The following is a 109,832-nucleotide window of genomic DNA, read 5'->3' on the forward strand; positions in this document are numbered from 1 at the left end:
CAAAATATTATCAACCTTAACATCAGTTGACAGGACGAGTGTGTTAAATGAACTAAATCAACCCATAACTACTTGTGTAGAGTCTATAAGGAAAGGAAACATTCACATCAATTTATTGAAAAGTTTTACACTCTTACACATTTTACACAGTGGCCAAGTTGGGGGTCTGCAGTTTTGTTATTTATTGGGTCAGCATTATTTAACAGTAATATTATAAATAATACATATATATGAGATAAGAATTAATGTACAGCATATAAGACTAATGTATGTAAGATAAATGCATACATGACAGAAGTAGATCTGACTTTATGTCTGGTTCAACAATCAGTCAGTGACAACTGAAGACATCCATACAGGAACTGCAGTGTGTTGTCAGTTTCCTTGTAATTTTTAGGTTTTCAACAAATGTTGAAATTTACAGAAATCCAGATAATGTTTGAATATGATCATGAAGTTTACCATATAGCTTCCCATGAACAAAATAATCTGCGCTTTCTCTTTGCATCAGACTTTCTGTCTGTGGTCCTCATCTCCCGAGAGACAAGCTGTGATGGGGCAGGGTCTCTGTACCCACAAAACTCAAACAGGGGTCATGGGAGACTGTTTGTCTTTCATTTTGATATTATATAATTTTTATGGCAATGCAATTGAAATTTATATTTCCCATTTATTTTTGGGTTTGTGTAGTTTTATATACATTTCCTTATTTCATGTATGGGATTTTGAAAGCTCACCTCGGAACAAGCATTGCAAAGTAGAACGGTCTATAAATACTATATATGCAATATTTGTATATTTAATGAATACACAATACTATGAATATACTTTATGTCACAGAAGTCATTCATACTCAGGTGAATGCTTCGAGTCTCCAAAAGAAGGAAGTGGATGAAAAGGACGAAGACAGCATGTCACGGAGGTTCACATGTAAGTCTGTGCCCACCATAGACCGACAGTGGAGTCAACAGTGACAGGGACCACAGGGCAGGGGTCCAGAAAAACGGGGATGGGGGCCAGATAACAGTAGTAGTAGTAGTAGTAGTGTTCCAGCATTCACTCCTCACTGCCAGTAAGATGAATCCTCCAACTGTAGCTTATTAAACAGGTCAGAACATCATTGAATTTCCCCTACATTTTAATCTATAACAAGAATAATGATCACAAACATTATTTGGTTTGGATTGTTTGGTTGTTGTTGTTTTTTTTTTTCTTTTTAGTGCTTTTGTTGGATGACTCCAGGATCAGGATGAGAAAAACAGCCACTGTCAGTCTATGGCGGGCACAGACACACATGTGAACCTCCATGACATGCTGTCTTCGTCCTTCTCACCTGCTGCCAGAGAGGAGCTTCACTCTGAGGGGGTAACACGTGGGAGCTTCAGGGATCTGATCAGATTAAAGCACGTGAAATCGATTCCAAGAAAATCTCACCCAATTGAAATCACGTAATACCAAATCAAATAAAAAATATAAAGTGAAGAAAATAAAATTCAAATGATTTTTTGAAAGAGCATGAACCCTGGAGGTCCAGCAGCCCTCCCACCTCCCCAGCTGTCTCCTCCCGTCATGAGGGCTCTCAGATTTCTCTCCCACTTGTGTACAGTGGCTGAGCACAAGCTTGTGTCTCTTAGTTTCTGTAGGAGTTATAGTAACAGAAAGAGGCCACTAGATGGCGCTGTTCTCCAGGTATTTGATGCTATCTGGACGTTTTTGGTTTACTCTCCCAAATGCATTACTTTAAGTGAACCCAACCGACACCAGTGAGTGCAGGCTTACTCTGTTGTTTGACTGACAGGCATCCCTTATGTCTATTAAGCCAATGATATCACCCCACCCCCAATATTGTGCCATTTATCTCTCATCAATAATGCTTTGTTTTTTTTCCCCCAAAATAATGTGACCGCAGAATTAATTGTAATACATTTTAACTCCTGTTTTTTTCTACATAATTAATCAAAAACTTCTCTGACTACTATATTTCTTTGAATTTTAATTGAGCCCTCTTTTGAATTCGGATTCTTAACATCTGATGAAGTCATTTGTCAAAGAACCGCCTGAAACACATACTCATTTAGTACCTACAGTGCATCTTAAATGTAAATTATTTTGGTTGTTTCCCTGTTCCTTTCATGTCTCTTGTGCAACGTATCATGGAGAGAAAAGGGAATGCGAGGTATTTATTAATCTACCCGTGTGAGATTTTGATCAGTTGAAGCAGTAGATGAGGACAACAGCGAAGCAAAGTCATTATTTTTGGGTCTAACATCCAGGACCAACCATGTGAGTGTTCAGCACAACAAACAATCTGTCTCCACTGATAATAAAAAAGAAGGCTATAGTGATTTGTTTCTGTTTGTGTGACACAATGGATCAGTATTTTTGAAGAATGAGCAGTCACGCTGTTTCTGACAAAGTTATTGCCACCTTGCTTGCTTTTTAGATAAATACTCTGTCTCCCTATCATCAGGATGGAAGTGATACAGCATAGGCTAGTGCGAACCTGTCTCCTGAAATTAAAGTGGCATGAATAGGCCTGGGCAGCCCTGGCCAAAATTTCTGTTACCGTGAATGGTTAAGTGAGTAGAAGGTGAACTGATCTCCAAAAGGCATCACGTTAATTGTGAAACATTCGTTTCAACATTTTACGCAAGATTAATGTATTATTTGTGTTTTGTAAAAATTTAGAATGAAAAAAAGGAAAGGAGCACCATACAAAAGTTTGGGCACCCCAAGAGATTTGAGCTCTCAGATAACTGTTACCAAGGTCTCAGACCTTAACTAGCTTGTTAGGGGATTTGCTCGTTCACAATCATCATTAGGAAAAGGCCAAGTGATGCAAATTTCAAAGCTTGATAAATACTCTGACTCCACAAACCCTGAACCAACAATCAGCAGCCATGGGCTCCTTTAAACAGCTGCCTAAGACTCTGAAAACTAAAATAACCGATGCCTACAAAGCAGCAGAAGACTATAAGAAGATAGCAAAGCGTTTTCAGGATCAGTGGCGCTCAAGTTGAGGTCTGGAAGACCAAGACAACCTTGAGGGAGAACTGCTGGTAGGATGCTAGAAAGGCAAATCAGAACCCCCGTTTGACTGCAGAAGACCTTCGGGAAGATTTAGCAGACTCTGGAGTGGAGGTGCACTGTTCTACTGTGCAGCTACACCTGCACGAATATGACCTTCATGGAGGAGTCACCAGAGGAAAACCTTTCCTTTGCCCTCACTACATAATTCAGCGTCAGAAGTCTGCAAAGGAACATCGAAAGAAGCCTGATGCATTTTGGAAACAAGTCCTGTGGACTGATGAAGTTAAAATAGAGCGTCTTTGCCACAAATAGCAAAGGTATGTTTGGAGAAAAAAGGCTGCTGTTAAAAACGGGGGTGAACTGATCATTCTTTGGGCTTGCGTCATAACTAGTGTCACGGGGAATATTTGACTGGTAGAGTGAAGAATGCATTCATGCCAGCGAATCATACATATGGGACTCTTATTCACCCGTACCACGGCATCAGGTACTGTGTCTGTCTTTTTTTTTTTTTTTTTTTTTTTTGGTTGGTTGATTCAGAATTGCTTTGATGCTGTTAGCTAAGAGGAGCTAACTGGATACAACTGGTAAGAGTTGTCCACCTTACTTGCTTCAAAGCGCCTTTAGACTGTGCGACAAGGATTGTGTGAGGTTACTGCACGTCCCACTGTGCGAGATGGGTCTCAATCTGATTCTGTATGATATTAATGTGAGGCGTTTGAGGCCGACTACGTGACGAATGTGTGGTGCATCGTAGTGCTATGATTAGAGCAGAGAAAGTTAATGAGAGCAGAGGCACATCAGCAGCTCATGTCATTTCCTTTTGCCTCCATCATTGTGGTTTGTGTGTGTGTGTGTGTGTGTGTGTGTGTGTGCGTGCATGCATGTATGTTTTTTTTGTCCTAAACCTTATTCAAACCTGTGACAGGTTTGAATAAAGTACCACACATTGGACAGTTACACTGTGAGATCTTGGGCCTAAATTTCTGACACAAAAAAAATGTTGAAATAAAAATAATAGTGATAAAATCACCTTTGATAAAAATGAAGTTGAGTTTCAAATTATTTCATAATGTATTGGTTCTTTTATTTTGCACTATTTACGTGTGATAATTCCATAATAATTGTTTGTTTATTTAATATTGAATTCTTTGAGTCTCCATAAACATGTATTTTGGGTGATATGAAGTGACGATCTGCAGTCCAGACCGTAAGAATTTGAATAGTTATGCATTTTTTGTTGTTCACGCTCTGTGCTTGAGCACAATCAATTTGAAAATAAAAGAATGGATGCTGCATTAAAATGCCAAGACTTGCCAAGACTCAGCTTTAATTTGAATAGGTTTTCATCAGTGTTGAGAGAACTGTGTGGGAGATATAGCCCTTTACACACATAGTGGCTAAAGTTTAGGGGTTCAAAAGTTTTTGGACGATTGGCTTCTAAATGTTTCTTGGGCAGCTGTGTGTCATTTCAATGTTAGTTCATGTACAAAAAAGTTCACATCTGGCTCAGAGTTGACTGACAGTTGAGAGTTGCTATTTACATTGAGGTGGAGTTGTCTGTCAATATGGGGAGTAAAGAGGTGATCGTGCCTGTGAGGAAGATAATAATGAGGCTCAAAGAAAGCAAAAAAATCTATCGGAGAGATATCAAAAGTAGTTGGTTTGCCAAAGTCATCGGTTGGGTACACTGAAAAAGCAGGTGCACAAAGGAAAAAAAAAGAAAAGGGCAAACAAGCTGGTAGACAGAAGACCACGGGTCTTATGGATGACCAGAAAATAATTTGCATGTTTAAGAAAAACCCCGTTATGACTGCACAGCAAGTCAAGAATGCTCTCCAGGATGTAGTCACATGTTTCCTTGTCAGCGATCAAGACAGGACTTCATGACCATAACCTCAGAGGATTCAGCACCAGATGCAAACCCCTGATGAACTTCAAAAACAGAAAGACCAGGCTGCAGTGCACAAAAACACACACAAAAAACCAGTAGAGTTCTGGAACATACTTCTATGAACTGATGAAACAAAAATCAACTTCTGTCAAAATGATGGAAAGAGGAAAGTGTGGAGAAAAAAGGAACAGCTCATGACCCAAAGCCACCACCTCATCTGCCAAACATGGTGGTGGTTCTCTTATGGCTCGGGCGTGTACGACTGCCAATGGAACTGGCACACTGGCATTTATGGATGATTTCACTGCCGACAGAAGCAACAGGATGAATGCAGAGGTATACGGGAGCATTCTGTGAGCTCGGATTCAGTCAAACGCATCAAAACTCATTGGACGACACTTTCATTATTCAGCCAAAGCAAGCACAGAGCTTTTCAGGGTGAGGAGGTGGAGTATCCAAGACTGGCCAAGTCAGTCACCAGATCTCTGTCCAAATGAGCTGCATTCCACTTGGTGAAGACCAGACTGAAGGCAGCGAGACCCCACAACAAGAAAGAGCCGAAGCAGGCTGCAGCGAAGCTCTGGGAGAGCATCACCAGGGAAGATACAGAGTGTCTGCTGATGTCTGTGGGTCACAGATTTCAGACAGTCAATGACTGAAAAAGATTTTTTACAAAATATCAAATATGATGATTTTCTTTGACTTCATGTGTATATGTCCAATTACTTTTAAACCCCAAGACTTTGGGCACTATGTGTTCAAAGGGCTTCATCTCCCACAAACTTCTTTCTCTATTTATGTTAATCCACTCAAATTCAAGCTGAGGCTTGACACTTTAATGTAGTATCCGTTACTTTGTTTTGAAGTGAATGTGCTGAAGCACAGAGCCTGTCCAAATGCTTGTGGTTTGGACTGGATACAACGGATAAACAAACAGCTAAAGAGCTCGTCCAATCAGTGTGGCTGTTGGTAGGAACTGTATTATAACTTCACTGGTGGATGGGTGTGCGTGTTCCTCCCATTGATCGTAGCTCATTGGTTTTGACAACGCACCACTCACACAGCACGGCTGTTTTTAATAGTCCCCTCATCAAAACGTATCTGCATCCCGGTCGCTGTGTTCCTTGCCTGATTGTTAAGTTACCGATTGCATGGATGGATCCCATGGCCGTCCATTTTGTGCTCTGCTCGTGTGACAGACAGCAGGGACGTGTGTCTGTCTCGTCTCCACAGCTCCAGCTTGGCTCATGGCATTTTCCTAGTTGTTCTGTGATATAATATTAAAGTGGGGGCGGCAGCGGTGCTCAGAGACTGGTTACGACCAGGAGAGTGAGTGAATCACATCACAGATGCATCAGTGGAAAGCTTACTTTAAGTACAGATGTTTAGCGCCCACTGGCTGTATGGGGCACCTCTCAGGTGTGAAAGTCTCTATCTAAAGTAGATTGTAGATTAGACAGACAAAGATGCTCTGCACAACTTTCCTAGGGGAAACAGGCTACAACTGGAAATGTGCAGTATACATCCCACCAAGTGCGCCCCCAGTGCAGTGGACAGGTCACCCTTTGTTCATGGTCACGTGAAATGCTTTTATAGAGCGCAGTGGACGTAGGACAATGACTGCTAAAAAAGGTAGAGAGTTTTACTGAACATAAGGAGCGAGTCATGTGCCGCTTTCGCCTAACCTAGCGGTTAATAGTATTGCTCTCAGCTCACATTTTTGCTCCACAGGTAGTGATAATCACATGGGTTAAATCTCAGTGGGCATTGGCAAAAGCATGCATTTAAAAATAAGTAAACATGCATGACCAATAGGGAAATTCGGTGAAAATACGACTGAAAAACACACAAGTGCAAGTGACATCTTTTTGTGACATTAACATCCATATTACTGGAATAGTTCAACCCAGCATGGTTAGTTTGAACTTAGCCTCATTTGGACATTTTGCGGGTGTGAAAATTGATGTCTAAATACGACACCGCGGCACCATTTACAGCTAAAGTGATTCGTTTAAGTTCCGCTGTCCTAGTTACTGTACAAAACAAGCCGCGGCCTCCTCGTGTTGGTGTGGAGTTGCCTTAAAATTCAGTTCCTCCAATGGCCACTAGTTGCTGGTTCCATTAGACTGTTTGGCAATTAAAGGGAAAAAAATCCCAGTTTCTCTGACATATTAACTATCACCCTTTTAAGTTGATATGATGAACTTGTCAGCAAACAGTTGCCTGGCGGATTCAGAGAAACATTAGCATTAATTTGGGCCTGTAGCCGATGCATGCGATTCCAGCATTATTCTTTTAGTTCTATTTTGCCCTACAGCAACTATTGCTGGAAATATCCGGCTCTAAGTGGAACTGCAGAATTGGCTGGTAACTCCCTATGAGTTTGTCTCTGTGAGTGACACCTGTCACATACGAGTAGTCCTGTCAAAATATCGTTTGAGGTGTTTCAATAGTATTGGGCACAAGAATGAAGCAGCCTTGAAGTGGGAAAGAGTCTGTGGAGAAAATGTGAAGCCTCCTATCACAAGCTGTCATATACGGTGGACCCCAGGTCTGAATCAGTGCCAATACCGAGCTGCACCTTTAAAAGACAAATACACCCTAAAATAGAATTTACATTTCACTTCCACTACAGAGTAAAGCTCTGGTTTTTGCATTATAAAATGGGCCCTGTCTCTCCTGAGGTTGGACGGTAAAGTGACAAAATGCAGTGATGTGATCTACGGACAAACCCTGGAGCAGACCCGTAGCCAGTTGATCATCAAACACGTTGGAAATCGGCGGCTGGTATGGCGATGTGCACCGATGCCACTCTGAAATCCCTGCAATTAAAAACAAAAATATGTGATTTGGATGGAGTATTGCAAATAAGTTCAATCCCAGAGTTGGCCGGTGTCAATTCATCTTTTCAATGATCATCAAATATGGCTCGGCCACAACCTGCCACCAGTGCCACATCACCAGGATGAGAAATGCTTGGGAAACGTCCAGCATCGGGAGGCTGGACTTGTTGGTATTGACTAATGTCACGGGTTATTGGGAAAGTGTGTTATTTCGGTTTTAGGGTGGATTTTCCCCGAATAAACGCACCGTAACCACCACCATGCCTCCATGCGCTCGCAGCACCACAATGCGAGAGAGGGAGGAGAGAGAGAGAGAGAGAGGAGGGAGAGAGAGAGCTGTTTACATTGTGAACCAGACCTGAGGTTTTTATCATCCAGCTGCACCACCGGTACAGCAGCCCCCTCTGGCCTCACAGTCCGCTTTTGTCCGCGAAGACCGTTTCCAATTTACGCTTTACGCACAGCCATGATTTTGACGCACGGGTGAACTTCTTTCGCCCTCTCGCGCCTCGACCACAACTCACAAAGGAAAGTAACGAAGACGGAGAGAGAAAAAAAAAAAACCCCAGCTCAACTCCACCACTTCTATCTTAAGTGCTCGGACTTGGAACAGGTTGGCAGAGCCATGTCCCGGAGGAAGCCAGTGAAAGGCAGAGGGAGCTCCAAGAGCCCCAAGGCGTCGCCGGGCGGCGGCAGAGACAGCGGCAGGACGGGGCGAGGTCTGGGCGCCGCTGCCGCGCCGTCCTCCGGGCTGGTGTATCCCAGCAGACCGTCCATCAGCAACAGCGGGGAGTTTTATGACATCGCCTTCAAGGTGAGCCGGGACTTCAGGCCGAGCGTCTCGCCGCTCTCGGCGAGCGAGAGATTGCGCGAGCATGTCTCCAGGTAAGCAGTCAGCACATGGCCACAGGTGCGAGGGTAAGTACTGCTGCGAGGTCGCACACGTCGACGGCGGAGGACCCCAGGGGGCAGTGGATCTGCTTCTCATGTGAGTTGAAATTCTGCTCGCTCAAGGTTTGGTCCTTTTTTTTTTTTTTTTTTTTGCTTTCCCGGCAAACGACAGTCACTGTTTGTGGTTAGAGGCCAAAAAGTCAAGAAAAGGACCGAAGCAGGACGATTTGGGGCTGCAAAGCCGCAGCACGACCAAGGACCTGTCCTCTTCTAATGTCAAGGTGTGTCAGGTTTGACAATTTGCCGTCCGGTCTTGCGGGACGCAGCAAATTTTCAGGGACATGTGGAGCAGGTGTGTGTGCGAACCCATTTTTGCCAAGAAAAGAAAAAAAGATACTAAGTCTCAGTATCTGATCATTTTAACTTAGTAAGTTATAGTCTGACTTATTGTCTCATACGTTTGACTTAGTCAAATACTCGACTTACTATCTCATTATTTAATGAGTTTGTGGCTCTGTAAGTAAAATGGTGACTTACTCTTTTATGATTTGTATTTTGTATTTACGTTAAGTTACATTTTGAAACAGTATTTATTAATTATGACATTAAGTTAAAATCTGACTTAGTATTTCTTCACTTTGTCTTTGTAAATCAAACATTTGACTTAATATCTTATAATTTTGTATAGTAAGTAAAAAATTGTGGCTCCTTAGGTCATATGTTGACTACCTATTTTTTTATATTTTTTTTATATATTTTATTTTTTTTATTTAATTTTGACCGAGGAAGTTAAAGGACCAGTGTGTAGGATTTAGTGGCATCTGGCGATGAGGTTGCAGACTGCAACCCACTGAATACCCTTCCCCTCACCCCTCCCCGTCCAAGCATGTAGGTGAACCTACAGTGGCCTTCGGGTAATTTAAAGATGCGAAAGGCCCTAACTAGAGTCAGTGCTTGGCTTGTCTGCTCTGGGCTACCGTAGAGACAAGGCGGCGCAAAATTTCGGGCTCCGTGGAAGAGGACCCGCTCCCTATGTAGATATGAGGGGCTCATTCTAAGCTAACGAAAACAATTCGTAGTTAAAGGTGATTATTCACTAATGAAAACAGAATTATGAATACTGCAGTACATTCCATATCCACCAATAGATCCCCCTACACCCTTTGCACTGATCCTTTAAATTTTCACCCAGTATCTCATAATTTTGACTTATTGTGAGTATTTTTTATTTTTATTATGTTATTGCTGGTCCTCCTTTTTTTTTTCATGTCTTGGCAAAAATGAGCCCCTATAACTGGGCCTGTGCAGTAGCTGTAGAATATGATGTACTATGTGAATAAGTGTTGGATATGCTGCTGTTTGGTGCAGGCTTGCTGGAAAAATGTTAATTTCACCATTATTTCCCTCAGTGGGCATAGTCAGTATAATTCACAAGGACTGTTGTTTTTCCCCCAGTGTCATGTTTAACTCCCAAACTGTACAAAGAGAGGAAATTTATCAGGTTATCATAGCCTGTATGTCTCTATCCCAAATCAGAAATGTATCATATCCTAAATTCACTTTAAACTTGTTTGTAGCCTACAAAAGACAAACTGTATGTTTCTGTAGGAAAATTATAATACTATATTGCCAGAATTCGCATAATTTTAAATTTATGTCTTTGGGATTTGGATTGTTGTTTCATTTGAAGACATCACATTAGGCACCCATTTTCCACTTTTTTCCCTTTTCATAGACTAAATATTTAATCGATTAAACAAAAAACTAGCTGATAGGTTAATCAGTAATGGAAAAAAACATTATTTCCAGCTCCACTGGCTTTATAGCACTGACACATAGATAATGATTAAAAAAGTATGAATTGGAGACAATAAAGAGTAAAGATAATCTGCGCTGAACATATGCAGATCTAAATTCTCATCATGTGGGGTGCAGCTGGTATCCATTTTGTACCCTCATTAACAACTGTTGCTGTGCCAGCCCTGCCAAAATCACCGCTCAACTCTGAATTTGCATAATTTGAACAGTTGTAACAGTTCAGTGTCGCATATATCACCTCCAATCACAGCAAATCCAACACAGTGAACCTTCAGATTAGAATGGATTGCTGCCGGTAGAATCACAAAATAACAAATTAGAAAACGTTCAATACATACAGTGCATGGATCCATAGACAGACCCACAAACACATCACATGACACAGAAGTGAACGGAGTTTTGCGTTGAGTGATGAGAGAGGAAGACACGAACAAGCTCTGGTTCCCACGTCTCCCTTCTCTCCGCCCCAGTGGTCTATACAATCTGCTCTCTTGCACTGGAGTGGGTTGAAATACTGTTTCCCTTGCAGATGGGCATTTGAGCAGCGTGTATATGTGTGTGTCAGTATCTTGCATTGCCTAAACTCCTGTGTATTTGTAGATAAGTTTTCACCTGAGCACTTTCCCTCCTCTACTTCAAACATCCTCCCCCCCACACACACACACACACACACACACACACACACACACACACACACACACACACAGCCTTGAGTTTTATCAACCAATAACTTTCTCCATCTGTCTGTGTCTCAGGTGATGCTGGTGGGGGATTCAGGTGTGGGGAAGACCTGTCTGCTGGTTCGCTTCAAAGATGGAGCCTTTCTAGCTGGGAGCTTCATCTCTACTGTGGGCATCGACTTCAGGGTAGGTGCAAACACGTACACACTCAGAAGAAGAAGAATTTCATACCACAGTATGACATTTTGGGCTTGAACATTTTCATCATTTCTGTTCTGGCTAACTCCGTTTTGTCAGGAGGGAGGAAAGAGAACATAACACTATACAGGTACAACATAAAGATGTAAAACAATAATGAGACCAATCATAAAACTAATAATTATAATAATTAGGTGAAAAATAGTACTAATAAAACTAAATATAATGACAGTAATGATAATCATAATAATTGAAGCAGTGGGTGTTGAGCAGGATCATGGGGACAGTAGGTGGTTTGCAGTCACAGATCCAGACTCTGCAGCTCCAGGGTCAGAAATACCTGCAGAAAGCAACAGGAGGAGAGAAGAGAGAGACGAGAAAGCACAAAACTAGTATTTAGTAACTAGTAGCTCATTAGTTACAAGTACTGAAGGGGTATGAATGCGTACAGATGGAGAGGAAGAGGAGGAGAGAGGAGCTTGGTGCATCATGGGAAGTCCCCCGGCAGTCTGGTTCTATAGCAGCACAACTTCAAGCCAAGCGTGAGTCAGCCCTAACTGTAAGCTTTATCAAAAAGGAAGGTTTTAAGCCTCCTCTTAAACGTGGAGAGAGCGTCTGCCTCCAGGACCCAAACTGGAAGATGGTTCCACAGTAGAGGAGCCTGATAACTGAAGGCTCTGCCTCCCATTCTACTTTTGGAGACTCTAGGACCCACAAGCAAGCCTGAGTTCTGGGAGTGCAGTGATCTAGTGAGGTAATAGGATACTATGGTGCCTGACCACTAAGGGCTTTGTAGGTGAGGAAGAGGATTTTAAATTCTATTCTGGATTTTACAGGGAGCCAATGCAGAGAAGCTAACACAGGAGAAATTTGATCTCTTTTCCTAGTTCCTGTCAGTACTCGCGCTGCAGCGTTCTGGATCAGCTGGAGAGCATTTAAAGATTTGTTGGGACAGCTTGAGAATACGGAGTTGCAATAATCCATTTTAGAAGTAGCAAATGCATGGACTCGTTTTTCTGCATCTTTTAGAGGCAGGATGTGCCGGATTTTTGCAATGTTATATGGAAATAAAGCAGTCCTTGAAGTTTGTTTTATGTGGGAGTTAAAGGACATATCCTGATTAAAGAGAACTCCGAGATTCCTAATGCTGGTGCTGGGGGCCAAGGCAGTGCCATCTAGAGTAACTATATCATTAGATAATGTGTTCCTGAGGTGTTGGTAGTACAATAAGTACTTGGCCCCAGTTTTGTCTCAGTTTAACAGCAGAAAGTTGCTGGTCATCCAGGTCTTTATGTCCTAAAGGCCTGCTTGAAATTTAGCTAACTGATTGGTTTCATCGGGTTGCATTAACAAGTACAATTGGTCAAATGCGACACTAAGATCTAACAAGACAAGTACAGACAGAAGTCCTTTGTCCGATGCAATTAGAAGGTCATTTGTAACTTTCACCAGTGCTTTGATGCACTCTAAATCTATATAGTATGTAAAAAGTCACACAACTGGTTGGTGACAGCTTTCTCAAGGATCTTAGAGAAAAAGGGAAGGATGGATATGGGTCTATAGTTGGCTAAAACATCTGAATCAAGAGTAGGATTTTTAAGAAGAGGTTTAATTACAGCTGTTATAAAGGACTGTGGTACATAGTCTGTTAATGAGACATAATAAGACATATTGGTTATATCTAGTAAAGAGGTGCTATTAAGAGGAAAACTTCCTTATGCAGCTTAGTTAGGATGGGGTCTAAGAGACAGGTTGACCGTTTAGATGAAGATATTGTTGAAGTTAGTTTTCACATAGTTTGCTTTAATATGCGGGTTTGGGAGTTAAACCATGGATCTACCCTAATCGAGTCAAGTGTAATGCTCATTGAGCCTGCAACACTATGGGAGGGAGTAAAGTTAGCATAGGAGTCCTCTGTTGTATTACAACATGGCAGTGAATTAAGTGCTGATGGAATCAGTTCCTTAAATTTAGCTACAGCACTATCATATAGACATCTAGAAAAGACATTTTTGCCTAACGGTGTTTAGTCCAGTAATAGAAATTCAAAAGTTACCAAACAATGGGTTGATAAAAGAGGATTCAGTGGAAAGACTATTATTATTTTCAATTGAGAAGCCAATTGAGTCCAATAATGAGATGAATGCAGTTCTAAGGCTATCATTATCAACATCCACATGAATATTGAAATCACCTACTGTAATTTCTTTATCTGTACTAAGGACTAAACTCGATAAAAACTCTGAGAACTCAGATAAAAATTCAGAGTATGGGCCAGGAGCGCAGTACGCTATAATGAATAGAATAGGTTTTAAAGTTTTCCATGATGGATGTGTAAGACTAAGAACCAGGCTTTTGAATTAGTTATGATTGAGTATAGGTTTAGGGTTGATTACTAGGCTTGAGTTGAAAATGGCTGCAACTCCACGTCCTTGGCCGGTGCCTTGAGTGAGTGTTAATATGACTGGGGGGGGGGTTTAACATATTTGGCGAAATATCAGCATTCAGAGGCAGAGATTGTTACAAGATGTTACAAATACACTGTAAGAAACATAGTGGCCTACTGCTAGTATAATTTAGGATTGAAGCTAAAGTGGGGCCAATTAGAGCAGCATCACCGGGAGTTTAGAACGGGTAAATACTGCACTGACCAACATGGAAGCGCAGTGCAAGACCCTTGTTTTACCACTGTAACGTGGATACGGCTTAACTCAAGATAACCCTGACGACATCATCGGGGTTATTTTCTCAGACTTTTGAAACCTCCCTCCAAAGCCAACTGTTTTCATAGGCTGAGTAATACCTTCTATGACGAGCAATTCAACCTGTATGTGTAAAATGCCTTTAAGTTTGAACACTGCCTTTTAGCAGAGAGTCGACCATTAAGAAAACCAGAAACTCAGTGGAGCAAACAGGACTTGTCCTGATTTTATTCTTTGATTAAGAGTGTGTAGTATTCCAAAAAAAAGGTTGTGTGCAGCTTAATAACTGAGGTTTAAGAGCTGACGTTCCGGTTCTTTTCCGTCGTCTCTTTTCTATTTGAGGTTGTGACTTGCAAGATGTTTAAACCCTGCCAGTCCCTAAGGGACACAACATATCTAAACTGAATTAAGTTAAATTAAAAATTTAATCAAAAGTGAGGTTATCTATTGACAGGCGAACCCTTTTTACCAGTAATGGTTAACCAATTTTCTGCCCATTGTGCTCAGGGGGAAATTGCAGACAAGCGTTACAGTGCCAATAAAGAATAGCCACACTTTATGTATCACAGCTGCGGAACAGAAGCAGTGACCTGTTTCGGTCTTTTGCTGTCTTGCTGTTTAGAAAAACCTTCCCCTAGGAGGTATTCTCAGCTGCTGTCATCCAGAATGACTTTCAGCAGAGCTAGTGTAACAGTAGAAAGAGGTTACATTTCAGTATATTTCAACCCGTAGCAGGGAGGAGTGCTGAGCTGAAAACACACCACTGATGCGGCCCAGCAAGATGTAGGATTTGTTAATTGACACTCTTAGCACAAAAAGGAAGCCCCACTGTGTGGTAAATTAACAGGACCATACTCTGCATATAGCATGCGACATAATTTGGTGTTTTGCCCTGGAATCACATGGCTTACCTGATTCCTAACCAGGGTGGCCAGTCGCTTAAGCAACATATCCGCTAGCAGAAGAATTAAAAGTACGACCAGCCAGATGTGCCAAGCAAGGAAGCAGCTTTGAAACTTTCCTGGGGCGATAACACTGGAAAATAGGATTTTGGTGTGGAATACAGCATCACATAGCACAATTTGTTTTGGATGAAAGAAAACAGAGCAGTCTTTTCTCTGCATACCTGGAAGAAAGTCTTTGCAGCAGGAAAAATTGGTCATTATAACTTCCATAAACAAACAGATTGGAGAATGCAGACCTCCAAAAAAAGCTCCTGAATCAGAGAACTTCATTGTTTGTCTGACGAAGCCTAGTTGAAATCTCTGTGAGATCGAAACGTTGCTTCATTAAATTTGTTGGACGCTGTTGGAACAGTTCAATACCATGGAACTGTCTTTCCTGGTACTGAAAGGTGTCAGTATGAGCAGATCATTAAGATAAATGATTTATTGGTTATTTCAAAGCAACACCATTCAAAATATAGACTTTCAATCGCTCAGTTTTATTTGTCTTTTTCTCTGATGGGAATTATTACTCACCTTTGCAGACTGGCCAAGCGTACACTCGTATCAGCACTCACATACACACATTTGTGCTTCTACGGACTCTTACTGATGTAGTACATTCCCCAGCTCTTAATCCAAACCATAATCGTCACAGTTACATGCTTAACACCGACCCTTAATTTAACCTAAATCTGATTTTAAATTTAAAGGAATTGTCGGACATTTTTGAAAATATTTGCTTAAATGAGAGGATTGATAACGCTCTCATGTCTGTGCACTAAATATGAAACTAGGAAAAGCTTGTGAAAACCTCGCCTGGTTCTGTTCAAAGACTTAAAAAAAAGAAAAAAAAAGTTGTTTTTACAGTTTGGGTTTTGTATGAAAAAAACAAACAAGATATAACGTGTGACTTAGTGAGTTTTGGATGGAGCTAGGCTAACTGATTTCCCCTGTTTCCAGTCTTTATGATAGGCTAAGCTAACGTGTGCTGGCGGCAACTTCATATTTAAATATAAGAGTGCTATCAAATTTGTCCTAACTGTTGGCAAGAAAGCAAATTAACATATTTCCCAAAAATGGGACCTTAAAACCAAGTCTTAGCCTTTGAACTCCTTTTTTTCCCGTCTTTTTTGAAAAAGTGAGGGCCAGCTTAAAAGTCCTCACTCTCAGCTTCTCAAACATGAATTGTTTGTCACAGATGTACAAAAGCGCACACACACATCAACTTCCACTGGCTTTTAATGTGCTTGCTCAATCTCACTCTTTAATCTCCTGCTTTGTATATATTTGATGTCTGGAGCTCTTTGTAACATATCTACATAACATATCTTTTTTTTTTTTTTTGAGTTTTATTATTAGCAACATGACTAGAGCAAGGGAGACAGAAAGAAATAGACTCTTAAGGTTACATATTGGTTTGCTTTGACAGTTTACATATTAAAATATTAAGAACATTGTCTACATACACATGAAATTGATCCATGTCTGTCTGGATAAGCAAACTCAATATGCACTTTGTTTTGCAATAATAATTTTAGAGAATAGTATTACTCAAGAAATGAGAGAATTGCGGCTTGTACTTAAATAGCAGAAGCCAATTCTCTGTGTTTAACCCTCCTGCTTTGGATAATGAAGTCAGTTCATGTTAAAATGTCAGCACCGGGCACCAGAGCTTGTTATCTACAAGGACACATGAATGAGCTGTGTTCCTATAACCTCATGGGTGTATGACCGGAGGGCAAATACCTCAAAAGCCCAGTGACTTTCTTTAATTGACACCGTTCACTGATATTTGAAGGGATGTAATTAATTTTTGTCGGCTTGCAGCTGACACAGTGTAGCAGAGGTCATTGTGACTTCTCACCCTATGCTTAATCGAAAGGGGGGAAAAAAAAGTATTTTCTTTAGAGTTCAATTGTTCGTTTAGGTGATTTCGATGATATGTTCCAAAATCAACATTAAAAAAAATTTATCTGGGGCAAATTTGTTGCTTAAAGCCATTGGGCAGAGTTGCAGAAAACAGTTAACAGGATGATGTGTAACCTTTGTTTTTCCAAGTTATGGATGGACAGTTAAGTTTGCTCTCTCTTTCCAATGTGTTAGGTTACTTGGTTGATAGTTTTTATTAACTGTTTTCTGACAGTTTGTGGGCAGTGTGAGAAGCCTAAGCTACAAAATTCTGATACATTTTCCCGACAATAGTAATCGGCGTGGAAAGAAAACAAGCTTTTTATCTGTTCACGCATCGACCAAATTATCCAGTCGTTCAGCTCTGTGGGAACCAGTCACATCTCTGTGCTGATTTGGTGTTTGTCACAGTGGGAATATGGGGCTACACAAAGTTGTGCTGCAGCCTTTTTGCCCATCAGGCAACTCTTTAAAAAAAAAACAAAAAAATCCAAATAGCAGGATTGAGAATATATTGGGACAGGAATGTTGTGAGTAATTGGTGCTGTAAAGTGCTGCTCTTCGGCTAAAAGATGATATATTGTAGCTATGAGTGCATCACTGAGCGTTTAAAAAACCTGCATTTTCTGCACAGTCAAGAATGTGCAGAAATGCGACCTTTTACATTAAAGATAATGAGGAATAGGAGTCAGCACCCCATAGAAAAAAAAAAGCTTTTGGAAGAGGATGCAGCCTAACTTCCTCCTGCTTTTCTCTATTTATATTTCTCTAGTCAGAATGAAATGGTGAGTCAGAAATCAATTTTTCTGGGAGATAATTGTTAGATTTGCTGATGAGATTTATCTGTTTCTGCGGTGGAGGGCTGCAGGGTGTATTTCTGCTTCGTCTCCCCACCATTCATGATGTGTGTGTGTGTGTGTGTGTGTGTGTGTGTGTGTGTGTGTGTCTGCGCATTTATGTGTGCTACCTCTCATTTCCATAGTATGGCTTTTCTCTCCCTTTCACCATCTATCCACTCTGCCTGAAATGATGCATCACAGCATTAGACCGGTTAATCATTACACAAACTGCTGCACCGTACGCACTGACGCAGATGGATTTCTGTGTGTGTGTGTGTGTGTGTGTGTGTGTGTGTGTGTGTGGTCTTGAACAGGCAAATGCCTGCCTGAGCATGATAGGAGGATAATGTTGACATTACTACATTAGCACATCACATCTGTGGCATGTGAATAATTAGTTAAAGGTGCAGTGTGTCGATTAGAACATCCGTAAATTTAGACAAACGAAACATTTTTACGACGCATAATATTCATGACTAAACACTTTTTCTACATGGCACAAAACCCCCTGCGCAAATGGAGCTAAAGCTCAAGTTGGGTTTGACGGTCTGTAGGGTAGAAGGAGGAAGAAAGAATATCTTTATCCTCTTATCTTTAAAAACAAAAAAAACAAAAGAAAATGAGAAGGAAGGATTCTGAAGCCGCCCGCGCCCGACGCACAAACGCACTGTTGGCTGTTGGCTGGGTTTTTTTTGTGGCTGTCATCAATCTAAACACACACATGGCAGCTCCTCTGGCAATGTCATTTTTTCCCTAAACTATCACTGAATTTGCTCTCTGAAAAGAAAAAGAGAAAGAGAATCAGCCTGTGCTATTTTTTTTTTTTTTTTGTGGAGCACATAGAGAGAGAAGAATCTTTCTCTTGCTTCTTTATTACAAAACTCAAAGAGGTCACTGTTCTTCCAGAGCAAATAGAGCGAAAGCTTTCAGAGTTTGCAGTGATGGCAGATGGTGGAAGGAGTCACACAACGCTGGAGAAATCATTTCCGATAGCTTTAAAGCAGTATGTAAATCGCTGGAGAAACCCTCATTCTGTCTTTGGTCACTGGGTTGGGTATCAAGCTTATCAGGCTTAACAGTGCCTGGTCTGGAAATGCCCCCCTTTCTCCCTTCAGTGAAATTGCGTTCTGAAAAATCCGAGGCAAGGAAAGAGTCTTTGGAGAAAAATCTGCTATTTTGCTCATCAAATTGCAAACATGAAATGTCACTGTTCTCCTAAACTACTCGCCAAAGGTGTTTTTAAAAAACAAACAAAAAACACAATGAGACACTGAAGTCAGCCTCTATTGTGCATTTACCTTTCTGGGCCACAGTCAGATTTGGAGAAAAATCTGCTGCTTGAGAACTGGAAGACCCAAAAAACTGAAGAGGACTGTTCCTCCAGAGCAAAGTTCCAGAGCTAAAATTTTATGCTTCTGTTGTTGATGGAAAAGGGTGGAAGAAGCTATTAAAGGCAAAGAGAGAACTCTCAACTTTTGCAATAGGAAAGCAGCATTTGTGACTCAACGAAACTTGCAATTTGCATTTGGTCATTGGGTTGTACATCAGGCTCATTAAACTGCAAAAGGAGGAAAGTATGTGGCAACAAAATCAGCCTGTACTTTGCATTTTACTTTGTAAGCCCTAGAGTTTGATGTGGAGGAAAATCCTCCGTGATTGCTTTATGGCACCAACCTGGAAGAAGTTGCTGTTGCTTTTCGACGTGAAGGCCCCACAAACGGACGGAAGAAGTGAAAGGATAATAGAGAAATCCCTTTCAATATGTTTATCCACTTCGGTAAAGACAAAGAGATAAAAGTTGTTGTGACAGGCTGCTCTGGGAGTGATCAGAAAATGTCACGTTTCTTCCGAACTTTCCCACTGAAATCCTTAATTTCAGGTCTACAACGCTGAGCTTATATTAGCAGTTTATCAGGAGATCTGATTAGGTCCAGAGGCAGTGAATTCCGTTTGCCTGTTGTTGTCGTCATCCAAACTGCTCTCCGTAGCTACTTGATTCGTCCGGCTGCTGGCCCCAGTAGATTGTCAGTGTATGTATTCAAGACTGAAAATGTTGCAGTGAACCTCAAGAGATTTACACTGGCTTGACAAGACTGGGAAGCAAAAGTGTTCCTGGGAAATATGTTAATTTTAGAGCCGGCCATACTGCTGGTGTGAGATAGAAGCTACCTCTCTTGGCCATGGTCTCAGTAATTAAATCAGTTAATTTCATTTTTACAAATTATATTTTTAATATGTGCACTCTGCTAAGATAACTTTTTCTCTTTGCCCCTTGTCTCTTCAGCTGCCTGTACCTGCATGTGTATGTGCATCTGCCTTTCTATGCATTTCATGCAACCCTACGTACAAGTGTATGGGCACATGTTTAAGCCTTTTAGGACATTCCTGCTTAGTATCCTGATCGACAGACTATAATCAGTCAGCAGAAGACTTATGATGATTGCAGTCCCTCAGAGGCTCTTCGGGCTCCTAGATGTCATCCATCGATCCCGGGATGCCTTTGTTTTTGTTGCTGTGGATCTTTATTCCCCTAGTAACAACTGCAGCTACGTTCAGACTGCAGTCCAAATCTCATGATTAAAAAAAACAACAAAAAAAAACAGAAAAAACAAAAAGCAATTGTCTTTATGCTTGACTGTCTGCTTTGATTTATGTCACTAACCTCACTGGACAACATGGGTTGTCATAGTAACGATGTACCGGTACACCAAAGGCAGTCTTCTGTGCAAAATGTGAAAAGAGTGAAAGGTAGTCTTCATTATTGGTGCACTGGAACACAGGCATGTACATTTGCAGAAACTGATACACACAGTCCTAGTTGCGTGCACACATCAGGGCACAGTGGCAATGCACTACTGTCACCAACTCCGTCCTGTGTAGCTGGTTTATTTGTAAGTGTAGGTTGAATCATTGACGTCTGTTGGGCCTCACTGTACATCCAAGTTTTACTATGTGTGTATCATTAGCATTGTGCACAGCTGTCTATGACCTGATTTGACAGGATCTACTCACAACACTCTTGACATAAGGGCTCATGACTTCGTCAGTTTACATAATACCGTGTAGACTCTTATCAGTGCTGAGAGAGAACTGTGGGTTAGACACTCCACCTAAACATTATTTAAATCCACTCCACAAAGTGGTATAGGAAGACATTATTCTCTGTGTAAACTGTTCTTCTTGATATACATTTATTTATAAGTTTTGTGTGTGAAGTAAACTTTTGGTAAATTGACAGCATTAGTGTAGAGCTCTTATGGTACTGGCCTGACCACTGGGAGCAATTTGGGGTCATGTGCCCTGCTAAAGGGCCTGTAGTCAGGAGCAGCCAGGGATCGAAACACCAACCCTGCGACTATCGGTTGAAGAACATGGTGGACAAATGTAAGGGCTGAACAGTTTTAGGAAAATATCTCATCGCAATATTTATTTTATTTTAGTGATTATTTTCTATGAATTCAAGTAAAGGCCTGCATCTGTGGTCAGCAGAGTTTTAAACAGGACGTGATTGTACCAGGCATCATTAGCTTATTGTTGTTCGATTAAAAGACTAATAAAACGACCAATGTTGCTCACATTTATTAAGATGTTACATTACTGGTATACTATTACTCAGTAATATTCAAAGATAATAATGACATAATTGATTACAGCTGCATAGTAGGCCAGCTACATCTTATGCAAAGTTCACATTGCACAATTTTAGCCCTAAATTTTCCACTTGCTGACAGTTTTTGGAGATCGCCGAGAACAGCCCCAGATCAGAGGCAAATCGACCTTCGCTCGGTGCTGGCACATCAGAGTTTGATCACTATTTGTGAACTGTTCAAAGATGTTGTCTGAAAGACTTGCCGATGTATCGCAGACTCCTGAAAGACATCTAGCAGGCTAAATATCTGGTCCACATCTGGTCGTGTGAAAAAGTGCTGTGACCCGCTTGTGGCTGGCAAGGAGTGCGGCGACAAGCTACGGCCAATGAGAGCGCACTTCAATTCAATTTTATTTATATAGCGCCAAATCATAACAGAGGGTTATCTCAGGGCACAGGGCGCAAGACGCAGGGTAAGGGTACATCCAGGGGATGAGTCATCAACAACCATGGCTGCCGAATCCCTTCTCTTACTCATATTCTTTTCTCTTTCCTTCTTGTCTTTTCGATGCAAATCCGTGCACAAACAACTTGTATCACTCGTTTTTTGTGGACATCCATTTTGGAAGAAAAAAAAAAGTCCTGTCTTGTGCAAAGTATTGCGTCATTTCCCATGTCACCTCTTGCGTGAGTGAAGGGAGCAGCAATCTGATGGGAGTGTGTGCAGGCTCATAAATGTCAGCGTACTTAGGAATATAAGTGATAGGTTTAGGAGATAGTCGGAGAATTGTTGAGTGTTGTTAGAGGTGTGTGCTGTCTACCAGCTTTTTATTTATCATTATTTTTCTTTTTTGCACAAAAAATATAAAAACCTCAAACCATGCCCAAACCATAATAAAGAAGAAAATAAGATCAAATTACAATCAAGCCCAATTTATCCACCACCAAACAAATAAACACAAATTACAGAAGGGATCATCACTGTCAGAGGCTTCATGTCGGTCTGTACCACATGATATGCTCTTTTCCTGCTGTGTCTGTTGAAAATAAGCCATATGCAGATGCAATTCAATATTTCATTAATAAGCAAAATGATGAAACACACTCATGCTAATAAGCCAGGAACAGTACAAAGTCAAAGCCACATTTTCTGTACTCTTACATAACCTATCATTTCTGCTCCTTTTCCCTTCATTCCTAATCCTCTTTGCTGTAGGTTTTCATTTACATTTATTTTGGTAAATTACTCTTGTTATATAAGAGGACTCCATAGTGAAGTGGCCCAGTAGATCTGAAGGCCTGGTGACAGATACACAGTTGACAAAGGTACCTAAAGGGTTAGGCATGTCGGTCTTCTTGGTTTTACCTTTTTCCCCCTTGTGTCACATGACTCCTCAAGTGCTTGCTGGGTTCCCAGGAGACTGTTGTTATGGACTAGTAACCGTGACAACAAAGCAAAGCAATGAATGTGTGGAAACTGCATCCACCAGATTCGGCTGGCAGATGGCTTTCGGGCTTTTTGAAGCCTCGGGGTTGACTAAGGTCAACAGCTGGGGACGGGGAATGTTTTAGTTGCCGTCGTTGCAGCCACAGAGCAAGCCATGACCAAAATAAGCATGTGGTAACAAAGTTACAGATGGGTTTTTCAAACGTATTCATTCTGGGTAGGTTGGCACAAGAAACGCTGTGCTTGACACACTTGCGGCTCAGCGCGGTCACGTTTGGAAACATTCCATTTCAATCACAGTCTCCTACTGACGAGCCATGAACAGCTCGACTGGAGCGAGTCAGGGTTAACGTGTTGATCTGTACAGCACACAGTTATACACAAATGACATTGTGGTGAGTTTTTAAATCTAATTCTATTAAAGTTAGCCAAAAATTTAATTTAATTTAATTTAATGAAGGATTTTAGCATTTCTTTAGCAGAATTATAATGGGTGGGTACTTGGGGAATTTGGACTCACGAAAATTACCGTCTGCGGCCCCAATATGATATGAACAATGAGAAGAGGAGCCATTACAAAAGTTAACTTTGTGTTTCCCAAATAACAACAGTGGCTGCCACATGAGAATGGGGTTCTGATTAGAGGACTTGTTCCCAGAGGTAGCTTGAAATAGTTTGATTATAGATAGGCCAAAACTGCATCGCATGGGATGCGATCTTACACCAACAGTGTTGAAGGCTGTTGAGACACTGCATTCATCCAACAGCCAATTCTTCACACTCTTACTTTTTACTGTACTGCTCTATTAAAACATCACTTCCCTGAATTGATGCTGAAGTTGACACGGAAAATAAAAGATGACTGAACATCTGTTGTTATGACAAGCATCCTGCCCCCTCTCCGTAGAGTTAGACAGTTGCACATCTGATAGCTGCCCAATTCAGTTACACAAGCGCACCACGGCCATTCGTGTTTAAACAAAGGGCAGTGTTCACTTTCCCCATTCACCTTTCCTCTGCCGGTCCAGGGTTCCAAACTGGCGCCTGGCAGTCTTTCGTGCCCCTATGAGTTTATATTTGTACTGGCTTTGAACCATCTTTGATCAAGCTGTTGAAATGTATTTTTATAAATAAATCAGGATCTGACTTTGAGAAGTGTGCCGCTAGGCTTCAGGTTGTCTTCACTGGTGAAGATGAGATTTTATAATTAGAAGTTTTATAGTAGGGGGGGGTAGTGTAGGAAAATAAATCAAATGAATGGCTTTGCCATTTAAAAAACAGGAGTGTGTGTGTGCTCTTGTTCTGCTCAAAGATGACAGATGATGTGTACTGTATGAGGAATTAGTTTTGTGTGTGTGTGTGTGTGTGTGTGTGTGTGTGTGTGTGTGTGTGTGTGTGTGTGTGTGTGTGTGTGTGTGAGAGTGCAAGAGGGATGGAGAGAAAAGGTTAACAAACAGAATTAGTCTCTATCTGTAATTTGTCATAGTTATGAGAAATCACAACGCAGCTGTATTCTCTTCTGTTCTCTCCATCTGGGTTGATCGTATGGTTGCTGATATGTTTCACCACTGCACAGCTTCACACTTCAGTGCTTCCATTTGGTCCCGGCAAATTAGATACATTGACTTCAAGCTGTCCCAGAAAATTTTTGGGAAGTGGTTACTGAGGCTTTTAGGAACATGAGCGACAAATTGCACCATCTTTTCCTCCCATTCAAAACAGAAGAAAATCAGAAGAAATCTCTGTCTGTCCATAGGGAAGGAGATCGGTTATCTTTCAAATGGGATTGAAGTTGATTTCACAGCTAGTGTATAACTAGATGGCTTTTAATGCAAGGCATAGAATCACTCATAAATTAGAATTTTTTTAAAATGGTCCTATTACAATAGATGTAGACCCAAACATAAGCACACAGGTTAAACAGAAGAGTAGCAAAACAGCCCAAATCAGCCCTTGCAAGGGAGATGCCTCCATGACAAAGTGACAAAAACTCACCACTTTGAAATCCAGAGCATCAATCCTCTGACTACAAGCTCAGTGCAGAGCTTTATGAGCACCAACATTAACAGTAGCAAGAATTTTGTGCAGCAGTGTTACAGCAGAGATAAATGAAATGTGCAGCAGCAGCATGGAAGAGAATATGAATATGAATAAAATATCATCTGAAATAGGCCACATTTTTATTAGATTATTTGCTGTGGAGTTTTTGAGCTGTCTGCTGTAGCTGGCGAATAAGGTAAATACAAAATAAGTTATTTTTACGAATAAGCTATTTTAACAGTGACATCTCATTCGAACACCACACAAATCACATCACTAAAAATACTTTAAAACCAAAATACCCTGGCTTCTGCACATCCCTCTCCATGTCAACTGCTCGTAATCCCTTCATCACATCCAGACTCAACTTCTGCAGAAGTATTCTATATGGGACATCCTCTGAAGTCCTTAATAAAGTTGTAGCTCACCCAGAACTTCACTTCTTGCCGGCTCACTCAGCTTTTTGCCTTTTCCGATGCCATCCCCTCCCTCAACTCTTTCTTTTTAGCTTTCTCCTTTTAGCCACACTTTATGTCACACACTGTGCCTTCTGTAAACATGCTAGTAGGGAGGCTCCACAGTTGCATTGTTTACACCAGACACTGGCTGATTGCGCCGAAGCTGGCCGGCATGCCGCCCAGAACAACGACCATCCCTGCAGAAATCAGGAGGAGAGCACGCAGGATGCAGAAGAGAAACGAAGTGATGAGGGACGAGAGCCTGGTCCAGTCAACAGAGACTGATGGAGAGGATTGTGTCTCCTTTCTGTCACCATGGGCAACGTGAGACCACTAATAAGATGGACGAGCTAGCGGCCCTATTGAGGAATCGGAGGGCCTTCCGTGAGCGTAGTGTTATGTGTTTCACAGAGACACGGCTACAGGAAGATACTTCGGATCCAATCGCTACCATCGACGGCTTTCAGACAGAGCGGACAGGAAAAGGAACGTTTCTGCAGCCCAGACATTGAACTGTTAGTCGCGGGGCTACGTCCATGCTACATATCCAGAGCGTTCTCACACGCCATCTTGGTTGTTTACATCAGCCCATCGGTTTAACCCAACAACCGCGCATGACGTCATCCACTATGTAACCCTTTGACTCCAGACTCCGCACCGCAGGAGACAGGAACTTGGACCTGCTGTATACTAATGTTAAGAGGCCTGGAGATTCTACCTCACACTTACTTTGACACATTTGCATTTGTACATTTTTCTATTCACTACCTGTGTATTTATTATTATTACTATTTTGCAGTAGTGTTTACTTATTACTTTCTATTGCAATGTACCAGAGCAATGTGCCTTCAGGGATCAATAAAGTTTTTCTGATTCTTATTCTGAACTCTTTCCGCAGATTGCTCCAAACCTTGTTGTGTTCAGCAAGGTCCCAACACTTGTCTCTTTAAAATGCATTTAATTTACTTCTTATAAGTGCCCTTTATATAAAATGTACTATTATTACCACCATTAGCCACATCATACGCTCCACCTCATTTAAAGAAACCCAAAATGTAAATCTCAACCATCTGTTTAGTAATATTGTAATAGTTTAGTTACATTACATGTGCCACAGAAGATTCAGAGTTAATCCGGAATAATTTACCAAGGAAGCGGTCAGTATGGATATTCAAAGAACTACTCATGTTGTTTACTATCAAGCAGTCTGCTCTACAGTATCAATATCTACTATATAGTGTTTGATTCAGAAAAATGTCTGAATTGAATATTATATAGTAGATACTTTGATTACAAACCTGCTTGTTGAAAGGCAAATGAAGTTGACAAAGCTAGTGCTCCATATAGGGGCACAAGTTAGATCAGCATTTTGCAGCAGTCCTTTTAGGCAAATTGGTTGAGCAAAATATCCCAATCCCCTTTAAGAGAGACAAAATATTCATCCATTTTGCCTATGTATGTATTCAAAGCTGAGAGAAAACCCCTACTAGACATAAAGAAGAAAAGCTTTCTGAGTAGTTCATCGCTGTCCACAAACGATTGCAAGAGTCACAGAACTTCTAATTTTCTTAGCAATTTGCTTGGTGGCCTAATGGAGCAAGGAATGTTCAGGGAACCTTCGGTGCTTTTTTTTTCTTGTTGCAAATTCAGAGCAACCACCAGACACTTCTTTGGAGAACACTGCTCTAAACCTTGTAAATTAAGATTTTGAGAAATCATTACCCTGACCAACCCCAGAAAGTGCACACACCATGTTAGAACTACACAGAACTCACCAGCAAACCCGTAGGCGAGTATCTGCACATGACAATCATGCATATTCATATTCTAGCAGGAGCAGATGTTTCAGGCTTTAAAATGAAGGAAAACAGGTATTCTGTATCATTAGTCGACAAGGTGCATCCCTGAATTGTGAAGCGTTAGAAGGATCCACTGATAAATTACATAAAAAAACCATGAAATACAAAGTAAGAAGCGGCGCGTGGGAGGTGTATGTGTTCTTACTCCCTCCCTTTTTTTCATGACATAGAACGAACCCCCTCATATTTAATCCCTATCTTGAAAGTGGTGGAAGGGCAAGGTGGTACCGAGGTGATCAATTAATGTTCCTGCGATGCGTCTTCTGTGGAAATACAGTAGTCCCCTCTCTGCCTGCTAGTCGGACCATAATGAATCAACTCTAATCCCGTAACAAGGCTCTGCTGGGTTGTATTTCTTTCCTTTTTTTTTTTTTTTTTTTTTTTTTTTAATGTCAAGGTGGTACTGAGGTTGGCACAAATTGAATTTTTGATTTCTTTCTACCAGTTTAGGAGAGCACAATGTATAACCTTACACACACACAAAAACACACGTATGCACAGTTCATTATGGAAAGAACAATATTAATGTTCGGTTCACAGTCTGTGGGGTGTGCTATTATTCAATGTTCCCATTTTTTATCTTTTGAAAAGAATATCTATTCATTTTAGTCATATTTAAGTTATTTAACTGTTTTAGTCAACAAAAATTTGCCATTTTATTTTAGTTTATGTAAGTGACAATGTAGTCTCCTGTATTTTTATTTTTTCTATCTTTTAAGCATTCTGAAGCGACAGCTGTTGCAGTTGTTGTGTACACTTAGCATGGTTATACACTATTGCCTGTCTAGCTTTAGCTTGAAGTTAGTTGCTAAAACATCAGATAATAATCTCTTTTATGGAACATCCAGAGGAAGATTAACAGCCTACATTAATTCCGCAGTCATTTGTACCATTCGTAGCCTATAAACACGAAAGATAGTCAACTGAAAGTCACATCTGCAGCTACGTTAACGTTAGCTTACCATTTATTAATGTTAGCATGTTGTTGGTTTGACCAACTAAAATATCGGATCTCAAACAAGTATTCCTTTAGTGAACATCCAGGGGAAGATGGACAGGCTACATTTATACTGCACTCATTCCTAGCAATACAAAAGACAAGAACCAAAAGTCAAATCAGCATTACACATCCATAGCTACGTTATATTAGCTAACCTTTGTATAAATTAGTTAGTTTGCTGCCTGCATGTTTTCATGGTTTTTACCAGCTGTATGGTTACGGTGCCATGTTTTATTTTAAGTGGTACAACATGAATGTCGTACATAGATATTTTACTTATTACTTCGATGAATCAGTAACGTTAGCTAACACTACTGGTAGAGACAATACATAATGGAAATACAAGATGGTGCTTATTAGTGCAACTTGTAAAGCACCACAATCTATTTCTGAAGAATAGATCTGTTTGGAAGTCGTTGAATTAAACTGCATTTAAATGGTAATTATTTAATGTCCATTCATTTGTTTTTCACTTCATCATTTAGCTTTTATGTGTTGATGAAAATCTTCATACCCTTCATCATTTTTTTTTGTTTTGTAAGACTTTTTTGTACTCTTAGAAATGGGTGTATATTGGAAAAAAGGCTGTCAAAAAATAGTTTTCCCTGATGAAACAACACTGCAGGTAAGTGTGCTCCATCTGCACTTGTTAGGATCTACGGTATGTGTGTTCACTTCCATAAATCTGTGTACTGTGTCTTTTTAATAAAGTAATCATTGAGATTTATGAAAAAAAAACAACTACCACGCACCAAGCTTTTGTCTGTAGTGATAAACTGTTTTCATAAACTGAGTAAACAGCAGGCTGAATCACTGTTGTTATAGCGTTCTGTTGAAAAACTGACTTTTTGTTTGAGTTTATTCCAATTTCAGTTTTGGATTGAATTTTTAAGCTGCTTCTCACCAAGTTAATTCTTTTATTATTGCCTTTAAAACCTCCATGTCAGGATATGACGTCCTTTGAGGCTAAGACCCTCAAAGAAATGGATCAAGTAACAGGAAATAGCCAATCATAGACTGTTTGAAGAGTAGTTGACATTGATTACAAAGAGGACAACACCATGGTGGAAGGTTGACAAGCCAATGAAGCACTTCAACATTATTGCCTCTACCTCTCTCACATAATAAGATATTATGCAGTCTGTAATACAGAGTTCGGTGTCCTATTTTATGATCAAACCAGACTTCCACAGCACAGAAATTAACTATGGTTTTGTCAGGGAGAAAAGAAGTGACAACAATGCAAGCTTAAATTGTCTGATAATATGGTGGCGTGGCCCAATAATTTACAGATCTCACATGGCAACAACAGCAAGTGAATTTATCAAAACTACTATGGATGAGTGGAACTATAGGACACAGGGAAATTAAATAAAAGTGTTTGATCTGAGCAATGAGGACTGGAGCTGAAAGCTCTGACAAGAAAATCAACATACTGCTGAAAATAGTTCCCTCTGTGTTTTAGCTATTTCAAGATTAATACAACACGCACACACTCTCAGCGTTCTGCAAGTCACTGTTTCTGTGCTCTGTGCCTGTAGCAACATCCTATGCACCCTTCAGTTTATTTTTCAAATGAAGGAAATGTTTTGTTTTTTTCTGTTTTTTTTTTTTTTTTTATAGACTTGAATTTTACAACAGTATGCAAGTAGCACTTTGCCCCAGCTAAGATAAGCTGTCTGTCCCAAAAGTCATGGCACTGGTGTCATTATGGTTTTACTTCAGATCAACCTAGAGTGTTAACCACTGTAAAGAAAAAATTACCCTTTGCGTATTCACTCTGCATTCTGTAGGGCGGTACTGCAGACATCTTTTTGAATTCTAAACAGTTGAACCACAACCAGAACTTCTGTATTTCTTAGCCAGCTTGTCTCCCTGGAAATGTACTTTTTGTATATTCAATGTGATAAAAGGCCAGTATACGTTCCATTTTGTCGCAGTTCAATCTGAGCACTAAATGCAGTAGTAGTCCAGCAAAAAGTTACGTAAAAGTAAGGCAATCATTTGATATTATTATAAGTGCTGAAACAACAAGTCAATTCATTGATTAGTCAGTCAGCAGAAAATAAATCACCTATTATGATAATCGATTAATCGTTTAGGTAATTTACTGAGCAAAACTGAAACCAAACATTTCCGAGTTCCAGGTTCTCAAATGTGAGGATATACTGCTTATTTCTTTCATTTGTTGCTATTTTCACACTAAATAACCTATTAATATAATGAAATTACAATAATGAAGATAATCATTAATTGCAGCTCTAATTGATTCACAGACTTTCAGTGGAATCCTATTGAGATGATACTGTATGCATATATTGTGTTAACATTTTACAGAATCATGTTGTCCAAATTAATGATTTTGAACAAATTTTAATAATAAACTTAAAAAAAAGTTATTGAAGTTTTTGTTTGAAATGTGTGAAAAGTTTTCTTGGCAACAAATCCTCCGAATGAAAAGATAAAATACAACGTTTGTAACTGCCCAACATAACAACACATTACTATTGCTGATTTGGCAACACTAACGGGACAACATTGTTGGTCAGTGCCTTCCAGAACTGTTAAAAATCACTGTTAGAAAATTAGATCTGTTTTATGAGGTGACACCTCTATGTTTAAGGTTAGGTTAGGTTTACACACAAATAAGTACAGGTTTTCAGAAAGACTATGTTCATGGTTAGAAGAAACCAGCATTGACTGTTGTAGGAGATGGGAAATGAACAGCGGTCTCCTGCGTTAAAGTCTGTTGTTTCGTTGACCCATCCACCCAACCTCCTCTCTTTGTTCCCTTTGTGGCTCTTTGATAACTTCAGCTTCCCCTCTGCTCCCAGTTGACAAGAATTATAAGCTGCTATGAATTATAGCTTTTTGCCACTTGAACATTAACACGTAATTTTTTGGGGATTTGCCAAAATGACTGAAGCGGACGTTTTTCTTGGACACTTTTAATTGCTGAAAGTGGCATACAGTTCATTGCACTCAACATCAGTTGAGTATTTGAGTGGGATTTTGCCATATTGTGATAGACTATATCAATGTTTCAAAAACAATCTTATCGATAATGTGATATGTATTCCATTTATATTGTCCAACTCCACAATCTGAAAATAGTTAGACTATTGAAAACAAACCCACGTGCACTCAGATCTGTTGTGACATCAAGCCTTGTCTAAATCTTTCAGCCATCCTCTAGCTATCTTTGTATGTTCTAAAACAACTTTAATGAAACCATTTGTATAACCAGAGTGTAAGGGTCATCCAGGATTTGTGACCAAGGACAAAACAAGCACTCTGAAATGAAAGCTGCAAGCATTCGTTTCAGTTCAAACTATTGTAAGAGGTCCGCAGGAGGTTCCTTGATGAACTCCTTTACAGAGACTTCAAAAACCCTGGGGGCTTTTCAAGAAACAGTTAAGTGCTGTTTAAAAAGCCCAGTTCAGATGAACTTTAAGTTGACCCTGATTCTTTTAAAATGCATAATACTGCACTGAATTCTGCAAAAGCAGAAGTAGTTGTATAATGCAAAGTGCACATGCCCGTGTGTGTTGACTAGCTAATTCTATTCTGGCTACTCCTTTATCACAGCGTAACACTGCCTCTAACTACTGACCCTGGAGAGTGAAGGATGAGCGGCAGAGCAGGGGGTTGGGGGGGCAGTACCTTACACACACTGAAACACACACACCCACATAGACACAAACACACGTTATATACGCACACAAGTAACCCTGAACTGCATGACTGCATGAATAAAGATTTTCTGAGGCCCAAGACCCCGTTTTCCATCTTCTGTCCTTTCATAGCTTCACTTCCGTCCAATAATTCTCCTCTGTATATCCCCTCCAACCCGCCCAAACACACACACACACACACACACACACACACACACACACACACACACACACACACACACACACACACACACACACACACACACACACACAGACACACACACACACCCTCCCTCCCTCCCTCTCTCTTTTTCCATCCTCCAAAAGTCTAATCTAAAAGTCAGCACCACTCAGTAATCACAACAATCAAATTCTAAGTTTCCAAGACAGTAAAGGCACTAATTTACTATCCAGCCTTTGATTATCAGACCCAAACACGTTCCCTCCCACACGTACAAGCCAAGGAGGACTGCATCTACAAAACAGCAACCTTTTTAGAAAATTCCTTCATTTCCGTCAAACCACAGAAATACAGAGTGACTATTCACCAAGTTGTCAGCCCCTACTTTCTTTGCTTAACAATATCAAAGCCTCAACAGAATGCTTCAATACCACACAGTGCTCCTAGAATAATTTAACTAAAAGAGTTTGCTCACTCTGTCCTTTTTAAATACGAATAGATAACACTTGAGCTTAAGCAGAAGTTTTAAAGCCTAGTAGGACTTATTGGGAGAATGCAACATGCCCTAATAGGATTTCCAGCCTATTGTTTGGATAATACTATCTTATCTGGGCATGGGTTGAATGGTTTATTAGGGAATTACATGCTGCACACTTAAAATGAGGGGTTCTGAGTCTATTCTAATGCCCGGACAGAGCCAGTTAGCACTTTATGGTACCTTGTAGAGAAAAAATATCCTAGATAAATTGCTTGAGGATGAGTTCAGCACAATTTTGATCAACTGCCTCTTTCAACTGTATTTTTGTCTAAGTGCACTGTACATTTAAAGCTGTGCTTATCAATACTTCCACAACAACAACAAAAAGGACTGTTTAATGTGAAAGGTGTCCCTCACAGTGAAGAACCCGTAGAAAATTATCACCCGACACTTCTATGGAGCATCTCAGCATCTGTTTTAGTTCAGTCTCTTTGCTCTCACAAATAATAAAATGAGTGTTTGCCACCTACCCAGCACCAAAGGGTAGAAAGAGAAGGTTAGAAATTATTGACAAAACATAATTATATTGGAGCATTTAGTCGCTAAAGAGACACTTATCATTCAGGGGTTGTGAGAGAAAAAAACAGAGCCAAAAGGAGCATGGGTATTAGACATGGATTCATCAGGAATCCAGAAACAGCATTCTGGATGTTGAATCCTGTTTCTGGATCCTGTGTCTGCTGAGTTTATAAATAGGCAACTTTTTGCTAACATGTTTGCTGCATCAACTTTATAAGGTTATGACACGTCATTGTTGTGATTACTGCCGCACAGTGGCCAAAAATGTATCAAAGCAGGTTTAATGACTGCATGAATTATTATTATGAATTTCCACCGAAACACGTCTCAAATAGATGCATTTTTGTTGGAAGTGTTGGAAGTGTCATCCGTTGCAAAGTTTGAAAGTTATCAAAGAGAAAGCAACTAACATTTTAGATTTCAACCAAATTTCGTAAAGCAACAACAATTAGGTTTCAGTGGCTACCTCAGCACACGTTTAAGCAGTCCAAATGAAGACTTGTGAGTAGGCCATAAACATGTGGCCCATGTAGTTAGTTTCCATTACAGCATTTTTTAATTTTTATTTGGCTGTGGCATGCGGTGGTATAACCTGTAGCTGTACATTTCAAGTAGCCTAATGGTGCTGGCTAGCGCTGTCAGTCACGTGATTTAATGCACTGACATGATTCAAGAGTGTTTCAGTAAATCTAGCGAAAACTAAAAAGAATTGATCTTTGTAGTATTTATCTTTGTGAGACTCCACAAGTCATTGTTACCTGCCGGGAAACCCATTTTCTAACAGAAACCAAATAATGCCTGATCTGCAAACAGGGAGCGTGGACTGATACCTGTTTTTCTGCCTTTTTTCATGCATGTATCATCCTGACAAAATTTGGTGGTTTATTTGTTCTCACCATTCCATTGTACCATTCAAAGCTGCACAGGCTGGTCCAGCTGGGACCACCGCTGTTACAATTGAATCCAAGATGGTTCTTGTGACGAAAACCGTGCCAGCAAGTAGGTCTTGCTTCCTAGAATGAGTGTTGTAGTGATAGTTTTAATGTAGTGGTTGATCATTAAGGGGGAAGTTTAAAGGGTAATACGAAGAAGAGTGTAACCATACGGAAGATCGTAATGTTCTAATCTGTAATCATAGAAAACCAAACCTCCTCCAGGGATCACATGAACAGTACCTACTGCATGTAATGAGGATTGTTGCAAGCGAGAACAAAAACAAGAAAAGATTTCCTACCTTGCATTTACCATAATCATTGCAATGGAGGCTCTTCAAACATAACTGTGCTTCATTAAAATTAGCCCCATGGTCATGATATAAATCTCCATTCAGATTCCTTCACAGTAGCAGTAGATAATTTCCACTGGGCACCTGTGTAGAAGCACAGGTAAGGGGAATGTTAAAGCTTTCTCCCGAGATGGAAAGAGGAGACAAGTGGAACATCCCAAGTTTTAAAGTGGACAAGTCAGACTCACTGCGCCTCCCCCCGAATCCAAATCTTCACTGAGATTTGTGATGAGACAAAGAATGGAAAAGAAGGAGAGAGAGCTCTCAAGGGTCCTTGGCTTTCCAAACTTTAAGCCAGATTTCTCAGAGACAGTCGGAGAGACACATCTCATGTTAGGAATTAGGCACAGCTATATTAGTCTGCAGGGAGAATAGTCAGCGTAAGGAGCAGTAAGACAAAAAAGGGTAAGGGGAGGGTCTTGTCTCAGGAGTTTGATGTGTGAAAAGGAATACGAGGTTAAATATTTTAAGACCTGAGCGACAGATGGAGCTGCAAAGAAATCAGAGGTCAGGCCAGAGCACAGCACGAGGGAATAAGAATCTGAGGAGGGAGGGAGAGGGACTAAGGAAAGAGGCTGAGCAGAGAAGATGAAGTTTTTGAGAGGGAAGCTGGGCGTGGGGTGCTTTTATATAAGAAGTAAAAGGCGCACACAGGAAAGAAACAGATAGATGAAAGGGAAGAAGAGGAATTTGGAGAGAGAGAGAGTCACAGAGGGTGACGGATCCAGGATTAGCTGGTCTTATTGCCAGACACAGGGTCTGAGCCATTCTGTGCCAAACCACTGCAACATGAGCAGAGAGGATGGCAGAGGAGGAAGGGCTGGAGGAAATGAAGACTTGCAAAGACAGCCAACAAATTTAGCCACACTCGCTGCTAAGTTGATTTGCAGCCCATTGGATCAGCGTTTAGCCAGTTCTCACGTTTAAAAGTGTAGGCTGTACATCAATCTGTACAACAGACAGTTGACAAGAGAGACAGCCAGAAACACAAACCTAATGCAAAAATGCTTTAGTTTTCATTCTAAATTACTAGTGTAGTGCTTCTTATCTCATTAATAGTTCAATATTTTGTTTATCCAATGATCAATATCTAATTTCCACGACAATGCTTTGTTATGATATTAATAATAATAGACCCTTTTCTCTCATATTCTCCCTTCATAAAGTTTAGGTTTTATTAAATCTGTTTGAAAGACGTGTTGATTTATTTTAACGCCCATTTTGGCGGCTGTTGTGGTGCTGTTGAACTGTACTGGGTTATACTGAGAGGTCTTCCTAATATTTTGTCCACCTCATTTATATGAGTAAACTTTGACAGAATTTTAGGAACACCTTTCACATGGGATGATAGAAGGGAATGGTTAGACTCAGCAATGACGGTTACTTCGGTGAAATAGATAGAGAAAAGAGCGCCACCCACAGACTCGGACTCAATCCATCAGGAGAGTCCAAGAGAAAAGTGTCCCAATACCGACCGGGACTATTTGATTCACAGGTGATCTCTGGGACGTGCAATTCCAACCCATCACAAGCAGCAAAGCAACTAAAGTGTCAGCAGAATGAAAAACTCCTTTTACTCCTAGTAGTGTTTGTACTGCTATGCACAATCTTGTAGTTAATGATAAACCAGTAAACAAATATCCATGCGTCTGTGTTTAAATGCCTCCAGCTCGTTGTCTTTCATGTGGTGCCTTCGGTCTGAATATGCTTTGTTACTGACCCTAAATAACTGGCTGTGTTGTCTTTTATTTTTATTTTTATTTTTTTTATCAAGAACAAATGTCCATTTCCGTCAGACCGCTAAGCTGACACTGCAGGCTGCTCCTTCCCTTTCAGGAGCTCACTTAAGACGCATGTGTATGAGTGTGTATGTGTGTGACCAGCGATACGGTGTGCGGAAGTATAGTTAAATACACCTAGGAGCAAAGGGACACGTCAGGGATTTTTGAGGTGGACTGGGAGAATGTAATAAAAGAGTGCATGAGACCTTAATGTTTAGCTGTGACTTTAAATAGCCTATTTTGTGATTTCCAGCATCTTACAAGTTTCCCAGCGTATTACATTACAGCTTTCTATATTTATCAGTATGTTGCTCACTTTTGGATTAAAGCTGCAATAATCAATAGTTTTATGTAAACAATGGATCAAATGACTGTGTAATATGAAAAAGTTCTCTTGTAAAGTATCATAAAGAAACAGTAACGTTATATTTTTACGACTGATTTGACAAAGAGGGTGTTTGTGGCAGATCTGTTCCCATTCAAAATTAGCAGGGCCTATTATGCTGATTATGGTGTGTGAGAGAACAGGGCTTCGTTAATTTCATTTTTCCTCTGATCGGTGTAACACAGCAGGTCCTTCATTAACCGTGTCTCTGTGCAATCTTTTAGAAAAACCATTTTCTTTGACAGAGGGGCAAAATGGATGTTCATGCTACAGTGCTTTATTTGAACCCAAGGCCAGCAAGAAGAAATGACTTTCTTTTATTTCCTTTTATTGTGGAACTTCTGATTTCAGTAACCTGCAATGAACCACATCTGTCACTGTCCAGTGGGTGCCTACCAGCTCCTCAAATTTGAAAATATGGTGTGTTGCTTTGTTTTTTATGATTTTAACCAGTATATCTCTGGCTTTTGTAATTTTGAGGATGTCAAATTGCATTCTGGGAAATTGTAATGAGCATTTTCTGATATTTTCTGACAGACACGTTAATCGATTGAGAAAATAATCTGCACATAAATTAAAATAATTTAGTTACCGTTCTGATTATTTTTATATTGGGCTGTGAGAGCTGCCTCAGCTCACAAGCCATGATGCCGGATCAGCGGAAGGAGAGGCTTGGATGGATGAATGGATTGTCTGCGGTGTGAACGGTTCCATGGTCTGATTTCTCACATGGGGGCGGTCGAAAGATCGGTTACAAACCACGGGGAGCTTGTTTTAATCTTACTGGTGTAGTTTACATGTTGTAACTGTTGTGCCCTGACTGAGCTCGATGTGACTGAAGCAGAACAGACAGACCGTATACGTCTCCATCCTCCACCCATCTGCACCTCCATCTTTTTCTTTTTGTCATCTTACTCTCGTTTCGAGTAGAGTTACACAAAGCCACACAGTGCCTTCCTCTCTTTTTGTCAGCACTGGTGAGGTCGTGGTTATTCAAATTGTCCACCGGCGGCTCTGTGTTTACATTCAGTGTGAGCAGCCATGTTCTTGCCGGGCATTTGATCTGTACATTGAGAACATTAAAGCATCTTTTTTTTATGCTAGGCACAGTTCACCGACTTCACTACAAAGGAACGCAGATGGTTGAGAAAAGCCTGCTACAGAGGATAGGGGCAATATTTTTGCTGGTACAATTGTTTTGATATGATTTTTGCGTTAAGGCTAATAGAGACTGCTTGTCAAAAGCTGACAGGCTGTGCATTTCACATTGAATATGTGTTACACATATGTGTTTTTCAGCAGCTGGGCCAATGCTCCTGCACTTTGCTGTTATCTAGAGTAGATTATAGATAGAATAATAACAACATTTTAATGTTTATGTGTAAGATGTTCCTATCGATCAGTCTGTGAGTGGCTTTCAGAGTTTCAGGTTTTTTCCTCTTTCAGTTAGAGGACTTCTTTTGAGTCCTGATTACTCATATATATTCAAAGAATGGGCTGGTCAGGCTGGCAGGCTGATTGACAGATAGCTTAGAGCCGTTTGATTCTCATGGCTGCTGTTGAATATTAATGCTCATTTGTCAATAGCCCAGCATTGTTTGTAGGTTTGTTAGATTTGTGTGTAATCTTTGTCTGTGTGTATTATCCTTCTGTGTCTTAGTAACTGTCAAGTGTTTTTGTCTTTGTGTTGTAATAATTGGTCAGTATGTTGAGCTGCCCTCTATTATGTGTGTTAGTCTTCCTTACTTTCTGTCGTTTGCATGTACATTTGTGTGTGTGTGTGTGTGTGTGTGTGTGTGTGTGTGTGTGTGTGCGTGCATGTGCGTGCGTGCAGCAGTGTGTGGGTGTCTACACTGCACAGCACACAAAAATTGTCAGTGTGTCGAAGCTTTTTCCAAAATCGGCCACTTTACTGCTGCCATGCTTATCAGCAAACACACACACCTTAGAAAATATGACTGAAGAGCTTTTAGCACTGAATTCCACAGCTCCATATTTATCCTGATTCGTTTTTTTTTTTTTATAAGGAAGGGAAAATGCCAAAACATTGGTGCCATTTATTGAATTTATACCACAATCATTTTGAGAAATTCAAACCAAAAGCAAAGAAAACTATGGCTGAAAATATCTGCCTTATCTACTGGCCTGCAGTCTCCATTTTAAACTATGGTCTCTGTTTTTGTACAAATGCACAGTGCAAAACTTAATTTGGTTTCACCAAAATTACATATTTTTGGAGGCACACTGCAGTTTGTTAGCCTCCCCAGTTTTTTTGTTTTGGTGATTCAAGACACACCATAGTTGGAGGAGAAGAACAGTAATATGGCTCACTTTAATCTTGGTACCACGACTGACAGCACGTCCTGCTTTTTGCTGCCCACCTGCCAGGAGCAGGTCGAATTGAATATTTGGGAAGTGTTTGCGTCTTGGAAAGCAAAGAATACACGAATATTGGTTTCCTCCTAGGAACAGTTTCCTCACATGTCTAATTTGGCAGCACGTCATGACTGGGGCAAGCCTTTTAAGGTAGATGACAGATGTGACCGGCCGCGACTGTCATAGCACGTCCACCTATAATTTGTGATAATCACTGGTGGAAGATGCATTAATATCCTTTACTCATTTCAAAGCAGCAATACAAGTGCATTCAAAAGGTTACTTACATTAGTATGAAAGTACAGTATAATCAGCTTGTAACACAAGCTGCTAATTTTCTCAATCAGCTTCTTAATATAAGCTCCCATAGCTTATATCCTAACTGAACATACATCTCTCTGCCAAAATTTAAATAGTTTTGGTAAATGGACACATGAAATTGTGAGTAATATGAATATTAATATTCATTATTAATTATATAGAGAATATTTGCAACCAAGTTTTCAAAGGCTTTAGAGCAGCAAACATAAAAGTACTTTTTTTGCAGGCAAAATTTCCCCTGTCAGTTTTATATGATTATATATTATATTAGTGGTTTATTATTATTGATGATATTGGATGGTTTAATCTTTAACAATGTATCATATTTTATAAGCTCATTATATTTTCTGTTAGTAAAATATTTATCAGCAAAGTATCTAGAAAAACAAATTGTCTAATAAACATAGTGGAGTAAAAAGTACAATATGTGTCTTTGAAATGTAGTGAAGGGAAACTATAAATCAATAGAAAAATAAAATATTCAAGTAAAGTACAAGTACCCCAAAATCTACTCAAGTACTTCAGTTGATTTACTTCGTTATATTTCAGCACTGATGATGATAGTTTCTTTTTAATACCTCGGTACAAAGGCCACTTCAACTTCAAGAAAACATGTTAATGTGGAAACATTAACATGTACTTATTTTCAGTAGAGTTAAAAAAAAAACAATACATTGAAGCCGCACCACAACAAGCTAAAATCTTCAATGAATTCTTTTAACTCTAATGAGCTGGCTTGCTTCGACCCACATCAGTGTAATCGGATTTGGATTTGGTTCAAATTGTCCCTAGGCTGGACTACAGTCCTCCTTGAGCTCTCATTTAACATTACGTTTTTCTCTCTGACTGGAGGGCTTGATATCCATGTTATGTGAATGTTCTTCCAAAAAACAACCCTCAGAGACTGTAGTTCTCCAGTGCAACAGATGGCCGTTTGCTTCATAAAACTGTTGAGAGGGAAAGAAGCATAAATCTGAAAAGAGATCATATTCACACACAGTAAACTCTCATTTCACCTTTTTAAATAATTCAAACTCTTTTCCACTTTCTGAGACTTCCTACTCTCCTCTGGTCTCTGCTTCCATCACTTATTGAGCAGCTCTGGCAGACCTCATCACAATATAATACGTGTATGTGTGTGTATGTGTGTGTGTCATACTTCCAGTTGGAGCTTTCAGAGTTTTGAGTGTGATTTTTTTTTTTTCTCTCTCTTTGGGAGGTTGATTTGCCCATTATTCGCTTTTTTAAAGATGAAAACTTAGATTTGGACTTCGGTTTGGGATTAATGAATCTCAAATACTGATGAGGATTAGAATTAGTATTTGGTTAAGGTACATTGGGAAGAAAAGTAGAAGTGTATGAGTTTTTTTTGCAAGTAAAGGTATAATTCCACCGTAAAAAGAGAGCAAACACCTGTAATATCTAGAGTGTTTGTCGCACACTTTGGACATATTCATGTGTTTATGTGCTAACGGGAATAATATCTGGACTTGGAGCTGAAGTATTTGCATCAATGATGTGATCAAAACAGGATCTTAGAAATTTCTGTATGGATCTTGGCAAGATTGGTGATCCATTTGCAAAAGCGCTTACTGTAACAATTCCAGACGAGGGACAAAGTCTTTGTGTGCATGTGGGGGTTTGTGTCGACATGTGCACAGGTGTGTGATTCACATGTGCCCCCTTGTGTGTCTCACAGAGCCAACAAAACCGATGCCCAGTTTGTTATTTTTCTAGGTCAGCAACACAGTAGATATGAGACTTTAGATGCAGTTTAAATGAATCTGCAGATTATTATGATTTTAAAATCCAGGAATGACAATGTTGGTCTTTGGGTCAGTCCACCACTTTGATCCAGACTGAAATATCTCAACAAGCATTGGATGGATTAGCATAGAAATCTGTACAAACATCCATGGTGCCCAGAGGGTGCTTCCTAATAATTTTGGTGATCCCCTGACATTCATGTTGTTTTTCATTTTTAGTAAAATTTCTGGACAACTATTTGATGGATTGCCATTAAATTTGGTACAGACATTCTGAGCCCCCTCAGGACTAATTATAATAACTGTGATGATCCCTTAATCTATCATCTGGCACTTCATCGTCAGGTCAACTTTCCATTTGTCCGGTAGTTTAACTAATGACCAAACACCTGCAAAACTAAAGAAGTTGTCATCAGCTTCATCATTTAGGGCAAATTAGCAAATGTTAGTACACTAATATGCTAAAATAACAATGGAGATGATAAACATTACACCCACTAAAGCATGTCAGGGTTGTTATTTGTGAGCATGTCAACATACTGCCATTCTCAAAGCCCTGCTGTACCTGAAGTACAGGCTCATAGAGCTGCAAGGAGGGCTGTAGACTATTAGTCTTAATTTTTTATTCTTGATTGTTTATGTTTTATTGATGATCTTGTTGAATAATGGTGAGACACGCACTGACAACATGGTATAATAGAGCTGGAAAAAGATGATGTTAAAAAGAAGTGCTTATGACTGGTTCTATTGGCAAGGTCAAGTCAAATCAACTTTATTTATATGGTGCTTTTAATAAACAGGATTTAAAAAAATGTTTAAAGATAACAGAGGACACAAATAAAGAATTATGGTCATACAGGCTTGATCCAAAACAAAGAACTGTAATCTGCCTTATTAATTTGTTTCCAGTGTGACTTGGACAAAAGCTGCTGATGAGTATGAGTACAAAACCACATTGGGAAAATACGGAATTATCTTTCATTCTTTAATTTCTTCATGGAAGCTGCTCCACATATTTCCATCTGCTCTCCACTGATGGCTGATAGATTTCACATCAAAGCTGAAACACTGTGCATGATGGACTCACAGTTATGTAAACACCCCGCCTCCACACAGCGCTGCCAACATCTTTACTCCAGTGTAAAGTAGAATATTAGTAACACTGTGTGTCACTGTAACACTCGCGCTTCAATCTCCGTTAGTGCTGCACCCGTCAGACATTTACACAATCATTCAGCTGTGGCTGTTGCATAAAAGAACCAAATAAGCTGCATATTGCAACAAACCTCCAGTGACTCCAAATAAGCATTACTGGTTACTTGTAATGGATGAAAGCCCCGAAACATATGCCCCTAGACAGCTGAATAGATTGTTCCACTCAGAGGTGGAGCCAAAGTGCAGAAGCAAATGGATTTGGAATGGCTGCACCTGTAAATCTCACCAAATGTGTAATTTTTATTCACATTCATATTCCTCCTGGTCCATTACTCATAATGCCAAACATATTGTTGTTAATAATTACTATGTCTAATTTTAGGGAAAAAAAAAGAAGGTAATACAAAATGTTTCAATCAGATGCCCTTCATTTCTCTAGTGAAGAGTTAGCATAGCTGATCCAATGTGAATGAAATGCAATGGGCTCCCTTCCCTGCAGTCAGACGTGGGGTCTTATATAAGCCTGTTATGGTGTAGCCTAAGGTCAGTCACTCTCTCTTAGTGTGGCCACAATTTCCTGACCCTCCTAGGATAGTGTATGAAAGCAGTGGCCTACAGTTTTGCCTTACCCAAGGTAATGGTGTCCTTGTTGGTGAAAGGATGTTCAGGGACCTGGCCTTGCCCCCCTCGAGGCTGAAACATACTTCTTTGTGCTGCACGTATGTAAATGTCCACAGGGGCTGTTAACAGATGTTCGCTTGGCTATACACCTTATATAAGGTTTAAGTTTTTTTTCTTCTCTGTTTCAAACCTGCCTCACAACAAGAGTTGAATACACCAATCAGCTTGCTTGACAGGTCTGCACTACCTGTTATTGTGCATGTTGGCTCCTCTGGTGGCCTTTGTGACCTGCAGTTATCCATAACATCGTTTTCTTTGTGGGTTCGCCTACATTTGCATATATCTTTGAAGAAGATTTACTGGAGCTCTTATATCTGTTTATAATAATGATGATGATAATAATAATAATGATAATAGCTCTTTTCAAAAACAAAGTAACAAATTGCTTTACATAGGAAAATCCAGATAAAACAAACAAAAAATAAATAGTAAAATTAAGAAAGGGTGACAGAATTATAAAAGATAAAACAAATTGGAAACCAATTTAAAACAAATGATGATTTAGTAAAAGACTTTTTTTTTTTTTAAAAGGTACATTTTAAGAAGTGATTTAAAAGATGTCACTGATTCTGCAAGTCTCAGATCCTCAGGCAGGGATTTCCAGAGCTGAGGGGCCCTCACTGAAAAAGGCTGGTTTCCTTTAGTCTTGAGCAAGGTCTTAGGGACAGCGAGAAGAGCCCTGCCTGAGGATCTGAGGCTGCGCTCTGGCTTGGGCTGTAGCAATTCAGCAATTATAATGTAGCTTGGAGCCAAGCCAAGAAGTGCTTTAAATGTGATCAGTAAAATCTTAAAATCAATTCTAATACTTATTGGTATCCTGTGAAGGGAGGCTAAAAAAGCCCTAATGTGTTCTTGTCTTTTTGAATTTGTTAAGAGAAAGGGCCAAGGACGGATCCATGGGGAACACCACAGGTTGAGGTTGTAGTGTTGATGTGACAACACTGTGATTAAGCTTTGGTTTATGTTAAGCCACAAAATTGACTTGGAGATGTTTAAGGAAAGATTATGTTGTTTTTTACTGACTGTTTACTTGGAGTTGACTTCAAACTAATGGACACCATGTCAAAGAAGACGTTGCTTTGGCTGCATTTTCTTAAAACGGATGAGCAAATAGTCAGGTGTAAACTTTGCAAACAGCAGTTTGCATATCACAGCTAAACAACCAACATGGCAGATCATCTAAAAATTGTAGGCTAAATTGTCTGCATTAGGATGCGCCATCAACTTTCGTATTTAAGACTTGGAGTGTTGATGCTAGCTTTTTTTATTTATAATTCATTTAGGCTAATAAAGCTACCAGGTAAAGTGAACACTGTGCTCTGTGGCTGATTTAGGTAATCTAGAGATAATGTGCAGCTTTTTTTCTTCCCTGCGACCAATCGATTGAAGAGGTTGTACGATTTCCGTTGTTTGACTACAGACCTACATATATTGTTCTGGGACACTTGCTGAAATGACTGATTATGCTGTTCTTGGAAGAACAACCTCATTGTGGCAAAACTTAAACCACCTTCAACTTTTTTGCCAGATGACCTTGCATTTTTTTTACTGGAACTGCATATGCTGTGGTACTACCATTGCTCTGATGGAGAGGGCTCATTTAAATGAATGAGGAAGCTGTTGTCTTTCTGAGCTACTCAAATGGTTGAGTTTTGGTGCTGGGTTAGGGTGCGACAACTTTTATACAGCTGGACCCAGGAGGGCCTGATGGTTCCCTCCTTGTTGGCCAAAAACCAACCGTATGTGTACATTTCAGTGCGCTGTTATTCATGACTGAGTAAGCAAACCTTGCACGCTTGTTAGATAAGTAATTAAGTCTACAGTCTGTAACTCTCAGATGGAAATCTGTCTAAACGGGAGGGGGGCCAGATTCGTTTTCAAGAGTGAATAAACATAAGCTCACTGATTGGTCTGGTTTCCAGGCTACCGCCTCTAGATCTACATTTAACTGCGAAGCAGAGAACTGTATGAAAACACAAAGGTACTTTTGGAACTTCTGTACTGAGACACTTGTAGAACTGGCTGCCTTTGGGGCTGCTCCAGCCTGTGATTTGTTCCTCCATTTCATACTGTAATCAACTTCAACCTGGCCAGTTCTGTAGTGTAATTTTGTGTGTCATCTGTGTGTATGATATGCTTTTAAAGATATAAGACTGCTTACTCTTCCACATGCAGCAGCTTTCTTTCATCGTTGGGGAGGTCCTCTTGTCTGACCTGGCAACCTGCCCACTGTGGATGATTGTGTTTGAGAGTCAGGAGAAGTTGTCTCAATGAAAAAAGCTTTTTCATCTGCCAGCGAAAAGCAATCAAAACTTAAATTTCCCCGCTGTTAAGACAGGGGCAACAGATCAGATGTTTTCTGCTGCCAGCTCCTTTCACATTTCTCTTGACTCAAATGATCTTTCCATTTAGGTGTTCATCTGGATTTTTAAGCAGTAATTTGACAAACATCACTTTTGGACACACTGGAATGATATATCATTCTTGTCCCATTCATTATTCTTGTTTTACTGGTTTCTTCCCAGTTTTGCTGAAAGAAAAAGGCTTGGTTGCTGTTTTCATCTCCTCCTCATGTCTTGGTCCTTAAATGTCCACAATCGTTCATGGAACAGTAACTGAACTATTGGTCAGCATGTTTACACTCCTTACCTGAGAGAAAATGCAAAAACCATTTCACCACAGTTTCTGTCCCCAGGCTGTGCATACTGTACCTTCAGCTCAGGTCTCAGGGTATGTGAAAATTGCAGCTTAAGTGCAAGATCTGCAAAAAGTGTTTGTTTTAACATTAATGGGTCTATAGAGAGGGACATACCTGCAGAAATATTCTATGCACGCACTTGACAAAAACCGATACAGTTTCAAATACTTGTCTCATAAGGATGAGAGGATAACATGCACTGTATGTGCACGTTTTAAAATGTGCCGTTCTAGTTGCACTTATGAAAGCTGTCCTCTGTACTCCCGGCTCTTAAAGCCATCCTTTTTTTTCTGCAACAAAAACGACCGAATCTGCTTATGCAGTTGGAGAGTTCCCCTGAGGTCTTCATCTTCCACCCCACAGAGACCTAAAAGCACGTGATTGAATACCAAATTTTGTGCTCTCATCAAAAAAAGGACCAGTGGAGTGTGTGCTCCCTCTCCGCATTTGCATGCAGAAATTCTACAATCCTGTGCCCTTCCCTCCTTAAGAGGCAGGTATTCGATGACTGTCAGGATGGAGCAAATGTATAAAGTGCCCGAGGGGATCATCATCAAGGCACAGAAACATGAGTAGCATTCCAGCAAGCATTTGGTGGAAATTTCACAACAAGACATGTTTAAAATGCATAGAGAAAACAGTTTTTGTACTTGCACCAGTTGGACAGCTGCCTCCTTGATGCATCTTTGCTTATATGTCTGTGAAACACATTAGGTAGAGTTGCTGATATTCCCACTGGGTCCTGACCCAGGCCGTGTGCTCATCCATTTTTTTTGCCAGTATTATTACATCCCCTGTGATGATAGATGACTCCGTTAGATCTGCTCTCTATCTAGTAAAATAGTTGAAATCATACAGGAGCTGCTGCAACCGGTGACGCTTAACTTTCTGTCAATGTGAAAAAATGCCTACAACCAATTACTTTCCACCTGAAAAGATATCACAGAGGTACTGGAAAATGTGTGTATGTTGTATGTGTGTGTGCACACAATGCGAAACTGCCTGGCAGCCACGGTGTCGGCAAATGATGCAACCCTGTGAAACAAAGGTCTTCATCATAACAAATGGTGTTTTTGTGTGTGTGTGTGTGTGTTTGTACATTACCATAGAACCGTAGATAGTACAGTGTGCTGAAAGCATTGCAGTGATAAAGGAGAGCCTCATGGCAAAGCCCAAGCCCTTATTACACCACCTGTTTACAAATAGCCAACCATAATATATTAGCATCGCAATGCACCACTCGATTTACTTTCCAAAATATTTCCTTTTAGAAAATAGCATTCCACCTCAGCAGTGCCTGAAAGAATCATTTTTGATGCCTCTGTATTGTTTTAAATAGCTGTTTTGACTCACCTTTGTCGAGTATCTTGATCACTTTTTGAGTTTTTTCCTTCTCTGTTCCTGTTGCCTTGCTTTCTGTTTGTAGATTTTCAATAATGTTTACAATTAGTTTTTTTCTTATGTCTTCCAGAATAAAGTCATGAGCATTGATGCTGTGAAGGTCAAACTGCAGGTAAGAACAAAATGTATCTCTATGAGTGTGTGTTTGTGTGTGTGTGTGTGTGTATGTGTGTGTGTGTGTATGTTTGTGTGTGTGTGTGTGTTCTCTTTAATAACAAATCACCAGCAACTGTTTCCCATGGCATTAATACCTCCCATAAATCTTCATTGCTCGCTGTGGGAGGGCAAAGGAGCCCAAACCACAACTTAATGAGGCCTTGGTTAATCTCTGTCAGTCAAATTAGCCTGCCTGACTGAAGACACTAGAGGTAATATTCCATCAGATTATCAAGCATGGAAGTTATCAGCGAGAGAAACAGACAGGCAGAGACGCAGATGAATCCTCATGATTCAAAAACAAAAACAGCATTAGATACTGTCTGATGAATTTTTGCTCTCAATTACACAATGCTCATGTTCTCTCTCCTGTCATCTTTCTTCTCTTTAAAGATCTGTATTCATCCATCGGTCAATCTGTCAAATGTGATATTTCAGGTGATATCAAAGGAACAAGTTTAATGAAACTTGCAGTCATTTAGTTATTTTTTTAAGTTATTAAAACATGTAGCACGGAAAGGTATAATTGGGAAATTATAGTATGTTCATACAAAAAGTTATGCAAATTGGCCTGATGTGGGCACTATAACTGGGGAGTAATTATGTCTATTGCTGGGTAGGTAGTGTAAAGTGGGTTTATCAGAGCCTTATAAGCCGCCTGATGCTTCTGGAAACTTATGGAGCAGTGAGACTGAATCAAATCAATAAAGCCGGGGGCCGTTAAACCAATACAATGAGCTGAAAGACGCTAAAAGGGAACTGTAGTGGAGCTTGATAGTTTACTACTTCTGAATGAGTCCTTTCACATTACACATAGTTATGTCCTTCATTGTGGTTATAAAAATATTGATTAGACCAGCTTTAAATCTTGAAATGATTTAAATATATGCTTTGGATTAATATGTATCACTATATTGAAGACGTACAGATACATCTGCAGCTAGAAAATGTGATATACAAAGATGAAACTTCTGCTGATTTTAATTAAAAATCTTGACTCTATCTGTATTACTTTGTCTTGTTCTGTAAAAGACTTTGTAACTCTGTTTTGAAAAGTCCTATACAAATAAAGTTTATTATATTATTATTAAAATCTGATCTGATAATGCATCTCTACTAATTGGCCCAGTGGGATGCATCTTTCGTGAGAGGCAACTTACTACATGGTATTACTATATGCTCCCTGCCACACTCTCAGTTCCAGCATTATCATTATCAGCTTCAGCAGTGCAGATGCTGCAGATTTGTTTTTTAATATCTTTTTTTACAATTTCCTTTTTAACATTTGCTGACAATTCTATTTTTGTATTCTTGATTTTTTTTTAATGTTAGGATGCATTTCCCTTAGGATGATTTAATTTCCTTGGCAGGTTGTATTTCTATTGTATGAGAAAGTTTAAGACAGCGAGAGATAATAACAGTAATAATGATAATAACAAAGATACAAGTGTAGAAATGGGAACAGAATTTAAAGACATGCTGGGGATTCACTGGAGAGTGTAAAAGCAGTTTCTGAGAAAGTTAAAAGTTATGCCAGAATGTAGCAGGAACTGGAATAACATTGGGTTAGATAAAGATGTAAATGCCCTTTATAGCATCCGGAGTCACCATTGCCAGTGTCATTATCTTTCTAATGACTCTGCCACTGTAATATCCTGCAATACAAAACACAGATGATTAGGTGTGGTGCAGGTATAATTGACTTCAGTTTACGAGCGAAATGTGGCTTATCATTGGCCTTTTGTGCCTTTTGTTCTACGTGGTAGAGACCATTCAGCCTTTCTGTTCTCACCTGACACATACGCAGTTTACAATTGTAACAGTGGCAGATTTACCACTACATTTTCACTCCTAAATCTTTTTTGAGATAAGCGGGTCTTGATTTCACACAGAAGTTTAAAAGAAAAGAAAAAAAAGCAGGCTTCTCATTTCTGGCCAGTCTTTGGCCAATTTTTATCAGCTGTGACTAGCTAGCTTGCTAATTAAGCTAATTAAGCTAATGTGTTCCAAGAGCTGGTTTGGCTGACTTTTTAATATTCTTCGACGGACTTGTTTTAAAACAAGAATTGTGTGAAAGTTGCTCTTGATGGTTGCATGATATTGTAGAAAAGACTCTCAGGCAAAAAGTCATAATCTTCAGTTGATGATCCATGTAAGAGACATGGAAATAAAAAGCATTATTCTTTTACAGCAGCATAAAGCTATTCAGTCGTAGCATTATACATGTAAGTATGAAAGAGAAATGTAAGATAATACCGTCATTTCATCCTAACATAACCCTGTTTGGCTCCGTAACTTAAAACCTTGTTCTTATTTTCAAAAAGTAAGTCTTCACTCTGGTTCATGTTGGCCGGGGTTGTCTGAGTGTAAACTTCCCAAAATCCCATTAAGTAGTGCTAATGTTAAAACTCTGATAGCATCCATGCTACAAACTAATGGAGTTAATGATGTGCTCACTTCTGGCCTTGGAGGAAAGCTAGGTTACTACTGTAGTTAGCTAGGCAGACATGCTGATAAGCAAATAAACACACCGTCAAATCCATCCCTTACATTTTTGCTCTTTCATTTTTTTGTTTCTAAAGGCTAAAAAAAAAAAGACAACACCCTCCAGACTAAATGCCGAGTAGCTCCTGCTACAGTCCCCCATGCCCACCTCTTCTGCATGTGTAGAAATGAGTTATAGTTACTGTTGCCAATTTTTGGACAATGTTGGTCAGGAGAGGGGTTTGGCAAATCACATGAAAGTGGGTTCACAGAGACATGCTCAATATTATGGTAATTGTGATGAAGATGTCCCCTTGTTCTTCCTTTTTAGATTTGGGACACTGCTGGTCAGGAGCGTTTCCGGAGTGTCACACATGCTTACTACCGCGATGCTCACGGTAGGATTCCTTGGTGTTTTGTCCGTGTCTGTTCGATTCTGACTTACATTCTTCCCTCCACTTTTTATTTCCTCCTCACACAGCCAAAATGTACTGACTGACAATTCATCATTTCATTGCCTTTGTTTTCTTCAAATGGATGACTGATATCGGCTGTGTGTGAGAGTGTGTGACCGTGTGTGTGTGTGTGTGTGTGTGTGTGTGTGTGTGTGTGTGTTTGTGTGTGTGTGTGTGTGTGTGTGTGTGTGTGTGTGTGTGTGTGTGTGTGTGTGTGTGTGTGTGTGTGTGAGCGTGTGAGTGTGTGTGTGTAGCAGTTATATCTTGAACAACCCCACTGAGTACAGATAGCAATGCGCCTCAGGACAACCTGAATGAGCAGGTGTTGGGGAACACACACACATTGCTCTACAGGCATTATCTTTAACACAAATTTGGTCAGCAGCATACCAAATAGCATCGTAATGGGTGGTTGTTGTGGATGTGTATGTGTTTTTTTGTATCTTTATGAGTATGTGATTGATTGTAAATGTGTTCGCAATGGGTGTAGATATGTATGGAATTGTATATGTGCATTTGCTATCTGTAACTAAACGTGTGCTTTTTCTTTTTTTTTTTTTAAATCACTAAATGTGTGTATGTGTGTGTGGCTGGCCAGTTGCCCAGCCAGTCAGTACAACAGTTAACAATCGCTGATGTTTAATAAGGCTCCCAGGGAGCATTGGAGCAGCTCCTTTGAGTTGTCTGTCCGCTACTGACTTTTAAATAAAGCTCATTCAGTCTGACAGGCAGGGCCAGGGAAGAGGATGCAGCTTCGACCCAGTTGTCACGAAAGCTGCCGATTCCTGCGAACTAATGGACAGTTTTTTGTGACTCAGGCTTTGAAATGTAAAGACTGGATGGTTGGAGGGCTCTGCCTTGCCTTCTCTGCATCGACAGAAGTGAGCCAGTCCAAAGTCTAAAGAAATACTAAACAATTTTAGTACCTCAACTTTGGATCTATTTTCCAAAGCGTGACGCATCCATTTTTGAGAAAAACATTATCAGAAATTCAGAAATTAAACATTTCAAAACTTGGATGGAGGATAAAGTCCATAACTTTTCATGCAGTATTCATAAATCCATATAAGATCAGTGTGTTACATATGTTGTGTTAATTGCATTGGAATTGGGCTTTTTAGTGTTTCTTATTCTTTTTTATCTCCAAACATTAGCCGGGCATATATGCTCTGCTCTGTTACACACATTGTGGGAAAGATGGAGGTGGGATTAAAAAAAGGATATAGTGATTTAGTACAGTGAAGTAAAGAAGTACAGTGGGGCAAGCATGATCAGTCCCACAATCATAGAAATTTTAAAATAAAGTTAAACACAAAGGTTAATATTAAAATTGATAGAGCCATACTGTTTGTTTTAAACATCCATCACAGTTTACAGACCAACTTTTTGGTTTAACTTTGACCTAACGCACTTTGCTAGCTGTGCACGTGCACAGTTTTCCTGTAAAAATAAGGGCTTAGTACTGACAGTGATATTACTATGTTCCCAGACATTTGCAATTACTTTGGTGACTACAGTGGTATCATAACTGATAGAAATGATGGGCAAAACAATGAAAATAGGACCCCAAGCTACAGCTTTCCTTTAATAAGCTCCTGTTTTTTTCCCTTTTGCTGGTGGGCATCCCAGGTTCAACAAAACTAAAGAGTCTACAGCCATGCTAGAAGCATTGTTAGGCTGTATTCACACAGACATTTTCCCTGTGTTAAAACTATGCAAGGGACTGCGTTGGTGGGTTTGTGTTTTTCATGCACCGGTGAGACAGATGAAATACAGATTGGAAAGTCCATTTGGAAGAGTGGATTCATGTGTTTAAAAGCTTGTTAGATACCAAAACACAGCAACGTGATTTCTAATACTCACAGACAGGATTTTACAACTCTGGAAAGTTATCACGGTGGCAACTGAATGTGCGTTTGCACGTTATTGACGGGCCAACGCAGAACCTTGCTGGATGATGTTGTGTTGCAGAAAAAGGTGATCCAGACTCAGACGCTGCAATGTCAGCACCCTTCACCAATTCAAATGAATGAGGAGGGCTGCATTTTTTCCACTCAGAGTGAAAGTCTCTGTGAACTAGCGCTGTCAAAATTGGACAAGAATGAGTTTTGATTATTCCCCTAAAAAAACACATAGGTTCAAACCAATCAAGTATCTTTTTTGCGCCATAAGAGGGTAAACCAATACAACAAGAGACATAACTAATTGGGAGCATTTTTTGAGATGTGCCCTCAGGTTGCTAGTGCTGGAATGGTAGGCTAACTGTAGTTTACATAGCTTGTATATAACTTTAGCTCAAGGTTCTACAATGTCGCCCTCTACCGACCAGAATCCAAAGTATTTCCAAACAGGGCTTTTTAGATTGCTCAGAGTGCAAATCACTCTCTCTGTGGCTGAGTTGGGTCTCTACCATCATTACCACACGGTTGTTGTTCAATTAGTCTCTTGTTGCAGCTTGAACTACATTTCATTTTTAATCGGTGAAAATGACGTGTGATTCCTGTCCATCATGCGGTGCATTCAGTACGCAAGAACTCGCAAAGCAGACAGCCACGGTAGTTCACCTTAATTTTCACACTCAAATGTGTGTTTTTTGAATAAAAATATATAAATAAATAATTGAATTTAGAATATTCGTTGACAGCCCTACTCTGAACTTGGCCTTAGGCTGCACTGAGGCACAGCGGTGCTTTTAGGTAAATGCTAATTTAAGCATATGCTAAGAAAAACAAACTAATAAGCTAATATTTACGAGGTAAATTGTTTACCATGTTCCCCATCTTAGTTTAGTGTGTTAGCATGGCAACATTTGCTATTTTGCACTAAACACAAAGTACAGCTGAGGCTTGTGGGAATGCAATTAGTTTAGCAGGTTTTTGGTCATAAACCAAAGTATTGGACAAATTGAAATTTTGACCTGTTGATAGTATTAGATGAATTATTGAAGTTATAAGGTAATTACAATTCATCGTGAGGGGGACATGAATGTTTGTGCCAAATTTCATGGCAATCCCTCCAATAATTGTCAACACATTTTACTCAAAAACACAAATATCAACCTCCTGACAGTGCTAGGGGAAAAATATAGTGATCACCAAAGTCTTGAGGATTCATTGTGTGAGAACCATGAATCTTCATACTAAATTCCGTGCCAATCTGTCAGTTAGATATTGAGACGTTTCACTGTATAAATTAAAATTATGACCTGCAGATCGCACTCCATTTTCTGGAGAGCATGGACATACTATACCAAATTTTACTGCAATCTGTCCAACAGCTGTTTAGATAATTCAGTCTGGACCAAAGTAGAGGACAGAGAGACTGACATTTCCTTCCCTAGAGCCTTGTAGCTAGCTTGGCTCAAAACACTGCAGCTTTTATTGTTTAAATGCAGCAAATGCTTTGCACTGCTCAGTAGTTGTTCAGAGGGTGTAGAGCATTTCACAAAGTGTTACCATGCCCCCTGGACAGCTATTGATGTTTGTTTTATTCAGCTTTGGCCCTGATCTCGACTGTTATTAAGCTCTTAATGAGAGAGCAAGAAGATCCAGACAATCAGTGCAAATGAGCTGGTAGTTGCAGTGAGCTCAGTGCAATCTGCCAGGCTCATCTGGTGTAGAGGGCACCATGAAAGTCCAAATGGGTCCAGACACTAGCCGCAGACTTTTTTTTCCCTCTCCCATAGAGTTGACAGTTTGTCATTTCCACAGCATGGAGCAGAACCACAGGGTGTTTCAGGGTGGGGAGAGGGGGTGGGGAGATGGACAGGACTGGGAGGGATAGAGACTTAAGACTGGCGATATTTAGAGAGATAGAAACCTGATGCAAGAGAAAATGGAAGATGGAAAAAGATTAGGTAAGATAAATTAATTTATGAAATCAGGAAAAGAAAACGAGGTTCAGAGGAACAAAGCAGTCAGACCGGTTCAAATATGCAAACAATTAGCCTTCATTACTCTCCAGGTTGGCTGAGGCCAGAACCAATGTGGAGTCAAATCAACGAATGTAGAAAGGTGAATAAAAGGGTAGAGCGAAATCATCGTGCTTTCAATAAAAGCTCGTCCTGTAATGAAGTGGCATTATGCTTCTGTAGAAGCAGCAGACAGCGCACTAAAAGGAGCACAGATGAAGTAAAGAAGAAAGGAGCTCAACCTTGTGATTGGTTTCACTCCAGCCTCTTCATGCACTTATCTTTTATGACAAATAATGTGCAGGCATCTCTTTAATGAATGTAGTAGTGAAATTACAGAATTAAGGAATCACTGTTCCTGAAAGAGGCATCAACACTACTGTTAACTCTGTGTGATCAGTCACTATGTAATTCCATTCCCAGATTATCACACAGGATCAGCCAACATGATGAATGTAAAGGACGAAATCATAGAGTTAATAGCGGTCATTGGAAGATGTATGGGCTGCGTCACAGATTACGGCTCCAAATGGTGCTATGTGATTGAAAGGGTTGTGCAGGCTGTTTTGTTCGGAATGAGGTGCTTTGGCTGCTTATTTCCCTGTAATGGCCTCCTCTTTGTTATCCGTGTGTTGAGGACGGGGTTATAGCTGTGAAATAGTATCAAAAGAACACACACTGGTTCAGTGTTAACTTTGGTAGAGGTGTGGCTATAATGTTTTGTTGATATGAACATCTTAAAAATGAATCAAGACTTTAATTAACTTAGACGGTAACTGTACTTTTAGTGGAATCGCGTCTTGAATTGAATAAGACTACGTGTCCCAAAAAGCCTTTTGCAACAAGGATGTGTCATGTGGGATGTATTCTTTGGGTTTACTGTCTATATTCTAAGCTAAATGGAAAGCTATTACTGTACTGGACAGTAAAGTTTGAACAACTTATCATTTTAATCACGATAAAACATCAAGTCACATGATGTTAAATGTAAATCTTGAAAACAGGTGCATAGGAAAATGAAATCTCGCACCAAAAATAAGGCATTCTGCTTGATAGATAGTAAAATTAGTGTTTACAATGTGCAAATTTAGAAAGATAAAATAATAACTACGACTATTAGGGCTTGACAGTGTGCACATGGCAAAGAATCATGGGTATTGTAGTATTTAGAACCAATAATATATAAGTTGTTGAGATCATTCAGTCTGGACCAAAGTGGTAAAACGAACTACACACTTTTTTCTTAGAGACAAAAATGACAAAAAAAGTGTTTCTAACCCAATGGCCATTATGTAACCAATTTATTATTTAACTTTCAAATATACAGTACATTTAGGGTGAAGACAAAAAATCTTGCAGAACCTGAGGCTCAGCAAACTTAGTTTATCTAATTGCATGAAAAGTTGAGTTCTGTGTGCTCCAGAAGAGCAGCGCCCCCTTCTTGTTATTTGATGTAAAGTAATTAAACTGAATATCCCCAAATCAGACGCCACAAGAAGCTGTCAGTATATTTTGGCAGTCGTCTTCTTTAAGATAAACTGCTGTAAGGATTGAATAAGGAAAGGATTGAATAAGGAAATCTGTTTCAGAGTTTTTGAACCTGTGAAGCACACCTCCCCAGCGGGGCATGGGAGAGTTCAAGAGGAGGCATGGAGGGAGAGACATGAGGCAAAGAGACGGTGTGAAGTCAAAGGGACAAGGTGCCGGCCAGTGTTCTTGAAACAATAACTAAATTTATTAGTTAAGTTATTGCAGGTTTTTGTAGTTTGGCCTGCTCATCAACACCATCAGCAGTATGAGCTGCAGCAGAGACTGTAACATGCAGCTCATGGAGGCAGTTACGGTACTTTAGAAAGGACAAAATACTGGTTCTTTATCTTACAAATGAAAAGCTTAACTCATAGGAAATGAAACACACCCTTGCATGGTTTGATACACTCGGGGGTTTTGCAGCGCCACCTTTAGTTGGTCTGGTATGACTAGAGCGGCAGTACTCTGCCAACACGAATTACTAATAGCTAATTCAGCATACCTGTAAACAAATACAGGAATCAAGTTGTATCTCACAGATCAATCCACTTAATCCATGGCAAGTATACAGTCCTGGTAACAACTTGGTTGTTTTGATTTTATGAGGAGGGGCCCCACAGTGTCAGACTTTGAAAACCCCTGGTCTATTTTATACTGTTTACCAGGTACTAATTTAGATGTAGCGGCATGGTGATTCCAGGGTTTTGACATCTAATGGGCAGTACTCTCCCAGAAACTGTTACTGAGCACTCAGTCTGTGTTTTGCAAAATGTATTTTACGTTCTGTTGTGGCTGGAAAAAGCCACAACAGAAAGGATGCAGGAACGCAGACGTAGTGGCAAATGACAACTGTAGGACAAACAGAAGCTACATCTGTTTCTAATTAAATCAGTGTCATTACCTCATTATGTTGTCGCTCTGCTCTACCTCATTCCATCCTGCCCGCATCATCTTTTATTCCCTCTATTCCATCTTCTTGGGTCACTACTTTGATTACTAATGAGCAACTGAGGGCCTCGTTCAGCAGGAGCTTGTGGGGGCGAAACATATCCCAACTAAGACAGGAGGTTGGACAGCGGCAGAGGGAACGATGATCAAGGCTCGGTCGGAGAAAGTATGGAAAAGGAAAGAAAAAATTGTGTGAAAAAGATGGAGGAAAAAAGAGAGGCAAGAAAGGAGGGAGATAGATGAAGAAGAGGGAAACAGCAATTGGAAACAAAACACTGAGGATATTGCTCCACTACATTGAAAGCTGTGAGCTGTGTGATCCATCATCAAGCTTTCTCTTTGTCTCTTTCTTAAGCACACACACAAACACAAACACAAACACACACACACACACACACACACACACACACACACACACACACACACACACACACACACACACACACACACACACACACACACAAGTTTGTGCAACTATCCTTTTTAGAAAATTGCACTGACTTCCATTCATTGTTGACATCCTAACCTTAAACAGGACCTCAGAAGTGACATTTTGCCTCATTAGGACTGGGCTTTGGTCCCCATGAGGACTACTGGTCCTGACAAAGCCTGTGTTTAAACCGGAAAAAGGTCCCGAAGAGGTAACAAAAACCCGCTCACACACTCACACACACACACACGCACAACCAAACACATCCTTTGAGCTTCCTCTCAACTCACTTCACATAGATGCCCCAGAATAAAGCCTGAAAAATGCCTTTGACTGTGACCTTGCACATCCCCTTTAAAATGCAAGAAGCTAGTATGTGTATATGTATTTGCGTGTGTTTGTGTGTGTGTATAATGTATCTGCCTGCTTATATTCTACATTGAACTTATTGTCTATGCACTATAATGTCTTTGCTCATTTTATCTTCTTCAAATATTGATCCAGCTATCATATTCTACATGCTTTACCTGTTCATTCCTCTTTAACGTTTATCTGAAAAGGCTGTCTCCACGTTTTTATGGATTCAGCTCTCACTAAGCCTGGGGAATTTAGTAATCACATGTCAGGGTGATTGATCCAACCCTCTCTAAAATGGATGCCATAGAAAGGTGCCCCCTGTGCCGTGCTTAGCTAGGAGAAGAGGTAGAAATGACAACTACTGCTGGAACTGTCAGAAGAATAATGAAGGTAATGGAAGGAGGGGAGGCTGGTAGCAATTTCACATGCTCTCTCTCATTTGTTCATACAGTAACATCACTGCTGTGGCAGCAACTTACCTGAAGGAATAAAGTGAAACTCATCAGTCAAATAACACACACACACGCAGACACACAGTATTTTCATCAGCAGGTGCCCTAAATCTGGAGTAATAATCACTGTTTTTTTAATTTTCAAGGCATTAATAGACCAAAAAATTGACTGTTGCCACTTAGTTACTGCAATTTGCAAGCCGATGGAAATATTCTGGCAGTCTTCTTAGTATGCATGTAAACTAACTCAGTCTGTAAAAGTCACTTCACATTTTAAACTTGATGACTGTCATAACTCTGAAATTCTCATTTATAACTGGTGGCAGAAGAAGCTTTTGGATAGTTTACTTCATTAAAAATACTACCATATAAGCATATGCCATAACACGTAAAAGTATTGCAGCGGGATTTCGACGAGAGGATCAGTACCGCTGTTTGCTAACTATGAAGCTAGAGTCAGTAGGTGATTTGTAAAGCTTAGCATAAATGCAAAAACAGCTAACCTGGCTCTGAAAATCTACTTACAACACCCCAATGTTTTACTGATCAACACATTGTATCTTTGATTAATCCATACAACAACCAAATTGAAATCGTCAAGTGGTTGGAACCCATATGTTAGAACCACAACATTTCCAGGAACCCATATCACATATTATCAGCTCCCTCTCCCCACATGAGTTTCTCTGATGTTACTGTATCAAATAAAGGCCAAAAATACCATAAAACAAAACCTAAAAAACGTTGCTATGCATATAAGGTTGTTCTGGCTTATGCAATGATAATAGATTGTTTTATGTACTGTTTATATCCCACATGACGATGTGGCAGGCTGTAGTTAAGTACTTGTGGACAATATGATTGTCTGATCATTATTGTGCAAAACCTTAGATTCAAGAATCATAAAACTCCTTAGTGTATTTTCAGGCTAATGTCTATTTGCATTTGTTTGCATACAATGGAGTCCAAACGTCTGAGACCACTTGGGAAAGCGGTCTCAGACTTTTGGACCCCATTGTAGGTTAGCGTGCATTGCTTGTTTATTTGACATATTTTCAAGGGAAGGGGAGCAGTCAAGGTCAGTCAGTGATTACTGATGCAGATTACTATCTGAAAGATGATGGATGGCTGTGCTCTTTATGGATCACTTCACGCCATAAAGCTCCATCTCTTCCTGCTCAGGCTTTCCTGCAGGAACTTTGATAGTCAAGGTGCCAGTGGCTCACAAAGTCAAGTAGTTAATATTGAATGTAATATTGGTGTGCTGGCAGTTTGCACATGGGTGGAGGTAGAAGTTGTATTGTTCATTTGTATTGTTCTGTCTCCAAGAAATATCAAGTTAGAATATAATTTATATCAAATACATCCTGACCGACATATTGCTCGTTCGATTTTAACGGCCGATATTTCCCCAGCAAAGATATATCAGTATTGGGGTATATGTTGTAAGATATGAGCCAAAATGAAAATGGTAAATTTATATATATATATATATATAGGCTGATACATCGATATTGGAATTTTTTACTCCCTGAAATCGGCATTGGCCCCAAATATCCAGTATCAGTAGGCCTCTAATATCAAATAAAAATCAAAATGTCATTCTCAGAGATCACTTACAGCCCCATCAGAGGTTTTAAAAATTTCTCATACCTAACTAACAAAATAGGTCCTCACCTTCCCAAGAGACCCATATAAGCATAACAAAAACTAATCAAATTAATCAACTAATAATCTGCAGTCTGCACTCATGTTTAAAGGGGAAATATGTAAAAATTACATATAAATAGGGGGCAGCATATTACCAGAAACAGGGAAATGCACTCTCTGGGCTCACCAGTGCCAATGTAAGGAGAAGGAGAACAAGTAGTCTACCCTTCCGTCGCTGTCAGACTGTGTGGAGTTTTGAATGGCATTGATTGGTAATGCAGACAAGAGGCCGACTGTGATGTAAGGGGCGAGTGCATGGCTTGATGGTGGCGTATATGAGAAATTCATGAGCTTGAGGAAAGAGTGGAGGAATGTGGCAGAGAGAGGATGGCTACAACACAAGGTTATGGTCTACTCACAGTTACTACTACTTCATCCTCCCATGTTGAACTGAGGGCAGACTGGATGCTACAGTGACTCACTATCGCCTCTTGAAGTACAAAGAGGTAATACAAGATGGGACAGGCTGGGACTAACTGGCTAGTATGCTAACTTCAGTAGATATCTCTGCAACACAACACATAGATGTCTTTGACAAAACGTCAAAACTGTTATTTCTTCACATTCTGTTGATTATTTTAGTTAATTTTTGAACATTTTAAACTAAAAATACTTACATATTGCCCCTTTAAACCTCCAGTAACTGATTTTTTCTGGCCACTTGGGGGGAGCATAAAAAAGTCTTAAACACAACATTGACACATCATCACCTACCTTTTAAGTTTATACGGCAATAAAATACTTATTTGCACATCCAGCAGTTACAGAGCAATATTATCAATCATCTGGAGTCATCTGGCGACCCGTTGAATTTAAGTCCAATATTCACTCTCAGTTTAGCTCTGTTTTTGGTCTTAACCACTTTTCCACTAAACAGCTGCCTGCTGCGGTTGAAAACCTTGCTATGAGAGTGGTGAGAGTGGACCAGTCAGTAAAGCTGTAGGGCTGACAATTAAGTGAGCCAAAGCAAATGTTAGAGGCAATGAGATTGCATACACTCAGTGCAATTACATAAATGGACACAAATCAACACTTCTGTCCGAAACTTTTGTGGGTCATTGCAGAGCTAATTTTGGTCAGCAGACCTCTGCTCAGGGTTCTGCAAAAGTAAACAATAGTAATTTTGATACTTAATCATTATTTTTACTTTTTTTCTACCCACCGTGACAGCTTAATCACCCTTCTACACTTGTTTAGACAGGCAGTAATAACAAAAAGCAAAAGGAATGACCTTTATAGTCTATGTTGGCCTCCCTCCCCGTAAACATACACTACCTGCCGTCTTATTATGTTCTGTATTTTAGTCTCACAGTTTCTCTGTGAACTTTGTGAACCCTTTGGAATTATCCAATTTTTCTGTGTTAATTGTTCATGAAATGTGATCTGATCTTTGTCTAAGTCAAAAGTTTATAGAGAGACAATGTGCTTAAGCTAATAACACACAAACAATTATAATTGTTCACATATCTACTGAACATACCCATTAACCATTCACAGTACTGGTGGAAAAAGTTAGTGAACACTTGGATTTAATAACTAGTCAAACCTCCTTCGGTAGCAGTAACCTCAAACAAGAGCTTCCGGTAGCTGCGGATCAGACCTGCACAACGTTCACGAGGAATTCTTCCTAATGGAACTCCTTCAGCTCAGTTAATTCTTAGGATGTCTTGTGTGAATGACTCTCTTGAGGTCATTGTACAGCATCTCTGTTGGGTTAAGGCCTGGGCTCTGACTTGGCCACACCAAAAGGTGGATTTTCTTTGTTTTGAAGTCATTCTGTAGTAGATTTACTTCCACGTTTGGGTCATTGTCCTGTTGCATCGCCCAAATTCTACTGAGCTTCAGCTGGCGGACAGCCACCCTGACATTATCCTGTAAGATACCTTGATATACTTGGGAATTCATTTTCCCCTAAATGATGGTGAGCTGGTCCAGGTCCAGAAGCAGCAAAGCAGCCCCAGATCATGATGCTCCCTCCACTTAACCTAACTGTTGGGATGATGTTTTCATGTTGGTATGCTCTGCCCTTTTTACACTATACATAGTGCTGCGTGTTCTTTCCAAACAATTCAACCTTAGTTTCATCAGTCCACTAAACTTTTTCCCAGTATCATTGTGGAGTGTCAAGCTACATTTCAGGCGTACAGTGATGCAGTGATGGAGAGCGGCTACCTCCATGATGTCCTGCCATGGACACCATGCCCCAAGCAATCATGCTCCATGATTTGTGTATGGCAGTCTCATAAACAGAGATGTTAACCAGCTCCAATTATTCCTTTAGGCCTTTAGCTGTTAGTCTGGCGTTCTTATTTTACCTCACAGAGCGTCTCTGTTGTGCCTCTGGAGTCATTTCAGCTGGGCATCCACTTCTACAGACAGTAGCCACAGAACTAAATTGTCTCCATTTATAGTTCGTCAAAGGGTGGACAAATGAATATCTAAACTCTTTGAGATTAGTTTGTTAACCTTTCCAGCTCGATGCAAATCAACAATTCTTGATTTGAAAATGTTTGAGTGCTTGTTATAAGGCAAAGGAGCTCTAACCAACACCTCTGAGTTCATTGACTGGACTTCAGTTTCACTAGCCACTGACTTCAATTAGCTTTTGTTAATGTCATTAGCCGAGGGGTTCATATATATATTTCATCCTACACTGTGGATGTTTCAAGAACAATACCATGATTTGTGTGTTAGTGGTTAAAATAGATTGTGTTTGTTCATAATTGTAACTTAGATGAAGATCTGACCATATTTTAAGACGAATTCATTCATAAATGCGTGTAATTCCAAAGGGTTCGCTTACTTTTTCTTGCCACTGTATGTCTGTCTCTTAATCTTACCTGTCTCACCTTTTTGTCTTTGCCTGTCTATATCTCTTGTCCTTCTTGTCGTACTACTTCCAAACTCCTCTGCATTTTAGCCTAGATTCCTCTGTCTTTCACACTTGTTATTTCCGTCTTGTGCCTACTATTTTGCAGCCACAATGTAAGCTGCCTGTGATCTGCTTCACTACTGAGAAAGTTTGTTAGTTTCGTATGTGTTTTGCTCTAGGCAAGATGTAATTGGTTTAAGGGAGGGTGGAGGAAAGCAACTCCTTGTGGTTTACTCTGGTCTTCTGGTGGATGATAAACACTGGAGCCACTTGAGAGCAAAATAACTCGTGGGGCAGGTTGCCTCTTTCTCCTTTTGCCACTTTTTCTTTCCACCTTCTCCTTTTCTCTCCCCATCTCTGCGTTTCCTCAGTTTGACAGAGGCAAATCACGCTCATGATAATTACAACTCATTAAACTCCCTTCACGGACTTGTCTGGCTGGAATACACAAATATAGGACTTAATCTAAAATAGACAGGTGAAAATGTGGCCATGGCTGAGGGAAGGAACAGTGTAGGAATGAGGATGGAGTGAAATGTAAGTAAAGGAGAAGATGGCTGAAGGGATCAGATGCAGTAGTGGGAGGAGAGGTGCTGTGGAGGTAATTATCTTTGGCTAATTCTCCCAAATGAAGGTTAATCCAGCTGAGAAAACGAGTCACAGCTGCCCATATAGGTGTAATGAGTTTTTCTGTCTGGCAGAGCTTTACAATGCACACCCTCCAGTTTGTGCTACCTGAGTTGATATTCACCTGTATGGCAGCACGGTGTAGTCGGAGGTAATTCACATGTGTGGTTATGTTGTCAGGTGTGATACTAATGCTGTGGAGAATGGGAGAGCTCAGCACTTTGCTCAACCAACAATGGAAACCATAAGCTCCTCTTCATGCATTTCTCCGGTGTAAGATCCAAAAGCACTTGTTGAACCTCAAACAGTGGAACTTAATAATTAATATAACACATCTTTACAAAGTGTAATAACAGAAGATATTCCTGTGCAACCCTACCCTACATTCGTTTTGTTTTTCAAGTCAAACTACATGACTTTTATTTTGCAAAAAATGGACACATTATGGCTGTTAAGTTCTAAGTAGATGGTTTTGTTGTGACAGAAAATAATCAGAGCATTGCATACCTCCACACGGCTGCACAACCTTATAAAATTTCTACATTGTTATCAAAACGTATTAAAAAAATATAGACAAGTTTTTCTGGATCTAAATCAAGTTGATAGGAAAATTCCAAAACAAACTCAGGAACACCGTCTGAAATTCACAAGATTAGGTTGTTTATTCTTGCGGCAAGGGAACAAGTTACACACGGAGAGCCTGCAGTGCAAATGTTCAAAAATACAGAGTTCACATGAGACTTTTATAATGCCAGATGGGCAGAGGCTTGCATTCTCGCTGACATATATCACACACATGGTGAAGATAGTTCTTTGCTTATCGTACAGGAATAGACAAGTGAGATGGCCTTGAGGAGAGGAGCAAGAGTGCCCTGTTCCTCTCTGGTATTCACATCCTCCCCTGGGCGCAGCCTCTGTTGTCATGAGATAGTTGTACAGACTCTCACACAAGTAATAATTCGAGGTCAATGCGAGGTGATTACACAGTCATGAGCATCAAGGGTAAGAATTTTTCCAACACAAATACACACAGTGAAAGTGGAAGTGCCAGATCTTTTTCTGTTTATGTGCTGTTTTTCACAAGAAAAAAAGCAAAACAATTCAAAGATGTTCCAGGTTCACAATATTGATTTTTTTTTTTAATTCTAAGGTCATTCTCCAGGATGAATAAAAAGTCCTCCAACCAAACTACCAAAGGTTGTTTGTCATTGTTTTCCAAAATGAGCCATAAGAGCATTGTCTGATCCCGTGCTCCTGTTTAATATTACAACCCTGTCTCCTAAAAAATTGTTTATTTACAGTACTGTGCAAAAGTTTTAGGCACTAAAACTAAAGTGAGGATGCTTTTAAAAATAATAACATGAATATTTTTTTTATTTATCAGTTAATTTCATAAAATCTAATCAGTATTTGGTGCGCCCATCCTTTTGCCTTTAAAACAGCACCAATTCTCCTCGGTACACTTCGCACAGTTTTTCAAGGTACTTGGCAGGTATGTTGTTCCAAGCATCTTGGAGAACTTGCCACAGTTCTGTGGATTTAGGCTGTCTCAGTGTCTTCTCGCTCTTCATGTGATCCCGGACTGACTTCATGATGTTGAGATCAGGGATCTGTGGGAGCCAGACCATCTGTTGGAGGACTCCTTGTTCCTCATTGTCATGCTGCAGAAGGAATTTGGGAGCGATCCTCGACGCTTCCCGAATGGCTTTGTGCCTGGGTTATATTCAGCACCGAAATTGTTTTGAGTAAAGGAAGTATAATGTTTTTGTACGACACACAAATCATAGAGAGGTGGTCAGAGTGGATGTTGGGCATACAAATAATAGGACGTTGACACCGGAGACCAGCGTTACCTTATATGGTTAGGTTTAGGCCTGAAGAGACTTTGGTTAAGTTTAAGGAAAAGATTGTGGTTTTGGTTAAATATTATTAAAATAAACACGTGGAGTCTCATGCTTCAGGTCCACAGTCCCTTTGAAGCGTAATATTGGATTTTTAACCAAAACCACCATTGTTCTCTAACCTAAACAAAGTCTCTTAAGGCCTAAAGTGCTGTTTGTGCCTTAGCATAACCACAAAAAAAATCTCAATTGTGTGAAAGTTGATATGAGTGAATATTGTCTGGAAAACAAGTGAAATTCATTTTCAGTCAACATTTTTGCAGATATGTTTTGTATAAACATTTAGCAACTTTGCAGATAAAAAGCATAAAAGCGTTTCCTTATATCTTATACGAAACAATTAAGGTGGCAATCAATTTTCTCTCAAAACAACACACAAGACTATTACACAGGAGACTGCTGTTCATGTCCCGCATTAAACCAATAATTGACGCTGTTTGTTTTATCCATGACCGCTCCACAACCTTAACCACGTGTCTATTATTCTAACCATGACAATGAAGGTCCTCTAACCTTAACAAGGTACTTGTTTTAACCCAAACCACAATCTTTTGCTAAACCTAGCCGAGTCATTTTTCTGCCAAAAACCAACCAAACCGAGACTGTTCCACAACTGCATGTTTATTATTGTTACCATGACCACAAAGGTACAGTCGCCCTGCTGCTGGTACGCTTCTACAGGTCGTACTAATGTTACCTTGACGACAAAGGTCCACTGCTGGTTTGTCCCTATGGGTTGTATCCGGGGGTAGGAATGAAGTTGGAGGACTTGTTGAGGCTACCTTGACGTTTTAAGGGGGAAACGGGAATAGCTACCCAGGAAAATAAAACCTCTTTATAAATGCTAATAAATAACTCATGCAAAAGCTATTCATGAAATTATAATATAGTCTATAGTTGGTTATGTTTATATAATGACTCTGAATCATATTTCTGATATGTGGTTTGTTAGAACAGTTAGCAGTCGAATACAGCCAAATTTCAAATGTGTCTGCTTTTTTTCCTCTCTCTCCTCAGCTCTTCTCCTTCTGTATGATGTCACTAACAAAGCATCCTTTGACAACATCCGGGTAAGAACAATTGCACTTGTCTGTCAAATTCTCCTTCTTCCTTCACTTCTTTCATAAAACTCAATGCTGCTCGTTTTTCTCTTATGTCAATCTCGAAAAATGGTTTCTGGAAAACTGAACACCTCTGGGTTAGGAGTGAGTTTCTGCGCCAAGTGAAGGAGTTAAAGTATCTCGGTGCCTTGCTCACCAGTAAGGGTAAAATGGAGTTAGAGGTTGATGGATTTGTGTAGCGTCAGTAGTTATGACCACTCAGATGAAGAGAGAGCTGAGCCTGAAGGCGAAGCTCTCAATCTAGTCAATATATGTTCGGGCTGAAATGGGTTTCTGCTGTATGGTGACTGGGCTCAGCCTTAGAGACACGTTAAAGAGCTGAGTCATCTCGAGGGACCTCAGGGTAAAGTCGCTGCTCCTTCGCGTCAAAAGGAGTCAATTGAGGTGGTTTGGGCATCTGATAAAGATGCTCCCCCAGGAGGAGCTGGATGACGTTGCTGGGGAAAAGGGCGTCTGGACTACCTCACTTAGCCTGCTGCCACTGTGACCCAACCCTGGTTAAGAGGCAGAAAATGGGACAGAATGGTTATTTTGTATATTAACATGATTCAGGAGTTGTTAGATTACACCCTAATTTCACTCCATGCACCAGCAATAATTTGGTTGGGATTATGACCCCTGGATGATCACCGTTGATCATTTGGGAGGAACAAATTCAATGCTACTTGGTGGAGTAACCATACTCAAACATTCACCTTTTAATATTTAGGTTAGTTTGTGATATAGTGTTGCCTGTTTGAGGGTTCTGTTGATTTATGTCGCAGCTCTCTGATAGTCTGTGTGTGAACATAGTCTTTTGGACATGTAAATTGGGATTTTGCATGAAGGCTTATGTTAGATAATGGGACAAGTGAGTGTAATGTCAGTGTAAAATCATGTATATTAATAAACTTTCATGTAAACAAAGGAGAAATATAATATGGGTTATACATAATATTACAGTGCCCATAGAAACTCTCCTGTCCACTGAAAGTGTGCAGTTGAATGGAAAGTTCTTAAAGTAATGTGCAAAGGTGCCGATACTGGCTCATACTCACAGCAGGGATCGGATGATGAACGATGAGGACAGTGAATGAGGGTGACCACAGTGGCAACAAATGAAAACGTGAAGAAGCTGAAAAGCATTCGGTTGCAGATTAGGTCTCGCTTTTCCTCCAGATGGACCCATCTCTTTGTAGTCACAGCCGGTCTGTCCTCTGAAGTCAGCTTCCACTGTGTTTTTCCAGCCATCTCCTGCTCCATTTGCTGCCACTCCCCTCGCCCCTTGTAGGTGCATTACTCTCCTTTGATTAACGCAGAGTGGAGTTTAGAGGAGAATATGGCCATTATAAAAGTGTGTGTCTTACACATCAAGGAGAGGATTGGCTCCATAGCCATCTGCCAGGCTGATGCATTTACATCTGGAGTCTGTGTGTGCGTGCCAGTGTGTGTGTGTGTGTGTGTGTGTGTGTGTGGTGGGGGGGGGGGGGGGGGTAGTGTAGGTGCGCAAAAGGCTTCATTAACAGAGGATAGAGAGCAGTCTGTGGAGAGAAAACAGAAACAGAGCTTAGCTTCTATCCAAACAGCTGGTTAGCATCATTATGGTTTTAATAGTTTCTACTAAGTCATTCTAACAGGTATCTTAAGCCTTGGATCTAATATGGATGGAAAACAGAGTAAAGACAAGGGAGAAGGAAAGATGACATAAAGGGACAAATTGTTAGGAAGTTTCCAGTTTCCAATGATCTGCTTTGCTATCCTTTTGACTTTGCACAACACAAAAGTTATTGTTTGGACAGAATAATTGTCAGGTCTTACCCACATATTCTGTAGCAAAGTATCATGTAACGCCAAATAACTGAGTTAGTCACACACTCAAGTGTTCACACTAATATTACCAGTTGATTTGATTACTGTAATTCTCTGCCCGCGGGCATCAGTAAAGAAATCTCTCTGTCTTACAACCCATCAGGATGGGGTTGGCCACAAATGGAGGCAGGGAGCGGGGTTACAATTGGAAATTGTTTTGTCCTCCACAACAAGATGAAACAAACATAGCAGGCTACATGTCATGCTACGTAATGTCCCAAATGTCAAACATTAATACCTGATTACTCGATGAGCAAAAAGCAATTAACAGAAAAATGTTTTTAAATTTGTATTTTTGACAACATTGATGTGTGTACACTTTGTTAGTGTTAGCCAGTGTTTGGATTGCTTTTAACTTTTAGCCTCCCACCCTGGAAACTAGTAAGTGAATGGTTAAAGCCAGGATATGCTTGAAAGAAACTAGTTCAGATAAAAAGTCGTCCGGCAACATCTAAAGTGTTTAGCTTTATTTGAGCAGCCACTAGTCTTGTGAGGTTCGAGTGCTACATGCTGGGTCCAGACTTTTAAATGTGTTTTCCAGTATTGGGTTTTACGGCACCTTTCAGGCCAGTAAAGTGCAGGACAAACTATCATGATATGCTGGTTTTGAATGGAGACTAACAGAGTCTGCTGCCTGGTTTAAGTACCTGAACTAAACTGGCAAACCATGAGGCTCCCAGTCGGTCTCTTCTGCATGCGGATTGCAGTTTGGCATGTACGGGAAGTGCAGAGGGGAGCGAGTATGTACAACAGCTGGTATCAGCAGCGACTCAAGTCAAGTGTTCACATTTGCAGTACTAAACGGTTTTAGCAGGAAGCGCAAACAGCTAGGGTAAGCCCCGAGGGGAAAACATGATTCAGTCAGTCACCAGCTGCACTGCTTATAACTAAACTTTGCCGCACAGTACTCCATTTGAGTTTTTAACACTGTTTAAGGTTATAATGCTTTCATTTATATCGCTGGCAGTTAGTTTGGAGGCATATACAGTAAAAGCTGAGTAGGCAAAAAAGTGATGAAGGAAGGGAGGAACTTGAAGAGAGCTTAAGTAGTTCAGATCATGACTACTTTCTCAGCAATCGACCCATGGATTGGGCCTTGGATTGCTGGTCACAGAAAGTTACAAAAATTGTTGTCATCAGGGTTTATTTTTTCAGATTTATACAACTTTTAGTAGAATGAGTAGTAGTCATGATAAGTAAAATGACTTGACCCCTTTGATGAGGCCACCCAGTGTTTGATTTTCATGTTAGAAATCACAGCAACAGAGGTGCAGTGACTCTGCAAACTGGATGGACCACGAAAATGTACGGTGACCACATCTTTAAATGCATAGAAATGTGTTCTAGGTCAGGGCGTACCACACCATTCGGTGTTATAAGTTTCTTTTTCTGCTGTATGGAATGGCTTTATAAAGACTGAAATGCACCACCCCACAGCCACGGATGGCAAGAACAGGTTAGGGGTCTTGCCTTGCATGTTAGCCTTCCTGAGAACCACAAGGGCACCTCCAGTCACACTGCCAGGTATATTCTACGGGAAATCAAAGAAAGCACAAAGAACAAGAAGAGAGTAGATGATTTGAAACCAGAAAGCTTTTGTTGAAATAGAAACTGGGGGCCGTACTATGAGAGGTGGTGTATACAAAGGTGTATACAAGTACAAAGGTTTCACATGTGATTGCACAGTTTGATTTATTTTTTTGCTTAATTTGACATTATGGAGCAGTAGTACTCTGTCTGTGTATTGTTCGAATGATCGTTTCGTATTTCAAGTGGTGGAAATTGGGCTCAGAAGACAAATCCTCTGCATCCTGACAGGATTTTTCTCCAAATTAGACAGAGTGACACAAATCCCTCACCATCCGTCATGTCCTCGACATGTATAGAGCGTCCATCGAATGTCCACACAGAGATTTCATCATGTATGAGGGTGTTAGTCAGTTACACACATGACAGCATTCGCACAAAAACAGCTCTAGTGCTCCAGAGCAGATGCGAACACAGTGGGAGGCTGGTGGACAGTCTGTGTGTGTGTGTGTGTGTGTGTTTGTGTGTGTGTGCGTGCGTGTGTATTGTGTGTGTGTGTGTGTGGGGGCTGTAAACCTTACAGAGAAGTGAGAGAGCTCACCTGTTCAGCTCAGTACAGAACTACATCCTGCAAGACACACACACACAAAGGCAATTTGGGCTTGTTAATGCGAATCAATTCTAATTACAACAATTTAAGTGCAGACTGTGCAGGTCTGATATGTGCTGTGTTTATACTGTCTTATCCTACACATAGGGTAGTGTAATTTCTCATAGACTGACACCTAGTCAGCAAAGTAATCATTAATCGCAGTTACTTGCTTGTTGTTATTGCAACGTGGATCCGCGCACTGCTGCACTGTTTTGGGGTCGAGAGTGGATGGACAGATGTGGCATCTCAAGTGTTTTTGTAGGGTTTTTTCAGCTGTCTCTGGACAAACCAAAGACCTTTAGAGCGTCCACCAGCTTTTTGAAGTCATGGAACCTCTTGTCTTTTTTTTTTGCCATTTTGGGAAACGAATTCATTCACTTTCTTGCCGTGGGATTAGTTGAGAAGATTGATACCACTCTTATGTCTGTGTCGTAAGTATGAAGCAGCCAGTTAGCTTAGCTTAGCGCAAAGACTGGGAGGAGATACAGCTAGCCTGACTCTGTCAGAAGTATACAAAATCTTACAAAACCTCTAAAGTTCACTAACAAGCTACATTTTATTGGTGTAAACCCAGAGTATATAATCAACAATTCGTGGTTTTACACTGTTTCCGCAAGATAATGGTGTTAGTGTCATATTCAATATACAGACATGTGAATGGTATCAATCATCTCATCTAACTCTCAACAAGAAAGCAAAATATTGTAATAAATAAAATCTTGAACTATTACTGAATTGTACCAAACAGTATATTAAAAATGGAAATTTAAATTAAAATGAGCTCTGCGCTAAATATAACTCCCTGAACAGTACTCATAATCGTGAGTTCGTTTACTTAGACTTTAATGCATTTCCCTGATAATACTAATGTACTTTTAATTAAGTAAAAATTTGAATGCAGTACCTCTGGAGTATTTTGTTACTTTTACTCGAGGAAAAGATCTAAATACTTCTACCTCTGCTTATGTGTCACATTTATGGATTTTTCAACCAGCAGACACATCTAAATACTCAGAAAGCAGTGATGGAAAATAGCAAAAACACACTTGCATTTGTCTTAAAAAGTTGCAGATCAATAGTTTGAGCTTTAGCCTGTGAATGCATGCATATGGCACACACAGCTCTGACCACATACATGTGCGTTCAAGGCTGCTGCGGCTCACTGTATCAGCACACACTCATCGCTCCCATAGTTTGAATCCATTAGCTGCCGAATGTCTGGGTCAAGGCTGGAGCGCTTTTGGAGGATAAAGGATAAAATATGCAGAGAGAGAATGAATGCAAGTCTTGTCCTCTTTTTTTTTAAGAGCACTTTAGTAAATGCCGCACTTAATCATCATATAACTGCAACGATAAGACCTGCAGTGTCCCTTCCCATATTTTTTGAAGGCAGACTGATTTATACACAGCAGGTGAGCAAATAGAAATTGAATGAGAATCCATGTCATTCTATGCCTGGGCAGTGTTAAACATTATAAAGAAAGCAGCAGAAATGACGTCATCTACATATGTTTCTCTTTCTGTTGTCAGACAACTGAACGGGTAAGAAATATTTACTTGTGGCCCATAAATGCTAGCTGTTAATCAGCAGTCATTTCCAAGCTGGTGCGCTGTGAAACAATTCTAAAAAATCATTCATTTTAAAATCATTATTTTATGAGCACAGTGTTGTCTGAAAGAATCAACATAAATCCAGGTTAGTGAAAACTGCTGTGCTGTGTATTCAGCCATATCGACAATTCAAAATTAGCGATCATTTTGCTAAATCTCAGTTTCCCATGCACACACTAAGACACCAGGCTGATGTTTCACCTTTTATGCACTTTTATGCACCCTGTACACCATTTTGAAAGGGCTCTGTTTTTGGGCAGAGACAAACAGTTTTCATCTAGACGGAGGGCTGAAGGGGAGAGAAAAAGATGCCAGTTTTATGCGGCCTAGTGTGCAAGTGCTCTGAGAAAGGTGGGGCGGGTGTCTTGCACTCACAGTGATCATTAATTAAGGCTTCAACAGGAAAATAAGTTTAAAATCCATCTCTGATGCAGCTTATGAGAGAAGGAAAATCACTTCTCTGCCTTGATGTCATTATTTTCCAACTGCTACCTGTCGTGTGTCAGATACAAAACACTGCCTGGGATGGATTTTTGTACCTCTGCCTCTACTGTGTGTATGACTTTAACACGTGTTTACAATTTTGAAGGATATGACTGATTTTTGACTTGAGCGGCATTGAGAGAATATAAGAGGAACTTGCTTTTATTGACATTGGAGGAAATACTGAAATTGTCGAAATCTGTCAGTAATACTTGAGAAAAATGCCATTTCTAAGAAAGGTATATCTCAAAGTGAGCGACTGCCACTCAACCCTTCATTTCTGTTCTCATCATGCCGCTGCCCCGTCCTCGCCCCCCAGTCTCACGCTCCAATTACATCCTGCTCAATATACCACCAGTGCCAAGCGTAAAGGGAAGGAACCTTCGTGACGCTCAGTACAGCTGACGCCGAGCCTGTTATCGGTGACACATGAAGGTCTTAGCGTGACAAGGTCTTCGGTTCTGCCCCTCTTCATGTGACAGTATGATGTCGTCCTGTCACAACAAAGAAGAATGGAATTTACATCTGAATGCTGTATCTGGAGAGCAGCACACCACACATAAACATATCAAGGCGACTCTGCTTTCGCACGGATTGTAAAAACGCACGGATATATAAGCACTGATAGACACTCAGGCACATACTATGTACACACACATCTCATAAACCTTTAACCTTTTTGTTGTAATGCTGGTAATAAAACATAATGCTCTACATGATTATACGGTGTGTCATTTTATTCAGGTTCTCCGCTGGTCAAGGACATGTTGACGATAAGTTTGTACTTCACCTGTTGTCATGCCAACCTGTTCATGATTATTCATTTTTACCGCCAATGAGGCAATGTCACTGTCACTGGCAGCATTTTGTCATTGAACCACTAAGGGTCCATTTCAAGTTAAGTTACGGCAAATAAAATCAAGTATCCTGGTGTGTCCAGTGTGTATATAATGATGATAATGCACCGGTTGCAATCTGTGTGGTTTTTAGACACGTTTGTAACACTTGAATTTTCCACAACTTCATTTGAATGATCTGGCCAAATAAAGGCTTTTCAGACTGTTCCCAAGGCTGCACTATTCGTACTCGATGTATTATTGCATGCGTGCAAATATAGTTGTAATTTTTTACAACCTCATATCAGGGGTTTAAACCTGGTACCATGGCACCATACAACCCTGTTGGCTAAAGACACTGCTCGGTTGCAGATTTCCATTCACGCACATACCAGACACATACGTATTATAATCCACAAACATGCACACACAAACAGACTTAATTGGTATTGACCAGCACGCATGGCTACATAGGCCACAGAGGGAAAAATCATTAAATCATTAAATCACTGAAAGCCTTCTCGCAGCAGGAAGGCTTTTGTTGTTCAAAAGATTCCCACAAAAGTAAAGTAGAAATCAATGTGATGCACACCCGCTGTCAGCTGGCACACGGCCACCTAAGTGCTCAGGGAAGGGAGACAAATGGAGCTGACCGTAGGGAGCAGGATTGCAGCGTGTTCGTGCAAATCTGATCGGTGGAGTTTTTATCTTTTTTGCAATCTGTTGCATTTACCACATGTTGCTCTGTTCTTGCAATAATAGGGATTGCTTTTTTTTTTTTTTTTTTGCTTTTTTTTAAGTCTATCTTAATACAATACTCACATGAAGTGACCCCTTCTTAGCATGACTATACTGTAAAAGATAAGGAACAAAATCCACAGTCCTCATACAAAATTACAGTATTAAGTTCAGCTAAAGCTAATATGAGGCTTGAGCAGTCTACATTGGGCAAAAAAAGAAGACTCAGTATTCTTCTAAAATAGTTAAACCTCAGTCAAAGATAAGGTAGTAAAGGCTAGATCTCTGAAAGATGCAACTAGTAGTATAATCTAGTATAAAGTGTCTCTTAATGTGATTATAAGTACGGTTGGTGCAATGATAACATTGCAATTTAGACAGGATTTCTATTTTTTTTTTTAATTTGACTACCACCATATTATTATACTACAAGTGTCTGGATGACAATAAGAGAAACCGCTGACACTGTTGTAAGTGTAATGGGCCTTTCACACGTATGGACTTTTTTTGTGAAATTCTCTGTGAAAGGGACCTGCTGTTGCAGCTCAGTGCCGCCTGCTGAGGTACAGAGACTTTAAAAGTCACCCAAGGCACTACGGTGGAAAGTTGAGAAAAGCTCAAAACTTTATGCAAATGTGATTCCCACAGAAACAAAAGCTTCCAGCGCACGTACAGGACCACATTGCCCATCAGTCTTGCCTGCTCGCGGACCGCAAGGTACAAAAGATAGAAACGAAAGCTATTCTGTACTCAGGAGACTAAACGGTGGAATGAACTCCCTCGGGTGTAGTATGGCTGCTCAACCCTGTCTCCCAGAAACTGTATATAAATATAAGTTTTAACTAAACTGTAACAGGAAACACATTTTGCAGGAAAGGTAATCGCTGGCTGGATTATTTTGAGAGGCAACAATTTATTTTGAATGAATGAAGCTGCACATTTATTGACGGCAGCGGAGTCGCTAGGAGGTGGTTGGGGTGGGAGAGCCCAGGGTGGGACCCAGAGTCCCGTTTGTGGTTGGGTTAAGATAACAAAATGCATTACTGACCACTTTTTTTGAATGAACAAAGGCTGCAGAAACATTCCAGTGGTAACATCTGTGCAAACGAGGCAAGGGGGGGAAAAAGACGACTTGGTGGCATTTTCAACCGTGTAGTTGCGCTAAACGATTGACGGCCATCATGGACAGCAAAGACTAACATCTAATAACACTTTAAATGTACATATAGGCATGTCAGTAGTTCAACAAATATCAAAATGAAATCTAAAAACCATAATCATATGTCTGTTTGAGTATGAATCACAGTAAACATGATAAAATAGCACAAAATTGAAAAGGCAAAAAAAAACAAGTTTGTACAGCCTCTCTAGCACCAACATAGAAGTTGATGAATCTCAGTGCCAGTTTGCCTAATTGAGCTGCAGAGACACCAAAAAGCTTTTGGTTGGAAAAACAAACCAAACAAAAAAAAAAAAAAAAAAACACACACAGTTGATTAGCAGGCGAGGGGGGTGATGCTCTGCGCTTCGAGGTCTTTTCCTTTGCCAAGCAGAAAATTAACGATGCAGCAACACTCTGCAGGTCTCTCTATAGAAACAAATAATGTTTGTCCTCCTCTCTCCTTCCTCTCTCTCCGTTTCAGCCTCTCTTGTCTACACAACAAGTTTGTTGATTTTGCTCTAGCTCCCCTTACGGCCCTCACATTTTCTTCATACTTTCTGCTTCTCCCTCTGTTTGTCATGTTTTCTCCCCCTTCTTTCGAGGCCTCGTCTCTCAAAAACCAAGTTAGCTTTTCCCCCTGTTCCCCTATGACAAAAATGGCTTTTGTTTTTCATTTTGGACAAAAGGCACTTGCCATAGCTTGTCAGACCGGAGAACGGAAAACGGCTGGAAAAGACCACCGTGTGTCCCCAGGAACTTGTAAAAAAAACAAGGAGCAGGAGATTAAGAAGTGAGAGACTTGTGGTAGTTAGATGCTAATTAGATATTCAGCCTTCAGGGGATTGAACAGAAACTTTAATGGCTCCTTCTGTAGTTGCCTTATTGCAGTATGCAAAGGACCTGGAAGAGGTCCGCACACGTGGAAGGATGAACTCACAGTAATTCCCCTGCATGTGCTGTTGCCCTAAATGCTGACCCCCACTCACACAGTGGGATCTTCAGGGTGTAATATTGCATTAATAATGTACTGTATGTGAGGAATAACAGTATATTATTCACCGTATACTGTATATTGTGCAACAAGTCCTCCAAAATAAAGGACACAATGCACTGATTGTCAAAAACATTGTCAGTCCCTAAAAACACTATGGTGACGACTTGGTTATCTAAACCAAGTCGAAATCTAAACGACTTGGTTAGATTTAGGGAAACATGCTTTGTGAAGGTTGGGGGGGGGGGACCTTTGTCGTCATGGCTACAGTGATGCGGTTAGGGAGCGATTGTGGTCATGGTTAAGATAAACCAAAAGAAGCCAACCATAGACTTTGTGGCTGTATAAAAACATCTCCCAATCCCTGCAGTCATAATCTGGTATCATCCATCCCTATAATCAGATGCCTCATAATCAAACCTTTACTTTACCGACTTTATTTTTTTTGATTAGTACTTCATAAAAATTGACAATATTGTCCTCTCATAGCATCATTTGTTACTTACTTTTACTATTCGTTACTAAGCTATTTTGACATTTTGAGCATTTCTGTCTCATTTAAAAAATTTGAAAGTCCACCAAAGTGTCAGGCAGCAGCTTCAGACAGTGCTGGGTGGGCGGCTACCACACTGCGGGCTAATAGGTTTCCTTTATGTCAGTGTGGTCCCGCAGGCAGGTCGCTCAGCGTGTCTTCTTTGCACAGTGTTATTCTTTGGACTTCCACACTTCAACGTCATAGAACACAGTTACATTGTTAAATGTTTTGAATTAAAAAAAGAGTTGAAAGGGCACAGAGATGCGCTAGTTTAATGAAAATGTTATCATTGGCATTATGCAGTTTAAATATGTCATTTTTTTTAGGCAGAACCTTATAGATGTATAGATCTATACAGTATTTCATACTGGAGATGTGTTTTTTTTTCTTCCCTGGTAATATTCCCTGATATTGAAGTTCAGAAATCTAAATATAGCTTGCTTTAAGTACACTTGTATGATTATAGTAGCCCTGAGTCACTTACACAGTGTGGAAAAAGTAAGGTGTCTAAATTAAATATGTTGTGTTAAATATGTTATACGTTATATAATTTGTATACATTTACTGTGTAATAAGTAATTGGACAACACACTGAATGTTGAAAGGACACTAATATAGCTTTTAGTCTTTAGCAACTGAACGAATTGTTTTTCAGGGGGACATGTTTTGTTTTACTTTTGGCGTTTTAAATCTACCATAGTACAGGAGATAATGTGTTGTTGAATCTCACCTGAAATCTGAGAGAAGCACACTGGATACAACAGCTATGAATGTACGAGATGTGTACAGCAGCTAAGCGTTAGGACATCTAATGCAGTGAAGCCACCACAATGGACTGAAACAGAGACTGATGCAGTCAGAGAGATGTTTTTATGTGTTGAATACTTCATTTGAAATGAATCAGATGGAAGACAAAGGGAGCTCTATGTGTCGCGATTGCTGCTGACCTTCAGCTGTATTGTTCAGGATTTCATTATTGTTGCTGCCATACCAGCCATAGGACTTCAAACCCACACTATCATGTACACTTTGACACCAAACCACACAGACACACACACACACACACACACACACACACACACACACACACACACACACACACACACACACACACTACTCATGCAACCTGCAGCTCTCCCAAACCACACACGCACAAACAAACACACAGTCAGTGTGCAAAAGGTTAAGCAGGCTAATAAGTGCCGGTCTGTTCTGCCTACGCTGCTTTCCTCACTCCGAGGGATGAAAAGATCTCTTCCTCTCTGCCTTTTCATCTTTCTCTTCTTCTTCCTCCTCAGAGGTGGAGTGTATCCAGCCATCTCATTTAGACTCCCGAAACTTTTGATCCTTTTTTCTCTTCAAGCCTGGGTTATTAGTCACTCAGTTAGAGTGAAAACTTATATCTGAGCTTCATTCACAGCAAGCGTATTTTTGTCTTTTTCCAACCCTGGAGTGTTTGATCCTTCAGCTCACTGCATTTGGCAGCATGAGAACAATGTCTTTTGAACTCAGGTGGCACCAAATAAAATCACTGAGATGCCTTTGAAAAGATGGCTCTGTGGCTTGTTTCAGCGATGCACCAAACCCACTTTTCTTTCCCAGTATCAGTTCTGATATGTAAATTCAATAAACCTAACTGTGTGTGCGATCATTCAATCGTAGTAACAACATCGTAGTAACAACATCACTTCCTAACTATGAGTGGGGGTGTTTAAGCACCAAGATTCTTTTTGGGCCTTTTTCTGGATTTACAGCATTGTGTTGTAGCTACTTTGTAACAATGGTAACTAAGAAACTGTATTTACTGTGGATCAGTGACAATATATGATCTATTTCCTGAGGTCAACATTGGTGCAGAGTAAATTTATCTACAATACTACCACTGGGGTCTCATGGATAATACAATTTCAGAACACTGGTCCCATTACAGATATGTCATCATTGTTCCAGACAAATTATATTTTTGTCAGTATTTTGTTAGTATCTCAAATGGCCTTTAAAAGTAAAATACCCATGTGCCAAGGGCTGTTAAATCTGTTGGTGTATGACGTGTCAAAACCAAGACCCCAGGAAGTCCTGGGTTGTGCAGCTGTTTCAACAGTGTAATATATATAGTATATATATATATAGGAAATTGAGTTTGTATTTTTATTATTATTATTAAGTTTTATACAACAAAACTGAGTTACACCCTTGGTCTTTCTGACCTAAAATGTCAAATAATTACACATTCTGCCCTTTTAATATAATTTTATTTGTTTTTAGCCAAAGCCCAAGAAAAATGATACCAATTAATTTGTAAAACAAAAACGTTTGACTAATTGAACTATAGTGAGAGATCCATGTTTAAGAAGCAGCTGCAACAAAAGTCACTTCACCCCTCATTAGTGAGATTCCATTCTTTTCTGTTTTTTAATATTTTGTATTTTGTATCGTCTGCCTTTGTTTTCGATGACAGATTAGATCCTCCAGGGCATGGATGATACCAATCTTTCACAAATCTGTGGAGAGATGTTCCGCTCTTCTTCACAGAGGATTCCCTTTCAGCTGCTCTTTGCTGGAGGGGTTTTGTTGCTCTGCCTTCCACTTTAAAATACTCCAAAGGTGTTCCATTGGATTCAAGTCAGGGGACATACTTGGCCAAGTCATAGTTTTCACTTTTTTCTTCTGTACAAACGCTCGTGTGATTTTTGCAGTGTTTGGGATCATTGTCATGTTGGACAGTTCCTGTCCTGCCAAGCTCCTAGAGACAGCTAGTCATCTTTTCATTCAGTATTTGGGTCACGGCGCCTTCTGTTCTTGGTAGTATGGCTCTTCCTCTCCCTCCTAACCACTGCAACGACTATGTTTCAGCTTATGTTTAGTCGCCTACTGATGCTCTTGCACCGTTCTCCCATCTTTATGAAGTCTCACCATCCGGTTTCTTACTTGTTCGGGCAGTACCTTACCATGTGTAGCCATGTTCCATTAGACACACAATTTTGACTCATTTAACATTTTAGTGATATTGCGCAGGGGTGTACTCAGCTTTGTTGTACACTCTGTATTCAAAGACTGGAGAGTTACCTGTTCACAACATCATATATTCTTTTTGAATGGAGAGAGTAACAGTGTAGCAGGGTCTTCTACAGAGAGTGTTGCATTATGGGTTGTTGGTAGCCTTAATGTTGCTAGGCTACGGAGTGTATTCAAGTCTGTTTATAGTGAGTCTTTCAGAGTTAGTCAGCCCTGAAAGTGTTTCATTAGCCCAGTTTAGCCTACAGGAGTTTCTGAAGGATGGTGTATAATGTTCTGCTGCCACAGAGGAAATAAGGTCGTGATAAGTGAAAATGAGGTCTTTACTGCAGAAATGAACCAGGGAGAAAATCCATCAAACAGCCAAGAATTACGTATGAAAATGTTAACCATTCTTGCCACTTCAAGAGCCTGACAAATGTGGGATTTATGTGTTACTGTATGTCATGTTTCACTTCTACAAAAGAAATGGATCAATGATGAGGACTCTCACCTTGAATTAATGGTTTCACAGGGAAACTTTCCCAAGTGTTTTTCATCATATAATCAGGGCCCTGTATTCAGGCCAGTACATTACATTTACTGATTTACTGTACTTAAATAAAAAGACCTTGTACTTTACTTTATTCAAGTATTTCCAAGTTATGCCACTTCATAGTTTTGCTTCACTACATTTCATTGGAAAATATTGTACTTTTTACTCCACTACATTTATTTGACGGTTATAGTTCCTAGGTACATTGTAAATTAAAAGCTTTCCACATGCATGCATGCGTTTTCAGTTACTCTGGCTGATCAGACCTCTAGTCGTGTGTAAGTTCGGTGGAGCGATGCTGGGAATAATGAGACATCACTGAACTCATCACCAACCACGATGTACTGATAACCAGTCAAATTGTCCTGCCCTGACAGGTGTAAGGAAACCAACAGAGGGGTGAGGGAGCTGCCATCCAAGGTCAGTTTGTACATGCTCTCAGTGAAAACGTGGGAAAACATTAGGAAACATAAGTGCTAACACCTGTGGAAGGGCTGACTATTGCTGTGCAGGAAATAAAAATGACAAACAACTAGCACAGTCCCAATTCAGAATGTGCTGGTTATCTCAATAATAGTTCAGTATTTTATTTAATCACCTAATGATCATCATCAGACTTTCACGTCACATCTGTGTTATGATATTAATAATAATAATAGACCCTATTTGTCAGATACCTGATCAGAAAAAACTGGACCACACATTTACTGTGACATATACACTCACTTGCCAATTTATTAGGTACACCTGGATAAAAATAATGCCATATAATACAACAGGCCTGCAATCAAATCTCCCTTCATGCGGATTATAAAGTTTAGTTTTTATTGAATCTGTTTGAAAGAGGTGTTGATTTATTTTAATGATCATTTTGGAGCCTGTAATTTGTGGTGCTGTTGGACTTTACCGAGTTGTACTGAGAGATTGATCCTAATATTTTGTCCATCCCATTTATATGAATTAAGGTTGACACAATATAAGGAACAAAGTTATATCTAGGTGTACCTAATAACCTTTAACCCCTCCTTGAACTGGAGAATCTGTTTTTACTGAAGAACTTGATTTAACAGCAGCGCTGCATAAATGACTTGTTCCACCTGTTAATAATCCTCATATATCATGCTTGGGTGGGGGTAAAAACAAAATGGTGCTTTCTTCATGTCGCTGCGTCTTAAACAAAGCGCTGCTTTTGGTTCAAGTGGCCGTGAATAGCAGTTGTACTGCTGTGATAAGCCATTTCCAGTTTGCAGAGCTTGGGTCTAAAATCGCCCCACACTTTAGATGATCCTGTGTGAGGTTTTGTAGCTGTGCTTGTTCGCCTGGGAATCCATGCTCGACTGGGCGCAGCCATCTTTAAAACGCTAACTGACTGTTGTTAAATGTTTCGAGAACCACTCTTCCAAAAACCTTCGCAGTCGTCACTGCACTTCCTTGGGTCCTGAACAATACACACATGACGTTTGATGAGCGGTTGTAGAGAAAACCTAAGGACAGACAGAAAGAAAGACAGACAGACAGACAGATTTCTCTAGGATAAATTGAAATTTGCTTTATAAAATGTGATGCTTTATTATGGGTTAAACTACCACACAGTACAGTACTTTAATACTTCAGTCGTAACAAATCAACAGTCCTTGTACTTTTGATTTAACTACTGTTAAAACTGTAATTTTACTTTTGTATTATTCTTTATGGAGGAGTAAAAGATTGCTTTTACACCATAGTATTGCTACATCTACTTACTTAGTGGCCACTTTTGGTTTGCATGTGGCGCACACTGGCCCGAAACACTTTTTCCATACAAAATCGTTACAAAAGCCATCGCTGCTGTCTTAGCATCCCAAACTTCGCAAAACGACTCTTTGTATTATCAGAATTTTATCGCTTGATCTAAACACCTGCATCTTTACTCTATATGTATGGGCACACGTAGCTTGACATCAAGATGTGTGTCACTGTGTCAAAAACTGGTGTGTGCCATCCAGTCAACATACATCACTGTCTCTCCACATCCCAGATGCTGCACCGGTTCCTCTTCTTCTGTACGCCACATCTGGTGTGTTCTAAGGCAAACAAAGGACAAGACGCAGCTGGTGTGTGTTGCCCTTCAGTCCATCATTGCAATCAGAAACAAATCACTGCAGCGCAGTTACTAAGTAGATCCAAAAGTGATCAAAAGTTCCACAAAGTTCAACATCCAACCTCCCCTCATGTTACAAATGCAGTCGCCAGGATACTAACATCAGTCGTTGGATGGTTCCTACAGCAATGCTCCTTGGGAGTCCTAGTTTCCCTTTCAGGAAAACCTAAACGTGGGTTTCTGTTATGGTATGTTTGAAGCATTCGATCGACCAATACTGCTGTTTCTCTGGTCAGGACAGTCCGTTATGGCCAGTGGGAAAATTGAATAGGATGTCTGGGACCCTGACTGCCAGATACTGTTTAATCCCACCTTCTCATGAAAGGTTATTAAAAAAATACAAAAATGCAAAAAAGTGAAGTTCTCAATCGAGGTTTGGATGCTAACCAGCCTCCCCCTCGTGATATTTATCTAACTGCAGTCCAACTTTGATGCCTTTAGAGCCACCAGCCCCACTTAACAGAAAGAGGCACAGGTCAAATTAGGATCTCATAGAACTTTACACACATAAAAGTGATGTTCAGGTTGTATCCTTGAGGCTCGAAGTGCAGTGTGTGAAGTTGTGTATTTTTGTGTTTATCTGCCGTTTTAGACCTTAAGAATGCGGATATTTTTTGTGGAATTAAATCCCCCTGTCTGAGCCTCACTTCCCAAAGGAATGAGTATAATGTAAAGTTTAAAATTAGAATTAAGATCAAGCTTAGATTGAGGTTAAAGAAAGAAAATCAACTGGGATTCACGCAAGCACAAAAGCATAACTTTTTTTTTACATTATTTGTAGTTCAGCAAATGAAAAAAGTGAACCAAGAAGGAAATTTGAGATGCAGCAGCTTCAGATTTGCATGCACACGGTGCGATACAGAGTGTGAGTGTGTGTGTTTGGGGTCTTTGCATGTGTTTATGTGTATGTATGATGATCTGCATTCCCTACGCTCACCTGCCGGCAGCGTTGCTTCCAGCCTACACTGCAGATCTCTCTCCGTCTGCATCTTTTTACCTCTCACTTACATTAGTATCCTTAAAGATTTTTTTCACACTATATCCTGCTGAAATATTGCCAAACATTTCACCGTGAAAGAAGAATGAATGTTTTAATCAGATTAGTACAGGTAGCAGTTAAGGTCTAATTAGATTGCATTAATCAAAAGTCTAGAGAGAAAAGAAAATTACTTTTAAGCTTGGCATTTACCAAATTGATGGATGTGGGTGTTCTCAATATTTAGTGCTTTTTATGAAGAGGTCTTTATTCCTGTAAACATTCAGATAAAAGTTTGGAAATAATTGAATCAGGCTGGAATCAACTTCTTTGATGTGCCAGAAAAAATGAAATCATGTGAGGAGAAGAAGGCCAAAAATAGACATTGTTTAGTTATGCTTTGTTGTAGGGGGCGCCGTATTTTTCTTAATAATATCCCAAGAATTTCTTTAGAAAGTACTACGTAATTTGGTACCAATTATAGGGAAATGTAGACAATGTTCTAGGTCAGTAAATCATTTATTTAGGTTTGTAAGAACGATCATGAAACTCCCTAATAGTTTTGACACAAAACCATCTCAACTCAAGGTCCACTTTCTAGCTGTTTTAGAGCTTTTAGCCGCACCTCAGGGTCTTCATCACACCTCGGAGCCGGTTCAGGTGTCGTTATGTGAAAAAATGGTCACGAGATAGCAAGTGCTCCTACACCGAGAGGAGCTTCTAAACCCTGTCTCGGTTCATGATGTGGTGAAAGCCCTGACCTTGGGTCGAGATTATTTTGTCACCCTTCCTGATCCCAAAGTCAATAATTAACTTTCATGCTCCAGATACTACACTGTAGTGGCAAAACGAACAGAAGAGAGTTAAGCTGAGTGTATTAGCAGTTACTGGCTTTTAGATATAATATTCTTAAAGAGCTGCCAACATCTTAAAGGGGCATCCACATCTTAGTTTACTTTTCACGAGTACTACACAATCAGTAAAATCAGTTGTATAATGTCTACTTTGGCTCTGGGGGCGGTTTCCAAAGTTTAAAAAATAACCCTGAAGTTGTCTTAGTGATGTCATCAGGGTTATCTCGGCTTTGGCTTAAGACTTGAACATTTTTAAATGAAAGCCTACATTACAAATTAGAGGTGTGAGTTTTGAAAGAAGTGGGAAGTAGGCGTTGCATTATGGGATATGTAGGATCAAGTGTTTTTGGAGCTTGACGGATACTCAGGATACTTTTTTTTGTAATCCGTCTCTCTATAGCTCCTTATGGTTATGAAAAAACAATAATAAATCACTGGATGTAATGACTGAAAAAGGTAACAGAGCTTCATTTCAACCCAAGTAAATATTAGGTTATTATTAAAAATGAAAGACAAAATTTTACATTTGCTTGTGTAAGTAAAAGACTCATTAATTTACACTGACAATTAATTCGACTTAAATAATTGGACATGTACCAACTAAACACTGGCTCCATTTCCCTTTATTAGGACCAAATTCCACAGTCCTTTCCAGGAGTCTTTCCAGTTAGTCTGTCAGTTCCTTTGGGTCATGTAAACTGAAGTGTTACCAATCGGTTCCTTTTGCCTCAACACTTAATTCTGTCTGAGCCTACTCCACAAGGTGTGTCACAAGATGATAATGCGAATACGGACAATGGGCAGAGGTAGCGGAAGGTAAACAAGTCCGGGCCTTTGGCTGCTACTTTGCACAGTTTGGATTTAGACTGATGTTCTGTCATTTTAGCATTTTCTTTTGGATCCTCTCGCCCGCCGTATTGCAAAAATGTCCCTGCTGTTCTTGTTGCTGAATATCTGAAAAAGCACACCATTACTTGACATCTTTAAGACTGTATATACTGTTTGTTTACTGTGTATATACTCAGTAAATACACAGTGATAACATAGCTGTGCTTTTTGTTTAGCTATTTTCCCAGTGATTCCCCAGTAATTACGCAATCTATATACTTTTTGCAGTCTAAAGCCCATTTTTCTCTGTATTTAAACTAAGCACTTTGCACCTGTGTGGAGTTCACGTACTATTCCAGTCATATTGCAGCCACAGGCAAGTTAGATTTTCTTGCTGCATGTTGTGAGTGTGTGCATCCGTCAGGCAAACACACCATATTTGCCCAAGTATTGTAGTGTATACCTGTACAGTAAGGGCCTGCCAAGCCTGAACTGGAGCATAGCAGTAGAAATTCATCTAGAGGCAGAGCGTCAGACACATCAGACCATGGGAATCACTGATAAAAACAAACAAGAGAATGTGAATTTTGCACAAAATGTATTAAGAATAAATCATATTCAGACTCATACTCATCACACGGCTCCAATAATCAATGGGCTTTGATTATCGATTAGCAGGTTACAGCGTCAAAAATATAGACAAATACCATTCATACGTCACCAGAGACCAAAGTCATGTATTCACAAAGGTTTGCTCTGTTGGACATACAGTTAAGCTCTATTGACAATGTTGTACTCAACTAACAATGATGAAAAACTGCAAAAGCATGAAAATCATCACACATGAGAAGCTTTAACCAGTGTTTTGCTTTTATTTGATACAAAGACAGAGGATATATGTCGGAAAATGTAAACTTCAAATAATTAACTGCCTGCAAAAAAAAAAAAGATTTGACTTATTTTCATCAAGTCATTTCCTGTTGATCAGTTGATTAATGGATTAGTTTATCAACTAATATCAGTGAGCCATATATGTTCAAATTTATTATATTACACATATTACATATTTTTTTACTAAAAAGAATATCATATGTTCTATCATAAGTAAACATCCTTTCAACAAAACACTGAGGCAAATTTCATCCACTGTACAGGCAAATATGCAACAGTAACTTAAAGGGAATTTTAGTGATTTATGACCTCCATCAGCAGTCAGCGGGAACTGCAACATCTGCAGTGTTTGTTTCCTCCTACACAAGCCCACATCCTCCGTGACTGACATGACAAACAAAGCCACATTTCCACAACAGAGAGGAGTCAGTAAGACATTTACAGCAGAAATCCAAGGGGACTGTAGTAAGTAAAGCGGTAAAACAACACGATACAGACTACTGGCCTGATAACACTCATTTGCTCTGGTGGTCGGAGCGGGAAAAGTGTGTTTTAAACAAAAACAAAAGAAAACAACAACAAAAAAATTCAAATGAGATAAATAGGCCATGGGGTTCCATCTTCAAGGATATACATGTACTATCTGTGAAATATTTCACACAGCCTGGTAGTAAATGGTGTTGTAGGTTGAATGCTGAAGGTTCAGTTGTCCTCTCTCAGTGTCTCTGCCAGCGAAGCGTGGGGTGGCGCTCCCCCTGTCGCAGCTGGTGTCCAGACGCAGCCCTGCTGGGACACGCTGAATGTTATTACTATTGACTGACACTGCAAAGCCCCTCCGCTCCTCTCGGCACATCACATAGGAAAATCAATCAAACGCTCATCAGGGTGGAAGCCGCTCAGGCATCTGCAATGAGATCTTTCACCAGCTTTGAAGACAATGTTGTGCACCGTCTTCATATGCAGCAAATTAATTTAACTGTTTGTGCAAAGGGGAAGACCGACAATATTACACATCAACTTGAGTTTACTCATGACTGAGAGTGAATACAGTTGTGATACAGCTGTGTCATCTATGACCATATTTTCCAAGGACTGGTGTCGGGGCCAGTCCGAGTATATTTGAATGGATTGGTGCCGGCTAAAATAAAGCTGATCAAAATCCGACCCTTTCTTTTTTATACCCTGCTGTATCCATCTCAGCCCGCTGGTGTTGCAAAGCTGCTGTCCCCTCTCACAGCCGGGCTCTACAGCGCAGCCTTCCGCTGCACATCCAGGCGAAAATTAGTGTGTGTGACTATGACAAATGATGTGGGCGTAGCAGTGTGTGACTCTGGGGTTCAGACACCGACTACCATTAGCAAAGAGCAGCGTAACATTCAGGTGCAGCTTCTCCCTCGCGTGGCGCGAGCTGTCGTTTTCAGCAGTTACAGTAGGCCATGTCAGCTGTCGCTAATCATTGTTAACTCCGTGAGTAACTCGACGAGCGTTTCTGTAGTTCCAACACCACCACCAGAGTGGACTGTGTCACGTCAGTTTCAGGAGTCAGATTCTCCCAGTTAATCTTTCATTCGTATCATATTCATATCATCCGTATTTACAGCTTATAAACGTCGTAGTTTTGAATCACGACCTTCGGATTTTGGATCAGGTAGCTCGTGAAAAATAAGGAGTGTCGCATTAAGTAGGCCACAGCTGTTATTTCATTGTGTCAGATACATATTTAATCAACGTTGAGGTAAAGTAAGGGATCAGAATCAGAATCAGCTTTATTGACCAGATATGGTTTTACATACAGGGAATTTGGACTCTCACAAAGTACCAATAACGATGTTCAGGAAGAGACACATGGACATGCTCAGAATCAGCAGATACCCCATATCAAAGGACTCAGACTGGGGCCAAACAAAACTTGATCGGAACATTCCTTGGGACCATAATTCTCATAATCTGTCTCTCAACTGTTTTTTTTCCTTCCCCACTTCTAATCGCTAGCAGCGAGTTTATTACAATTTTTGTTTAAAAAATTTGTTTTTCTTCCTCTTGCTACCCTGATACTAATGCAAAACCTAAAAAAGTTAAATAGTATTATTAATATACGCATAAATAAGTGCATTAGAGTATTTTATTAATTTAGGATGATACCTTCAGTTTATTACCACCCCTAGCGGCATTTGTCTCATACTTTTCATTGGTTTGTGCGATTAACATTTCCACTATACACTGATATATTTGACAACAGGTTTTTTATTTTCCACGTTGTTTTCCATGTTTGTGTGAAAGATTTTGTTCACATTACTGGGTTTACATATTAAACATCACCCACATGTCCAGTCTTCATGGCCACTTCTGTCCTTGTACCACATCCCCTTAGCCATGTTTGTGTTTTGGTCCTGAACAGGGCCACTAGAGGGCAGCACCTCTGTGTCAAAATCTGCACATTGGAGACTGTGTAGCCCTTGTTTATGTCTTTCAAGAGTTTTCCAACTTTATAGAAGTGAGCTTTTAAATTGCAATGTGATTTATAGTTTTGTTGTGGTTTGCCCAAAGAGCTTTAGGTGGTAATCCAACATTATTCATCCTTGACAGGTGAATATTGGGAGATTTTCATGAGTACTTACCCATTTTTGGAGCATGCAGGCTGCTGTGGTCCACAGTCTGATGGGAATGTTTGGGTTTAGGCTTCATCACAGGGGTGTAAATGTTTTCCACTGTAGTTTTAGTGGTAATGGGGGTACAGCGTTGCCGTGAATGAGCAATCAGTTGTGCTATTTGTCTGGCCATGGAGGTTTTTTCTGGGACAGGCGGCGGCATTTTGCCTGGCTGGGTGGTCACCTTCACCCCCTCTTCATTCCCCTCCCTGAAGACATCATTAGACTCATCCGAATGGGTGACAGGGCGGAGACGCACGACAGAGAGCCCCTCAAGTGTCACCACAGGCACAGGGGTTGCCAGAGATCTGAGGACGGCTGAGGAGTCCGAGTGGCGCCGATTGGTTTCCGGGGAGGGGTCTTGATTGGGAGTGTTGTCCGATTTAGAGGTTGGGGTGGGACTAGGATTGGGGTCAGGAAAGATGACAGGGAGGGGAATCTGCAGAGAAAGCCTTTTAGTGTGTGCCCGTGGGGAGGTGGAGCTGGACTTGGGATGCAGCTTCCAGCCTAGAGGGTCATGTCCGGTGATGACTGATGTCTGCACAGGAGGAGGAGAGGAGCAGGATGAGGCGTTGGAGGAGGAGGAAGATGAGGACTGACTTGGTGAGCTAAAGTTCCCCATGGGGGGGCAGGAGTAGCGTTTGGATGAAGCGCGCGACGCCGTGTGAGGTGTGGGGAGAGATACTCCTCGCTGTGGAGGCTGTGGCTCCTTCTTGTTCTTCTTCACAATAATGACAGGTGAGGTCCCACCCTTACTAAAGTCAGCTGACCACCGCCGCTGGTGAGAACTGGTGTTCACGCTGGAGGTGGGGAGTGTTAACAAAGAAAGCTCTCTGGGCTCCTGGCTATGTGTTATGACCTGTCCCGGCCTTCTTATGCCCTTGCAGTCTCCGTTCTGTGCACTGTGGCTCACATAATTAACTTCAGGGACTCTTTTACTCATCCGGCCACACTTAGCATAGCCACTACTGACATGGGCTGGGCTAGCAGGGCCATTAATAGCAGCGGAGCCTTTATTCATCCTGCTTGGTGGGGTGTCACTGAGTGTTTGCCAGGTCAGGTGATCGCAAAAACACTGTGAAGAGAAACATGGAGAGAGAGAAGGGGCGGGGGGGTGTTTATGTTTTGAAAAGAGGAACAAGACACACCCAACTCGACTTCTCCAATAAAGTTTTACATGTTTCACAACCAGAGCCTTTTCACACCAAAGCCGGATGGTATGTCAACACCCATCAGCCGTGGAAGTATTTAAAAGGACTTTGATGATCAACTGACAACCATCTGTTTTCATTTCAAAAGGCAGTTTTGACATTCATGTGGTTACACAAATACATGCTGAACTACAGTTTAGCGTTCAGCTACAATGCTAAGCTATTGTAACAAAACAAGTGGAATAGAGTCATAAAGCCAGCAAATTAACTCAGTAATATAAGTAACCTAAGCGAAGCATACCAGACTAAGTAAGGCTGTCACAACAAAAAACCCTGAGTGTACTGAATTTTATTGCTTCTGAGTTTAACATGTAAGCAGAAGATTGTGTTTTTCTCCTCTCAAAAGTTTCACAGCATGCTTTAGATAATATAAACAAAATAGTCTGTTTGATTAAACTACTGTAATTAAACATAAAATTCTTCTAAAACAGTTCATAACTTAAAGTTCATTACTGAAAAAAATGAAAATCTCAAATTATTATACCCAAAAACTTGAAAACTAACATTGGCATGTTGAAAATGTGCATACATTTGTGCTCAAGATGTGAATGTAAAGTGTAAAACAGTGTTTACCTGCAGTGCTTTGCTGATCTCAATTCGCACCCCGTCTGAACTAATCTGTTTTTATTTCTTCTCTTTCATAATATCACTCTTGCCCTACACGTTTCCCCACCCAGCTGCTCATCCAGATTTGACCACAGCTTCCTCAGATCAACGCCCCGAAACCCGCAGAGTCCCCATTTCACACACACACACACACACACACACACACACACACACACACACACACACACACACACACACACACACACACACACACACACACACACAGCTCAGAGCAATTTAAACTGATAGATCTTAAATGTCCTAGTATAAGACCAACCATGACTTTGCTCTGACTGCTACTATTGAACTATTTTTAGTTATAATCTGCAGTTTCCTCAGTGTAAGTAAATGTAAGTTTTTCTTTATTTCTTTATCATTAACTGATATGAGCAGTAGTGGTTTAATCTATGGCCCTTTCATTAAAGGGTCAGTTCACCTAAATCATGAAAGGACATATTCTCCTTCTTTGCCCCGCTTTTGATCAATGATACAGTTAGGTCCATAAGTATTTGGACAGTGACACAGGTTTTTTTTGTAATTTTGCCTCCACATACCACCACAGAGGGGTTTAACAAAAATTTCACACCAACCATTTAGGAATTACAGCCATTTTTATACATAGGTCCTCATTTTCAGAGGCTGAAAAGTAATTGTTAAGTTGATAATTGATCAGTTTCATGGGCAGGTGTGACCTGTTCCCGAGTTATTTCATGACAAAAGAAGCAGATAAAAGGTCTGGAGTTGATTCCAAGTGTTGAATTTGCATTAACTTTAATATTGACAAAGTGGATGGTGGTTTACACTTACATTACTGAGCTTTCTTAGTAACCACATATAAAAATAAACAGACCATGAAAAGGAGAAAAAAATATCAGAAAGTTTTGAACTTTAAGCCTTCCCGGTGATATTATTCCTTGAGCATAGGGATAAATCTTGCAACCTATTTCAACCAGTGGGAGCAATGTCAGTGTTTTGACTCCAGGAGCTTCTGGTATTAGTGATTGACACTTTTTGCTCCTCTATTGCGAAGAGATACTCAACGTTCAAGAAGCCGTAGCGATGTGCAAATTGGGATGTGATACTATCTGGTGACCCTGCTAACAGTGTCTTTAACTGGCTGGACTGGCTGCTTGCACTTTTGATGACAGCTAAAGATAAGAACCCCCTCACAAGCTTTTGCATTAGCCTCTGTCCACACCCAAGGTATTCAGTAATATCTGTTATCTTTGTTCAAAATGCAGCGGCATTACACTACGTTTAGCTGTCAACCTGAAAGCTCTACCCCAGCTGCACATCTAACAGCATATCACAAGCAATCACATGTAGATCAACACGTACACGTGTCCTCCTCCCGTGCTCCTGCACGTTGTATGCACTCTAACGCTCAGCGTTGACAGCGAGTCCTTTGAAGTTTGATCAGCTCAGAAGCTGCGTTCCTTCACTTACTTGCCTACTTACCTAATCCACCCACAGGCCGCGGAGATCTTTCGAGGCTGTGTGAGTAATTGGCAGGTTAGGTTGTCGAGACTCGGGCCCGCTAGGTGAGGGCTCGGTACATTAATCTCTGTGTAATGAAGTGATGTAAATCCCTGGGGAGGCAGTACAGAATATTGTAAACCTGCAGACGAGGGTGAGGGATTACCGCCGATCCGAGATGGTTTTTATTTGATAATACACAGAGAGAGAGAGATGCAGGGGGGAAGTTGTGTTTGTGCTTTACAGTGTGTGTATGTGTGAGAGAGACCTGACCTTTCTCTGGCCGTTTCATTGGATAGCAATGATAAATATTTGCCTCTGCTCCCCGTCAGTCAGAAGTGGTCGAATATTAACAGCAGCCCTCTGCTCAGCTGGCCGTCCCATTTTATGTTATGTTTCTTTTGTATATCGCTTCACTGTTAAAACTCATGTTGGGAACTTTCAATTCAGTTTGTTCTATTTAAAAAAAGACAAAAAAGATGAATAGTTCACTTTTTTCTACAGTCTTGGAAAGAAGTTGCACATTTGAAATAGGACTGCGTCTGAAGCTGGGGCGTAATAGGGAGAATATAAGGTCCAACAGTATGAAGCGAAACATCCAGAAATCCGGTGGGAATAATGTCCTAAAGAGCAGGAGGAGTATTTTATAATGTTTCTTTATTTTTTTCTGAAGTTTTCAGAGATTTCTCACAATGGCTAAGCACAGAAGGGCTCAGCGGAGATGTACTTTACAGCTCCCTGGAAAATGGAGAGATTTGAAGGCTGATCCCCTCAGGTTTGCCAGCAAAAATGATTAAAGGAACCTGTCAGAGTTTTTCGAGGAAGGGTTCAGAGATCTGAGCATGACAAATAGTCACATACTGGAAGGGTTTGGAGCATTCCTGGTGTCAGAAATTTGAATGGTTTTTTAAACCATTTGGTGGAGCAGAGGAGTAGGACCGTTCGAGTTGTGATATCTCGTTGCATGATTTGTTTGACTTAATTCAACCTGATTGAAGTCTGTTTGGCCCAAAAAAATCCCCATGGTGCGCTGCAGTTTTCAAAATATTTTTCACCTCCTAACCTCCTAACCTCCTAACCTTTAAAGGAGGTTAGGAGGTTAGTGGTGAAGAAAATCCCTCTTGGCATGTAGCACTGGTCTGTTTTTTTTTATTTAATTTTTTTTATTTATGACATATTAAGCACAGTAATGTAAATTATGAACTTGATAAGTGTAATATCTGGCTTTACTGTATTCAGAGGCAACAGTTTTTTGAATGAATCAAGCGACACATTTTAGGAACTACACTGGAGTCGTTGGGATTGATTGACATTTCTTTTTTAAATCAATAGAAAACATAATCCGTTAGCAATTATGTTAACTTCAAAATGTATTTGCCGTTACAAATTAGTTGTATATAAGCATAATTTCTTGGATTTAGTGCAGGTCATAATAATCCTAATTATCGGAATTGTTTAAGTACAACAACAGTTGAAGACACAAAGTGTGTGTGCATATTGAATTAAAATGATTGGAAATAATAATTTCTGTTGTTCAAATTAATAAAGTTAGCGATGCTTAGTAGAATTCGCAAGAAGAGGATGCATCTCCCCAAAAACTGTCACCTGTTCACTGACACAAATTTTCTTAAATGCATTCATCTATGAAAAATATTTACATGTTTATGATATATGTAAACTGTGTTATTACACATAAACAGAATTGATAAAGTAAAAAATGTCTTTTATTTCACTCAAACCAAGTTCTTTGTTGTCAGTGCTTAAAGGAACTAAAGTGTATCACAAGTGTTGCTGATTTACAGCTGATTTACAAACGATATGACAGCTACAATCAGCTTTGAAAACTAGTGTAACCAAAGCAGCAAATTAAAGGTTAAGACAGCGTCCACATTATTCCATCACTGCCACCTTCAGTTTGTGAAACGAGTGGTCTGAATGTCTTTCAGATATCACCTTATAGCACTCTCCCCAGCTTTTTTAATGTTCCAAATTATCATTGAGAAGTGTGTTGAGCCCCTTTCCCGCTCATCAGTGTCCATCAAGCGTTGAGTGTTGCACTCCTTTGGCACTATTTTGGGAGGTCCATCATTTTTTGAATCTCCGCTGGTAACGGTGACATTCATGTGCAGTCAGTCCAGTCCCCTGATTTGGACAAATCATCAGTGATTACATCGCGGTTCCTCTGTTTCCCTGCCTTTCTAATCGGACATAGGCCGCGTGCTGAATGAGTTCGTAGCAAAAATGTCGAAGTGTGTCAAATTTGTCCTTGTGCAAGGAAAGCTACATGTTTCTTAGCATCTCACGGTAAAAACAGTGTGATGTAATATCTGCAAATGAATATAGTTTTCATTTGCAGATATTTTGGTGAAGGACATCTTTTTGTATTCTCCTCTAATGTCCATTACAGCATAATCGTCCTTTTTTCCTCTCTCAAACAGCAGAGGTGTTTTGACACAACCTTGAACTGCTCTGGAACGCTTGCTTCACTGTTGCATAAGCCCTCCATTTCATTACACCTAGCTTCATCTTCCTCTTCTCATTCTTATCCGGGCTTAACAGCGGAATCTCAGCATATCTAACCGGCCTTCACGATGTCCTGTGAACAGAAAATTAAGCAGGCTGGAAAGTTAATACAAATCCTGTGATCCTCCGTGGCTCATTATTTAGTATCTTGACTATCTTAATATTCATTTTCCTGACAAAAAATTACAACGTTTCAGGATTCTGAATGTACAGTGGAAGAAAGTCAGATTGGATTTAGATTTATTCACACACACACACACACACACACACACACACACACACACACACACACACACACACACACACACACACACACACCTAGTATCTACTTAGAGAATGTAACTGAAATTATTTCCATATTCATATGGGCTAATCAGAAACATGAAAGTAGGGCAGCGTCCCAGCTGTAATGTAAATTATTGTAGCCTGTATTAATAATCCTATTTTACTATTAACACAGTCACCGTAACAAGACACAAGCACACTGCTAAGCTACATGTACACATATTGTGGGGGATTGGAGCTAAATAAATAAATAAAGAACGAGACCTGTTTCTCTGAAAGAATTTTTTTTAATTAATTTTATGAGTCTGAGTTACAACACAGAGTTTTACTATTTGATAACAGTTGAAATCACTGCTTATCAACCTGCTTATCAACCCACCGGTTGATGATGTCATTGCAGGGGATCCATGAAAGATTTTTGAAATAAAGGTGTTTTATCATGCATTTCATTAAATCAGCAATATATATGAATAAATCTTAAACCAAAAAAGGTACTCAAAGTGTGTCCAGCATTGACTCCTCACCGACGAGCCTGGCACTAAACCCCGTCTCCCGGCTGCATAGTGGAAGCAGAACGTCAGCAGCAGTAGTCTTAGCCACAGTACTCCCATATTTTTCACAGCTATGCATGGGAAGAGAGCCATGATGATTGTAAACAACTGCACTGATTAAATTTAAGAACATTTGTTCCGTCGTGGGACTGAAAAACCTGTATAACATGCATCTTATCCACGAGATGCAGCAAATTGCATTTTGGCTGTGCCGTGGCTCCAGGATGTACTGGTAGCAACCCTGTTCACTAGAAATTATATTTACATATTACTAAATTCATCACTGACTAGATTTGAGGCAACATTTTTTTTAAATTTTTTTTTTAACATTTATAACTGCAGCAGAGTCTCTTTGGTTAAATGTAGAAAAACACATTGTGTCTGAAGTCACTGTGAACTTTTTTCTGTATTAAACCAGACCGTGATCTTTCCCTAACCTTAACCAAGTGCTGTGGGAGTCTAAACAGAACCATAAAAACCTGTAATACTGCTGTGGATATTGTACGGCAAGATCAAATATTTTGGCAGAAAACAAATACATTCAGTGAACATCCAACCGATACAGTCTCAACATTTTGTGACTTGCCAGTTACATTAATTATCGATATTTCCTCATTATATTAAAATGCAAACCGGTTGGCATTACGATTCCTTCAAAACATACTTGCTGTTGTAAATTAGTTGTACATGAATGTCATTTCTAAGAGGCAGGGTTGTTTAAGGCATCCTGTACCTCAGCAGCCAGATTTTGTGGTATTTTGTTGATTTTTGCATGGGCTTAAAACAAACCTTTTACGGACATTCATCTCTCTCTGTCGCCTTGACATTACAAGCAATAACCGACTCCTAAGACATTTTAAGTATACAACATATAATTCACAAATCCCCAGACATTGACTGCTTCCATCCAAACTATTGTCACTACTGATCAGTCTACAACTACATGTAATTTTAAAATCAAGATCAGTTATTGTGTTGATGTGCTCAGTTATTATCAGAATCCATGTTAGCTCATTACTACAAAATTTAATGAATTATTGCGGCTATGCATTAAAAGACATGTTGTTACATAAACATTGTTACCAATGATTCCTTTGACAAACAGGACTGCGAACGTTTCGCTCTCTTCTTTTGTTCAAGCTGCATTCATCATCTTGTCCTAGCTGCTCAGTAACATCAGAGATAACGGGACATTTCAAAAGTTGGCCAAAAAGTTTGCCTGAAAATGGGATGGAAACCCACTTCATCGCAGCTTGTGTTTTCATATGTACTTCATTTATAGTAAACCAACATTGAGAGCCTCTGTATATCTGAGGAGAGTGGTATGTGCATGTGTGTGGATCCAGAGACCCCTCCAGAGACATTAAGTGCTTTTTGAATAAGACAGGTAACGGAGAGCCAAGAGACCACTGGCTTGTAATTGGAAGAAGATGGATGAATAGAGAGGCAGGAGGAGTGAGGAAGGGTGGATTGGGGAAGCTATGGAGGAGGAGAGGAGGGCAAGATGAACTGCTACCAGTGAACAATAAATGAATCCTTTGTCTTTCTCCTGCTCTCCTTCTCTGTGGCTCCATCCATCTACCCTGTCACCACTCCTTATCTCGAATCCCTCCCCTCTATCACGCCTATCTCCTCTGTACTCTCTCCTTGTCCTTCCTTTTTCCTTTCCCATTTTGGATTCTTCACCACTCTGCGCTCTCTCTCTCCGTCTCCAGGCCTGGTTGACAGAGATCCATGAGTACGCTCAGCAGGACGTGGTCGTCATGCTGCTGGGTAACAAGGTGAGACCTTGTTGCCAACACTGGGAGATGCGTGGACAGATGGACTCCTAGAGGGAGGGAAGGAGGGATCATGGAGGGAGGTATGGTGGGAGCCGGACTGTAAGGACAGATGGAGGGATGTGCCTGGAAGAAGGGAGAGAGAAGTACTTTATTACATGTATCACAGACTGAATTCTCAAATGTCACATTTTAGTGGTCACTGATAGTTTAAATGGTTAGAGCATCGTGTTGGGAAAGTGACAGCAGATACTGTTATTGCTTAACTGAACAACATTTGACATTTTTTATTAAAAATTGATCAAATTACTGTGTTATGTAAAAAGAATGACTCTTAGTGACAAATCCACAGAGAGTTACCACCCACCTCTGCAGTTCTGCTCAGGCCCGTCGAGCTTTTTATCATCTTTTAGCTTTCAACTTTATTTTTTTAACTCACTCTTGTCGCTCTCGTCAACCTTGTTTCAAGCCTAAGCAGGCAGCTGCTTCAGCGAAAGATTATACATTAATTTATACACAACCTGCCCAACAGCTAACGGCAGAGAATTATGTGGAGTGTTAGGCTAAAGAGGTAGCTAAAGCTAAAGAACCAGATCTTCTTTTGGAGTTGGTGTTGAGCAAAACTGAGCTAAAGAAGAGTTGCTTGCAATAGGTGGCCTGGAACGCAACTAAAAATGGATGCTAATGTTGTCCTGTGGCTGCTGAGTACATAGGCGTTCAGCTTTAAGCAATGCACCTCCTTTTAGCTAGTATTGGTTTACCAGTCAAAAACCCGTTTCCAGCCACAGCAGGCAAGTTGTGTTCAACTGAAAAGCTCTAATAAACCTACTGTACACCGTCTGCCCGGCACCAAACGGCAGGCCGACGAAGTTAGCGACCAGCTAAAGGAAGTCAGACTTCTTATGTTAGCATAATGTTAGGTGGCCAGAATATACAGTGTGCGCAATATGTAAATAGGCAATTGGTTGCTAACATGTTAGCCATAGCAACTTTGGAAGATTATAGCAGCTATTGCATTTTTAGCTTCTTATAGAGCTCCTCTCCCTCCAAGTGTAGAAAGAAAGAGGGAAAAAAAGCTATTCCGGCTTTAGTTTCTCCTTTTTTATGTCGTAAAAGAGAAAAATTTGATAAGGATGTACATGGATATGTCAAACATGGACGACATAGTGCGTTGAATTCCCTCGTTGGCATTAACCACTCTCCAGACAGTGTGTGGCAGGACTTAGGTTCATATTGTGTGTCCAATGTGTTCTAGGCTGATTCCACACATGACAGGGCGGTGAAGCGCGAGGAGGGAGAGAAACTAGCAAAGGTGAGTTTCAACGATACACACACGCAAGCACATGCAATTTGACATGTAACAAGGATATAAGACATGCTGTACTTAATCTGCCCACACAGCCATGTGGACCCCAAAACTCCCCCCCATATAGCTGCTGCGTCTTGATTAGTGTGTGTAATTATGTCTTCATGGAGGCGCATAATGTTGTTATTGTTTGGAGTAAATGACAGGGGGGCTTTGCTAACTTAATTTTCCAGGCCATTTCGCTCAGATCAGCTCTCAGAGGCATTTTAGAGTAAATATGAGCACAAGTGGTAGGGAGTAGCATGGTAGAAAAACTGCAGCTGTCAAGGTAACACACGCATTGGGAATATTAACAAACACAAACACATACACAGATTGAGATTACAACACCTGGGAGCATCTTTCATCAACTACATACTGTGCTCTCTATCTTTCTTAGAAATTAAATTAAGTCAGAAAACTCAGCACCCATCAGAATTATTGTTGAATAATTGGTATTGATCAGCGGCCCTCCCATCCTTCTCCAGGTACTTAAAACCATAGTTCTAAACCTAAACTCCTAATCCTAAATCACTCAAAAACCTCATCATTCTGTCATTTTCTCCTCATAAGGAAAGACGTACAAAAGTGCCACACACAAACACACACACACCTAGCAGCAGATGTTTCTCTGTTTCTCTGCAGGAGTTTGGAGTGCCCTTCATGGAGACGAGTGCTAAATCTGGACTGAATGTGGATCTGGCCTTCACTGCTGTGGCCAAGTGAGTCACGCACACAACAGCGCAGTATGAAGAGCACAGCAAGGATCCCCGTGCCCTCTGACTGAAATATACCTTTACCCTGAAGGAACACACATAGATGTTGAGTTGAGTTCGTGTGCTCTGCCTATTACGTGATTAGAACCGGGACATCAAAATCATCCATTTGTCCCTGGTAAACATGGTGCTCCATGAAAATATACTGTAGGAGAAAGTTGCATGATCTTAAAGCGAGAGTATGTAACAGATTTCATAAGCGGTTAAACACATTTCAGCACCATTCAGCACACTAAAGGCGTTTTGCTGCTACAGCCTTGCTTGCTCTGGTATGACCAGTAGCTTATGAAGGCTAACGTTAGCTAATGTTTGGGGTTTTTTAGAAAGATATTGCTGTGGGACATCAAAAGCTGAAGTTACTGAGTCAGTTTCTGATTTATTTGTGTGTTGGTTTGATGTGTTGTCACATACATAAATAAAAAGTAAATACACCATCCAGTACCTCACCGAGACACCTGTTTGTCAGGTCACCTAATGATGACGTCTTTAAAGCAAGACTCAACACCCACTTTACAATGTGTGGAACTCCCTCATCGCTCCACACAGATCTGTGTTCATCTGCCACTATTTTTCATCTCTTCTGTGGACATTTACGTCACGTTGCTTCATGTGCGTCATGATTTATTCTCTAAGTCTGATTCCATTGTCGCATTTTGCTTTTATCAATACACCAACTCTTCCACCTCAGCCAAGTGTAAAAAGTTTTTTGCGGTTACATCGCTGTCTCTGTCTCCCTCATTATATAAAGAGCTGCCGTGTGTCTGTTTGACCAAGGGCAGGGCTGAACTGTACGCGGACACACACACACACACACACACACACACACACACACACACACAGACACACACACACACACACACACATGCAAGGCAGAGAGGCCACAACAGACAAGAAAAAGCGTGCGCTTCGGCTGCATTCACACCAAATCGGCAATGCAGCACCTTCCTGTAGGGTTGTGCGGAGGTGTGGTCCAGTTTATTTGTGCTTTAGAACGTAACCGCTGTGAAACAGTCAGAACAAAAATTGTATTTCTCTGATTCACTGCTTTGTTCTCGCTAACACCGCTCCCTCTCTTTATTCACTCTCTAGTCTGGCCGACCACCGTTTATTTGTCTTTAAGATGATAATAATAATGATGAGAATACTATTTTAAGTGTGTGTCTCACTGAAATGTGTAGTGTTGGACAGTTTGTGTGGGAGCTGTTTTACATTTATAGCCCTGTTACGGTAACAGGCTGGCATGGTCTGGTGTTGCCAAGAATAGCACGACAGTCTGGCGCATAACAACCTGCAGATACTGAATATAAAACCAAATCTTTTCTTGCTGTTGTCCTCTAGCTCAGACTAACAACTTCTCAGTTTTTACATCTCTTGCTTCTCTTGTTCCTATGTTTTTTCGTCTCTTTCCATCACTTCACATCTGTAACTCTTCCAATTTCTCGTCGCTTCCACCCCATGTCACCCCACGTTTTAGTTCATTTCACTGCACTAGAGCATGTTGCATGTATATACATATATAAGATATATATAAAGTGGCGTCCAGAAGTCTGAAACCACTTTCCCATTCAAGGTTTTTTTTTTTTATCATGAATGATCTGTCTTAAATGATTTCAAAGTTCTTCAAATTTCAATATATATTAAAATTAATGGGAAACTGTAGCAGCATGGAAAGGCAAATTATTTAAGCTAAAATATATACTGTACTTTGGTAAACAGTCGGCAGTAACACAGGCCTGCGTTGGAATTAATGAAGTAAACATACAAAACTGACTGACACTTAATCTCATCACCATGGCAAAAAGAGTAATTGTGATAAATCTCACAAACCACAGTGCAGTTTGAACTTTTCCACCTCTCTTGGTTAGCAGAGCTCGCATAGCCTCACGTTACCGTCTCTGTCTCTGTCTCAGAGAGCTGAAGCACAGGACCATGAAGGAGCCTGACGAGCCAAAGTTTCAGCTGCAGGAGTACGTCGACAAAGAAATGAAGACTGCTGGCTGCTGCCGCTCATAGACCACATCCTAGCTGTGTGTGTATGCGTGTGTGTGTGCGTGTGTGTGTGTGTGTGTGTGAGAGAGGGAGAGAACAGGTACATTCTGTTAGAGTATGTAATATATCTGAGTTGGTGTGTCTGGGAATAATCTCAGCATTTTTAATATTTCTGTAAGTGTTGATATGGCCAATGTGCTCTCTCTCCTAACCCACCTTTCCACTGCAACTGTGAATGTAATATACTGTATACATGCATGTTCTCACACACACACACACACACACACACACACACACACACACACGCACACGCACACAAACGTACACACACACACACACACACACACAAACACACGCACAGAGACAGAGCTGTGTTCGTAAGTCTACTTCACAGCCTGTTTAATGTATTCTGTGCAGTTTTCCATAAATGTGATGTACATATTTTAAATGTAATTTTAATTTTGTGTTCTGAAATCTTTGTAGTTTGTAAATGCCTGTCTTGTTGAAACTAAAGTATATCAACACAAATATGTGAAATATTAAATCAGTCTTAAAGTAATACAACTAGATCTTATGAACACAATTGTACAGATACACTTCTGCACCTAACGTATGCTATCAAATGGCACTGTGTGCTGTTTATGTACAGGATACAATATGATAACTGTTTTTAATACTTGTACTTGTGATCATGATCATGACTACCATCATACTGATGCGTCTGTGAAATATGAATTGAGCTCTTGACATTTTTTACACAGATTGTTCAGTTTGAGTTTAAAGCTGCTGTTTCAAGCATTTTACATTAACAAATCTCCTGAAGTAATTATTAGACCTACAATTTAGAAAACAGCACCATCGGCAAAAGACTGTAGGAGTCCATTGACCACTACTGTATTTTCTTATTTTACTTATGTGAGGAGAAATGAGTTGTATTGGATTAAGGCAAATAACAAGAAGACTGTGTTGGTCGTCCATTGAAAATGAGTTCCAACATGTTAAATGCACGAGACAGAGACAAAAAACATCTTTTTTGACTTGGTTGACACAAAGCAACAGGAATCTTGTGACATTTGGGCTAAACCTGGATTTAAAAAAACGAGTTAGCTATTGCGTTTGGAATGTCATTTACCCATGGAATCAATAGTTTGACAAAAAAAACAAAAAACAAACATAAAAAAACTTCACTCAAGGTCTACTTACCAGCCATTTCTGGATCTTTCCATCACATCTCATGGTCTTCATTAGCGGATGCAGTTGAGCTGCTGATGAGGACCGGATCAGCTCCATCAGCTTTAAGATTTAACAAGATTGATTTATTTAATTTAATCAAGATTTTATTCAATGGGACAACTCCATACATTAAGCAAGGTCCATCCACTGATAAAGACAGTGAGATGTGGTGGAAAGCTCCAGATAAAGCTATTAAGTGGACCTTAGATTCAAATTTTTTTTTAGTTGAATATTGCTTTTTGGAGAAAGATTATAGATAAGTCTCAACTTTTTGTAAGCATCACAGTGAATTTTAAACTATACAGTATATTGTGTAAATATTTAAAACTGCTACACCAAAAATCTTGATATTTTTACGCCACTTTAACAGGTATTATTTCAGAGCATAAAAATGTTAAAAACAAAACCAAAAAAAAAAAACTGTGTAAAAGCAAGCATGAGTACAGCAGACAGTCAAAGTACAAGTCCTGTAGTTTCCAACCAAGGTCACAAAATTTAGAAAACTCATCCTCAAAGAAGTCTTGAGAATTAGTTCAATATGGAAGAAGGCTAAGTTGAACCTATTTGTCACTTGTTTTTCCCTCCTGAGGTTTTGTAGTTCCTGTCATTCCATAGCGATGTACCCATTGTTACTAGATCTTTGCTGAACTAATGTTGCGCTATGGCTCCAGTCCCCAAGGGTAGGGTAGAGGGAAAGGTAATTGGAAAGTTGGTAGTGGGCTGAGAGATGCTGCTATTGGGTGTTGGTTTCAAGGCGGAATTGTCCACAGTAAAATGCAGGAAAGATGGAGGATTCATGAGTAAAGGAGGCTTTTCAACAGCTTCTTTGAATCGATAACTTTCACAGACTTTTTTCCCACTGATTCTACCCAGTGGTAGGAACACTAATTCATTTTATGTCAGATGTTTTATCGAAAATGGTTCTGCTAATGTTAAAAATACTATACACATTATTTAATGTATTGTTCACTTGTAATCTGTATACTGTATCTTAATTGAAATTATTTGTATTGTATCAATTCCAGGTATTCACATTAAAGAATCAATTCACAATACATGAGTTGTTCTTACCCGTGGATGAGCAGTGATGAAGCTCAGACATGGATCTGCGGCACCATCATGTGGCCGTCACTTGTTAATACACTATGAACTTGTGCATTACAGTACAAGGAATTATCGTGTAAAGCATTATCTCTTTATAGCCCCTTGGATAATGGAAACTTGCCTCAATCACTCTCTTGATGTTTGTATTTCATAATAAAAGCAACCAAATGAGCGTGGGGATACATCCATTGATAAGGTTAAAAATGTTTTAGTTCCCATTGGGTACTCAACCTCAAAACTCAAATCCGGTCCAAATTGGAAAAAGATGGCACATCATTAAAGCAAAACATGTCTGTAGAACGTCAATCCCTTAAAGTCCCCTTCCACTCAAAAATGTGTTTTTCTTATTGTTGCTTCATTTGGATGTTTGACCTTCACTGTGCAGAGTGACGTATTTGCAGATTCTGAGACTAGAAGTTTCTTTTCACATTTGTCTGCGGAAGGACTGAAGTTTCTTTGTGCTCATCCTAAATTTCAGCTTAACACGTGGGTGTACGAGCAGGATTTATGATGTCACAAGGTTGGACGCTGATCATAGCTCAGTATGCAAAACTCAGAAGTGTGGAGTGTGGAAATGTGGAAACCTGAAACGTCTAGTGTACATACAGGCAGAAAGGACTTTAGAGTAGCAGGAAGTGTCCAGCAGTTGAACTTTTGAGAGGAACAATATTTACATATTCAAAGATTCTGAATTTTTCAATGAAGGAGAAGGAGGAGATGTCATTTTATGAATTCTAAACGAGGCAATTTTAACTTTTTTTGTGGAAACATGTAAGGCTCACATTATTCCAAGCTGAGGATTTTTATATGCTTTAAAACATGTTAAATTTGGATGGTGTGTACAGCTGAAACCTATTAAACATGGCCTTTTGGCTATACTGGAAGCAGCTCTTTGTGCTGAGCATCTTCTCCAATTTACGTAGAGGTCTGTGCTTCGTGATTCCTAACATCTAACATCATCATCATCGGTTTTCACTACCTGCTTTTCGTATTGCCTCATTAATGAATAGAACCAACCATGTAGAGATTTACATTTCTACATTGATTCTAAGAAACGTGACGATAAAAGATTAACCACCTAAATAGAAATAAAAACGTGTGCAAAGCCTGAAATCTTAGTTGTACCCTTCTACACAGTGGATGTCAGAAGGTCGTTTTCAGATTCATCTACTGAAGGGAGAAAGTTTCTCGGTGCTCCCCTTAAATCTGACTTTAACACGTGGACTTACCACTAATATTTTGTGACATCACAGCTCAAGTGTGATGTGGACACTTGAAGCCTCCAGTCCATACACTGATTCTGGACTTATCGTTGGAGAAGGAGGCATCTTGTGTCCAGCAGTAGAACTCGTAGTAGATGTTATTTTAAGAATTTTTAGCAAGATAATTGGACCTTTATTGTGGAAAACTGCATCAAAACCATATCCATTTGAGCTGTGTAGGAGTCTGTAAGTATGGACTGTGTTATGTGTAATATACTTACTGTATTATTTAACTTGTGGTTTAGGAAATCTGCAAGTTAAGCTGAATAATACCACGCTCACATCCTTTTAAATGTGTACAAATCTGCTCCAAGTACCTTAGGATATTAGAATATCTCATTTTCAAATGTCAACTCAGTTTTCAAAACTATGAGAGTATTAAACTATTAAACATTTTAATTTCTTCAGGCTTTCAGTTTAATCCAGCGTGGCTCTTGCTGCTGCTGATGGCGATGAAGGAGACATAATCACTCTACATAGTGTTCCTGTCCACTTTTGTTCTCTCTGTGTGTTATTGTGTCCTTCCAAGTGAGTGGAAGATTAGTTTCCATGCATACATGATCAACACTGTGTTCAGACAGGCTTTGACTCAGACTCTGACTAATAGTTTGTTCCAATTTCCTTAAAACATCCCAGTCTGGAACCCTCTGACAATGACACCCAGAAATATTTTCCCACTCTCTTTTGTTTACTAGATTCGGTGGCACTCATTAGAAGATGGGCAATATGAGGCCCATATTGACCTATTGATAATATGACCTGGAGGAGTTTTGTTACATAATGTCTCATGGTAAAATCACTTTAATTAAATATAATTGACAGCCAAGCTTATCTGATTTTCTATGGCACTGCACTGCAGCTAAATATTTACTAAACTTGAAGTCACTATGTTCCATTCTGTCAAGTGTGAATCATTAATCATTCACTTTCATCATCTGCACTTGCTAAGCTGTGGTAAACCTTTCAGAAACCTCTGGTCTACCACGAAATAACGGCTCTTTATATTTTGCTAAATGAACAAAACATTTAAAATGCACCCCTGATCTCTGTTCAAAGTAATAAGTAGTAATACTGGAGAAACAAATTTAGTCCTTTACACAAAAGTAACATGAATTTGTTAATTAATTACAAGTTCTGCCATTTACATAAAAATATACACCAGTTTCCCAGAATGCAAAGAAGGTTTTTGCAGTTCCTTTTAGTTTTTTTTACACTTGGTTGCCGCGTGATTAGGTCAACAGTGGCCCTTTGTGATCGCGCTGGTGCAAGCTGTGTGTATGCTCAGCAGGGGTCAGACTTGTATCACAGATTTACTAAGTAGCCACAAGCAGAACTTTGTGCTCTCTCCCGCTGTTTTTTTCCACTGAAGAATGAATGGAAAGGAGAAAGGAGCATTCAACTGTGTGTTTGTGACAGTTTCCAGTTATGCAACATCTCTTTAAGTTAAATAATTATTTCAAAACAGTGAAGTGCATCATCCAGTTACATTCTGTCAGATTTTCTATCCCCTTTATTTCTTTCCTACAGTGTTAGTGTTAAGGCCATGTTGTCAAGAAGACACTACTCAACAATATTGGTCCGTTTCCATTCCCCCATTTTTTCATGTGTTTGCAGTGATTTGTGGTGTAAAGCCAAGACCAGATTACCAACTGGGAAAAGCGGCATACCGGGGCCCCACAAGCTCCATGATCATTGTATGTCAGTCGATTTTGGGTCATTTGATTAATTTTCAAAGTCATTGTGGACTTTGCTCCACTTAAGTACAATACCAATTAAGACAAGTCCTGCATTATTACCTAATCCTGTTGTCTTGCCTCATGTGATCCTGTTCTAAAATGTAGTTTTAAGAACTTAAAAGAATCGTCTTTTTGGGAGATATTTGCTTCCTTGCCGAGACTTACAGGTAAAGATACTACTGGCATATCTGTCTGGTAAATATAAAGCTATGGCTAGCAGTCAGTTAGCTTATCTTAGCATAAAGACTGGGGAAAACAGTCAGCCTGGCTTTGTCCGAAGGTAACTGGGCTAGCTGTTTCCAGTCTTTATGCTAAACTGAGCTACCAGCTGCTGGCTGTAGAAGGATATATATCGGACAAACATGGGAGTGGTATCAATCTTCTCCTCTAACTCTTGGCAAGAGAGCAAATAAGTGTATCTCCCAAAATGTTGAACTAATGCCTAAACTACTTTTGTTTATATTTTAGTTCAGTTTTAGACAGGTAATTTTATTCCGGCATTGGAAGAGTGGTTGGTTTCTTGGTTACGGGCAAGTGATGACGCTGCCACATGTAGCCTGTTGTGTGCACTGTGCTTGACGGAAACTTGGAGATGACAGGGTACATACACAATGCTCAGAGGGCACGCAGTGTGTGTAAAGGGGCAAATAGGAACCCAACAGCAAAAATTTGCCCTCACGTTGCCTAACAGGTAAAGTTTGGCCATGTGTGAAGCACCCCAGATTTCAAACGAACTTGGCCTCTTCAGTCTTTCTGCGGATGGTCTTGGCTTACTGTCAGATGATTGATGTTGCGAAGCTCAGTCGCTAATTATTTATCTATATACAAATCCTCCTTATGGTAACAATTTTCTCCACAATTTTTATTTCCTTCCACGGAAAAAGAGCGAAGCAGAAAACAAAGAATGGGCCCAGGAGTGGTCACGCTTCCTGAATGTGTGTAAATGTGTTCACTGGTGTGAATAAGTAAATAGTACACAGTCACAGTCATGCCACTTGCTGACAGAGGCCCTCATATGACTTAGCAAGGGCCATCTGTTGCGCTCTCTGTGTCATTAGCCCTACCTGAGGGCACCGTAACCCCAATGGCTCTCCTGCAATGGTCAATGTGTGTATGTGCGTCTGATTGTGTATGTGCTCATCCCTCATTAGTTGCCAAGCAGTCCACTCTACTGGGCTAAAGTGACCAGGAACCCCAAACAGAGCCATGCGGTCGGTGTATCTGTGTGTGTGCGCGTGTGTGAATGCCTCGTCGACAAGGCATCATCCCTTACGTTTCTGGAAAATCTTTAAGTCTTCCCACTAAGTGTGCACGCTCCCAGTGCACACAGAGCAGCCCACCTGTGCTATTTTAAAAGATCCTTGTTCACGGTTATTGCTATAGCCTGGAGCAGTAACACAAACACCACCAGATATTCAGCTCTGGGTTATTTTTAACGTGAGGCGGTGATCAGAGAATGAGCACAAAGTGAGGAGGAGGGTGGTCTTTTTCTTGTTGTTGTCTGGGTTTTGCTGTTATTGTCTGTTTCAGTGTGTTTCTTCTTTTGAGCCACAAGACCCTTCATTGTTGTCCATTCCATTACAGTTTTTATTTGATTGCCGTATGCAAGTTTATATCTTATCACACACAATATGTCAGGGGGGGTCTGTAGATCTTAGATTGCATTTAACTAAGATCTTTTAACCCTACATTGTGCTTGAATTCCCTAATAAAATTTTTAAAGACATGTTTATCTTTATAGCGTCATTCTTTTGCAGCATCATCTACCTGCATGGTTTTTCTTTTGATTTTTTTTTTGCATGTGATGCCACCCTGTGCCGTATAACATTATGTTGCAGAGGCCAGACAGTTGTGGACGGGACTACACTGGAATAGACTGGATAAGAATGGACTGGACTACACTAGATCGAATTAGAATTAGAATAGGTTAAATAAAACTGAACTGGACTAAAATGCACTGTATTGGACTGGGCTCCAATTAATTGGATTAGATTGGGTCGGACTTGAATATACTGGACTTCACTGGATTGGATTGGGATGAGTTAGACTGGATCTGAATGGACTAGAATGTACTAGATTGGACTGGCCAACATTGGATTGGATTGGACTGAATTGGAATAGCCTGGCTTTGATTTGTAAGGCCTGGACTGGACTAGTTTGGATTGGATTACATCAAACTGGACAGGACTGGAAGGTACTGTGCTGGACTAGCCTACGTCGGAGTGGAATAGATTAGACTGAACTGAACTTGAATGCACTGGACTGGACTGGACTAGGTTGGATTGGAATGGATTTGCTTGAATTGGATTGAGCTGGACTGGCCTGGCATGGCCTGGCCTGGACTGGACTAGACTAAACTGGACTGGACTAGAATCGATTGGATTAGATCACACTGGACTGGCATAGTTTGCACTGTACTAGACTAGACTGGATTGTATCGTACTAAATTAACCGGACCCCATCTGGATTGTTTTGGTACGTTATGTCACAGGAGGTCACGTAAGAACAGAAATTTGAGTGGCACGTAAAAGACAAGAATGTGTAAATCGCAAACTGTCCGAGAGAAAGAAAGGACACAAAGGGGAATGAGATTAATGCATAGAACAACAAATGCTCCCTCTTGTCTCCCTTATAGTGTATGATTCTTTTGGGATCATGGGAATATTTTGGCTCCTTTGTTATCACAGTGCATCGCCCCTGACCGGCCCCTCTGGTTATTTTTAATGTTGGTGATGGGAATGTGGTGTTACAGTTCTTGTAAGTGAAGCCTAATGATCTAATTTAAATAGACCGACTATCAATATTGCGCATAAACACTTCCTTAATCTTTACTGGCACGCGACTGCTGACAGTAATGTGGGGGATTTAGTTGTCATTGGCACGTGCGAATGGAGCGGCATTAGTATCCGTGTTTGTGTGTCGTGTGTGTCTGCATCTGGTATTTGTTATGGTGACGGCCTGCCTTCCAGCTATGCAGCCCCATTTAGATAAGCCTCCTCTCCACTCAGCCGAAGAACGTCAACAAACACTGAGGAAAACCTCCTGCTGCGACACACACACACAAACACACACACACACACACACACACACACACACACACACACACACACACACACACACACACACACACACACAAGCACAAATGCTCTGCTCAGTTTGTTTACTTTCTCTTTGGAGTAGTCAGGACGGGCCACGTGCATCCCCTGTACTGTATGTTTTCATCCATGATTCCACCCTCGTTGACATTTACCTGTTAAGATGAGACTACAAATGAAGAGGAGGAAGGGAATAGCAAACAATGAATACTCCAAGTGAAATGAAAGCCCCTTTTAAACAGAGGTCCCACTATATTGTTGTTAAGAAGACCCCTCATTATGCCGGCTTCGCTTGTTTACACTGAACCAAAGAAAGCCGGCACATGGTTTTAGACAGCACGCCGGTGTTCTGGAATCAGAGGTGTGACATGTAACCCAACGCCGTCTGCGTCTATCCCGCCATGCCAGCTCTCCCTTTTACGCAGGCGTTGATCCGGCTCTGTGACTACCTCCGCTGTCGGCTTAAGGCGGAAACAACAACGCCCCCTCATCCCATGTTCGTCCCTTTTAGACAGAACAGCGTGGTGGAATCAAGGTACAACATTCCCGCCTTGAACAGGGGGTGTAAAGGGGCTTATGTGGGGGAGGTACTTCACATGGGTGTCTTATCATCTTGGGGAGTCATTTATTGTGGGAATATGTAGTTATTTGCTCATTGATTTACAAGGACAGGCTGTGGGCAAGGCATGCAGGGAGAGCGTGGTGAGAGGTAAGCATACAGGCAAGAGGAAAACA

At 40.2% G+C, this 109,832-nt stretch overlaps 2 protein-coding genes across 9 annotated transcripts; one reads left to right on the top strand and one right to left on the bottom strand.

Annotated features, from left to right (window-relative positions):
* The first annotated feature begins 7,982 nt into the window (after positions 1-7,982).
* LOC120794107 (ras-related protein Rab-26) lies at positions 7,983-102,320 on the top strand. 7 transcript variants are annotated; one of them, XM_040134782.1, is made up of 9 exons: positions 7,983-8,581; positions 11,232-11,342; positions 46,975-47,016; positions 49,876-49,942; positions 65,754-65,806; positions 96,495-96,560; positions 97,813-97,869; positions 98,548-98,624; positions 100,589-102,320. In XM_040134782.1, the coding sequence occupies exons 1-9, from the start codon at positions 8,393-8,395 to the stop codon at positions 100,689-100,691; spliced, it is 765 nt and encodes a 254-aa protein (XP_039990716.1). In that variant the 5' UTR covers positions 7,983-8,392; the 3' UTR covers positions 100,692-102,320. The 7 variants fall into 7 exon arrangements, with proteins under 7 accessions (XP_039990716.1, XP_039990723.1, XP_039990721.1 ...); XM_040134789.1 differs by lacking the exon at positions 7,983-8,581 and adding an exon at positions 8,586-8,652; XM_040134787.1 differs by lacking the exon at positions 7,983-8,581 and adding an exon at positions 8,647-8,755.
* On the bottom strand, positions 85,460-89,985 carry LOC120794106 (putative protein TPRXL). Of its 2 annotated transcripts, none has more exons than XM_040134781.1 (3): positions 89,912-89,985; positions 88,098-89,202; positions 85,460-86,262 (listed from the first exon to the last, which is right to left on the bottom strand). In XM_040134781.1, the coding sequence occupies exons 2-3, from the start codon at positions 89,146-89,148 to the stop codon at positions 86,135-86,137; spliced, it is 1,179 nt and encodes a 392-aa protein (XP_039990715.1). In that variant the 5' UTR covers positions 89,149-89,202; positions 89,912-89,985; the 3' UTR covers positions 85,460-86,134. The 2 variants fall into 2 exon arrangements, with proteins under 2 accessions (XP_039990715.1, XP_039990714.1); XM_040134780.1 differs by having other exon boundaries at positions 85,460-86,265.
* Positions 102,321-109,832: the final 7,512 nt, after the last annotated feature.

Source organism: Xiphias gladius, chromosome 9, assembly GCF_016859285.1.
Source record: "Xiphias gladius isolate SHS-SW01 ecotype Sanya breed wild chromosome 9, ASM1685928v1, whole genome shotgun sequence".
Lineage (NCBI taxonomy): Eukaryota > Metazoa > Chordata > Actinopteri > Istiophoriformes > Xiphiidae > Xiphias > Xiphias gladius.

Coding starts and splice junctions, on each gene's coding strand:
- LOC120794107 (XM_040134782.1), top strand. CDS start 8,393: ATGTCCCGGAGGAAGCCAGTGAAAGGCAGAGGGAGCTCCAAGAGCCCC. Junction 65,807..96,494: donor CATCCTTTGACAACATCCGG/GTAAGAACAATT, acceptor CTCCGTCTCCAG/GCCTGGTTGACAGAGATCCA. Junction 97,870..98,547: donor AGGGAGAGAAACTAGCAAAG/GTGAGTTTCAAC, acceptor GTTTCTCTGCAG/GAGTTTGGAGTGCCCTTCAT.
- LOC120794106 (XM_040134780.1), bottom strand. CDS start 89,148: ATGAATAAAGGCTCCGCTGCTATTAATGGCCCTGCTAGCCCAGCCCAT. Junction 86,266..88,097: donor CCTGCATGCTCCAAAAATGG/GTAAGTACTCAT, acceptor AGCGTGTCCCAG/CAGGGCTGCGTCTGGACACC.